This window comes from Centrocercus urophasianus, unplaced genomic scaffold (genome assembly GCF_019232065.1).
Source record: "Centrocercus urophasianus isolate 14NV4802_14NV808 unplaced genomic scaffold, USGS_Curo_1.0 seq_34, whole genome shotgun sequence".
Classification (NCBI taxonomy): Eukaryota; Metazoa; Chordata; class Aves; order Galliformes; family Phasianidae; genus Centrocercus; species Centrocercus urophasianus.
Window position 1 is genome coordinate 1099959 of NW_024884911.1, and position 144179 is coordinate 1244137.

Below are 144179 nucleotides of genomic sequence, written 5' to 3' on the forward strand. Positions count from 1 at the left end.
GGAGTGAGGTCTGTTGTGGGGCTGCTGTCCTTTGTGACTTATGGATTCCAGCAGGAAGAATTTTCCTTCAGATTTCTCTTTGAGGTGAAAAATTTAATTTAGGAAGAAGAAAGAGTATGTAAATGTTTAAAATACAGAGTGGCAGTGAGTAGCTCTTCTTTTGCGCTCTTCCCATGCCCCTGGAGAACGCCCATTAGTGGCTGTGCTATTCTGCAATTATACAAGCAAAGATATAAGGACAGCCTTCTCCTGTAAGTGTTCTTCTAAGAAGAAAGCAAGAAAGTTATAAAATGAACTGTAATAGGTGATCTATGAACCAAATCATCTTTCTTCCCCCAACCACAGCAACGCGCAATGGGTTTTCACTTTCTCCCAATGGCCTTGAAAGCATCCTCAGCCTGAGGAGCAGACTGTTTCAAGCTAACATTTCTGTACCTGAGCCTGTAAGCCAGGCTGCAGCCCTCACAAGGGATTATACATCTCTATAATTACTGTTATACCTCTTTCTTGACTGATGGGTAAGAAGCATTAAAACACTATCATGTCTTTTACTCTAAAGCATACGAACCAGCTCTTGAAAGGACAATGACATGAGAAATAGACTCATGTCTTTTACAAGGATTAACTACATATCCTTCAACTTAAATTAAAAACAGCACCAGTGCTTTGTATTGCTGTACATTCAGCTAGAACCAGTGTAAGCAGTGGAATAAGAGCTGTCAGATGTGAAAAATGGTCAGAAAGGATCAGATATGGACAAAAATTCTCATGTTTCCTGCTTTTTAAGTCCAACTTGTTAAACTTTGTACTTATTTGCTGAGTACCTTCAGTCCCACTGGGAGACAAAGGAAATGTCCTGCAGAAGAAAGAAGCCCCCAGATCTCTCATACTGGCCATGTGGGAGTGGAGTCGCCCCAGATTCAGGTGAATTCAGGTGGTCAGATTGGTTGAAGTGAGCAGTCTTCATCTGGCTTGGACCTAAAGAGACTGTAGACTTCAGGTTGTCAACAGCATCAAACCATAAAACAAGGAAACAGTCTACCAGGGAGATGCCCAGAGAGGTTGTGGATGCCCCATCCCTGGAGGTGTTCACGGTCAGCTAAGATGCCTGGGCACTGTGATCTGATGCCTGATTTAGTGGTTGGCAATCCTGCTCATAGCAGTGGTTGGAACTGGATGATCTTTGAGGTCCCTTCCAAGCCATTCCATTCCATGATGCTATGCTTCTGTGCCATAGGGTGATGCCCAGACTGCACTCATGGCTGCAGGTATCTTTTTGTATTTGCTTTGCAGTGACACCACGCTGCAGTAACTCCACCAAAATGCACTGGGGTCATTCTAGGGAGGAATTTTCCTTTCTGATGAAGTCCATCTGGCAACATACACACAGGTGGGCAAACACAGCACAGATTTTGCGGCCTTGGTGCCAACTCACAACACTGCTAAGACATGAAGTTTTTGTAAGATGGGGGCTGGGGGGAATTTTCTTTGAAGACAGTTTGCTTTCTGTGCTTTATTTTTTTTTCCAGGAAGAGATAGATGAATCTCAGAACTGATGCACTCCAAAGTCTTAAATGTGGGCACTGCATATTAGCTGTTCACGATGTTCTTCCTTATATAGGCCTTTTAGAAACTAGGTCAGAGGATTAACATGAGTGCTGGTTGCTAAAAATCCTCTGTGACAGTCTGCCTCCCTTTATTATTTCTCGCCTTGCCCATGCAGATCCCAGGAAACACTGAACTGCAAGCAGCAAGAGTACAAACAGAAGCCTTCTGCAAAGTGTTTGCACTCAAACACAAAGCTCCATGCAACGTTCCCCCTTTTAGAAGCTGTTGTTAACACCAAAGGATCACTCACAATACTTTGTGCTGATGGGTTATCTCTTGCCATGCTGCTTACAGAGATGACATCTTCCTGGGACATACATACACATATATATATAATGCACTTAACCCACACATATTCACACTTGCAGATCACCAATAGAAAATCTTAAAACTATAATTATACACCTATTTGACTAAAATATAAGTGCTATATTTTATATGACACCTGCTATTATAATAGATTCGTGTTATATGTATTCTTAATCTGAATGCTGATCTGTAGGCACATGCATACAGATCTCAACACTGCTGACACGAAGTAAGACCCAATGCAGAGTTTTAAATCTCCAGATTGTCACTTAGCAAAGTGCTCTCAGTTCCAAAAATGTCAAATGCACAACAGCCCCCACCAAAACCTGTAGTACCTTCAATGTGTTGGAAATGTGATCCCCACAGAGGGAGCAAAGCCCTAGCAATAGGTTCTGCACATCATCACACAGCCTTCCACTGGAAACCAACGTCCTGGCTTCAGCTGGGATGGAGCAGCTGAGGTTGCTTTGGCCTGTAATACACATGGTGCTCAGTTCTCTTTGCTACGGAAGCCTTAGAATTGATTATGTGTTCAGTTTGGTTTTCAGTTGTTATCAAAGCCACTTTTTAACCATGCTTCATCATGAAATCATGTTCCAGTTGGAAGGAACCTTGAAAGCCCACCTCCCCTGCAATGAACCAGGATATCAGTTACCCTTTCTGCTATTTCTTCCCCAGATCCATGGTCAAATCAGGATTACACACAATGTACCCACTCTCAATTCAGGCACTAACTATTCTGACAGCTGAGCACACCCATGCTTTGCTCCGTGCTAGCTCCAGACTGATCATTACTTGCATCTGCATTTGGTTTTCATGCTTTCATAATAGAAGCAGTGGCATATCATCATTTTTACTGCCTCCCATTGAAGTAAAAAGTTGGCCTCTTGTCTCAGAGATGCCATAAGTCTCCATCTTTGCTGCACTGTGAGGTTCCCTGGGCAGCCACAGAGGTAAGACGATCAGGTGGTGTTTATTCAGAGCTCAGCCATGATGAAGAAAACAGACTCCTCCAGAACAGAGCATGTTGCAAAGCCTCCCAGATCCTTGCTTTGTCGGGATGGAAATTTGGATGAGAATTGCCAAACCATAGCAGGGAGAGAAGCTGTAAAAGTACGGACTGTCAAATCCTTCCCCAGGACAAGCAAAATTTAAGGAGCATTCAAAAAAAGCCAGAATTACAGTCATTGTTCCTTTGATTCATCCTTTCTTTTTCTGTAATGTACTTTGAAGAATATACATAAGTGAATGAAGTGATTGCTACAGAAATCAGAATTCCTACTCATAAACACCTTATAATGACAATAAAAGCCATAACAGTAAAAACAAATATGCTTTTATCACACACTAACAGCAGAGTGGAAGGAAGTATCCATCAAAACTATTTCAGGGCATTGGTGATTTCTGCTTTCTATAACTGCTGAGTTCCTGCATTGCACAGCGGCAGGAACAAAAGCACGCTGGTGGTTGCTGCCTTTATAAGCTGCAAGAAGAAATACTGAGATTTCTGTTGAGCTGAGGGTGTTATCCCTTATGGGGTTTGTGCCTGCTGTGCAAAGCCAATGAGCAGCCAAGGTCGGAATCCACACTAAGTTCTTTATTTCAGTTCTGCAGAGTTAAGTGCTTGGTGATCCCCCACAAAGCATGCAGGCTGGTTATTTAGACAGAGCTGTTCACAAAACTCTGCCCCTTTACAGTTTCTACTTGGTTACTCCAGCTCTTCTTTGTTGTACATGTGTGTTATGGGGCTTGGAGACTCTAGATTTGGGAGAGAACACCTGCAGTCTCATTATAATCCTATTTCCACGCTGATGGGTGTGAGTTTCAGTATGCAGTTATCCCTTAAAGAGCCTAAAGGTCACATACAGGACACTTCCCCTTCTGTTCTTGGTGATACCAAGATACTCATTGTCACATCTGGCATACTTGTGGCTAAACTGTTTCTTTTCCACTTTATTTGCATATTTCTGGCCAATTATTTCTACTTTCCTCCTTGATGGACCATGGTAGCACTTTGTGGTCTTTATACTCACAGCACTCAGCTGAACACATCCCAGCCTTGACAGGGTTATAATGTGTACCTGCCAACCTATGGATCATCAAGCTCCAACCCCTGACGTGGGCTGGCTGCCCGCAGCAACTCAGGCTGCCCAGGGCACCATCCAAGGACAGGGCACCCACAGTTCTCTGCACCACCTCTGAGTAAAGGATTTCCCCCTATCATCTGACCTAAATCTCCCCTCTTGTAGTTTAAAACCATTCCCCCTTGTCCCAGTTGGACTCAATGATCCTTATGGACCAACTCAAGATATTCTATACTCTATATGTGCATGTTATTCATGCGTATTTATACACACATACACTGCAGGGAACAGTGAATATACACTAGTGGGTATGTACTTGTGGGCAAATCCATATACAGATAATTCCTATGTACATACAGATACATGTGGACACACATACATATCAGGTAATGAAACAGAGCTGCCTCAAGGCTGAAGCAAGGGATGGAGACCAGCTACAGGACGCTGACCGAGCAGCCCAAAGGCCCTGACAAACCCCAACAGCCTATGCAAGGCAAACAGGAAAGCAAGCAAGTGAAAGGGATGGCACCTTGCAGCACTGCAGTGTGAGGTGGTGCAGATCTGACCAGCGATGTGTCATCTCAAGTGACTTTTTACATCCTCTGGCACCTGGGATTTTACCAGGGAGTTTCCTGCTTGAATTCTTGCACTGATGGCAGTTGCAGGGCTGCAAAGCTAAAGGGCAGACACACAGAGACACACTGTGATTGCTTGGAAGGCCTTTTGGACGTACAGACTCCAATCACACACACGAAATTGGGGTGTTCTCTCCTGGGAATCCCAGTATTCCCATGGCTGGGATATCTTCACACAGCTCTGAGCCAACAGGTGGGTGCCAAAACACAAGGATGCCACTCACCACAGTCGATGACACACATAGCTTATACTTAAAACATCAGAATTGACATCTTGGGGGTTGAAATGCACTTTCACTATTTATATGGAATCATAGAATCACATCATAAAGGCTGGAAAAGACCTCTAAGATTATCCATTCCGACCATCAGGCCATCCCCACCATGCCCACCACCCATGCCATTACACATTGGCTGCAGAAAAGTCAACTGGTTCAGGGTACACACATACCCAGAATAGGATTGGAATTTTTTCAGTTTATCTCAGCCAGTTGCACTTTGTGGACCTGTCATAATGGGCTAGAAACTTCTCTGTGGGGGCTTCAAAATTTCCCTTCAAAACCTTTTTCTAGGGAAGATAACGTTTTTGGCTAAATGCCCTCTTTGCAATCAGCATCCTGTTTGCATTGAAACCTGCAATGTCTTATTAAATAAAAAAGTCCCAGCCCTTCCCAAAGCTCAGCGCTGTGCAATGGGTTTGATGAAGGAGTGGAAATTATCCTCAGGAATACATCTGGGTAATTCTGCTCTCTAGTGACACAGGCAGGAATCGTTCCATCCACTCGGACCAAACACATTGCTTCTCCTCTCTCTTTGCCAGATACAGAAATAGAAGGGCAAGGCAGCCAGTAAAGTAAAAGTAAAGAGGCAGGGGAAGGGCGGGGAGGAAGCGAGCACTTTCAGTCTTAAAGCAGTTTCGCTTTAAGCAGTGGACAGAATTTCGGGTTAGCTGCTGTCTGTAACCCCTTCTGCACAACCTCAGGCCATGGGAGCCACAGAAGTGTCAGCAAAAGGGATGGACTGCACTGGAACCACCCCTGTGTTGTGCCTTTTTTTCCTGTCTGTCTGTCTTGCTCTCTCTTTCCTCTTCACAGCATGTAATTTACAGTAAAGACACAGGAAGCTGAATGATTTCCTCCGAGGAAAGTACCTGACAAAGAGATGAACGAGTAAAATCACCGGGCCTTCAGCCTTCATCCTTACCCATATGTTCCCAAGTGGTTCCAGCCCCTGAAGGCTCAGCAGAGGTGAATCTTTCCCTGCTGCAATGCAAGCACAGGTGGCTTGAACTTGGGAATGACAGCAGCAATTAGCAACACTGCATGTCGTATCTAGCTCAACCATTGACATACTGCTTTATCCTCAATATCACCCAAAAAGGGCACACGTGAAAAAACTTCTCAGGTGCCATCCCAGTAAGACCACAACCTCCCCGTGCTTTGAAGGGGATGACAGTGAAGTGTGTATGTATCTCAGTGTAGGAATAAAAGGGATGAAAGATAGAGATTGTGCTTGGGTAGAACATCAGTTTGTCTGCTTGTCTGCAATGGACCAACTTCCTCTCTTTCTTTTCCAACTCCTCCTAGCTGTAGAAAACCTTCCTTTAAACAGAGGTGTTGCAAGGCTTGCAGGTGGTTTCATTTTCCTGCTCCATCGGGATGTCATTCCCACTGCAGAATGAAATAGGCCTGATTCATCCTGCAGGAGGAATGTAGTCGATACCAACCCAGATGGAGACCTGTGGAAATCCCTCACCCACTGAAGTGAAACCCACCTCAATGTGCAATCACCAGCTTTGCATTGCTGCTCCTAAAGCTGTGGGCCAGAGCCTGGGAGAGTTTGTGAGCAACTGCAGATGACCCAGAAAGCCAGAGCTCTTCTTATGTTGTCTTTTATTTACTTCCCTCTCACCAAAACTGACATCTTCACCACGAAGCAGTCGTGTTATTCTCTAGATGAAAGATCTGATAAAGATGTGTTTTTTACAGCGAGGCTGATCAGCCTTCCAAGAACAAACATTGCACGTGCAGCTCCTGCTGATATTTGCTTGCAGTCTCCCCGTGACAACCGCTCCTTGTTTATCAGAGCAAACATATGTTGTGCCCACAGAAAGCTGCAAAGGCACTGTGGGCTGAGATTTCTTCACCTGGAGAGGCTGCTGGGGAAATACCCAAGAAGAAGGCACATGAACAAAGGCAGTCGGGTTTCTGAGCAGACTATTTCAAAGAAAATGATACGGAAATCCTGAAGAGAGGATACACCTGACTGCTAGTTTTAGGCACTGCTCAAGCCCTGCTTACACACAAGTTCTCTTGAAGCAAAGCAGTTGAAAGTTGTAATTTCAAATGAAGTGACTCCCTGCATGGGAATGATGGAAAACAGAAGCTGCCTTCTGTTATGGGTCACTACGAGGGTTTGAGCTGCTTGCTCACTAATACAAGCTCAAGAGAAGATAGTTTTGTGGTTGTGTTTAACCCAGCAACAGATGAGATGCATTCCCTTGATTAGTGAATCAGAGCAGAGTCAGAAGCTAAGGGAGTTGCACCTGGAGGTGGTGCACCTGAAGAGTGTCTCCTCCAAATGTGAGGACTTGCTAGGGCCACAGCCTGAGAAAGGGTTTCTGCAGAGCTGAGCACGCACTCTAAGTGAAGGAGCATGGTTAAATCCAATGGGGGTTGGAAAAGTTGCTTTGCCACATGCACATCTCAAAACTATCCCTTATGGATAACCCATGAATCCTGTTCCCCTTCCAAAATATCTCCCTCAGTACCTCTGAGCCCTTGGATCTCACTGCCTGAGCTTCTGGAACCTGTTCCCCTCCTGCCCTCTTGGGCTCCTGCATGGAAGTGATGGGGAAGCAGTGCACCAGCACTGCCCCAGTGCTACAGTGGTTTACTAGGCAGGCATTTGGAGCACCCTTGGCAGATCTGTAAATGAATTTCAAACCAAAGTGCATTTTTAAGTCATTCTTACAGGTGATGATCAGGAAGAGAGGGGAGAGAAAAAGCAGATAGCAAACAACCCATACAACAGCCCATGCTGGAGCCCTCTGGTACTGAATCAAGCTCTTGTCAGCTCAGATGGGTGTTTTGGCATGAATTACTTTAAAGGTTTGCCAGTTTCTCTCTCTTGGTAGTAATTATGAAAAATAGCAAGCAGGGCATCTGTCAGTGAGTAATTACAGGAAATACCAGCATTCTTCTGCGCAGCATGCACACGTCATCTCTGGAACAAGGTGCAAATCCAAGCCCATTTCCAGCAGTCCTGTTGGGATCTGCCAACCACCAGGACATCACAGCTAGACACACTCAGCTTTGTGATAATGCTAGAAGGGAGGAAATTGCTTTGTAAATGTCAGCTCTTCCTCTGAACATCTGCAAACAGACTGCAAAAGCTTTCAAGTCTCAGTTATATAAATTTAGTGCAGTTTCTTAACAACACAAAGAACATCTTGAGAGTTGAGCATGTTTCTTCATTACTGGACTTGCTCTCTTTCATAGTGCAAACCGTTTGCTCTGACAAACAGCAAAGAGCTGTTAGTTCCTGAGAATGAATCGAATACGGTGCAGCAGATCAGACCCTTTGCAGTGCTCTGGAAGGTCAAAGGAGATTTGCGTCTCCTGTGCAAAACAAACAATATTCGCTAGATGACAGTCAAGGATGGCAACGTCTGGACCTGGATAGCTGAAGGATTTACAAGCACTGCTAAACAGAGCAGCACAGAGCAGGACAGCCAGACTCTGTGTGCCATCTGCCGGCAGCCAACCTCAGCCGTTTGCTTGTGATGGGGGAGGAGAGTGCCAGGAGATTCTGGCACAGGAACCATGTGATAAGAAGACCCCAAGTGCTTCACTAATTCTGTGAGGGCCTTCTCCTGCTTCCCCAGCTGGGCATTATCCTTTCTCAGACAGTAAACCCCAACATGGAATGCCGTTCCCAAGGGCTAACACAACTGACGCTTTGAAATGGAAGGGCTGCAGTAATATATGCATATGAGAAGGAGAGAAATTAGGAAGAAAGAACCCAATGGTGAAGAATTCCTTCCCTCTTGAGAAAGTGCTGTTCTCATGCACACACGTTTTATACCTTGTGAAAACAGCAATCTCTGAGCTTACCTTGCTGCTGGCGAGGAGGGGGCTGAAACATTTGCTCTGTTTGAGGAGCACAATCTTGAAGCAAGGCAGAGAGACTGGATTAAAACAAAAGATCTTTTATTGTCTTCAACTGAAGAGCAAGATACAGAGGAACTACACATAGGTTTCATTCATACAAAAAGAGAGCCCTTTATTTACACAAGTGTTCAAAGTCACCAATGGTACCTAACAACAACTCTGTGCTTTCCTTGTTTTCTTTTGTTAGTTATTCCCACCTAGATGGAGCAAGCGTTGGTCAGTAACACTGAGAAAAACGTGTAGAAGCTTTTGGGCAGGAAAAAAAGAAAGAAATGTGTTCTAAAAGAAACCAAATCCATAAGGACCTTTCACTGCAAGAAACCCAGCAGAATTCTTACAGCCAGCCACTAACAAAAGAAACAGTTTTCAGTACTCAGGGCTCAGCAGCCTGATCATTTTCAGCCTTTTACTTCCCCATGTAAGTACAGATACCCTGGACATGCACCAACTCAACAAATATGAAAAAAAGGTAGAAATTTATTTAAAAGTAATTGTGCTTTTATTTAAAAAAGAAATTTACAATCAGACACTGTCCTGCTGTGTTCCCAAAAGCATTGTTCTCTTAAAAATGACAAAAACTTAGCTTATTATTATCATTATTATTATTACTTTGTCATTATATTAATAATATTAATTTTTTTGCTTAAGTTTAAAAATGTACTGCTTTCCCTCTTCCCCTCCCCCTCCCTTCTTCTTTGTGGTACTTGATATATATATAAAAAAAGGCTTTCCAGCGACCGAAGGATTTCAATTATATCTAATAATAATAATAATGATAATTAATCATACACATTTCTGTGTGTAAAAAATATGGCTGGTTCTAAAACAAACTACCAACATACAAAGCTGTTCTCCCTCCCCTACCCTGGGCCACCCAAGAGATAGTCAGATCATGGAAGAACTTCATCCCAGAGGCTGAGAAAAGAAAAATGAAGAAAACAGCATACAACCCTTGAGATCGTTGTCTTTGGCGTGAAGGACATCAGTGGTGGGCAGAGCTGGAGCTGCTCTGCTGGAATTGCTGGGACACATAAGGCTTGTTGTTTGGGCTGTTGTGCCAAGGGTTGTGATGCTTTGGTACGACTACCAGCTCCTCACCCCATCACCCCGATGATGCCAGATCCCCCCACGCCCCCCGCTCTCTGTCCCTCCCCACGTCGCCCTGCCTGTAGCCCTTTCACCACCCCAAGGCTTTATGCTCGCTTTCGTCGTCCTTCCAGATTTCGAAAGCTGGAGGGTCTCAGCTTCATCTCTGCAAACTGGATGGAATATTCGTGGCCCTTCCAGTGGAACCAGTTAACACCCTGCAGAGACAAAGATGAAGCGTGAGAAGTCACACATCCACTTCACTTCTTTCTCTGTTGAGAGCCTTTACGTTTGTTTTAGCTTTTAGAATCACAGGATCATGAAGGTTGGAAAAGACCTCAAAGATCACCAACCTCAACCCACCCGCACCGTACCCACTGACCACATCCCTCAGCACCTCATCTCCATGGCTCTGGAACAACTCCACGGATGGTGACTCCCCTACCTCCCTGGGCAGTCTGTGCCAATCTATTACCGCTCTAACTTGGTAACAGACACACAGCAAATCAAAGGGGCGTTGGGAAGTACAGGTCTCTGGCCACAGGCACGCATAGCCTGTACAAACAAAGTCATAAGCTGTTTCCCAGAGCTGTCACTTTTTGCCTGGCCTTCATGGCAGGAAGAGCATTTTGTTTCACACTTGAAAACTACAGTTGTTCCCTGCAGACTTTTGAGATATCCATGGAAAGTCATACAAAACCATCAATACTTCTCCAGCTGACATGGCATTCTTGTTTTGTGAGCAGTTGTCCCTATCTTTTCCTATTATTCTTTCCTCTGGAGGGTGGCCTTGGCTGATGTGTTTCTGGCTAGCTAAACCACCAGACAGATAACTGCAATTCCTCTCCTTCCGACACATTATAAAAGCCTTCAGACACCAAACTCACCTGACTGTGGTTGTTGTCACCATATCTGCCCATCAGATTGACTCGGTGACAATTCTTGTACCAGAAAGCACCCTTGTATGACAAAGCACAGTTGGTGATAGCAGAATCATTGTCCTTGTCAAAAGTGGAGAAGGATCTTCCATTATGGTAGGTCATGGAGTCACCTGGATGGAAAGGACAAGAGAAAAAGCAAAGTCAGTGACTTGTGTGGCTTAGATTACATGGGAGTGATCATCCTGCACAAAATGTTTGGGCTGCACCATGCATCTGGCTGTGTATCTAAGGCTTCTTCAACATTGATTTGTTTTAGTTCAGAAGAAAGCACACAATTTTTTTATCAGAAGGCAACTCAAACCACTTTGTTCAGCAAAACTACAAATCATGTCATAGCAGAACTCTGCTGCATATTCCACTGAAGAGATGAGACCATGCCATCTTACTATTGGCTGCGTAAATGACAGCAGAGTATTGACCAAATGAGATATGAGGCTGCTTAGTATACTTGTTTATATTCTGTCACAAGCATGCCATAAAAAGTGGCACCTAAATAACTAGAGGATTTAGAACGGAAACATAAAAACCGCTGATACGTTCATATTTTCAAACGCCTCCAGAGAGAGGGACCCACTGTGGTGCTCATTTCAACGTGCACAGGCTGGAAGCTTGACTCAGCTGAGAGGAAATTGCAGAACAGAAGAAATACATATTTCAGCTCACCTGCTGTTCCGCTGTAGCCATCCACCCTCAGCCTGTACCGGGTCTTGGCATCTCCGACGCTGAACCTGTCGTACACAGCGTAGGCTGTCTCCCCTCTGTCTTTCAAATCCACACGCAGCTCATACTGCCCCTGAGAGCTGATTTTATGGAGGTTCTCCAGACCTGTGGAAATACGAGAATGATCCATTTGTCCTGTAAAGGGTGTCAAACTGGCTTGGACAGATATCCCAGGACAGATACCCCAGGACAATAACACCGGTTAGGAAGATAAGCTATTTAAAGCCGTGGAACAATATCAGCACAAAATGAAGAAGGAACAGTTTTAGAGACTATCTCAGCCCTTCAAATCACAGCAGCATGGAGCACCTTGAGAAAAGTAACTGAAGCCAATGCTGCATGACAGTCACTGTCTTCCATCTATGAGCAAATAAAATGTAGTCCAGCCTCTGCACATTTGCTTTTTACCCCACTTCATTAATTGTAGTGTTTTTCTCATTAAGGATATCCTAGGAGTACAGCAAGAAGAGCACCTGCAGCTGCTTCTCAGGTTCTTACAGAGCACCAGTGAGCATCAGTTTGGTACATCTGGTCATCCAAGAGGTTTGACATTTATGAAGGGGACTGGGTTGGACCTGGCAATCTCAGCCTCCCCTGCAGCTTGCTCCTCCTTTGCCTGGACTGTGTTCCCCTTTAAATGCTCGAGCAGAGGCTTCAGAATGGCACCTTGTCTTTTGGGCTTTCTTTGCTTGTTTGGGCTTTGTAGAATAAGATAAATTCTTGCCACTTACCTATCCAGAATTCATCCTTAGGATCTCCAAATCCGGCCACATAATTCTTCCAGTTCTTGTAGAAATCTTCCTTTCCATTTTGGCGCCTCAGGAACACCTACAGCCACAGCATGCAAGAAGAGTTACACTCAAACTGCCTTAGACATAAGGAGTGCTAGCAGTGCAGCTTTTGCCACTGCAGAGTTTGGCATTGCTGCTCCCCTGCCCCTATCACTCACGCAGCAGTCTCACTGCAGTTACTAAATCATAGATTTGGTGAACACTCCTTATTTTTTTAAGTAAGACTTCTCTATTTCATTCTTCTAGTTTCTATTCTCTGCATCTTTAAACTCGCCTTCCCATCTAAATTGAGTCAGTCTCCCCTCGTTTCACCTTATTATCTGTTTTTAAGGTATCTAAGATGGTCATTTCAGCTTCTCCTCTGTCTACTGATACTCCAGTAACAGAGCTCTATGAGCAGTGATGAAGGAGAGCAGGGATGGGACCTACCCTTGTTCTTGGCAATGCAGATACATATCAGGGTGCCATGGGCTCCCCTTTTTACTCACAATCCATCCGCCTCCATCTTCAGCCATGTCACAGAAGACTTGCAGAGGCTGTGTTCTGTCTCCATTCAGATAAATAGTGTAGAGCCCAGAGGTGACCTCTCCATTCAGGAGAGCTTGGGAGCAGTCTTTAGGATAAGGATAAAGAAGACCAGCTACACAAAAAAAAGAAAATAGAAAACAGTCCTTGAGAGATCAGCAATTTTAATCAACTTGTTGAACTCAAATGACTCGTGGTGATCAACAGCATAGTCATGTGCTAAGCCTGGAAACTGCCTCGTTTGCTATCATACACACACAAAAAATTACAATAAATATAAGATGACGTGCATTTTTCTTTTGGGTAAGGATTTGCACATCTGTCTACACTTTCGGGAGCACCATGAATGCCATATAACTACTCCCTGTTAAGAGGGGTGTACATCTGCCAGCTCAACATTTAAATGGGCAACCCCTGTCAGTTAGCCAAATGTCTCTTGAACACACACAGACGAATTCTCCTATTTCTGGTGTCACCCTGCTTTACATAGGGACTGACTGGGAGCAGAATGGGGGCTGTGTGACTTCCACGAGTCCTTGGGCTGAAGTTGGTACAAGGGCAGATGGAGCAGTGGAGATGGTTGAAAGTGCTTCTGGGTTTGAGAAAAGGGAGACGATAGGCAAGGTTTTACAGTTAAGACTAAGCAATATTATATTTTTCTTGTCATCAAAAGATGTGTCAATGAGACCAGTGACTGCCAAATATGTCAACTGAGAAATATCCTTCAAAGAACCCAATCTACTCTGGAATTCAGCTTACCACAGGGCTGTCCTATTAGAGCTGGAATGGACATACCAGTGTGACAGTACACAAACTGACCTCAGAAACAGGAGGAAAAAAACTTGTCCAGAAATTCAGCTCCAAAGACTCCTGAACAGATGTGTGTGGATGTGGTTTGCTTCATTTCAATGTAAAAAGCTGATTTGTTCTATCAACTTGCTATGCACCGAGATAAAGATAACTCAAGGGGTCAGTGTGGATTTTGAGATATGACATCCTATTCAGGATTTTACATGGGAAAAGCAGGATGTTTCATCAGAAAGAGAAGACAACAGAGAGAATGTGGCTGGATATAAAGGAACAAAAGTCATCCTTCCAGTCTGGGGGAAGCAGATGATACTACAGCTTCAGGAGAATGGGACTTTTGCACTTTCACCTGCTTACACACTCTAAGGTTCTTACTTGTGGTGAAAACGGTCTGGATTGTTTTGCTCCTCATAGATCTGCTCAGTGCCTGGAGTTTCACTGTATATTGAGTGGATGGGCTCAGCTCTGTCAGGGTGTAGGTGGTCGTCTCAGGCTCTAGGACGAGTTCCTATGGGGATGATAAACAACACAAGGAAACCGCAGTGTGAAAATCATACTAAGTGGAACTGTAACATAGTTCAGTGTCTTTTTGTGGTGATTATGGTTGTATCTTTAACCATTTATATTATTTCATGCAAAACTTGTATTCCTCAAAGGTTTTTTTCCTGCTCGCTTTCTTCAGGAAAGTTGTATGGAGGTGAATGTTTCATGCCATAGTCTGTAAGCTGTGTGGTTTAAAAGCAGGTCAGCACAAAAGTTTACACGATTTGAACATACACACTGCATAGATGACTCTGTGCAGCTCACAAAACAATGGAGCAAGATCATCTTTAAGGACAAATCTGGAAATTTCATTCTCCAGACCTCAAAAAGCTTTTTTTTGTGTGTGTGTGTAAATTTAACCACTGATTTTCAGCGTGATCAGGCAATGTGCTTCCCTAAAAATCAGAATCCTTTCTGGTGCATCTTTACTGTCCAGTTTTGAGGTACAGCCCTTCAGGTTTGGATACAAGTGCCCTACCTTGACTTTGCCATCAATGGACTCGTAGATCAGGAGGTAACCAGTGACAGGAGCACGTGGAGGCCTCCATGTTATCACAGCTGTTTCTGCCTGAACCTCGGTAGCACTTAAATCTTTTGGAGCATCGAGTCCTGAAGGAGTGAGCAGAGAAATTACAATCACACACTGATACAGTTTAGCACAGAGGTTACAGGGAGGATATGAATACAGGCTAGGAAGGAATGCTTTCCCTCTGCAGAAACTGAAAATTAAAGAAGGAAAAAAAAAAAAAAAAAAAAAAAAAAGTCATCCTAAATTTTTATGATTAAAAACATGGTGTGAGTGCTTTCAAAATTCAAGTCTCTAGCAAAAAGCACACCAGCTGACTGAGGTGGTGATAGTAGTGAAAGTAAGCCTTGTGTCAGACCAAGGAGATGGCAGCCCGGCTCCTCTCCCAGCAAGGTGGGACACAGCACCTGTAGTGAACTGGGTGGAGAGGGTCTCGCTCTTCTGTGCATCCTTCACAGCATGGACCCGCAGGGTGTACTCCGTCACAGGTCGAAGGCCATTCAGGTCATACTCCACTGTGTTTCCTGATACCATCTGTGTGACTTCTGGCTCTAAGATGCAAAGACAGAAGAGAGGCAGTCGTTCAGTCGTGCCTTGGTACGCTCATCTGTGTGCTCCTCTAGGTGATCCTGGGTTAACGGCAGAGCCTTCTCTAAGAGTGTTAGCACTCTCTAGTGTTCTTACGAGCTATAGCACCTCTTCAAGAAGCTCATGAATTCAGAAGTATCTTTGTTCATGCCTGAATTAGGAAAGCATTAACTAGATTGGTGGGTTTTAACATGCTTTCAGCAAGGCGTCTCCATCAAGTGGCAGCCACCAGCTCCCTTTTGAGCCTGTCCTGGAATCACAGCTCCCCGACCCATCCCGAACTCTTCTTACCATCCTCAGAAGAGTAGGAGACAACATAATTATCCACAGCTGCAATTGCAGGCTGCCAGGTTGCCAGAGCCTCTGAGTCTGTAATGTTCATCACTACCAGTCCTGATGGGCTGTCCAGAGCTGGAAGAAACGATAACATGATGAAGGAATTTGGCAATTACTATCAGCTCTGTGCAACTCTCTGTTGTAACCATAGAATGTAAAATGTGCAAACATTACTGCTCAGTGCAGCAGTTTTTATGGTTCCCTTTGGAATAGTGGAGCTCTGCAGAAAAAACGTCAGTGCCTATAAAGAGACATCAAATGCCTCCACTGGAGACGGGAGGTCAACGCGTGGAAAGATTAAACACTGGGAACAGACATAACTAACTGCATTCTCAGATCAGTCCTGATAACATCAATCTTAACAGCTCTGTCAAGCTGACATATTTCTCTCAACACCCTCAAGTCTGGACTGCTTCTTGGAGCGAACTCAGGAGACAGAGCTTGGGAAAAATAACTAATGTGATGGCAATTGATAGCCACTGTGACCTTCCAACAGCTCGCCCTGCACTTATAAAAATAAACCAGTGCAACAGCCAGCTAACCATCCAAACACCATGCCTTACTTCCTTGTGGGACTCTGCTTTGCACCTCCTTTTATGCTCTCCCTATGCTGGGAGAGATGCCTGCCCCCACTATGGCTGGAACAGTCTATAAATTGCACTTTATTATCCAATCTACATCATCTTGTCCTTGCCACAGTTCTCTGAACACTTGTCAGAGTCCAAAAATAATGAACAAATGAGACTTCATGGTGGCAAAAAAATTTCTGATGGGGATATTTAAAGGTATACTGTAGGAAAAAAATCGAGAGAGAACATGAGAGAGGATGCTTTTATGCTTAGGACACAGTTGCGAATTTGGGAGATTTCACAACTGCCCAGTGAGCTGGTTCTTTGCTCCCACATCAGTAGAATGATATTAATTAAACTTCCTTTTGTTTCTGTGTATTAGGACTGTAAACATACGGACAGTCTTTGCCTCACTGCAAGTCAGCTCTGCTCTTAGCAGAGTGGGAGCCTGATCAAACCTGCAAGCTCTGCTCTTACTTGAAGTACAAAGACACAAAGGAAATAGGGGACAAGATCAAAGTCCTTCATTCCTGAGTCTGTTCTGTGATGCAGACGTGTATGAGAACCTGCTATTTATGTATTACCAGTTTTCAGAATTCCAGAGATGGGTTCGCTTTCTTCGAAGCCTTTCACAGAGATGATATTAACATTGTAGTCTACGCCTGGGATTAACTTCACCAGCTTTGTCCTGGTCTTGCTTCCATCGACTGTAACAACGTTGGGAGTGCCTAGGACAAATGTAAATGTCAATGGATTAATGGCAGTTCTCCATAAATGCTTGAAAGAAGTGTGTTTCAGGTTAAACACAGTGTGACCAGTGTGAATTCGCATGTGCAGGAGTTGAATTTTTCCCCAGTTTGTTGCAACCACTAATGGGAGAACAAACTGTGGCCACAACACCTGACTCTAAGACAATGCTTTCTATTTCTTTCCTACTGGTATGCCAACAGTAAGGAAAAAAATCAGTATTTCTGATATAACTTTATAAAAGAGATGAAAACAGCACTACCTGTATACAAATTCTTACACCTGCAAGGATAGGACTTTCTAGTTTAAAAGTACTTGGCTTCTTGCAGAGGATGGACAAAAATAAACCAAGTCTGATGATGTTTTCCTTCACTCATCCCATTTTAAACAAAGATATACTGTATATTATTGTAAGTTGTGAAGGTTTATGACAGAAACTTCTTTCAAATCCTGGGTTTATTCCAGCAGAACACATGGGCAAATGCTTGATCATGATTGTAGGCCATTCCTTTTCTTCTGTGAGATCACTATACATGTACATTTACATTGCCTAGAGACCTAGATCTTTACTTGTCTTATTTAAAAGCACTTCTTTTATGATCCTGGCATATACGGTGTTTGCTCAATAGTTGTTCCCTTCCAGAGGTGTCCCTCAGTTACGCTAAAAACGTGCTGAAGTATAAGAAATTGTTTAAGCAGAACACTAAAACAGGGATATAATACTGAAACAACAGGGATTACTAAGAAATATCACAGCCTTTGAGAAGTCTGATAACCACGGCTTACAGCTGTTGTTCTGAGGGCCATCTCTCAGACACACTTTTCACTCTTCCCCTTTGCCATCTCCCTCCACGTCCCCACACTCACCTCCTGTGACGGGGACATAGGAGACCCTGTAGCTCTCCACGCGGCTGCGGGGGGGGGTCCAGCTGACTGTAGCAGAGTTTTCTGTGATGTCTGAGAAAGCAATTCCCTTGGGAGATCCCACAACTGTCGGTGGAGAAGAGAGGACAAACACACCACAGAGAGAGAAAAGGTCAATAATTTCTCTGCCAGTCCTTGGTGCTGTGACTTGTGTTACTCCTGAGTGCCAGGAGCTGATGCTATCAGTACTCTACAAGGCAACGTGGATGCGGGCAGTACCACTTAATGGTTTTATCACACACCGAGAGCAATAATCTACTCAGTCTTAATTTTCCATTTTCAGCAATATTACAGTACTTTCTAACTTAAAAATACCACAGATGTGTCCACAAGATAACAGAGATTTCCGTGTATGGAGCAACACTTACAGGAGTACTATTTTATTAGCATTGTACTTATCAGTTTTTCTAACATAGTTTCACTTGGATGATTTTAATCTTTCTGTTGAGCTTTGTAGCCCTATTTGTGACGCACAGCAACCCTTAGCAGTGCAGAGATGCCTCTCCTTGAGCATAAACCTTCTACTGTAGGATGCCTAAAAGAGACCCAGGCTCATTTCACCCCGTAGCAACCATCCTCTCAAGCACTGCCTGCCTGTAACTTCTGTTGGCTTAACCCTACAATATTAGGTTTTCTTCTTGCAAACACTACTACCTGATTTTTTTTCTAGCTACATAGGAAAGGCACTTGTGGTATCACTGCAGCTTTCTGCCATACAACCCAACCTAACCCTGTCCAAACCTGAGCACGACATTTGCCTGTATAAAATAAGATTGGTAAGCTGGGACACACTCGTTGGTACAACCTCGTAGTTTAGCCTTGCAAACAAAGTCTAATGAGTGTTACCAAAATGACCCAATCTGAAGATGCAAACCAACGTGTAGCACAATCTGAAACTTTCTGCTTTAGAGCTTAAGTAAGCTACTGCAAAACGTGAATGTAAGGGCTTCTGAAAGGACATGGTGAAGGGATCTGCCACTTCTAAGTTTACACTCAGCATCTCACTTCCAATTTGCTTTTTTGACTGTAACCAAAACAACGCTGAAATGTGAAAAGAAACAAATAGCCCACACACACTGACTTAGTCATTAGCACAAAGGCGACAGATCCCAAACATAAACCACATAAAGAGTGGTGGAAACAAGCTGTGGGCAAGGGGAAAGTGGCAAAAGAAGGAAAAAAAAAGTGACTGTGCTTGGAACAAATTGGAAAGAACGTGTCTGCGGGAAAGGAGTCAAAGAGGGCTGTTTGTTCCATGTGTCCCCAAAGCTCCAGCAGCAATGCACTAAATCAACTGAAAGTCAAGGAAGGAAAAACAACCGAGCCCTCAAGAGAAATGTAAATCATTTCTCACAAGGCATTTTGGGCTTGGGGGGCCTGACCACATGGAACAGCCAGAGAAAGAAAGAGTAAGAGAAGGAAGACAGCAAGGTAGGGTTAGCAAAGCTACATGACACCTAAACTGGCTACTCAATCTAAATTGTGATGGATAAGTCCATGGAACAATGGTATCAGGTAAAGTGCAGCATAGCAAATAACTGTAAGAAAAGCCTTAACTACATAAGACTTTCACACCCCCATTGCCCCAACTGTATCTGCTTTCCTAGGAGCAAACATGGCAAACAAAGCATGTGGGATCCTCCTGGCAAGCACCAGTCCTTGAATGAGTACCAGAGAGGTAACGGAGTGGTTCCTTTGAGCACAGGGAAATGAAGTAGCAGCAAGCAATACCATCTTGAGCCACCTGAAAGCCAGAACTAAGCAGGCATAAAAAAAAAAAAATAATAAATAAAAAAAAAAAACAGGCCAGGGTGCTTCTGTTTTTTATCACAAAAAAACTCAGTGCAGCTGTTGGACAGGCATAGATCATTAGCATCATCCTCCAGCACCACTTCTCATTAGCTCTACCTAAGACTGAGGATTGCCTGAGGTCTGTGATACTTGCAGAGCTCTGATTATTGTTTTTTTGTTGGTTTTTTTTTTTTTTTTTTTTGCTAAATTTGTTCTTTCCTCACTATCAAACTACATGAATATGTTCACTGCCTTTCTCCTACTAAGAATCAGGAAGTGTTAGACTATATTTTTTACATATGAAGAGCATTTTTGGATCCTCTCAGATGAAAAATCCCATCAGAATGTGGCAAAACACCATTTAAAGAAGAGGAAATTAGCAGTATGAGTCCCACACTTCCTACCAAGGATATTAACTGGCACACAGCCACCAGTCCCCTGCTGAGAGCTGAATTGCATCTCCACAGATATTATACAGAAGAATCTCCAAGAGACACTTCCTCTGAGAGCACCAGTGTGCAAACTCGTTCATGCCAACTTGATCAGGCACTGCAGCTCTGTGCAGTGCTGCCTCGCCCTGCAGTGATCTTATGGTTAATGTCCTCTATCACAGTAGAGTTGGTGAAAGAAAGGAAGGAAACCACAGAGGAGGACAGTGCACCCAATGGTGAACACGCAAACTCTTTCCTCCCTCTCCTTCCTTCCAGTGGGTGGTGGTTTCGCATGCAGAGATACGAGGTCAGACCTCCAGAGAGGGTTGCTTAGCGATGCTTAAAGCAGATGTCTTCAACTGCACTGATTTACACCAGTAGCAGATCTGATCCCCGATGACTGCATATGTTTACACAAGGGTATGTGCCCATGTAGGGAAGAAGGGAGAAGTGTGAGCGATAAATACAGAGTGGGATTTTCAATCCTTCCAGCTTTCATTTTCATGACCTCATTTCCATGGTAATGTTTGGGTTAGGTTTGCTGGTCTGTGTGCTGGCAGTCTTTGTTCCTAGCGGGATTTTTCTGCTTCCTTTACTAAGGCTGAAGACATTCTGACACTTATTTCTTGCTTGCTCATACACTGTACACAGGCTAGGATAAAGCAAGGCTGCACACGAACCTGTCCAAGCCACCCATTGCAAAAGTAGCAAATGTTACTTAGCCATTAAACTGGATTTGTTATAAATACACACATTTCTCCAAATAGCCAACTCCTAAATAAGAAACTAGTTAGATGCTTTGGTGGCCCCAGCATCTGATGCAGTGTAACATGCAGTTTGAGTTATTTAGCTGGATTTTTGTGGCTCCAACTCTATTACCAATTATCCATGGGCTATTTACAGCTGAAAAACATCTTTGGGGTTATTGGCACCATGAGGTGACGTGTGCTAAATCTCCCTGAAAGGACCAAATTAGAATGTAGTCATGAGGAAAATGATAACAGTTAGTGGTTTACCATAAATATCCCAAAGTCAGTGAAAGTGGGGACGGGCTGTGTGTGCTAAGTGCAGTTGACTTCAAGCATCCTTCTCCATTATGAGACAGCCCACAGGAGCCCAGAGAAAGGTGCCCCGCGATGGATGCATGTAAATGTCCGGGTGAGTGAGTATGTGTTTATTCAAGGGCTGTGATGGCACATAGTAGAGCTGCTCAGAAATGTGCCTTTCTGTGCTAAACAACTGCCACCGCAGACACTGAGGTGAGTTGCGAGGTCATGCTATTTTAGGATAAGCTGTTCCATACTGAGCTATTGTTGGTCCTTTGCTGCGGGTTATAGCTGGACACAAAATCTTTTTCATATTTCTGTTGGCTTCCTCTTGCTCTGAACTCAACCATCCTCTTCTCATCCCCCTCCTCCCAAAATTAGGATGATCCGAAATCACTGTATTTTCAAATCAGTAAGCCCCACGTTTTTTAAAGAGAGAATTTGGATCTAAGAGCATTGCTTCATTTAAATATTTCAAAATTTCACAATTAAATATTTAAAAATGACATCATTATATTGCTGGAGAAAAAAATGAAAATTTCCATTCAAAAATGCCCAAATGAAATGCTTCTAATTATGAACCCATTTTTCATTTAAGATAATCTGAAGAATTCAACCTAAGCCTTAAGAACTTTTTACATGACCAGAATCTGCAAATTTGCATGCAAAAAACAATATGTGCAATCAAAATTCGGGTAGGTGACATGCAGGAGACAGTTTGAAGGTCTCAGTAACCGCTCAGACCACCTGGGAAAAGGAGAAATGTTAACAGAATTAGGAATGAACACGTTTGTCCTACCACAAAGACAATACCTGTGGTTGCTACTGAGTTTATGGGTTGGGAGCGCCGTCCACTGCTAACTCCATAGAGCTCAATTTCATACTCAGTGCCCTCTTTCAGCCCTGTTATATCGTGGGTGCGCTCATGGCCTGGTACTATGAGTTCCAGTGGATCAGATTTCCTTTTGGTATCCCTGATTTTTAGAACAAAACTGTCGAAAACCCCATCATCTGCAGTCCAGGACAGACGGAAGCCGTCTGGGGTAGCATCTGAAACCAGAAGGTTGTCGACCTCGGGTTCTGCCTCTAAAAAAGGAGAAGATAGCAGTAGGGGGAAAAAAAAGTGATTCTTTGAATCAGTTAATTAGTGACCTTCTTGAGGTCTGGCTATAGCATACTGCAAGCATCCAACCACAGTTCAAAGAAAGGGAAAGAATCTGCTGGCTATTGAAAAAAAAAAAAAAAGGAGAACATTAGCATTTAACACATACCAAAGAATATATATGAGGGTGTGTGTGGGTCATTCAAACTTTTCACTCTACCATAAGTCCACTACATGGAAATACATCATTTGCCTCTGCCATGCAAAATTACACATGCTGATAGTAAGTTGGAAGTGCATTGGTCCCTTATTTTCATTGAGTTACCCATCGCACGTGAAACCTTTAGCTATGATGAAAACAAGCTCTTGTTATATAGATCTGCAGGCATGCCTGTAACATGGTCAGGTCTCTGTCTGTTAGGAAGACAGCATGGAAGCTTCTTGAAAGAGTCTTTTCCTTCATGCAAAACCCTTATTCCATGCACTTCTGGCCTCTGTGATGCTTTAGATCAGAAGAACCCTTCAGTTTGATGTAAAACAAATGCTGAAGCAGCAATGGGGAATCATGACAATTCATACACTTAAATGCAATGTGCAAGACCTGCTGTCCTTGGTGAACAAACCCACTCAAGAGGATCCCAGGAGCTGTAAGTTATTAAACAACCACAAAACACCTTCAGCTCAGTATGGTCAAGCATCTCTACCAACAGAAATGCTGTTGGAGCGCTTACTGTCTTAGAGCATCTCTGATGCACTTTTATCTTCCAGAGGAAGATGTTCCTATTTATTTTCTCACGAACCTGCAGTCAGGTTTACTGCTGCATCATCAGCAACATGGAGATGAGACTTGAGGCTTATAGGGCTGGAGAATCAGTCTGCAACAACTTTTCCAAGAAAATTATTCAAATGCTGCTGGAAGACAGCAGTTATGATGAGGCTGAGAACACGAGCTAAGGTTTTGTGGAAAGAGATACCAACATTATGGTTGGCAGTGACCACACTGTGTTCTGTGTGTGGAACACAGAGAGAGTGAAAGAAACGAGGCCATAGGCAGGAAAACCAGGATGATTTCCTCCTGAAGATCCCGATGGTTGGCAAGTTGGAGAATGCTGAGGTGCCCAGCAGCTGTTAACAAGACGAGCTCCCGCATGCAGCTATTTCTCTTGAAAGACTCCAGTTAGAAGTACCTGCATGAACATAGCAGAAATTTTCACCCCTCAACCCACGTCATGCGTCTCTACAGGATCCCTCACAAAGAGAAAAAGGAAACATCAAGTTAAAAGGAATGGAATTTCACTGGTGAACCGATCAACCACGAGGAGTTATGTGTAGCCACGATGCAGAAAGGGATGCAAAAGCCAAGGTTTGTTTTGCAAACGGATTGCATGAAACAACTTCCGTGTGAGAAGAAAAGCAAGAAAGAGAAGAAGTGGAAGAGAACAATTTGTTCACATTAAAATACCTGTAACAGCCACAGTGCTTAGGGGCTTTGTTTGGTGCCCCTTGGCAAAACCATAAAGCATAACCTCATAGCCAATGCCAGTTATAAGGCCTTTAAGCTTCAGTTGCCGCTGGGCTCCCGTAAGGAGGAACTCCTGTGGGTCCAGCAGCTTGCCAGAGTCCACCACGACTACAAGAAAGCTGTCGAAGGCATTCTCCGATGCCATCCACGACACTGTGAACCCGTAAGGGTTAATATCAGAGACAGTTAGGTTTTCCAGTGGGGGCATGGCCTCTAAAAGAAGGGAAGGTGCAAAAACACACACAAAAAAAGAAGTAAAAAAAAAAAAAAAAATAGCGAATTAGAAAATGTCACAGATTCCACCAGATACAAATCACAACTTTTTCCCCCCAAAATATGGTATTAATTGAAGTGCACAGCACGGATCACGAGAGTAGGATTTTCAATGGAGCCTCCAAAAGTTAAATGTTCAATTCTTAACTTTCCTCTAGCACATCTTAACACCTCATCTCACAAGCTCCTTTGAAATTCCTTCAAAACTCAACAGGTAAGCACATTACTCCTGTTGCACATGCACTAAAAGGCAGACATAACCAAAACTGCTTTAAAACTGTTATGCACAAAGCTTTCATTTCCTTTCCAGTTGCCACCACCACAGCTGCTTTAGGGACAAGTCTCAACCTTGACGTTCACAGTTCCTATATCTTACATTCCTTCCTCTCTACCTCACACGAGTATCTCCAGCCTTTTCTTCCAGCAGTAGAAGGTCAGTGATGCCAGCAGGACTGCGAGAAGCAGGACATCCATCAGCCAGGTCACAGCCAGTGAAAGAACTAAACACTTCAAAATTGCTTTTGTGGGCAACAGGAGAGAAGCAAGAATTTGCACCGGCTAAGGGCAGGGGCTAATGATCACAGAACAGAGCAACAACCTGTTCAAAGCTAATGTAGCATGCTAACAGCTTAAAGAAATTCCAGTGAGGGGTCTTTTTTTTTTTTTTTTTTTTTTTTTTTTACATCAGCTATAATCAGTTTGTATCCGTTTGTCAAAGTTCAGAGCTGTTTCAATTTCTCAAAACTTTCCCACTGCATCTCTCAGACAAAAAGGCCAAATTTTCACACAACAGTCAAGCTCACACAAAATCTGATGAGTCAAATAGGGAGATCAGCTGGCTCTGCTACGCCCTGGCCTTGACACAGCATCCCAGGCATTGCTAGAATTCTCTAAACAATCTGACAAACCACATTGTGTTGGCCTAGGAATTAACTCACCCAGTCTTCCATTGCTCAAATTCCACTCACTTAAGAGGAGAAGTAGTTAAATGCAAAATTTTCTTTGGCTGAGAGTTTTAGGTTTGTTTTTTGACTTTTCACAGCTGATGACCTTGGCTCTCTGTTTGAGTATCCCTGGGATAGGTGTGGAGTGACACCAGTATATTAAACCCAGGAGGTTTCTGCAAACTGCTGGCACATCCATCTGTGGTGTGGGGTGTCATGTGTTTACCTTGTTGTGGGAAGCTTCCTCTCAAAACACTAATGCCCATGGTTTGTTTTTAAAGTGGAAGAGTTTTAAAACTCCTTGACTTGTAACAACATTCATCAGGTGGCAGGCCAAAGCTGGTGCAAAATGCAATCATAAGGGAAGGGATCATGGTCACTGATTTTCTTAGAAAGTGCTGGCCCCAGTGCTGTGAGGGATGCTGCTCCTTCAAGGAGTGCTCCCACTGTGCATCAATGAAGCAAGGCAGAATAAGAAAAGGCTTCAATTTCTGCTTTAATCCTACTTAGGCTTCCATAGGTCTGTGTGACAAGCCCTAGCAGTGCACACTGACCATGTCACACACAGAATGTGAACACTGTAGTATTTATTTGACTATATCAGCATGTGATGTTCACTAATCCCAGATAAAATTATTCATACATAGGTTATTCATAGATGAGTTCATAGAATGGCCTGGGTTGAAAAGGACCACAATGCTCATTCAGTTTCAACCCCCCTGCTATGTGCAGGGACACCAGCCACCAGATCAGGCTGCCCAGAGGCCACATCCAGCCTGGCCCTAAATGCTTCCAGGGATGTATAGGTGTAAGATGTACAGGTGTAGGGATGTATAATGGATGTGTAGGTGGAAGCACTGACAAATTTCTCCCTTAATCATGGGGAGTTAGAAAAGATCACATGAGAGAAAGACTCCAGAGAGCTCTTGAATAACTTTAAACTATTACTCCTAAAATTTTTTTAAGGCCAACATGCCTGCTGCAACCCACGCTTGTGCTAAGCTTCAAATGAAAGCATCAATGCTGGGTACTCAGTGCTGCAGTCCACACTTCTATCTATGCGGGAATATATATACATATATATTATCAACTGATAAACATACTCCAAACCTTTTGGCAGGTACCTGTCATGACAAAAGCAGTGAGGGGCTCTGTGTGAACACCTGCATCGGTGGTGCCCTTAATGTTAATGTCATAGCCAGTGTAATCTAGCAGGCCTGAGATGTGAGCGCTGCGAGCACCTCCCGACACCGTAAGCTCCTGGGGTTCGTGTGCTGCATAGGAATCTCTAACGTGTATGACAAACTTGGCAAAAGGCCCATCTCTTGTGGTCCACGAGAGGTTGAAGCTGTCGGGGGTGACATTTGTGAGTGTGAGCGTGCCCAGCTGTGGCTCAGCCTCTGAAGGAGAAAAGGAACACAGGTGAAGAGAGAGCATTACTTTGGGGTGGGGGGAAGAATTAGCCTTGGGGAGGGGGGGAGGTTAGAGAGACTTAAAGCTAAAGCTGAAGGGTTTAGCCTTGTTTTGCAATGGCTGAGGAAAGGAGGAGCACCGTAACAACTATTTTGTAAGGTTTTGGAAAGAAGCCAGTGAAATTAGTGCTGATTTTAAATTATTTTTTCCATTCGGTTTTCTTAAATGCTCAAAATTTTCTTACTGAAATGTGGGTTTGATTTACTGAAGCATCAACAGCAAGCAGCCCCATGGTACAACCATGGAAAGTGCAGTAACTCAGCACTGGAAATTTAACAGGAATACCCAGACTCAAGCAATTCTGAAGTAGGATTCAGGCAGAAATTAGGATCAAAACAAATGTCCTTGAACACAGACTTCAGCTTCTGCTTAGCATTCTTGTTGTCTGGCATTGTAGATACTCATATTTTCGGACCCAGAAATTTGTTGGGATTTTAGTCCTAGCAATGATCATCTCAGCACTAATCTCAGGCCAAAACCTCTCTGGACTCAATGGCTAAGGTGTTTCTTGTCCCCTGATTAGGCACAATCAAAGAGCATCTAATGGACTGGACAAAAACAACCAAGCAATGCTCTTGCTCTCCCTCTTTCTGACTGTTCAGAAACTTGGCCTTCATGCTATAGAAAGGGTACCATTCCTACTTTAATCTATTTCATTTAAAGTAAAATCATTAAGGATTCATTAGAGCACAGAAAGGCCACAAACACAACCCTGCAGTCAGGTGGCCTGGGAATCTGAATTTCTCTTTTTCTCTTGCCAATTGAACCAAGAACACCTTGGGAAATGCAGGCATTACGACACCAGGGAAAAACTGTACAAGTGATACATGCTGGGAGAAAAGCAAGAAGAATGTATCAAACTGACCGAGAAGAGTGAAAGAACAAAATCCTTTTGTTATCTAAAACAAGAAGTGCTGCAAGATGTTCCAATTTTTACCAGCTGTCCCCAATTGCTTTTAATTAATAGTTGACCTCCCTCAATGGAAAAGTCTTGGAAGAGGTGAATCCAAGTGGCCCCGATTAAGGACACATGCCACTGTCATGCTGCCAATCAATGCCTTCATGGCTGACAGTGAAGACATCACCATGTAAGCATAATACCTCTGAAGATGGGAGGAGATGAGAAAATATCCACAATGCAGACAGGATCGAGTGAAGAACCCAGTGAGACTGAGCATGGAGCCATCAGCCCCGCATGCAGCTCAGAGGTGACAAAACCGATCCTTTCCAGTCTGGTTCTGACATGGCTGCATTCCTTCACATGCCATTTGCATCCAGTCAGGCAGGCTCATGACACAACACCCAGACTCCAAAGAGTACTACATGCAAAACGAGTTGGAATTCTCTCTTCAGGAGAGTCTCGGTGAGCTCTTGGAATCATCATCACCACAGGAAAAGCTCTGACCTACGGTGAAACCCGACAGGTCTCAAGGACTAAAAGACAGCAATACAAGTAGCAGCGTGGTGGGCTGACCATCAAGAAAGGGTGGACTTCCTACTTGAGCCCAGTTTTCTGCTTGGAATGCTTAAAAATGCCGGGCAGAGAAGAATGCCAGAACTAGCAGAAGGTGGTCTCACCACTCCATGCAATTTTGGCTGGTCATTGAGCATGCTGCACAAAACTCCCACAAGAGATGCAAATGTCTTGGATGACATTTGGTTTTAAGAACAAAGAACCAAAATGACATGCAGGTGCCTCTCTGGCTGACAAAGCTACAAAGCCCTCCCACCCACAAGGAAGCAAGTGAGGATGGGATGAACAGGCACATCGCTCAGACCAAGTGAAAAGATATTCTGTGAAAGAATTAACCATCTGGAGCATGTCAGCTATATATACACAGCACTCACTGATAAGTGTATATATAATGAAACCAATCGTGGTTTACAACTGGCTCCCTTAATGCTGGGGGCACTTTTCCAGCCTTTTCCATTGTCCCAGATATCTCTCTTTCCAAGCACTCACAAGGTCAGTTTATTTCAGCCTCCCCTCATGGTGATCTTCCTATACTTTATCAAAGTATGAAATATAAGGATGATGAGTTGGAGCCACGTTTCAGAGCAGTTTGGTGGGCAGAAAAAGAAAGAAGAGAAAAAAGCAAACCTAGAAGTCAAAACAGTGAAATACCTGTGGTTGCCAGTGCTGTCAAGGTCTGACCACCTTGCCCATCAACTACACCATGGAGCTGGACAGTGTAATTAGTGGCAGCTTTGAGGCTGGTGACTACATAGTGCCGGGAGGCCCCTGGCACTATTTGTACCAGTGAGTCCAAAGGGGAGTCAGAGTTTCTGACTTCTAGAATAAAATGGTCAAAGGCATTGTCCTGTGCTTCCCACATGAGCAACATGGAGTCTGAGGTAGCATTTGATACAGTGAGTTTGCTAAGGAGAGGTTCCTCTACTATGGGAAGAAAAACAAATGGAAATGCGTTGCAATTATTAAAACCCAAAGCAGTAAAATGAAAGTTTGAATTTACATGAGCCACAGATCACAAAGACCATCTAGCCAAATACTTCTTGATGTTTTCCATACCATAACCTCAGTGGTCACTTTACCATGATTCAATGAGGAGATTCACAATCTACTGATGCTAGAAAATGCAACTCTGCATTATCTTGACCTCTGATATTTGATATTAAACTTGACGTCATTGACTACCTTGATCTCCTGCCATGACAAATAGCTATGACAACTCTTCCAGAGACCATGTCAGCAGGCAAAAATTTACCGGTAGAGTTAAATGATCACAACATGGGCTATTATCTGTCTGCTGTGAGAAGCACCTTCTGCTTATGTAACCTAGCCCTCTCATCCTCTCTTATTCCACTTCCACGCTGTAGTTGGCTAAAGCACATTAGACATTTCCTTCTCTTTGAGAGCCTTTTTTGGACACATTATCAACAGTAAAACCTCAGGATGTGCAATGTGCCAACAGCTAAATGCCTACCTATTTCATTTACCAACATCAAATCAAAACTGAAGTCTGAAGCTGAATTCCAGCAATGTATTGGCCTTGTAGAAATCTGCTGACAGACTGAAATTTGCCTGAAACCTGTTTAGAGAATCAGGATAAAAACTGTACCTATAAACTGGCTTATCTGAAAGAAGGAGTGTGTCCTCAACGCTGCACAGCACATACTGCAAAGCCATCATAATGAATCATCTGCCACTTGCTTCTTGCGAAATTTGTTTTGCTTCTCATCGGTCTCAGAGATTGTCCCTACCCTAATGTTTGAACAAGAGCTAACACATTATTATGTGAATGAAATTGCATCACACTGTGATTGACTGACTTTGCTGGATGGGATGGTGGCTTAACATTCACAGCTCAAAATGTCTGCAGCAGGTCTTCTTTAGAAGGTGTCAAACAGTGAGGTAGAGAATTTGGCAGTGGGCAGACTGATGGGGTATCTGAGGGCAGGGAAATGGGCACAACCTGCAAGGAAGAGTTAGAAGAAAGGAGAGTTAGCACTGAGGTAGGTTTTATATACCTGTTGTAGCCGCAGCACTTATTGCCTGTGTGCGGAAACCATGAGAGATCCCATAGAGGTAGACAATAAAATCAGTGCTGGGGGAAAGCCCTGAGATATGAGCTGTTCTTGAATTGCCTGAGATGTTGAACTCCATGGGCTCCAGCAACCTGTTAGAATCAATAATTTCAATAGTAAAGATGTCAAAGTCCCCATTGGTGGTCGTCCAAGAAAGGTTGAAGCTTTCAGGAGTAATGTCGGAAACGGTTAGCTCACCAACTTCGGGGTGTGCTCCTGAGGAGGGAAACAACATTGGTCAGCAGGGGACAGCCCCGTACCCCCATCTGCTCAGAAATGATCTGCTTCGCTCTGCTCATGCAGACAGCACTCCAAGCTGCCCTTGGAGAAAAGGGTTTAAGTAAAAGCTCGCTACAGGCAAAACAGCTCTTAAAAGGGAAGAAATGAAATGACAGCAACTCAAAATGCTGAAAAAGAGGAAAAAGAGACGGGGAAAAAAAAAAAAAGAAAGGAAAAAAGGAAGGTTAAAAGCTTTAGCTATTTCCTTTTGCAGCCATGCATCTTTGGGGTCTGAGCATGAAAGAAATCCCAAAGGAACATTTCCAAGCACCCCAAGGCATTTGGAGAAGTCAGCTTCCAGTTTTAGGAGAAGCTAAGACTAGAGGAAAAGCTGTATCCAGAGGAAAAGGTTGTGTTTTGTTTTAGTTCTTCTAGTTTCCCTTTCAGCTTAAGTTTATGAAAGCTGGCATGTAATTTGGGAGCTGGAGCCAAAATGCAAAGCAGTGATAGCTGCCTTGGGGTTTCTTCCTCTCTGCAGACATCCCTGACGTGCTCCAGGAAGGCTCAGAAAATTCTGACAATTGAAAGTCCCCAGAAGGGAAAATTCTAAAAAGCCGGATGCCGAGGATGACCCAGAAATGGAAGGGAAAACCTCAGCAGGGAATCTTCAGCTGTTTTCATTATGTCAATAAAAGGAGAGCACACTGCGTGTCTGGGCAGGACACCCATGATGTCTGTTTTCTTGTTTGTTCCTCTACGACTTCTTTTGCCTTGCCACATTTGTCTATTTTCAATGGGCAATCTGCTACCAGACCCTCAAAGCACAGCGCTCCCAGACTGCAGCAGGACGCAGCCCAAGGCAAGTGCCCTGTGCCACACACATTTCTACTGAAGCCAAGCCACTTAAAGCACTACTGAAATAGGCAAGCTCTGCTGAGTATAATGCTTTCATTTTGTTTTGTTCTTGCATGTACTTTTACCCCCTTCTGTGCTGGGCAATATGTGCTTGGGAAAAGTACATATGAGCAAGCTCTGGCTGTCCCACAATGGCAGGAGGTTGCAAGGTCTGTAAGGAAGCCCAGGGGAATCACCCAAAGGAAGAGCCACTGGTGCCCCTCTATTGCCAATTCGTATCCTGCTCATTACAGAGATCCTAACACCTGAAAGATTCACTGAGCCACACAGGACAGACATTTCTATTTGTTTATCACAGTAGAAGCTCATGATCAGCAAACCTTTATCCACAGTGCAGCATTTCACAAAATCAGCCACAAAATGATGTTTGTGGCTCTTGATTAGCCTCACTCAAACTTCTGATGACATGAGGTTTACCTTCCTTCTTTCAGCTCACTGTTATGGCACAGTATTTTGGTTAAATGTGGCCTTTTTGCACTGTATCTTTCTCAGAACAATCTGATTGTTTAAACTTCATGGGGCTCAATATATTCTTGGTAGAAATTTACTCGTGTTCTTCTCCATATGAGAACACATGGAAGGGCCTTGTCCTTGAGTCAGACTATGCCCTCCATGTTGTATTTATGCAGAAGCTGGTGTGTAATTTCAGAAATAGTTTCTGAAAGGCAAAACTCAAACATGCCCTTGGGTTTTGCTTATTTGGGCTACAAATATAATTTCACAAGGCAACCTGGACTTTCCTGAACATGTGCAACAGCCAGTTGGGTTTTGCAGTTAGCGTCAGCTAGCAGAAAAGTGAATAAAGGGAACAAAACAAGCCATTCTGAGAGGGGTAAAAAGAGCATTCCTGAAAGCAAAATGGCTCCGTGGGGGCACTGAGACTCTTATTGCAAAGTCTGATCATGAGACATTTCCACGCCAGAGATGTTCAGCCAAGCTTTAATGAGTTCAGTGCACCCATGCAAAGCAGACCGAGTGAACAAGCTTTGTCAAGCAGTTGCAATAGCTCTGGCTCGTGTCCCTGTCTGCAGCGAAAGGGAGCCGTTAGGCTGGATGGAAAGATACCTGTTGTGGTTTCAACATAAAGGGGTTTGGTTCTGTAGCCTCGAATCACACCGTAAAGTGTGACGTTATAAGGTGTGTTGGCCTTGAGGCCTGTAATGTTCACAGAGTGCTGTCCGCCGGGGACTGTCACGTTCCAGGTCTCTTCTGGATCATCAGACTCCTGCACCTGAATGACAAAGTTCTCATAGGCCCCGTCGGCTGCTGTCCAGGTGAGCTGGAAACCATCCCAGCCAGTCTCTGACACTGATAAGTTTCCAAGCTCAGGTTCTTCCTCTGAATAAGGACAGAGAGTCAGTCAGTTACTCAGATTACAGACCGGTGGCAACACGGTATTACTTAATGACTTTCAGTTAATGAATTGCATTTGGAAGCAAGTGGCGCAGAGATGCACCCCCACATTTACATCCCCAGCTGCCCCAGGTAACTCATAAAGTCTCTTCGGAGACTTGGCAAGACAGAACAGTAAGAAAAGAACCATAATAATAAATAATAATCACACTAATGCTGAAAGACTGCTCACAAAAAGCAGTTTATAGACCACCTTACAGCTGGATGTATTTTGCTAATATTAATTACAACTCCCAATGACACAAGTATTACCATAACCACTTCAGTGCAGCTATTAAGAATTTGGCATTTGCCATTATGAAGTGACTGTGAATACTGCAGTAACGCCTATTGTAAGGCTAGCAAGGCTCTGAGCTTCTAGTACTTGGGATTCAGATGGTTAAGCTTTTAATTGAAAGATGTTACGTATTCTTCCAAACTATTTCTAATTCAAAACAGCAAAGAAGGGAAAATCTCTTTATGTCTGCATGACTTCAATTTAATAGGCCTATCCTCATTATCTTACATTATTCTGCCACCAAAGCCTTCCCAGAGGCAGAAAAGCTTGGATTTTCAGAGATATTGATACTAATCTGAAATTGAAATCTGCCTTCACAGAAATCAGCATTTTCATATGCCATCACAAGGGTGGCTTAGGAAACTTGGGGCCATTGGAGCTAACGCTCAGCTGTTGTTAAATCTGAAAATTTAGGTCTTTTTCCCAGCAAGAGAAGCAAGTCTTCCAGTGCTGAGACAATGCAGCTGATTCCTTAAAATTACCAGGTTCATGGGAAAACAACACAACAATATATTTTTTTTCCTACATGAAAAATCTCAGAATAATAGAATATCCTGAGTTGGAAGGAGCTCACAAGGATCATTGAGTTCAACTCCTGGACTTTGCTACATGGTCAACCATTGGCACTTCCAGCATTTTTTGTGTTTATTTGCATTGTTGATGCATCAGCATTATAATAGAATCAAAGTCTAGCTAAATAACCTCAATGTGCATTCCTGAGCTTTTATAAGAAATGATGCACAGAGGGCAATGGATCTGATGTTTCTTTTCTAAACTTTCATCGTAAAGCCTTGCATATATTTTGAGTTGATGCATAAGGGAGTGCTGAAATAAATGAGATTTAGGCTTAATTTTATTCATATAGATCTCCCCATAACAACATAAAGCCTATTTTGTGACCCTCACATAGATTTACATAGGCAGGTGGAGCTGTATTATCAGTTTCATGGATGACAGTCAGTTATCATTAGTGCAATTCACTAATATAAAGTAAATTACTGCTACTACTCAAAGTCTTGATGAGTTTTTCTCATCCTGTCAGAAAAGAAGAGATGGTTTATGAAATAACGCAATGATGTTCAACAAAAGAACACAGGAATCCAGCTTTATCAGGACAATCACGGAGCTAAAATATGGATCATGTCAAGATAGCACCATTTAGCTGAAAGAAGAGAAAATGAAACAGAAAAAGAAGTGGTTGTATCAGAAAGAATAATCTTTGTTGTCAACGGAAATAAAATAAACATATCAACTTCAAATGAAAATGAAGCTAAGCAAAAGTTAAAGCAAGGTAAATATTTCAAGTCAAAGCACGATTATAAATATGTAAGTAACCAACACAGCCTAGAAGCAATTCGCATTTCTCTGAAGAGTGCTCAGTTTCATTCCCATCCAAGATGCAGGTCCCCTTTGCCTCCCAGTTATGTCTCATGCATGCCTGAAACAGAAGTGCACTCAACCCCATCATGCTGTCAAGGGGCTGACAGATACTCATATAAACTCATGCACCAGGTTGGATGGTTGAAGACCTCTGTAAACCTCATCCGTTAAGCGTTCAACATATGTGACAAAACAACCATAGTGTCATCACAAATGATATCAAGGGATGATGTTTCTTAACTTAAAAAAAAAAAAAAGATAGAACAAACCATTGAGAGATAAGGCTGCTCTGACTATTTTCTAGGTGTGCAATAATAATCTTTGTATTTCTGTGTGAATGTCTTACATCACGAATTGCATTTCTTTTGCAGGTGGTCTGCTATGGCCATTAGTCCCCAGATCAATTCTCCAGGTGTGAACTTCTACAGTGGTACTTTGTTGAACTGAGCTCTGGGGCTACAGCCCAGTTTCCTCGTGAAATTCACATAATAGGGATAACAGGCAGAAGTTTTCAGAAGGATATACTCCCAATGTGTTGCAATCTTTTTTTTCTCTAACATCACCACTTCCAGGCCAGTGCTGCAAGCTGCAACTTCCTTGTGGTCTTTCTTTTGTGCTTTGAAACACAGTCCCAATAAATCCCTGTAATATCTTGCTATTTTCATGTGCCTTGTAAATAGCAGATGCATCAATGCCTCTCTTTGCATGCAGTTTGAAAAGAGAGAAATGATGCTACATCACCTTCAAAGCTGCATGGGGCATTGTCCATGCTACATAACTCAAGGCTCTCATTCCATAGCAGTAAGTTTTATCCCATGCAAACAAACAAAATAAACAACTACAACTAAGAAAGGCATCAATCACAAAGCTTTGCATTTCTGCAGTGGAACAGCAGTATGAAAATGAAGTTTCGTATTTCAAAGCAGAAGAGGAACATGTGGCTAATGAATCCATAGAAAATACCTGTAGCAGCTAGAGCTTCCAAGCCCCAAGACAGCTGGCCTTGAGTGCTTCCACGGAGGATAATCTGGTATTGAGTGCCAGCTGTGAGATTGGTAATTTCTGTTTCTCGTTGGTTTCCCATCAAAAAGATTTCCTGTGTTCTGTTTAAACTGGACAGGTCTTTCAGAGTGATAAGGAACTGATCAAATACCTCATCCTGTGCTGCCCAAGACAGGGTGAAACTACTGAAAGTCCTGTGGGTTACGTTAAGGTCACGAAGAGCATCAGTGACTTCTGAGATGGGAAGGTCAGTGGGCACCAAAGGCAGAGCATGGGGACCAGTGCTGGGGTTTGTTAAGTGACTTAGCTCTGTAGGAGCAGGACTGGTAGCATTAAATGATGTTGCACTGTCTGGTTCTCCAGATGTTGTGATTAGATGTGCTAAACAAAGGTAAATTACAAGTTAAAATCTCCTGATAATTAACCCCCCAAATACAGCACATGACAGCTAGCACCTGGTACAAAACAGTTTCTGTGCTTTCATTAAAGAGCTCTAAGATCAGAGAAGACAGATGGGTACTTCTATTTTGGAGACTGAATCCAGGCTAGAAGCACAGGCAGCATCACCAAGCATGTGGTTCCCACACAGAGCCACACTAATCAGCAGATCCAGAGCCACAACCATTAAGCACAGGGGTCAGCTGACATGCTTTCAGTGGAGAAATGGATGGATTCATCCTCAGTTGATGTAAATCAGTCCACTTCAGCTACCTCTAAAGACCTTTGCTAATTTACATCTCTCAACCATGCCTTTTATCTTGACTACAGCACAGCAGTCATTGCTACTGATCCAAACCAGAACTGGAATGCATGCCAATTATTGCAACAATATCGAATCCAGGCTGAGAAATGGGACGCACAGAAACATGCTAAATCTCCTCCTGCCCAAGTAAAAACATGCTTGGAGGAGTGATCCACCTTGATACATGCTGAATTTTGAAGGAAGGGGAGGACACCCTTAACTAAAAGATAAACAAACCAGAGCAATGTTCAGAGAGGTCCAAAAGGATGAAAGAGAAGCAGGCTTGGCCTTCAACATGCTGAACAGATCTATGAACACAGCTTGTAGCACAGTCAGATTCCAAAAACCTGAGAGCTGTACAAAACTGCAAATGCGTTTCTGATCACAGCTGTAAGGCAACAGGCAGGTGATTTTTCTGACACTTCAATTAGCCATGCAGAATTATCTCCTCATTAGTGGAAAACCACATCATTTCACACCTCACTGACTGCCTAACTCTCATGCTCCATGGCATTCAATTAAGAGAAAGCAACTCATCTACCATCATCAGTCAGATTAGCAGCAATATGTTCTCAGGATTCAGTTATCTGTCTCCAAATTCACACACGTATCAAAAAAAGAAAAAAAAAAGTTTTCAGGAGAGAAAGATCAATTTCAAAATATTTTCAAATAAATGCAGAGTTTTTAACTTGAAAATATACTCTCAGAACAAGCACAGATGTAAAAGCATCATTTCTCATCTCCAGGAAGGAGTGAAGTCTGTAAGGCAAACAGTGACCTGTACTTACATCTATTATATATTACACATACCATATTAATAACACTTTTGACTTAGGTAAAGGTTGTTCTGAATTCCACCAGCTTGTGACCTGAACCAGGCCCTACATATGGTGCAGCCTGAAGACAGCAGTGTTGTCAGCACATCAGCCTACGTGCCATGAGAGCTGCTGGTTATTCATTTTTTCTTTACAACTGTACTATCAGAACTGTTATCTGACCACAGTAGGGTAATGAAGGAAGGTTTCCAGGGAACAAAGCAGGAAGACATGCAGAACGTTCTTTAGGCTTCTTTGACTCGAAGGAATACTCAGAAATACTCAAAAAATAGTAAAAAAAAAAAAAAAAAAAGCATAGTGGCAGCTGGGCTCTACTGTGAAGTATTTCTGCTGGAGCCATGCATAACCAAAGCGAACAGACCAGTGAAGAGGAAAAAGCATCTGTATGTTATACAAGTAAGCTCCATGGCATGGATGGTCCCAGTGGAGAAGTGCCATGCACCTTGAGCTGCAACAGGGGGAAAAAATGTCCAAAAATACAAGGGAAAAAGAAGAAATAAGGCTATGTGTCCTTAAGCTGACATGCTAAGAATCCTTGAGAAAACCCTGTGAAACATCACTAAAAAATTGGCTTTTTTTTCCTCATTTTTGTTTGACCATCCCCACTGATACTTATCCCAGATTCCCACTAGTGGGTTAATTTTATTGCAGGACCTTTGACAACCACACAGGAGGTTGTCATGTACATGTTATCCCTGTGGTGGCATGTAAATAAGTTATCTCTGATAACTACCTTGTGTGTAATCACTGATTCCACAAATGAACTTATGGATGAGAAAGAGCGGTCTACACTCTTCATGCATATATAAACACACATGATCACAGATGAGTACACATTGTGTTATAGTTTAATAGGGGAGTATGTGGCTTTTTTAGTAACATGCAACAGACAGGAAAATATAAATGACATGAACACATGGGAAGCACTCTGATGCCATGGATAGTATCAGTGTTCAATGTTCAGCAGACTGTTAGCTACAGAATGGGTAACAAAATTTGGATTACAGTCGAACTGTAGATCATGGAGATCAAATAATTGACAGAGAAAGTAGGGGAATAGATGGGAAGAAAACAGAGCTGTAGGAGCTCTAGGTGGGTGGATGACAGCCAGATGGGCTGATTCACGGCGGTGAGATGAATGAGTAGCAGATGCCAAAGAGTTGAAAGCTGAGAGGAATGCAACTTGATGGACAACAAACATATGCTCTTTCTCAGATTAGAATACTTCTTAGTATCGTTCTCTTAGTAAAATCTTCAGGCTGAATATGGCCAAAATATGTCCACGCTGCTGCTGCTGGCCTTTTGAGGAATTCCACTTGTAATGCTTCACTGGAGTTTTACTCAGAAGAATGTTAACGTCCTGCCAGGACATTTCCCCGGTTACTTGGGATGGAGCAAAGAGTATTTTGTATTATTTCTCGCTTCCATCTCTTGGATCTCACATTATTTTCCAAAAGAGGCTATCAACAAGTTTCACTGCAGAATCGCTAATCGGCTCAGCCTCACTGCAGGGTATCACTGCAGCTCCCTGAAAGAGGAATGAAGAACCACGATCCACTACAGTGTTGGTGTTCTTTTAAGAACACTTTGGCTAAACGGCTTTTCCCTCTCCCAGCCAGCTGTTTAAACACAGAGAAAAGCACTGAAATATATCAGAGTCCAGAAATACTACAGAAACTACTGCTGAAAATCTGAGATTCCAGGTTCTCTCAATAGAGGAATCAGCTGAATAAATGGACAACCTTTACTGGTAAATCCATTTTCCTAGGGGTCGGCACTGCAGTTTCCCATCAAGCTGTCTCACCTAATCACTCTTCCTAACGTTCCTTTGAGTCTGCATACAAAAGGAGCAGTGCATCTGAGACTAGAATAAGCCAGGAGAGGAAGAGGGTATGATGCACAACACAGACAGAAGTCTTCAGTAAACAGCATAAATCTTCTTTAAAACATTCAACAGAATGGAAAACTTGCTTCTCCAAGCCATGCTCCTATGTGTAACTCATTCCAGAGGCAAGGCACTATCACATCCTTGATTTGTCAGCAGTTGCTGCACAATCTGGGTCCTTCAGCAGAGGAATGTGAGGTTGGCACTTGGTTTTGCAAATGTGCTCTCATTTATTTCCACAATCTGATGTATTACCATTCCTCCTCCTCCAGGACCCACATTGTGCTATGCAGGCAGGGCTCCAGAACCAGAAGAAGATGGAACAAAGCTGCAGTCTGACTGCTCAGCTTTCTCAGAGCTGGGTTACGTGCTCACTCTGCAGATTAGTTGTCAATCTCACGTAACATTCTCCAGACATGCTGCCAGAAGGGTCCCCTGAGCTAGCAGAATGGCTCACTTTGGTTCTAAACCACTTCCAAGGAGATACCTGTTGCAGCCACAGCTCCCAGAGGAGGGAAGTGTTATCCTCCAGCCAGCCCATACACCTTGATTTTATAGGAAGTGTTCACCTGGGGGCCTTCAATCACAGCACTTAGGAGTTCTCTGGGCAGGAGGGTTTCTGAGGGGATTCAGCTGCCAATGGCATCTCCTTGTACTCCACCACAATGCCAGTGCAGGCTCCAGAGTTTGCATACCATGAAACACTAAAGCTGGGTCTGTAACCCTTCAGCCCATGAGTTCCCTCAGTTCCTCCTCCTGCATCTCTGTGTCTGCCTGAGCAACACAGCTCCCAGGGGCGGAATGCTTCTCTGGGCCAGCAGTCACTGCCTGCATTAGGGTTAGACTATGTGGAGCTACAAGGAAGAAAACAAGCAAATGAGAGTGTGAAATATTCAGACTTTCCTTTTCACTATGTAATTTTTAGCATTTCTTGAATGCAGAATCACAGACACCAGTATACCTTTGTAACTGGAGCTGCACTTCATCCATTGAAGGAAACAGAAGTGACACAAGGCTGCCATCCTATGGTGTGGAATGTTCCAGGATATGTGCTTTGATCAAATCTTGTGAGCTCTGAAAGTTTCGAGCACTTATGTGCAATAAGTTGATACACATACAAAGACAACCAGGAGCATGCATGGGAGGAGAGAAAGCACTGACTAAGAGCATCAGTTTGGGGGCAGAAAGAAGCCTTGCCCTCAGTGACAGATGGTTCACTAGCAAGCAAATTCAAATAAGTAGCAGGAAATGAAAGCCCTGACCCTTCTGGATATCTGCATGCAGAAAGCATGACTGAACAAGAAGGAACTGAAAGGAAATAATCTCAGGCATCCCAGAGAGTGCAGGGCCTCCCTTGTTCAGCGAGGACAGCACATGCCCCTCTAAATAACAGGACTGTTTCCACCAGACAAGAAGAGCTAGTCCAGGCTTAGCTGTGCTGCTGGCACTTTCCACATCAATCATTATTCTCTCTGCTTGGTAGCTCCAAGAACTCTCCTCTGAAGTACAATGGACCTGAGGTCACCCATAGCTCTACGAGAGACAGCAAAATAACAAGTTTGTTTTGCTTAGCCCGAGGACTTGAGGGCCCCCCAAGTACTGAGAATAAAGCACTTCTGCCTCCCCACACTCATGTGTTTGGATTTGTCCATTCCTAGGCAGGAGGGCCAGAAATGACAGGTTATGTCAACTGCTGCTGTTGCTTCTAAGGAGTCACTGCAGAGAACTCTTTGTTTACTGGCTGCTCTGAGTGAAGACTTAAAACAAATACACCATCCAGACGATCTTCTTTAAAAAAATATATACATAATAATCCAAAGAAAAGTGAAGCCATCTTGTGGAACTTTGGAAACGGGCGTTGGAAAGACGAGACTGTGAAATTCCACAGCATGTTGTTTCTGCCTTTTCACCCTCTACACATACTACTTTTGAGACTGCTCAGTCTTCTGACAGATGGGGAAACAGATCACTTCGGAAAAATCAAAGCCTGCTCAATCATGCCACGTAAACCTTCAGCCTCCCTTTGTATGTGTGTGCTCCAGTGTTCCCTAATTTTTCCCTGCATTGGACACAGGTCTGATTTATGCATCAAATAAGTAATTCACTACTTATGGTTTACTGCAGTTTATACAATGCCATATAACTCACTCCTGCACTGGATTACCTGGCTCTATAAAGTATTCATACGTGCTGCTGGCACAAATGTTGCCTGGGAATAAGAAACTGTGGGATTTTTTTTTTTTTTTTTTTAATTTTTTTTTTTTTTTTTTTTTTTTTTTTTTTTTTTTTTTTTTTTTTTAAGCCATTCAGATCTTTACAGTTAATAGTTTGCAAAATCCACAGCTTCTGCTGTATTTACCTCATAGGCGGTCTTTTGGGGGAAAAGGTTAAAAGCCTTGACATCTGCTAAGGAGAATAATTGTAGTCGCACTGATTCTTATTCACTGCCTCTGCTCCCTCACAGCACCTGAAGCTGTGTCTCACAAAGTTTAGGCTACAGGCACTTAAAGATTCTTATGTTCTATGATCCGTGCACAATAAACTTTGGAGAATAAAGTTTCACAGAGAAACCTCATTCAAGGAATGGTCCATTGGTTCTAGTTAAGTAGAGTGGTTCATACAAATAGAGAGAGGGCAGAAATGGACTCCTCCTTTGCAGACAAATATAATAGTCATGTATCCAATGGAAAGAGTGACTGTGACCAGATTTGTGACAGCAGCCTGTTTCTGGTTTTGGATGAGAAAACTGAGGAAGGGCAACATCAGAGCCCTGTTGACCCTGCTGAAGCATGACGGGTGGAGGCATGCTGTGAAGAGAACTCATTAGGCAGGAACAAGCAATATTAGAAACATTCTGGTTGCTCTTTCTCCTAGATTTTGGCTGTAGAATATAAAACAAGTTATAAGACAACATACAAAAAAAACCAGCCTCACATCAAACAAACGATGAGGTCTGCATTTCCTGCAGAACAAATAGCTGTGTTCTTTGTGAGCCTTCTCAAAGGGTAAGCAAAGAAATCATTGAGAACATGGAGCTAAACACAAGTGTTCCTCAATTAACCTGTCACGCTAGACAGAATTAAGCCTGCTTTGCAGGCAATGGATGTTTTTTAGCAGTTCCTCAGACACGGCTCAGAAAATCAGGTGAAAGTGCACTCAGACCAAAGAAGGACCTGGTGCACGGTACTCACTGAAAGCTGTTACTTACCAGTCGAACCCTTGATGGTTGTGGGTTTGCTTTTGTATCTGCCTTTCTCTGCCACCAGACTGATGGTGTACTCTGTCCCTGCGTCTAATCCTCTCAAGATATAAGAGGTGCTGTCCACAGGGATCTCCACTTCGTTCTTCTTTCCAGAGGGGCTAACGTAAGTGAGGCGGTAACGATCAAATTTGGCCACTGGTCTTCTCCAGCGAAGGGACAGGGTGGTTTCAGTGGGGTCACTGACTTCCAAGTCCTTGGGGTTATCAAGATCTACAGGTGAAAAAGTAAAGTTTAGGTGTCTCTGAAGTGCCCTGGGTCAAGTTTTCAGACATCTGTAGAGAAGCAACCGTATTGAGTGTCTAGTGACAGATCTCATCTGCACCCTGAGCTTTGGAAGTCATAGAATGGATTATAGAAGTCCCATTGCTTCATGTAGGTAGAGGAAAAGGAAGTTCTCTTTTATAGACAAAACACGCTAAATCTGAATTTCTGCTATTTATGTTCAGTTCAGCTGGCACTGCATGAAGGAGAGAAAGAATTTAAGCCCTCAGAGCATTTATCCAGGGAAAAGGAGGTGTTGTGAGAAAAGATTTACTCCAGAGCAAAAGAGAGGGTCAAGCTACTCACCAGTGCCAGCATTAATGGTAGCAGGAGCACTTTCCCTGTCCTGTCTCACTGCTGTCACTCCAATGCCATATTCAGTTCCAGGTCTCAAACCTAAGAGATGAGGAGTAGACATGCAAAGAGATGAGGAGTAGACATATAAGTCCCTGCCCATGGGAGATGCCTACAGGTATGTTTGTGTAAATAAAGAATGTATGCTCTACTAGATATATGCTAGGTATACACAGACATCCACATTACATGGGAAAAGTACCATAATCTAACCTTGCAGGATAGTATGGCCATTTGTATGCACATGGAAAAGCTGCAAGCTGGCATAAGTAAAACCATCTTTAGTACAATTCAGATGCCTCTTGAAATGACAGATGTCTAACAATCTTCACTAAGACGTGACCCAGAACTCAGGCAAGTGACCAGCAGGATTCGGAGACATGTATGAAAGTCAGATAGCTACTTACCCACTTGTGGGTCTGAAAATATATATCACCTGCATTTTAACTTAACTACTTCCTCTCACAATATGCAACCTCTACTTGCTGCTCTTGTATGTAGTGATCAAAAAGAATTTTTGGTCCATGGTGTTGGCAGCAGGAGGATATTAGCAATTTCTTGATTCCCTTACCTGTGAGTGTAGCTCTGGTTGTTGCTTGGTTGCCCTTTGGCACTGTCAGCTCAGTGTGGTCTCCACCAGAAATGGGAGCAAACTTAATTCGGTAATTATCAATATTTGCATGGCTGTTCTTCCACTCCAAAGTAATGCTGTTGTCTGTCTGTGACACTCGCTTCAGGTTTCGTGGAGCATCCAGGTCTGTAATAAACACATTAATAAATAAAACCAGACATAAGTCACAGGAATAATTCTCTTATGACAACAGCCTTTTACAACAGTCCATTTCAGAAGATGAACATGACCCATGAAGCTGACATTGTTCCCTCTTGTATGATATCACTTAACTACATCAAGCAGATTTTTTTTAGTATGATGACCCATACCTTCATAAAGCATTCCCAGGATGACAAAGGAACAAAGTAATCTTAAAAAAAAAAAAATCACAAAAAACATTTGCACATCTGAAGAATAGAAAAAAACAATGTTTGCCAATCTGTTATGGATTTAGGCAAGCAGAAGTAAGGTCTTAGATGGAAGGAGAACCATGGAAGATATTTAGCTCAGCAAACAGACCAAATCTAGAGAAATTTGATTTGACAAGTAAAGATTTAGGGTATGATGAGAAAAAGCTTCCAAGTGACTTAATAACGTATTTCCCATTTTCAGCAAATATTTAGAGACTTGAAGGGCCTGAATGTTTTGGTGGGCCAGTAAGGTATGTAAGGCACAGAAAAACCTTCTCTGCTTTCATGTAGGTTCTGTGTTGATGCAGTGACTGTCAACTAAAGAAACACAATGCAAACAGCACAGGAAGATTGATGGTGATTACATTAAACTCACAGAAATTTGGATCACCACCCAGCCTCCTTACCTGTGACAAAGACTTCTTTTGCAGGGTCACTTTCCATGTCCCCTCGCCGAGAGATGAGTGTCACTTCATATTCTGTGTGTGGCCTCAGGTTTCCAATAGAATATTGGTTTTCATCCTCAGAGAGGTCAATGGTAGTCCTGTCCCCTGGAACATCCTTGGGGCCATATGTGAGCTCTATGCCTTCAATTTCAGCCAAGGGTTTGGACCACGTGATCAGAGCTGTGGTGTCTGTGACATCTTTTGCCTCGATCTGGCTAGGGGCATCAAGTTCTGTTTTAATGAGAGGAAAACGTTATTAAAAAAAATTAAATAAATCTTAACAGAAAATTCGTAATGCTTACTTGGGCTTTTAATTGCTTCAGAACAAAATTAACATGAATGGCTTCTACAAAATGAAGCTTGTCTTCATTTACTTTCTTCCTTACTTGCCAAGTGGGGCCGATTCATCAGAAACAAATTCATTAAATTCATTAACATCTGAGGTTGCCAAAACAAGGACAATCAGAAACTCTGAGTTCTACACAATGGAAACTCTTTCCTAAGCAATTTCTTCATGCCAATATCAGCAGGATGAAAGAAGTTCTAGTTTCTGTGGTTGTACCTTTTAGGAAAGAATAAAAGTGCATGCTGGTCGCTACCTTCTAGACAAAAATAAATTTCCTTTTTTCTTTAAACAGGTGATTTGGAAAGCAATATTTTTTTTCTCATGTTTTTGTCATTAAAAGCTCCAATGCTTTTTTTCTTCTCTCGATTTCCTTAAGAATGCACCTTATTGAGTTAAATTTTCTCTTTGCTTTAAGACTCCCCAGGCTACACCAACCAGCAGTTGTTTCATTGGTTGTACTACAGGTATACAGGTTGTGCTTACTTGTGGTTATCACACGAGATAGCCCTGGTCCTCTGGTATTGTTTTTCACTATATGAAGGGATACATTATACTGTTGTCCTGGTGCCAAGCCTGGCTGCATATATGATGTCTCCGGCCTTTTCAAGCTGCTGGTTATGTCTCCATTATCATCCTTTTTCTGTAACACATGGAACAATCAGTTAATACAAACAAAAAATTCAGCTTCTTTCACTTGTATGAGAAGCAAGGCTTTGACAGCAGGAACGATGCTTCCTTACCATATTACGAAAGACCAGCTCCCAGCCATCAAAGGAAATGCTCAGAGGATCCCACTCCACCTGGACAGATGTTTCTCTAACAGATTTGAATTTCAGACCTTCAGGAGCAGGCAGATCTGTGACAATAAAAATAAGATAAATACACATGTAACAAGAAATAAATGAGGATGCTGGTGTTGGAACATCTTCCCACAGCTATAAGTATCTGCCACGCAGGGGTCTGCATCTGAGAATCCCGAAGGATCATCAGAGATGCTTAACCTCTCTTCACAACTGCTTATTCTGCCTCTGAGAGGCATTCTCCTGACCTATTCTAGATGTTGACAAAGAATAAAACAACTTTCTTTGTACCATACAAATGCCTATTTTTGCCTTCTTGAAAGAAACCTAGTGTGGACATCTGACGGTAGGTGAAATGAATGCTGCCCCAGGTCTCTCAGAAGAAGAACACTGACTGAAGTCAAAGAGCATCTTCTGAGACTCGGATATTAACTTAGATTGTGATGGGCACAGTACAAAAAGGCAAATGGAGTACAGATCGGCAGATAAGCAGAGTAAGTTGTGGCAAAAACACACTGAAGATATAAACCAAATGGAAGTTCCATTTTAGTCAAAACTGTGTGAATCCAAATGATTTCATATTGCTCTTCTGTTACACATGCTATAATTATATATATTTTTTTCAGGGAGCATTACCAGAGTTCAAAAATATACCTTATTTATTAATAAGGAATTGAGGATCTTAATTTACAAAGACCCCATGATAATGAACTTTGCTTTTAACATTGACAATGCTATTGAAACAGAACAGAAAAGGAAAGTGGTGAAGGCTCTCCTTGTTGAGAACAGAAGATGAACTCAAAATAGAAAATACAAAAAGAAGAAAACCCCAACACAAACATAATACAGAACAGACAAATGACTGAACAGAGGGAATATTAAACTCACATGTCGCTACTCTGGCACTGACTGGAATACTTTTCTTGTTTTTAAGGATTGCAAAGACACGGATGAAGTATTCCACACCCGGCTCCAGCTCACGAATAGTGGCAGATGTCTGGTTTCCTGGTACCGTGAACTGTAGATCTAAGCCCCCACTGCTGGTAGGGACATAGGTGACAAGGTACTCGTTGACAAGATTCTCATGCTTCCATTCCAGATTTACAGTTTTATCTGTTACATTCGTTACAGTCAGTTCCGTTGGAGGAGACACTAGAGAGGGGAAGAGCAAAACAAAAGTCAGTTCTCAAGGCTCAGAAAATAATGACCTGCCCAGTTTCCCATTTTCCCAGGAGCAGTTTATGAGAATTAACAGGGAATGGGGAAGCCGTGCCACACAAATTAGCCACTTGTAGAAAGGAATGTTCAGCTGATGAAGACTACAGATGTTTCCAGAACTAATGGGCCAATTTCTGCTTTCATGCTCGCACATAACCTATGGCTGACTGTGTTCCAGCCCCTTCTTTCATGGCCACGACACAAGACTACTACAGCTAGGTCCTGAGGGAATCAAACTTTAACTCAACTGCCAGCAACACGTGATTTTACAGTTGGAAGTCCTGGGATTTGGACACACAGAATTGCACAGATTTTCCACAATAAAATAAAACATGATTATTTTTGTAAATACTTTCAATAGATTACTCCGTGTTTGCACGTGCAGGAGCCCAAAATGTAGCTTGGGAACCCTCCAAAAGGAGGAGATGAAAAATGGTAATTACTTTCCAAGGGTATTCATTGTCCTTTACAATGTTCCCAGCCCCAAAGTACTCTTTGATTACTCTACAAAGATCTTAGTTCCAAAATTCCTCCCCTGGGATCTCCTAAAGAAAACTGCCTCCTTTATAGTGTAATGCCTGTCATTATGTAGCTGCCAGCATTTTCTATCCATTTCCATAGAGTCAGTGGTACTGGGAAACTAAACACATGGCTTAATAGCTAAGTTTCCACTCCAGCTGATTCCATTATTTTAACCTAAGCTTTGTCAAATCTAACTGTATAGTGTTCCATATATATAATACATAATATGTAAATTGTGTACGTATTTATATACATAAATGTTTTAAGTTAGAAAAATCCATCTGGTCTATTGAAGGATAATCAGGGCCCCTGCGATAATTCTGAAAGCTTGCATGGAAATATTTGTGACATCTGGCAATTCTATCATGATGGCTGTCTCATCTTCAGATGGCACAGTCATATTTTCTGCACGTGCCTTGCCTGCTCTGCCTCCATCAGGGCTCCATCTCAAAGGTCTACCTCCAAAGCAAAATCACAGGGTGCTTGGAGTCTGTCAGCAGACAGTCTCAGAGCTGTGCCTTTTGGTTTTTTGGCTCCTACAATAGCAATAGCATTGCAAATGCAATCCCTTCTTTACTGGTCCAGCGTGAGACTGGGAACTAGAATCTATCTGTGAGAAACCTAACGTTCATACTTAAGCACTTTATTGCCTAAATTTATTATCCACATTAACTCATTCCTGACAGACTTTTTTTTTTAAAAAAAAAAAAGTAAAAATTCTGTTCATATTCTTTTTATTAATCCAGATGAGTACCTAGGTAAGAAGTTTCTGGATTCACCTCCCTCTTCTCCTTAGCTGTTAGATGCTAGCATAGCTAGTTAGATGTTAACTAGCATCAAAAGGTACCACGAGAAACCAAATATTGTGACAAATCCCCATGCAGTAACAGCTCCAGTGAAGGGAAGAAACTTGGAGATGACAAATCAACTTTGTCACCATTACTGAACTTTTGTATTGCTAGCCACCGAAAGTCACCTGCAATTGCTACGATACACAGCCCTGGGAAGTAAGGGAGGGGAAGTTCTTGCTCTTAGCACACTAGCTCCACTGCTTCAGCTGTTTTGACTGTGATGAATAAGAGCAGAAAAAATCCTACACACAGGGTATATGCCCTGCTATATGAAAAGCAACATGGAGCCTCTAAGGTGGACACAGGGAATGGATGACACAGGGGAAAAAGTTCAGAAGGGCCATTGCCACCTACCATCAGAACAGTCGATCCCCATGTAACCTTCCTCACAGACACACCGTCCCTCGACACAGCGGCCCACGTTGTTGCAGTTGTTGGGGCAGGACCGTTCCCGGCAGTCTTCCCCGGTGAAGCCCTCATGGCACACGCAGCGCCCATCGACGCAGCGCCCACGCTGGTGGCAGTCATTGGGACAAGACAGCTCCCCACAATCCTCCCCAGTGAAACCGTTGTCACACACGCAGCGTCCCTCCACGCAGCGCCCGCGGTTGTGGCAGTCATTGGGGCACCGCAGCTCCCCGCAGTCCTCCCCTGTGTACCCCTCGTCACACACGCACTGCCCATTGACGCAGCGCCCGTGGCTGTTGCAGTCGTTGGGGCACCGCAGCTCCCCGCAGTCCTCCCCGACGAATCCCTCGTGGCACTCACATTGCCCATTGACGCAGCGCCCGCGGTTGTGGCAGTCGTTGGGGCACCGCAGCTCTCCGCAGTCCTCCCCGATGAATCCCTCATCACACACGCACTGCCCATTGACGCAGCGCCCGCGGTGGTGGCAGTCGTTGGGGCACCGCAGCTCCCCGCAGTCCTCCCCCAGGTACCCCTCGTGGCACACGCAGCGCCCATCCACGCAGCGCCCACGGTTATTGCAGTCCTTCGGGCACCTCTTCTGGCTGCAGTCATCCCCCATGAAGCCCTCGTGGCACACGCACAGCCCGTTCTCGCAGCGCCCGTTGCCATTGCAGTTGTTGGGGCAGGTCAGCTCACCGCAGTCCTCTCCAGTGTAGCCCTCCTCGCAGAAGCAAGTCCCATTGATGCAGCGCCCACGGTCGAAGCAGTCGTTGGGGCAGATCAGCTCGCCGCAGTCCTCCCCTGTGTAGCCCTCATCGCAGACGCACTCGTTATCCACGCAGCGCCCACGGTTGTGACAGTTGTTGGGGCACAGGGGCTCACTGCAGTCCTCACCGGTGAAACCCTCGTGGCACACACAGCGTCCACCCACACAGCGCCCATGGATGCTGCACCCGTGGGGGCAGAGCTCCTCGCCGCAATCCGGGCCCGTGTAGCCCTCGAAGCAGATGCACACCCCATCCACACACTTGCCTTGGTCGTTGCAGTCAGACGGGCAGGCAGCCTGGCTGCAGTCCTCTCCGGTGAAGCCTTCCTCGCAGATGCATTTGCCCTGCACGCAGAGGCCGCGGTTGAGGCAGTTGTGTGGGCAGGCTGGTTCGGAGCAGTTGGGGCCTTTCCAGCCTGGCTCGCACACGCAGCCGCAGATCTCGGTGCTGTAGTTGCCGTGCCCACTGCAATAGGGGGCCGTGTCCAGGCGACCTGCACGAACGAGTCAGGAAACCCTTAGCTTGGGGGTGTCAGGCCAGCGTGGCACACAGGGAACTGAAAGGAGTCTGGTTTTCCCAGCTCCCTATGGGCCATGATTTACAGAATCACCTGCATTTTTTGAATGAAACACTTCCTTTCTCTCCTGAAACTTAGCAGGAATGCTTTAATTCATGCTACTGCCAGGGTGTGAAGGAGCGCCCCTGCAACTGCTTGGTAAAATGAGCACGTTGGATTCCTCTGCTCTTCTCAAAATCCCTCTTTCACTGACTGAGCAGCTTTCCTGACTGCTTCATTAGGGCACGCACCATGAAGCATCATTCACCAGTTCATCCAGAACACAAAAAGCCAGGCAGCACGCTGTATCGCCAACAGTGAGACCGGCTCTGTGCTCAGAGAGGACCTAACTACTGACCAACCTGTGTTTTCTCTATCTTATGACCAACCTCTTACTCCAGTTTAGAAAGCAGCAGGAGGGATACTTTCTTTTTTCCTCTTAAATCATTCGTTCTCACTAGTTCTAATCTATTGCCTACGTCCCGCTGTATTTTTATTGGTCTCTATTAAAGAAAACTTGGATGTTAAAACAGCTACATTGGCAGCCTGCTCAAAGGGACAACATGTGGAGCCAGAACCTTGGGCTGTGCGAGTTTTAATCTCAACTCCGACACTGTCACCTCGTCCAAGTGCCATACTTGCTCAGTGCCACAGCTACAAGGCCCAGACAAACATCTGACCCACAGATCCATAAAACTAGAACTGTGAATGAACCAAGCTGGCAAACGCATTGATTACATTTCAGATTTAACAGGTTGACTTTTGTTCTTTCTTGAAACAGATTCGAGTATCTACTCTAAACAAGATCTGCTGCCAGCATGAGAACTTCCCCGCGTGGTTCCCCAGCCTGCCTTACCTTCTGCTGTCTGGGAATTAGGACAGCATCCAGCCCCGCTGGCACACTGCTCCCGCAGGGAGGATACCAGCCCCTCCAGCTCCTCCAGTCTGCTCAGCAGGTCCTTGATGTCTGGGGCAGCCGCACAGCCACAGGCCCGGCGGGGAATGTTGATGCGATGTGTGAAGACGATCTGGTTCCCTTCATTCACCGTATGCTCCTCGTAATTCTTGACAGGCTCAATTTCTGCCTTCAGGTCTGCGTCCCCGCTTGCTGTGTCCAGATCCACGGAGCAAAGGGAGCCAACAGGCAACTTGATGTTGTAGACGTGGTTAAAAACCACGGGCTGGTTTTCCTCTGGTAAGGTCACATTGAGCCCAGTCTCCCGCTTCTGCCGGATGATTCGCTTGATGAGCCCACCGCTGGTATGCTGGTACAGCAAACCTAAGATGGCACAGGCCAAAACCTGGGAAGGGAGTCCCATAGTGGCGTTCAGTTCCTTTCCAAAGCTGATGGAGTCTTATATTTGCTTGGCCTTTTTAGTCTGGAGGAGAAATTTGAGAGCCAGTTCAAACTAAGTTGAGTTGAGTTTCCTTTCTTGGCACGCTTGTTCCCTGAAACAAGAAGGAACAGTGTTAAGGGATGAACTGCAGCTTCCTCACCCAACAGCAGGGCTGGGACACTCAGTCACATCCTCAAGTAAGCTAAAGCTGAAAGTCTCATTTCCTTCATTCGTTATCCCACTGCTTGAATGCTGGATCACTGCTACTAGAAGATGGATCACATGAAAAACTCATGACAATGTCAAAAGGCCTATTGGCATTAATAAACCCATTGCAGCCCTTTTGCACCTGCTTTAATTTATTTCAGTTTCAAGGGAATCTGAGCTGTGGGGCTTGTAGCCCAAAAGTAGATGTTACTATTTTGATAATTTTTCTACAAAGAAACAGAGTGCTTTGAAGAACACTGCAGGTGAGGATCCTGGAGTCAGTGCCTGTATCCCATCTACTGCCATTTTAGCACAAAAGTAATGAGACACAAAAGATTATCCAAGATGAGGATCCAAGAAGGAAGACAGACTGTAAGAAATATCAGTAGAAATAACAGGAAATCTGTTGAACTATAGTGTACTATAGCAAACTTCAAAGGGTAGGAGAGCAGGCAGGTGAGTAAGAGAGAAAACAGGTGAGCAGGATAAAAGAAAACATGCACATAACCAAACTGGGGATGGAGGAGAGGGATAAGGAAGAATAGGAAATTAAATCCTTTGAAGTTCTTCAAGAGAAAGAGGAAGCTTTTTACCAATGGAGGTGTAAAACAAAGTCTTCTTAGCAACAAATAAGCCTTTTCATTAGGCAACATTTCAGTGTCTTATCTTTCATCAGATATAATATGATACCTTGCTTATGGTTGAAAGCACCTGGCTGGCCTACACTAACTCTTCCCGAAACTCACTCTATTCAGGTTGCCTCAACATTTCCTCTTCCTTCTCACTCCAAACCCTTTCTTTTCGAATGCCACAAGCCATGGGATATGAAAGACTTTTGTTGACTTCATGCAGAATTGACCTTCTACAGTAAGAACCTACAGCAGCTAATGGATAGACTAAACAAAGCACACCTATTAAATGTCATCTCAACATGAGTTTTTCTTTCTACTCATTTAGGTTGGTGACTGGACTTTCCCAATTGTAAGTTCCTTTCTTTGTGCCAGTAACGGAAGAAACAGCAATTTATCCTCTGAACACCGCAATTTTGATGATAACTCATTTGTTAAATGGGAGACTAGCTTCTTCCACTGCTCTGCCTCCCATAAAATGTATGGGATTGCTTTCCCATACTATCCCAGCTGTTTTGTGAAAAATAACAGTCATACATCACACACTTCACTGAAGTAATTTTTGTGTAGACAATGTTGAGCTCACAAAGAGTGAACTTCGCCCCTTTTTATTGGGGAATAAATCAGAAGTAAACACACAGCAGTGGAGGCTTTTATCTTGTGGTAAAGCATTCAGCTTGAAGCCATTTCTAACGCTTATCCTATTTGTTCAGATATATCTACAACCTCTGTCTGCACCAGAAGAGATCATAATATAGTTAATAAAGAGTAAGAGGGAAACATGGTCCAGGGCTCATTTGTGACTCAATCTCTAAGAAGGACTGCAGCTCACTAAATACATTCAGGACAATATTTGAAGTGGTATTTAACCTTCAAGCACACCCACTTGGAGTTTGCAAACTGCCTTCCATGCATTGAGATGCCATGTGCTGTAACTTTTTGCCCTAAGACAAGTTTACATATTTGAAATGGGTGCCCAGGCCTCAAGTAGTTATTTAAGGGGCAGTTGCTTGAAAGGGGCAGGTTGCTTGAAAGATGCATCACCTAGCAGAACAAACTAGAGGAAATTTCTGTGAAAGGTCATCATCAGTTTCCTTACAGCTTTTTAATTCCCAGCCTAGAGGAACATGAGTCTTGTCCAAACCTAGCAAGTTGATAGTAGTTTTTCTGCTGACTGCTATGAGCTTACAGATTATTTTATGATTCAGAACTATGGTTCTGAATATGCCTGGAAAATGAAAGCCCTGCCAATGACAAATGCTAGACACTTATTTTACTGTGGATGAAAGCCACATTAACACTATCACTTTTACTGGGTATTCACTGCATTAGATTCAGCCAAATATCTCAGCCTACTGATGATACTGGGAGATGTAATATATCTTGTCTGACACCCTTTTGAAGTTTATGAAGGGTGGTCTGGAAGAAGCATTCCACCGTGTCTGATCTACGACCTTTGTGTTTTGAAACTGAGTGCCATGTCTGAGCTAATCTGGATCAGGTGTTTCTCATCCGATCTGCCAAGGACCCAGCACGATAAACTGAGCTCCACTGATAGATCTGAGACCCAAAAAACAAGACACCTTCATGCAATTATTTATGTGTTAGCCGTATTTTTGGCTGGAAGAACAAAGACGACATCCTTCCATTCAGAATCCTTCAAACATGTCTACACAACAGCTCAGGCCACGAGGGACCACCCAGGAAGGCTCTTCTAAAGAAAAAATAGAAGCCAAAGCTATTGCCAGGCTCAGTTGTTTCTTCCATTTTTCCCCATCTTCTTCCTTTCAAAATGGTTTACACGGATTGTATTTAGAAGCTGCAGACATACTATCTCTTGGAGACATCCTTTCCTTTGCAAATATCAGCTGCTGGATTATTTACAGGCACCCAAGAGTCTTGGACCAAGAGTCTGCAAAAGAAGATGACTTCACAGCATGAACTATGAACTGTGCCCCTTTGTGTCTTCCTACCATCTTGACTACAACACAACCACTTCAAAAATCTCAGCAATGATTTCATGGCTGGTCTGCAAAACCTTCTGCTTGTCATGAGAAAGAATATATCCTACAAACTCGCGTTGTCTCACCTGCCCTTGATAGTGGGTCAGCCACCAGAACAGTAGCAATGAAGGAAGTTTGGAATCTCTGCAAGGAGAGCTGGATTTTAGTGATAACATAAGATACTATTTGATCTGTCTGTTTCATAGTCTGTGTTACTGCCTGTGCATCACCTTGTTATGTCTAACCTTAAGGATCATAGCCAAGAGAATTATAACATGGACATGACCTGGGCTCTAGTTCTCAATGCAACAAGAGCAGCAGTATTGCCAGGACAGCTGTGAGATAGGAGAACTGTGCAGAGCCAGCATCTTGCTCTGGTAGTGACTGTAGAAATACCCATCACTTCAAGTCAAAAGAGAATTAAGACAACGGACATTTTTTCACCCCAGCCACATGCAAAACCTGCCATCTCCTGCCCATCCTTTTGTCTTGGCTGGCTCAAAGGATGACGTTCATATTCAGAATTTCTTTGACTTGCTTAAGAAATATACAGACTAAAAATTAAGAAGTTAATCACGGCATCTATACAATACCAGCTGACCCAGAAAGCATGAGGGAAAAAACTCCTGTACAAATCATAAAAGTAAATGCTAGATATCACTTAAAGAGGGAAAAAAAGAAATAAAGAAAAGAACTACTCCTAGAAAAACACTCCTTAAAATCATAATCACTAGCAAGTAATACTGTGAATAACATGTAGAGGAAAGTGGACAATACCAAGAAAAGGAACAGTTTTCATTTCCACTACAAACCCTTTCATCTGAGCATCTGAAAGTACAACATGCTCTAGCTGTCAAAAACAAGAAAATATTAGGGTTATTTTTTGATTTCGATATCTTCTCTCCCCCACTGACATCACAACTTTGTCAGGACCTTTCAATTTAATTAGAAATTTGTTTCTTAATAGGAAAACGTCAGTCAATCTTGAAAAGAAGCCCAGGGAATCCTGACTCCTGGGGAACACTCAGCAAAGGTGGTGTATGAATATTTTCCTTCCCCAGAGACAGATTTGCTGGAAACCAGCAGGTGTGAGAAGCTACATTAATTTTTGCCTAGTTTATAGTTCTAATATACCACTTTGGTCTCTCTTGCAAACTCAGGAATGGTAGAGCTGTGAGATTGTTAGTGGGCACATGGAGTGATAAAGATGCAAATGAGAACCTGGTGTGATTTTAATCAAAACAGATTGCAGCTGCGAAGGGAGAGGTGCTAAAAAAATGTCTCAGCTGTCCTACTGAAAGGAGGCAGAAGGCTGATTAGCCTTGCTCAGGCACCCTGTACATGCCACGACTCGGAAATGAAACATAAAGAAGGCAGAAGGAAAAAAAGAGAGGAAAAAAAGAATACAACTCCTCTGCCAACAGTTACTTCTAGCATCACAGCAGGAGGAGATAAAATAATGACAACATATATTGGACTCCAGCACACCTTGCTAACATTTGGACAGAAGTAGCAATGGGATGGATTCTGACATAGGGGAAGACCTCAGCTGGAAAAGAGCCATGGCCCTCTGTAGAGAACAGAGAAGGATGTACTTTAGGGTTTGTTAATTGCTAACCTCAAAACAGCCTTCTGTGATTTGTTAATGGAAGAAACTTCATATCCCAAGAATTTCCACCCAGGTGGGATCCTGCCATTTGTTCCCTGAAGAACAAGCATCCAGCAGTGCCACTGTGTGAGCAGTGGCATCATGATAACACTGTGCTCTTCTCCTTATCCACTGCCATGCAGATAGGGAATTTGATCAGACCTGGGATGCTCCTTGTGTGCTGACACAGGGAATCTGTGCATTCTCTACACAGAAGAAAAGCAGTGCTTTTACAGAGGATTAATAAATGGAAGCTGACTGCCAGAGGGCTTTTTTTATAAGGAAGGTTTTCAGAAGGTGCAACCTTTTGAAGAAAAAGTGCTAATAGCACAGCTTTGCCAAGAGCATGTGACTCTGGAGGCTCCAGGCATCTCCTCAAACAGATGGATTAAGTCTGAAGTGAACTGAAGTGTTCTTAAAGAAAGAGACTGGTGAGGGCTGCAAGTTTTGACACAGCAGGCCAAAGCACGAACAGCTCTGACTTTGCCTTTCACTGCTGTTCCCATGCATTGATGGCTATAGGAAATCATTTTCTTTCCATTCCCAATTTTACTAGGGCAAAGGAATCAGCAGGGATACTCACTTTAGGTCAAACTACTTTATATCACATCTGAGAGCTGAAGTTTGCAATAGTTCTAGCAGCAATTAATCTTTCCAGTAATAACAGCCAAAGCCAAATAATTACTTTCATTTTTTTTCTTTTTTTCTTTTTTTTCCTTTTTTTTTCTTTTTTGCATTGCATTCAATCCAAGGAGCAGATTTTTAAGGCAGCCAAATCTGGAGTAACTCAGAAAATCCACTGTTTTCTCTGAGGATTATACAGACAGTGTGTGCAGGGAGAATTTGCAGTTGTTTGAGCAGCAACCAGACACCACAGATACAAATAGGACTTCAGGATGTGAAGCTCCAAAGGGAAATACTCATAATTCAGAAATTTTCTTCAAAGTCTTAAATCAGCTGCATAAACAGAGGAAGGGATCAGGGAAGAAAGAAAGAAGCCAATTCCCTTATTCTCAAACGCTCTGTCAGATAAATTGCAACCCATCCAGTCTCCAGGTTTCATGGTGGATGTTCAGTAACAGTGAAGAGAGGCAGAAAACATTCTCTGGACATCAGGATGGAGAAAGAGGTTGAAAGGAAACAAGTTTCAAAAGTTTTAAAATATACATAGAGAAGCACAGCATCTAAACATACACAGGTACTTACAGAATCACAGAGTCATAGAATCCAAGAATGGCTTAGATTGGAAAGGACCTTAAAGGGCATTGAGCTCCAGCCCCCAAATGTGGACTTTCTACTATAGAAGTGATTCAGTAATGCTGAATAATTTCAGAACGAGATCCCCATAGTATCCACGTGTGCTGTGGAGTGGCAGAAAACGTTCCAAAAGGTTTAGCAATTAGAGTGGACACATGAAACCTCATTCCTCCATCTTAAGTATGGAAAACTGAGACACAAAGAGGCCGGCGCTGGGCCACCTGGGCTCCTTAAAGCCCTGCATTTAGGACTAAGCATTTTAACCAGGGCAAGACAAAAAAAAAAAACAGGATCCAATTTTGCAGAATCCCATCACGGCAGTTCAAACATCAGCACCTCCCAGAAGGCATTCAGCACCTCCCAGCCCTGATCCTAGTACCACACTTTCTTTTTTTCTGCCTGTAGGACTTCCACCCTTTTTAGCTGAGAACACACTGGCGGTTTGTGCTTGATGTGGTTGAGCTTCCACAACTCAGCTTAAATACATCCTGCAGCCATCTGGGTCTCATTTGGAGCTGGCATCGTGCATTCACGAGGAACCCCATTCTCAGGGCTAAGAACACAAACACGGGCATGCAGAGGTAGGAACCTATTTTCACAATTAATTCAGCGTTGATTTCTGAGCTCTCATAGATTACAGTTGTCACATGAAGCCATTATACGTTCTGGGAGCCTCATCACGCCTCTGTACTTACTAATATAACAGATTTTAAAATACCACAAATGAATCCTTCACAAAGTCCTGGGGTTCATCTGAATTGCAGTCAGATGTATACCTCAGTCTATTTCAAAGAGAAGCAATACAAATGGATACGCAGCTTTTTTTTGCCCCATCCAGTCCCTGAGGTCCCACATTAATCACCATTCAGCTAAGCCTGAACTCCTCACTCCAGTTAATTTTTCATCAGCTCTTAGGTTACATTTCTACTTTTGGGAAGCTGTGCAGTTTATGGTTCATGGATCCTACTGTACGTCAACTTTAAATAAAACCATTTGGATCCATTTTAGCCTCCTCCCATTCTACCTTGGCTGAAAAGCAGCACATAGACAGGACTTCGCCAAGGCTGTTTTAGAAGGAATTTTAATTAATTGCTTTGTGTACAATTTAGAATTTAGCAAAGGCTCATATTTCAAAGGCATCAGCATGACAGTGCCACAAAGAGGGAGGAAAAATAACCCACTGAAGCCAACATCCATAAAAAATGTGAAAGAGCTACGGTAAATTCTGAATGATAAGCATAAAGGGAGCCCCATGAGAGCCTAAACCTTCAGTTGTACAGTGACTTTTGAGTTAAATTAGCATGATTATTCCATTATAAACTACTTGGTTACAACAGTTCTGTATTCTTAGCCATGGAAAATCTCCCTAGGTCTGTCCTCGTTCAGGATCTCAGAGAGAGAACAGACATTTCTGAGCTAAGCTAAACAACGAGGTTGGCTGATTTTCAAAGCAGAGCAGAAGTTCAGAGGTTGTCTACTTCCAGTATCAGTAACACCTTTGATCAGTTCGGTGTTAGCGAGCAAACCTAGTGAATTAAATGAGAAATGAAGTCGGCTGGCAGAGATACAGCTGGGGGAAAATAGCTGCTGAAAACATGCAATAATTAAATAGAAGTGAAAAACAGATTATACGACACAGTGCCTGCAATAACAGGATATTGAGCTCAACGACCAAGAGATGCCTTCCAGTTTCATAGTCCTAAAGACTTTTTGATTATTGTTTCTTAAGAATCACCTGGCTGGTGATGGGAAAAGCAAAGAAATTCAAACTGAATATACTGCTTTTGCTGTTCCACCAAGAGCAAAGGATGAGGAACTCAGAGGACAGGCAGGTATGGAGAACAGCAGCACTGAGATGTGCAAGATTGTTGCTAATTTCTTGTTTCGTCAAGTCAATTAACATTCTGATCTCTAATAAGTTTATAGGAGATTTCCATCCTAAACAAGGTGTAAATAACTGAAATTAAATAAGTAACTTAATTCCTTCAGTATCTCTGATTTCTACAAGAGTGATTCTAAATCCTACTATGTTGAAGACTTTCTCTCCTCTCAGTTTTTTTGCCTAAATTCTGTGATGCTTGTACCAGATTGTCTCTTATTGTATTTAAATAGTGTATCTACCTCTGTTAGAGGAAGCCAAATGTGTAAAGCAATAGCAGCCAAGTGGCTACAGTTCTTAACAGGAGATTTGATAACAATCGCCTTCTGAATAGGCCACAGATAGACAGCAGATAAGATTGGTGGTGGAAAGGGCAAATGAGATGTATTTTGGATTTTATGCATTCTGGCTAGACAGGGCTGCTCTGAGACAGCTACCATGTTGTTTAGGGCTGCTGGATATAAGATACTCCTGTTAAGGCCAAACTGATGTAATTATTTATAGAATACACACAGGGCTTCTGTTGGAACCATTCCAGAGGCCAGGCACAATTGGAGGACATTAAATAACAGACCTGTGTTTACCATTATTAAAAGAAGGTTAGCCCCATATCAATGACCTGTGTTACTGAAGGACGTTTATGTTGTGTGTCCTCCACATCCCAGAACAAGGAGAAACAGCTCCCAGGCACAGCTACATAAGCTGAATATTAGCTGCAACATGGAAATGCTCCATCTCAAAACAGGGGAATGCATGGAAGGTGGGGGCAATTGCAGCAATGCCCCCCAACCCCAACTGGGACTACCAGCACTGCATGGAGCAGAAGATGAACCTTCCTCCCCTCCCACACTGCTTGCTGCCCAGGCACAGCTCCTGCAGGATGCACATGGGGTCACTTCCCTGAGTGCTGCCTTCTGTAGGTAACTCTAAAGCCATAAATTCTTCCTGTCATGCTGAAAATACTCTGCTATTCCTTCAAGAAATGTTAAAAAAACCCATAAAGTGAAACACTCATAATGGCCTGAGCCCCTTATTTAATCAAAAAGACAACAGACATCTGGAATGCCTCTAGAACGAAGGTTTGCACCATCTGCTGTCCCACCAAAAGGTATCACTAGTGTCCTGCAGGACTCACACATGGGATCAGACCCTAAAGGAACTACATCTGCTGAATTCTAGAAGATCACAGCTTCTCTTGGCCTGGGTTAGAGCCTGATGGCTATTTAAACGCAGTTGTTTTATAGCCAGTGTTTACATAAGAAGCATCCAACGTGGCATTATGTCACAGTTATATAGAGCCAACCAGACTCAGGAAGAGACCCATACTAAACACAGGAATTAAAAGCTCTTAATGATTCATTTTTGGTACCACTGGACTTAATAAAATTATCCAAGTTCAAACTGAATGAACGCAATTGCTGAGTGACTTAGATGAGTAATGCGGACTTATTCAATCCACACTCATAACTTGGTGCCTAACTTCTCATGCAATGTACTGTTAATTGTGCATAATTAGAAACCAACAGTGGTTACATCTCAGTCGATGTTATATGTTGACCTGCAGCCTGCTCTCAGGCTCCTGAGTACGGATAATATGACTTCCACCAAACACGCCACCAGTTCATGACTTGGCAGGATGTTGTCATTTCAGTTCATTTTACCTAAGCAACAGCAGAAATCTTTCCTGCCTTTTCTTGGGTACCACGAGGTCTCCACTTCTACACCTTACCCAGCACAAGCGTGCCAGGCTGCACTGCTCCCTGCCTCCTCCTCACCATTCATGGCAGCAATACATGCTATGTCTTCACACAGAGGTTTCAAAGCACCTTGCTAGAAAACATCGACATCCGCCTTGAGAGTGGCTGTAAAGAGGATATTCTAAGAATGTTAGTGCTGTCAGATGTTAGTGCTAGAAACCCTGAGAGCGCTGAGGCAATACAATGGTGTCACTTCTTATATTTTGGGGAGGGAGCTGCACTCGGCTCCATAAGCATTCCCAGAGTCAGCTCTTGGCTGCTGAGCACCCAACAAAACCAGCTCAGACAATGGGAGCTGTGAGCGAAAACCAGACTTGTTTCGTGCCTTCAAACCTGTGCCAGAGCTCGCTGGTTCCAGTAGGGCAATGGCCCAAAGGCCTGGGCCAGCCGGCAGCTTTGGAGTGCACAGCAGGCTGTTTGTGACCAGGAAAATCTGCCTCTTGTGCTGAATTTCCATACACTTCTAATCCCAGTGACTGAGGAAGACGTTGGCAAGGCATATGCCCTGCTAAAGGCAGGCGAATAAAACACCTCGCTGCAAGCGGAGCCTAACATTTATTTTGGGTGTGCGATGGAGTCTGAATTCATGTGATAGAGTAATCCTGTCGATGAGGTCATGTGTTCCTCTGAAGGGGCTTCTTTGTACCCTGGGTTAGTTAGCAACGCTTTTTCTGTTATCAGGCATCTGATTAAACTCACAAAAGAAGGGTCTTTAAAAAACAGTCTCAGGCAGAACTGAGAAGCGAACAAATAAATTGTTGTATTGTCTCCTCTTTTTTCCTTTTCATTTTATCTGACAGGAAAAAGGAGAGGGAAATAAGATGGGGAAGGAGCACAGGAGAAGGATTTCATTGATCTCAAATGACAAAACAAAGGTCTTAGTCTGTTTTTAAATTTTCTAAGCACCCAATCCTGTGGCAACTGACAGTTACATGCATCCATATGGCATATTTACCACGAAGGACCACAATGCAGTATCCAAATAGAAAGAGCCTCCCAGAAGCAATCCTCTACTACTCAGTGCCACAGAGCCTACCTTCTGCAGCACTGAAATCCTTGCCAAACCCTGAAGGTAAATTAAAATGTAGCCCCAATTTATTTGGCTTGAAGACTCAACCCTTTGGGTGAGAATTTTGCCCGGCAGCTCAGCCAACTTTTGTTGTGCTTTGTAGTGCCCCTTAGTTAGTGTTGGCAATACCAACTCAGTTCTGACAACGTGGAATGAGGGAATTATAACTAAATCATCATTGATTTTCTTCACGGGACAAGCATCCAAAGCCACCTTAGATTGGGAAGTCTAAGAACAGAGAAGCTCAAGTTGTTATGCACTGATTGATCTGTAAACAGCCAAAGATGTTAACAAACTGTAAGAAATTTTAACCTGTTGTTAAATACCTGTGCTTACTAGAATTTCATTCATTCACATTTGTTACTTGGTGGCATCAGTAGTTGGCTACATTAGGAAAAAAAAACCTCAGTTCCTCTCCCTGTTATTTGTGGGGTATTTCACTTAGGATTTCCCCCTCCTCCCTACTGGCAGTCTGAGCAAACAAGGAGCTATGTAGAAGTTGACTATATAAAAAGAGCACTAAAAAACCACTGTGACCAAGCGATGACACAGTAAGATATATGGCTGATTGAAAAACTGTTCACAACACTTATTTGGCCATTGAAAGTTGTCATTTTTCACTCAATTCTGAAAACTCAGCAAGAAGAAAACTAAAATATCAGCATTATTTCAGGAGTTCTTTATCTCACAAGAAATTCCATCCCACCCGTGAGAAAACATTCTGAGGAGGTCATCTTTGAAACCAGTAATTTTTTCTTTGAACAAAATGGCCTTTTTGAAAGAAAAGCTGCCTCAATTGCATCTACTTCCTTCTAATAAAACACAGAGCAGCCTGGACTTCAATTACTGCATGAAGAGTATTACAGAAGAAAAACTACAGTGCTCATGCTTCCTTCATCCCTGGAAAGGAATAAAAATATGAACCTTATGTTAATTTACAGCTCTAAAAGCAGAAGAACATCCACGGGGAAGTAAGATATGCCGGTGCCTTTCAGAGCATCATGAGACACCAAACTGAAGTTTCAGGTAGCAAATTATTAAAGGTTAGTGATACAAGGAGCAGAAAGCTTTTTACTGCTGGTGACTTCTTTTATTACTACTTTCCTGTTTCTAATCATTTTTGGAGATGCTGAATCCTCTGCTTGCAAGGCAAGGTCTGCTCTTTCTACAACAAACCTTACTGTGGCTGATGGCCAGTAACACTCCTCCCCTGTGCCGTCAGGTTTGGCAGGAAGGGATTTTGGTTGAAGATTTGAAACAAAAAGCTTGAGAGACTGGGAATGGAGAGGACAGAATTGTGGATGTGGAGGGAGCAGACAGCTCAAATACTTCCATTTCTGTCTTCTAATTTGATCGTGCTGTTCTGGTTTATTAGCCAACTCTTCTTTCTCTTTCCCCACAAAGCAGGAAGACCAGCTGGTGAATATGGCCTATGGCACTCCAGTGACTCACAGCAGCTAAAAATATCTTCCTGCATTACTTTTTTAAAAAACATACATTTTGTCTGAGACAAAAATGAGGATAAGACCATATAAAAAGATGCCAAGGAATAATACAAGCTGTAGTGAGTTGACTGTAGTAACGTCTCGTGTAGTTGATGCTGCAGCTCCTTTCAAACTTAGAGCTGCAAAGCCCAGGAAATTAAAATGTTCCATCTATAAAATGGATTCTTTTTTTCTTTTTTAACAAATTAAGCTTATTCCCTTTATGATGTAGAGAAGTGAAACTCAATGTTGAGCTGAAAAAGTCAAATAAACGAAAAATTTTAAATAAATTTGTGTTTTAGCTATGTACAACAGTGGCTTGTTGGTGTGATTTGGGTCAGGCTATGCAGGTCTGTGATGCTGGGAGATGGGCATTCTGGAGAATAAAGGCTCTCCTGTATGAAGCTAGGGAACACCAACTGCCAGATGAAGTTATTAGGGAGCTGACTGCTGACTGATGGGAAAATTAGTATGGAAATAAAATCTGAGACGAACAAACCTGTAGGACAGCCAAGGAAAATGTTCACCTGGGCGTGAGAGTTTAATGGCACAGTGAGGCAAATGCTGCAACCAGATAGAATTATTGCAAAGTGAAGGATGAACGACTCCCACTGAATGGATTCCCCAGGCCTGGAAAAGCTACTTCCCAACAGTAGTTGAGACAAAACCAAAGGTCAGCCATCTCAGAGCCCTTTGAACCATGACAAGAGAAGAGAAGCTAAATGAGCTGGCTGGATGTGGGGTTCCCACAGCACAAAGGGCTCTCGGCAGAGATTCCAGAAAGTGCTCACAGCCTTGAGATTAATAGTGGTGTGGTCTCGTGGTCAGAAAGACTGAAACTCAAACTTCTTGCAGTATATATCATCTAATATATAACGTATATGCAGTGTAAATCATCTCAATTTATTCACTGGTAAGACCTCATGGGAGAACATATGTCTCAGTGAACTAAGTATATCAAGGACCTCATGGTATGGTATTGTTAAATCCTCATTTAAATCATTAGAAACTTACCTGGAAAATGCTATTAAATTTCCAGAAATAAAAAATACAAAGAATAAAAAGCTGCAGCATTACAGTATAAGGAAGAAAAAGAATCTCAAAGATATATCTTTCAAATTGGAGAGGAAAGTCTGATCAAAGATGTGCAGCAAATATATGGATAACTACATGACTGCTTGAAACTCTAGGGTAACAATAAGAAGTTGAATCCTTAATCTGAAGCCAAACCATAGGATGTGCCAAGCCAATTACCAGAAGAAGAAGATGAATCCATGGAAATAAATGATAAGGTTAGTAAAAGCCACAGAGAAACACACCAGAATTTGAGAAAAAATCTGTAACTGAGAAGAAGTACCATATATCTACAGAACATCCCTTCATCTCTAACAGTCTTAAGACGTTTCATGAAATCACCAGAGGAATCATTCTTGTACACACATACGCAACCTTCCTCCATGATGAGCTGTACCTACCGTAGTGTAGCAACGTCTTCTGCTGTTGCACAACTGAAATGATTCATGCTTTCAGACAGGAAGGAAAGAAGAATTCTACATCCAGCTCAAACCACAGCAGGAATTTTGTACAAGCCACAAGAAAGAAGCTAATTTTTTATGGGGCAGAATATTCAAATGTGTTACATCTAAACTGAGAAGAGGTAACTACAGGAGTACTGGCACCAACTCACAGAGACTGTGATGAGGCACAAGTTAACAGGGAATTCAGACTCTTTTTTGTTAAGAGCTTGGACACCTGAGCATCAATTTTTTGAAACAAGAGCTCAAAAAAGAGAAACAAAACAAGCAGGTCAGTGGGGTGCCTTTGAGCTACACTCAGTTTCATGGCAGGGTGCAGTGCAATCAGCCAAGTAGAGCAATTTGCTACAAACTTGAGAGAAAAAAAAATAAGAAAAAAGAAAGGATTCTCCATCTACTAAATCTACTAAATTTTATTTCTCCTATCTGCAAAGCAATCTCTGCTCTTACTGTAGCCTTCAGCGCTGAAGAATTCTGCCTCAGGCAGATACAGCGTAGGCAAAAACTATGGATTATAAACAGCACAACACCAGTGATGGGACCAGCAACAAAGGCAATAGATTCAGAAAAACAGTCTCTGTTCTGAAAAGAGGGAGAACTGCAGAAATGGGTCATCTCAGAAAGACTCCATGGGAAGGGATGTGTTTGCACTTCCTTTGCTTTGTTTCCTCTGAACCCCATGTTTGCGCTTACAGCACAGGAGTGAGATTCACCCTTTTGTCTCTGAAGATACACGTGCAGCACTGGATTGTTAAATGTGGAATTGAATGTGGTCCATAGCAGAGCTGCCACAGGCACTAAAGCCTAGATTAGTGCCTATTAAAAACAAAACATAAATCCACCATTCATAACTAAAGCAACTTTTGTGCATAATCTCACAGCAGAAATCACTCTCGCCTTCTGAGTATGTACTGTACCTTTTAATGAAGCCTTTCCTAATAGCAAAAGCATTTGCTTGCTCTCTTGGCTTTTTCCTCCCCACAGCAAAGACGTATGTAGAACTGGAAAAGATCTACAGTTTTCTAAACTTGTCTTTGGAAAGTTTCCTTGCCAAGTTACACTTTGTCAGGAGCTCATTATTTTCTTGGTAGACACTGGAGACTTCACTTTGAATCATTTTGAGGGCTCGCTGATGCAGTTTCAGACTATGAGGTTTGTATGCATGAATCACAGCAACTTATGCTCATTCCATATACAAAGTTCTGCTTCATTCCCAGACCCTTCTCCACGGTGTTTCTCCCAAAACCACCATAGGTTTTCCACAGCCCATTTCACTGAGTGGTTTTGTGATAAGATGGGAAGAGGAGAAATTCAGGACTTCTGATTTTTTTCTTTACCCCTTTCCCTTCCTGGCTACGTGGTGCCAATCCTCTCTGTTCCAAATTTGCATCAAAACCAAGATTGACTGCGAGACAAACTCATACAATTCTGTCTTTGTTTACACTTCAAAGGAGCTGCCCTGATTGACAGTGAGACCTATGCAAGTTGGACCATGTAAAACAGACCCCATCTCCATAGGAAGAAAGAGAGAGACTGGATTTTGCAAGGCTGCAGTAAGAAATCTTATGCCTCCAGACCTCCATAATGAAATCTGTAGAGGTGAAATAAAAAACTATGTTCACTATAGAATTCAAAGAGAAAGTGAGTGGGGTTTCAGAATGGCACCCCACTGCCAAGCTGAACTAGAAATTCAGAGCAGCAGACAGTTCTGGGGGTACAAATGTAGTCAGTTTAGTTTGTCCCTAAAATTCACAAGTGGGGAATCAAACATCAGGTTTTTTCTTACTGATAATGACAGGTAGGAGATGAGTCATGAAAACAATTGATGATATAATATGAAGAGGTGAATAAATGGGTGAGCAGGCAAAGCTATAAAAGCAAAACTCCAAATTCATTATTTACCAAAGATGCTGGTGGAAACTGCAGCAGAAAATAGGAACTACGAGCCACTGACATACTAAATGCACACAGAGCATGCAAGTGAACAAGTGAAACACACTGAGACAGCATTGTTGCTCCTGGTCTCAGATCATTCTTCTTACTGAAATATTTTGGCAATGTAAACAGTTTCCAGGAAGAAATGCTGGCATTTCCTGTGGTGAGCCAAAAAATCCATTCCACACACCTGACCTTTCCATATTTCAAGTGAATTCAGTTGAAGGAATGTCAGGTACATGGGCAAGCGAAGTGGAATCACGCTTTAGTGGCTCTGCTGTAACTAAGTAGTAGACAAATAATTAGCATGTGTATTGGTCTGGAATAACGAGAAATGTTTAATGCTAGAGATAACACCGGTCAGCAAGATACCTTCAGAATTCATTGTGCTTATTCACGTGCAGTCTGTAATTTCACTTCAATTTAACCACAAACTTATTCAAGCACTGCAAATGCCACCTCCGAAATGCCTCAGAACTCAGCCCTAAAACTCTGTGTTATTCCTGGCAATCGGAAATATTATTACGTGCCTCTCGTCATTAGCGGGCTTTGGTCTTCTAAATAGAAGCTATGGAAGCACATTCGTAGCTCGTCCTCGGGTTAATTCTTTGTTTTTCAGGCCATTTTCAGTTTGTCGGGCGGCTTTTCCTCCCCACTCAGCTCCTCTGTCCTTGGTACTAACATCCCAGACGTGTGGGAGCGCGCACAGTTCTACAACTCACGGGAGCACCGGAGGAGTTCCTTGAAATCTGACTTCCAGTAACAGCCCCAGGCGAGCTGTCTGCCTGGCCCAGTTCTGTCAGCTGCTGTAGCATCAGGAATCTGCACGTTTGGGAAAGTAGGGTAGGGCAGCAAATTGTAGTAGAACAAAGTATGCGATGAGGAGTGAAGATGGAGTGAAAACAACCGTGGCATGGCAGGACGAAGTAGGAATCAGATTCACAGAACGTGAAGCAAATGGAGTGTGAGGCACTTGGAAACAGAGAGGAGGCTGTTCTCAACCGGTTCAGTCTGAGGTTTTTTTCTCAGTGCTCTGATTTAAAGCAGAAGCACTTCTATAATGTAGTGGAAAATACAGTCACATACACAGCTCTGAGCAAGAGATGAGTTACAGCGGTGAATAACCCCGGACAAAAATCTGCCCTGCTGCTTCTATGTCAACAAATCGGGCACTGTTACACTAATGGGAGACCTGAGAGACCTCCACGCTCTGACCTCTTTTTCTTAACCCATTGTGACTTGAAACCTGCCTGTGTTAAAGGCTTAGCTGACAGCAATTTGAGCTGTGGAATAAAAGAAAGGACATGGAGCTCAATTATCCAGCAACAGATCTCCAGTGAAATCAATGCAATTTTGTCACATGAGAATTTGGCTGGCAGTCTCTGAGGTCTGCAAAGCAGAAAACCATCCCCTCAGCAATGCATACTGAACTAAAGCAGACAGGGAATAATGCAATAAAGTGCTGCTTTGTGCATGAAAAGGGCTCAGATCCTAATTTGCTCTCTGTCACAACTGGTCCTAACCCCATGTAACTGCATGAGCAACACTTCTGACCTAAATGAGCACAGGCCAAATCGGATCGGGCTCAGGCATCCTCTGCAAAAAGAAATTTCTCTACTGTATAATTAAGACAATGACAAGCAGGTACTCTATATGCATATTCAACATCCCATATCAAAGTGAAATTGCTGCTCACATTAGCAGAACAAACTCTCTCCCCACTGAAACGATTTGAGTTTGATACAGTAAACTTGACTTTTTTTTTTTGCATTGATACCTTCTCTTTATCAGTCTGGTAGGGTGTGTTTACAGGACATTGGGATATAGAACTATAGGGTATTAAAGGCATATTCATATTTATCAGAATTGCACATTGCTTATATCAAACGTGATGTAAATATATATCTAGAGAGAGAAAAAAACAAATACAATTTAAGGTCTCCTGCATGTCTTCTGAGAAACAAAACTTGAACAAATGAGAATCAAACCACAGCATAGAGAGCACTGTGTTCATTCTGGACCATTTCCCTTTTCTTACAGAGGAGCATTCACCCACATGAAAAGTGACAGTGAAATTATTAGTGATCTAGAAATATATTCACAGCCAAATTTGGAGAGATCCTAACCAAATTAGATATTGTATTTAGGGATGTGGTTTAGTGGTAAAATATTGATTGTAGGTGGACAGTTTGACTAGATGATCTTGGAAGTCTTTTCCAAGTCTTTTGGTGATTCTATGATTCTATGAAATCAAAGCAAATGAAACTCCTCATCCAAAATAACCTTCCAAGGCACTAACATGGCATTACCATAGCAGAAGCACTGGGCTATGAGCACACAGGTGGGAGGACATAGATACTCGGCTAGGTTCCATGTCCACAGATGGGGAAGGCAGGGACAGGCACACATACTGGCTGGTAGGCGACCATATTTCCTACCTTCTGCCAGTGACCCTCTCAAATCCCAGTGTACTAGTGAGGCAAATAAACAGCATATGAAACAATAGCCTGAGAACAACAAGAAAAGTACCAATAGTGTTAATTTATTTGAGAATGGCTCTCTCTCTAGGCCTTTCTTTCTTTCCATCAAACCTGGAGCTGCAGTGCTTGTGGTGCTGGGGTGGACTGCTGTGATTGCTTTGCTAACCTGTGAAGTGTGCAAACCTATATGCTAATTAACATTTGGCAGTGGAAATATAAATTCCCTGGCTTGTGGATGGTGTATCCTCCTATAAACACTTCACTTGGCCACCAATCTGGAAAAATAGATAGGACATTCATAAGGAGTGCTCACCATGGGAAACACCAGCGTTTTTTCCTGGAAACTATTTACATTGCCAAAATACTTCAATAAGAAAAACGATCTGAGACCTTTCCCTTAATATGCATCCTGTTCTCATTTCACTTGTAGCCCACAGTGTGCAGCATTCATTCTGAGTCAGCCTTGAATTACTGCAGTACAAGCAGTGCAGAAGGGAAGTACAAGCCACAAGTAAAGGAAAAAAATGTGTTACACTGTGTTCACTAAGTGGAATGGATTGCCTATACATCACAGGGTACCTTTATATCTTTCCTGGCATAAATCTTTGTCACACAGCACAGAGAAACCATTTAGGAGGATTCAGTGTATCCAGAAGAAGCTGGTTCTCCAAAGGAACCAGTCAAAACAAAGAACTGGTGCAAAGTGGACACTAAACCCCTTTAGAAAGCCTGACAAACTGACTTCTGGCAAAATGAGATCATGCCACAAAGAAGATAACCACTAAATCTGGCACAGCCATGTACAACTGCCCCATCCAAAGAGAGGCTTTCCATCGAACAGAAGAGACTGCCCACTGCAGACACAAGGTTTTGATGTTCTGCTGCTCCCTGGGATAAAGTACAGACAAATGCTCAAGTACTTATTTGAAACAAACCCATTGCAGTGGAATTTCCCAGGCGCCCAATTTCAGACTCCTTTGAATATCTTGGCCAATATCTGTACACATACAGCCCATGCTACAGCCCAGCATGGGGAAGAGGCAGACTACTACAATAGACCTTTGTCACATCTATGATTCAAGTAATTGTTTTTGAAACATATTAAAAAAATTCTGTTCCACCACCCTGTACTTTCTACTCAATTACTAAAAAGAATATATTTTCTAAGCATGAAACAATATCATTTTTGTCAAGGGTTTGGAAACTGAGCGCTTATATGAATTGAAGAAAGCTTCCTTTCTCTTCCCTGTGCAGTTCTGGTTACAGGGAAAGAGCTTTCTGAGTGAGTAATCTTTCTAAGTAGGAAGCAGAGCTCCCCTATTGCTAGGGAAGAATGGACCTCCAGTAGGCTAATATGTGATGGATGACTGAATGCAAACTTGGCAACGTTGTTCTCCGCTCCCCAAAGAATACAAAATGCCACAGGCTATTTGTACACAGGGACTCTCTAGTTGGAAGTTCTTGGCAACATCCCACCTTAGTTTAATTGAATCTGCAGTGGCAAGACAATTAAGGATGTGAATTTGGAGAAATTGCTTACAACAGGATCAACTCAGGATGAATTTATCTTTGGGGACTGACTCACGCAGAAGTGAAACAAAAACATAAATGGAAGATTATTCTTTCTGATTCCATAACCTGGGCCTCAAAATCTCACATTTGTTTTTGATGAGTGTTTCGTGGGATATAATGTCAGCCCAGATATTAACTGGTATTCTGTAAGGGCAAAGTTCAGATAGACTGACTGAAGCTATAAGGGTTCTTGTTTTGTCAGCAACACGATATGCAGTACGTAGGAGAAAGAGAAAGGATGCACACATTAATTCAGTAAAATACATTAAGGTCATGTCTAGTTATAAATGCATGTGCATATGTCAGTCTGAAAGTAATGCCTCTTATTATTTCCATGGAAACTACAACAGATACAAAGAGCACAATAACACTATTTGATAGAGCAAATTCTCAGCTATAAAACACTATTTTTTCACGTGGTGACCATGATTATCGGATTTGTGCAGATGAGCTGATTGAGATGCTCTTCATTTTGTGGTGTGAGAGCTGTTCATGTCTATCCAGAATATGGCTTATCTTTCATGCCACTGCTGAAATGCAGCCCTTGCTGGACTCACATCCACTGTTCGGTCTCATCTGCTGCCATCTGTCACACGGCAACAAAATGTAACAGAATATTGGTGGGTAGAGTTCAGCCTCTGCTGCCATCCCACCAACATCCGCCTCTGACATCGTGAGCCAACACAATTAAATAGGAGGCATTAGTTTCGGAGCAGCCCTCGTACATCATTCCAGCGCTGTGTAACGAGCTTGCTCCTATTTGTGAATGTTAAAAAGAGATAATAAGTACTTCAAAATTTGTACTTGCAGCAGAAAGATCCCTATCACATTCCTTCTTTCAGTGCCCAAATACCGTCTGCTGAACCAAAAGACATCGCATCAGGCACAGCTCCTTTCTGCCTCCCCTTCCCCAGTCTGCCCACTTCAGTTACGTCATACATTGAAAGATTTCATACGGTTCTGGATGAATGCCCAGCTTTTAACTTTTCCCACATGTGGAAGGCATTTAACTTCGGTTCGGATTGGACAGAGGGTCAAAAGCACAAACGGACGGTGAGCACTGAGCTGGGGGACATTTCACACCTGAATAAAACCCAGAGGTCAGTGGAAACAGACAGCTCAACGCCGTGTCCCAGGGTTGTCCATTTGATCTTCTTCCCAGTGTTCCCATTCCTCAGAGAACTCTCCTGTTTCCTCCTTCTTTTCTCTTCACAACACAAAGAATTTTTGGACTGCTAATGATAATTCTTTGTGGTGGAGAGCATCACTTACAACGGCAACTCACTCTCTGTAATATTATGACAAACTACCGTGCTGTAGCAGTAGTAGCACCACCATCAATTTCTAATAAACACAGAATCACGGAAACACCAGGGTTGGAAAAGACCTACAAGATCATCCACTCCAACCATCACAAAACCAACAAGCCACAGACAGCAAATCCACTTCGACATCGAGCAGTTTAACCAATTAAATCACATACTGTAAATTCAAAACTGACCTGTACACATCCCTTCATTTCCAGCTCAAGTTCCAGTTTTAGTATTTTCTGCCCAGAACTGAAAGCTACTTGTCCTACAATTCCTCACACTGCTATTGCATATTTCTGCATTTGGATGATGATGACCTGTGCAGGTTATCCTCTTTAGTTTCCTACTTTGCTAACAAGGACATTACACTGTCTACTCACTTAGCACTATAAGGAATAGCTACCACCTGGTGGTTTGTAGCCACTGTAGACACCTGTGGTTGATAGCCATTGGTTTTGATGACAGTGATCAGCCCTTGAGAAGGATGCACTAAATTTATACCAGAAACTAAATCTGAAAAAGTGCATGGTTGGTAAATCAGAGCATAGTTTTAAAGCCCAGTATCCCCATCTGTCACAGTTCAAAACAAACACGTTTTCGCTATTGAGAAGTTGAGGTTTCTGACTTTCTAGTGATATAAATTATACCCTTCTAAGCTCAGAGCTTTTCAAGACACCAGACCTCAAAACAGTCAGTGGCCCCTGAGCTGAGCAGTGCTGTGATGGAATGTCACCAAGGTTGAATATATTATCACTGACTTCAAACCAGAAGTCTGAATTTCTGCTGTTTCACTGTACTCCATAGGATTAGGACAGGTAAATGTGTGCTTAACAGTGAAGTAGAAACCACTCTCTGCTATACTATATTGCAAATCCATGTCTAACCCAGGCAGATGACTGGGTTCACTGATGGAAACAGCCTACAGAACAAACACTGCTATTCCCTTACAGATCTGCCAGTGTGAGACATCCATTTATACCAACAACACCATGCAATCCAGTACATTGCACTGCTGCTCAGCACCACTCAAACCCCTTCACACATCCTACAAAGCTAAAGGAACAGACTGACTTGTTGCACTGGGAAAAAGGCAGACAACTGCACGAACAGGTCTGTTATTTCAGTGGTTTTACCAGAATGATGAAAGGATTGGAGCTCTGGCTCCAAAGCGACCTCACTCTCACTGCTTCCAATGCTCCTCAATTTGCTCCTCAGCTTTGCTCTTGGGATTGGAAGGATGAAAAGCTCTCAAGAAGCACACACCTTCCCACCTCATCATTTATCAAAAAGGGAAACAATGCCCAAGAAAACACTTTGACAGCCTCTTTACAGCAAGTCAGAACATCTTCACTTGTGAATAGTCTTTGACTTTTTATAGATATTCTTACCAAAAAAAGCAGTAATATTAAAAATATGCTATCACCACCTGAACATTGAACACCTACAGAAATACTGCTCTGCCTGCACAATGGTTTGATTTCTATTAACAGAAACCTCCAGCTAACAGTTACTTGTAGCTCTGTGGAGCACTTTTTAGTGTGAGTTTAGGGATGCTTCAGTTAAGATCCAACATCATTAAGCACCATTATTCCACTGGGAGGACTGGATCTGGCTTGTTTTCTCTTATCATGTATCTATTTCCACAGTGCACCTGGATGAGACTTCTGCAGCAGTGTATCAGCTTCCCCTCCAAAGGAGACAGGGCACTCTGATCTGCAGATTGCATGCTTTTCAGCAGATCACAGGGCTTTTCTATAGCCTTGAAAACATTAATGGTAGTTACAAGATCAAGGACTGGAACTCAGAAAGAGTTCTCCCTGGGCTGCAAGAAGCCAGAGGATAAAAGTAATAAGCAAAAAGCAAAGGGGGCAAACGAATAGCAATTTGCTGAGGATGGTGATGTGGTGGGGTCAGTGATGGGGAGGCAAGCACAACATGTGTTGTTGCCCTGCACAACATCTCTTTTCGTTCTGCCCCTTCAGCTGCCTGTCCCCTGCTCAGTTCAGGCACACATCCTTTCCCCAGCACAGAGCAGAGGCAGCAATGGGGACTCACTGGAACTCACTGAGTCACTTCAAGTGCATTCAAAACTCAATGCCAGGGAAGGTCAGCTGCAGGCAGGCTGTGCCCCTTACTTTGGCTAAACGTTTCATTTGCTCCTAAGCTTCCATTAGCAGTGAGGGGGAAAAAAAAGAAGAAAAAAAAAGAGCGCCCTTAACCCTTTTCTGCCACTCTTCCTAGAATTCAAGGCACGATCACAGCCCCCCGCTGCCCATCTCATTCACTGCCTGCGGCACCTGTAAGGCTTCACAGCTCTAAAAGGCAACGCAGAGCCTGGCCATAATAACAAACCAAACACATTGTAACATCATCCATGAAGCGTGTAAAATGAATTGCCATTATTTAACTTCTTTTTTGTTTAATTTTTGAAAGATCTAGGTAAAAAGCACACACACCAACCTGATGGGAAGGTTTTTGCCCTGTCTATACAACAGCACACAACTCACTGATTTCTGTTCCTTTTACATAAAGGACAATTTGATAAACACCTTACTCTGCTTTTTAACTTCATGTCTCCAATGTGCGATGGAACACATCACATCCATCTGAACACACCACGTTCAGTGTGTGATGTGATACGGTTTAGAGCGATTGCCAAAAACTCCCCCAGGTAGCCAGAGAGCAAATGACTTAGAGGAAACTCTGCAAAGGTGATTGAACATGAAGTTTTTAGTAAGTGTCCTTAAGTCTCAAATGGAGCTAGCTGCAATGACTTTCTCCTGGTCAGCCTCTCTATTTTATGCCAAATTGAGCCTAAGCGCAGACACAGTCATGCAGAAAAGCTCAGTGCACAAGGCAGCTGCCGAGGCACACCGTAAAGCAAGTGTCTTCATTTTTCCACAATGATGGAAAATTTAACCCTCCCGCTGCCCAGAACCCACCCATGTCAGCACTTGGAAACAAGCTACAGGCTGAACCCTCTTTTGTTTTTGGCTCCCCAGTGCAAACTCAGACAGTGGTGGGCTTTAAAAGAAACTGGAGCCAAGTGGAGGCAGGGAGGAAGGTGACAAAGGCTTCAGTGCATATAGGCGTGCAGACAGCAAACGAAAAAGGGCCTGATTCTTTCCCAGGTTGTACAGCAGAGCATAGGAAGAGTCACCTGTGAGGACTGAGAATCGCAAGTGGATTTTGTCTGGTGCACAGTGTGAGAACAGTAGACACGTTTACCTTGATGAGCCAAGACAAAACTCCAAACCCAACTTTCTGCCCAACCTGTCAACTACCAGCACTCAACCAACCCATCTTCCATTCATTCATCGGATCAGATCAATGCCATTGAAACCTTTCCTATGTTGTCATGCCATCAGGGAGCACAGATGAACGAAAGATGAAGCACTCCCTAAAACCCGTGCCTGCTCCAACTGAACAAAGTCACAGCTGCCACGGTCGCAACGGATCGCTATTGCAGACCTGGGTGGGAAAAGAGCTCCTGATATTTTAATTGAGGAAGGAAGCAGGCTTACCGTGTGGGCTGACAGATCAGATCCCGCTGCGAGCAGCCTCCACCAAGCAGAGGTATTGCAGCCAGCTACCAGCTCCCGACTTCCTCGCCGTCCTGTCAAAACTCAGAGAAGTTGTGCCGTCTCATTTGGTGCGCGTGTGCGAAAGGAGCGTTTGACAGAGCGGCACCCTGGTCTGATCAGCCAGATTCTGCCGGGTTTATATAGCTGAGCTGCAAATCCTGATCCTTGGCTCATTCCACTGTAATAGGATGCCTGGAGGCATTTTTTTTTTTTTTTTTTTTTTTTTTCAGTTTTGCTTTAAAGGAACAGCCTCTCTCTTTGGCTTAGCTTCTGAAGAAACACACACGCTCTTACAGACACACACTGTCATACACACACACACAAAGAATTTGCATGCAGTTTATGGCTAAAGAAGGAAACCCCTGAACTGCTCAAACAAACAAAAAAAAAAGTCAGCTCAGGGCAAATGACTCAGAAAGAGGAATATTTTCCTTACAGCATCAGCAGAGCGCATTATCAGGAATTTCAACCCCCATCCCCATTGTTTTAACACTGTGAAAGAGTAGCAAACTGAAATGAGGGGGATCACAAGCACAGGGTTTCCATTCCAGAAAGTCCCTCCGAGTGTGCTGGGGCTGATGGGCAGCCAGTGAGGCTGGCACCGCTCCATGGGGATGAGCAGAACAGCTCAGATGTGCACAAAACAAGCTGCCGATCTGGCACACATCGGTCTTTCCAGGCTTGTGATCTCTACATCCCAGCTTCTGCTTTACCTCAGCTGAGGGGACAGCGGGGCTGAGCAGCATCCTGGGCTGATTCTCTTAAAAAGAGAGAAAAGCTTACAGAAGCACACGGGAGAGCTTCCCTTTTTTTAAAGGGAGACTATGCAGTTGGGTGTTGGAAAGATCCTCCAAGCACTCCACAAGTCCCTTAGTCATCCCAGGGCTGTGGGTAATGCACAGTGCTGTTCAGAGTATCCCCTGGTTGCTCCCAAATCTCGGCCTCATGGCAAAGAGTTGTGATCACAGTTAAAGAATTACCTTCAGCACTCAGCTCCCTTCTATCTGGCATTACTTTTTTTTCTTTTGGGGTGGGGGTATTTAAAGGGAGAGGAGCTGCAGGGCGAAATACAGACTTAAGCTCTGTCATGTCTGTGTTCTAGGAGTAGGGATGAAAGGATGAAATTACTTCACCATTTCAGAAGCAAGACTGATCCAAACCCCCTTTAAACATTATCCACCTATCTCAGGAGGCTGTAGGACTACCCAGTAAGAAAGCAGCGGGGTCCTACTCAGCAACAAGGATGCTCACAAGAATTAAGACGGACTGTCCAGGCCATTCTGAGCATTCTCTCTTTCTGAGTATGTCTCCTCCCAGCTGGCCTTCCCCAGACCCTATGGACTCGCGTCACTTTTAGGATTTTTTCCTTTTCCTGCTTCACAGGCACAGCACTATCAGGGAAACTTGGCCCATCCTCCACTTTCAGGAAAGGATGGGGAATTCCTGGCCTTGGAATTCTGAATTGCCATTTTAGAATCATTATTATAATTATTATCATTACAGAAAACAGAGTTCTTCTGGTAACACGAGTCAGATTTTCTTTGCTGGGGATTTCCTATTTACCACTGATTCCTGTGTTTATTTTCTGATGTGTAACAATAACACTGAGCTCAATCCCTTCTTCAATGCACAGCACAACTCTCAGTCATTTCTAAACAAATGCTGACAAAAAAAGCAAGCAAGTCTTGGTGACATTTTTGCAAATGATTTTTACAACAAACAGATCCCATTTCTCCGAGCAACTGCAGAAGTATTCAAGAAACACTGAGATCAAATGCTTCAGTACAATCAAGGATGCACCTCTATCAGCTCTATTTATGAGCACTAGTTTTCAATTTTTGCTTTAATTTTCTGGCACGCTGTGTTTCATAGCAGTCATGCCATAAGAGCAGAAATGAGATCCTACTGGAAAGAGTGTCAGAACTGCTGACTGCTCCCCAGTAAAGGCATTGGATTCTCTCTGCTGACTTAGAATCATAGAATCATTAAGGTTGGAAAAGACCTCTAAGATCAACACGTCCAACCCCAACCCGTCCCACCATGCCAACTGACCACCTCCTGCAGTGCCACATCTCCATGGTTCTGGAACACCTCTGAGGGACCTCCTAACACTACACCTCTTAAAAGTAGAACTTGTTCTAGACATTACCATTGATTCCAAAGGCAATAAGGTTACCATATGCAGCCCCCAATAAATACTCAGTGTTTTTCTACTGTTCTCCCCAGAATATTCTCAAGGTGATCACGGTGCCAGCCCACCCTAGTTCTCCCCCAGTTATACAGTCCTATGAAATTCAGTTAAAATTTGTACTCAAGGGTAAAAATCCAATGTGAGATTTTCCCAATAAAATCTGATGGGGACTGAGAAGCAGACAGTTCCCATACAATGCACCATTTGCTGTCTCTTACTTCAGAAGTCCTTTCAGATGTATTTGAGAAACACTTTATTTCTCTGTCCACATCCACAAGCCTAAGCAAGACAGAAAGCTTGTGAGGAAACGACCGGAAGCAATCTGTGGGATTTGTTTTTGTAGTGTTTGCTAACACCAGGTCTTCTGCCAACAGCTATTGAATCAAAATACAGGAGAAAAATTTGGTTTATCTTTCTCCACCCACTTACCTGACTTCAAACAACGTGCCGTGATGCGATGAATGAGAGTCAGGTAAGAGTCCAGGCCTGTCCTGGTTTTATCTTTTCTGGCTCACCCACCTTTAAATACACTCTGTGGAAAATACTGAGTGATACACTGAGTCAGAAGCAAATGATAACATGAAAGAAAAGGGAAAACGTACTTTAATCAGAAAGATAGCTTTAGGTTGTGATGTCAAACATGAAGGATTACAACTGAATCATTTGCCCTGTGCTGTTCTCTTTCACTAGATAACTGTCAATATCAGTTGATTTCTATTTTAATGAAAAGGAGAAAGTAAATGAGCATTAAATTTTGTATATACAGCTGAGTTTACTGTCTTTTACACACGAGCTCACGCTGGAGATGCAATTCACACATGTAAGGATAATCGTAACAGACAAATTTAGGAACAGCTGGACATAGCGTGAAATCAAGGACAGCATGAAAGTACAAAAGAGATCCCAACTAAATATTCTGGAAAATAGTGGATTTCACACTGCGTACTCATGGTTACCTTGGGATAACATTGTTGCAACACAGGTAATTAGATTTAGTTCAGTTTGAAAGCTTGGATTGATCTACCCAGTCTCAGGAATAATTTATTTTGTATCGGCATATCAGACAGTGTGAAAGCTGCCCTGAAGGCACAGAGATGAGCACATCCTGAGATGCATCTTGCCACGCACGTAGCAAAGCTGATTTCAATAGTGTGCAGATGGGAATGCACTGAGCGCTGGAATATAACTTACGAAACAAATGGCCATATGATCATGGCTTGGGGCAGGGAAACATTCTCAATTTGGATAATTTCAGGAGCCAGGGGAAATATTCAGTGCCTGTAGCTGGAAGAAAGCAAATTTCTTGCTGAAAAATGATGTTAGAGCAGCACCAGGCTCAACAGCAGAGCACAAGAGCACAGCAGAGACAGTCACAGCAGATTCAGGAAGGGCAGCCTGAGAAACAGAACCCACCAACTACAGTTTATCTCATGCAATGTTAAAAGAAAGATAAAAGAGCAGCTTTAAAGAGAGATACATCGTATCACAGGGTCAATCCTCTACATCTGCTGTTTGGAATCACTCATTGCTTATACACAAGAAGATAGCTTAACTTCTTTTTCAGATAGTATCTGAATAGCTAAACTCTTGCTTTAAATATCTGATATTCACAACAATTCATGTTGCCTGTATACTAATATCCTCCTTCCTGAACTAATGGCTCTCAAATATAATACGGGTTTTCAAAAAACACTACAAACTCTTGACTATCTGTTCAGTGCATATATGTTTAAACGAGAATATTATTTTATATAGTTATTCATAGACCATCCTTTCCCAGTGTAAATAGCAGTATGACTACATTTTATTCAACAGTGTTGACAATGACATTTGCTTTGAGGCTGGATCGATTCTGATAATTGCAACCCATGCTGAATGGCATTGTTTTGATATTAGAAAATGCAAAAGTTTATCCCTACTCCAAGGTAAGTCTGACCTGAGCAGATGAACACAGAATCTGAGGGTGAGGTTAGCAAATGATGCTCAGATTATCAACACTGAGTGCTCTAGTAAAGTTTGGCTCCATAATGCCCAATAAGATATTAAATATCCTGCCAGTTACAGAACATACTGCATGCTCTGAAAGACGACCTTGGTCATATCCTCACACCTCTTTCTCTGGCCTATGAAGCAGGTGTTTTTTGCAAGGTAGGTAACAACACACTCATAATGTACACTAGACAAGAGTTTACTGTTAGTGGTATCCAAAATATTTATAAATAAAATCTAGAGAGCCCAATGAAAAAATCAGTCAAGAAGAATCAAAGCTTCACTGCAAGAAATAAGGAGTAAACTGAGAAGAAAAACAATACCAATGTTTAAGTATTTTCCACCCAAACTGATGGTGCCAGGCTCTGTGGCAAAGTAGCTTCTAAACTTCAAAAGTATCTTTGGCATAAATTAAACTTACAGTAGACTTTATTAAAAGTCTGTGAGGCAAAATAAGGTTTTTGCTATGTATCAAGATAGGAAGAGAGAGAAGAATATCCCAATGTGCTGAGAACCAAGAGAGAAAACAAAGGTTACTGTTTGAGATAGCGTAAAGATTTTATCAGCATGTCAGCATTACTTGTAAGCAGTAAGGCCATAGATGGCACAGGGAAAACACCTCATCTGCTTGCCAACAAGGGTTTTATACCTCGTCATGCCAATTTGCATTTCTAAGTGCTTGAGTTCATTAGAAAAACTTGACCACGTGCTTCTATCCATCACAATAAACATAAACACCCTTCACTATAACTGTGTATTCAAGCTTACTGATGCCAAAATTACAGGTAATGACATTAAACACACCCCTAAGAATTCTGCAGGAACCATTTTCACGCTGAAGCTTAAGCAGCAACAACAACAAAGCAAAATCTGTAGTGTTTATCCATTCTAGCTAAAAAACATTCAGATGTAACGATAGCTGCTATCAGTACATGTCCTCAAGTGATGAGATTCCTAATGTCAACGAAAGCCTGAAGGGCAGTCAGTTACAGAGCACAGATGTGAGCATGCTTACCCTTACTGTAAACAGCATTTTCCTTATATCCAACCAAAATCCCCCCTTTTAGTCCCAAACCATGTCCCACTGTCCTACCACAACAGACCCCAATGAAAAGTCTGTCCCCTTCTCTTACCACCCCCCTAGCTATAATTCTGATCAGCATGAGCCATGCTGTACTGTAACTAAAAGAAAATAATTTCACAAGTTTAGAAGAAATATTGAATCCCAACTGCTCATTTCTTAAAAAAAAATTACCAAAGCACTTACAAAGAAAAAAAATGAGATGGGACCTTAAATGTCACACAGACTTTCCCTAGGGCACAACAAACTATACCAAAACCAACACAGTTTAGTAAAATTAGCTTGAAATGAATGTACAGCTTCCTGAGGGGAAAATTACAGGAGCAACAAAACTCACTGGCTTTCAAGGTAACCATGCTCAGCCTTTAAAGCTGAAAACTGTCATCACAGCTGTCTTAATGCTAAAGGCAAAATCCAAATGCAAAGGAAGATAGTGCAGAAGGACCTTCAATCACACACCCTTTTGAAATTAAGAAAAAAGCTGCAGTTTAATCCTTTTATAAAACACCTGCATCATTGCTGCCATTCCTGTAAGGTCAGCAAGCATGTAGGCAAATTATTGTCCTGGTTGTAGGCACTTATGTTTCTGGTATTCAAAGCTTATCCTAAAATTGTTCAAAAATGATTAATTATGGTTACAAATCAGCAAATAGGGACATTTAACCTCTCTGTCTTACTTTTGAGTCTGAGCAGCAGATCATTATGAAGTCAAGAATCTGACTGATGCAGAACCCATCATTGGCTTTGTAACCCTCAGTCCTTGCAGGCAGCTGAAGAATTGAAAGGTTCACTGAAAGAGTAGGAATGTGAGCCAAAAAACAGAGCTGTTCAAACTGCAAAGTTTTTGTACAGAGCAACCAAATCCTTGACATGTGAGCTGGAACTAACGTGCTCACTTTCAAGGAAGACCTCTGGATGTGGAACCACAGATTCAACAGCAAAATCCTGGGGGCAGAAGGGTTCTGATAGGTAGGATAGGCACTGCCCATTTTCCCCGTGATCTATGAACAAAGAGAAATGATGGGAAAACGGAGTGATGCCAGCTCAGATCGCATCTGTGTGGTGTCGAGGGGGAAGACAAGCTCCTCAGCTCTCTCCTTGCATTTCACAACACTGCGCTGTGTCTCTACGTGGGGCAGGGAGCGGTGAGGTCACATCACAAACACAGACACGAGGAGCAGAGGGAGGCCCCTTCTTGCCTTGCCTTTCCCCCAGCGTTTCCGGTAGGACCCCATACACCTCTCCTCATATCCTGCAGTTGGCTGCTTCTGGGACCAAAGGGAAACCTCAAAGCAGATGGGATTTAGCTTACTTACGTTTTCTGTAGCTAACTCAAATTTCATTAAAGACAGCTGTAATCCCAGACTTCTTCAAATGGGTTAGCTCAGTTCTTACGTAGCTTCTATATTTTAGAAATCCAGGTTTTAGCTTTAATTTGAACCAAAAAGGAAAGATGGAGTGACTGTCGGGAACATCGAAGACCCAAATTCAACAAAAAATTGCAAGCTTGCAATTGAGCCCTGAACATTATTACTGTCCAGTTTCCCAGTTTATGGTCAGATTTGAGATCATCACCCTTTCAGTTCTAACAACAAAAATGTAACTTCTACAACAGAATAACCTACATCATTCCATACTGAAATAAAATTGCTTGCAACCCATTTATATGGCAGAGCAACAACAGGAATTGCTGTTTTTATTCTGAGTACAATTGTTTTATCCAGATGCTTTTCAAGTAAAAAATTGTAGGACACTATTGTGCAAATATTCTTCCAAAACAAAGTTGATTCAATACACAAGTTTAATTCACAAAAGAAGAAACATTTCTTTTCCTGCAGTGGCAGTTCCAATCATTTAATAATACCTATATATTCAGAACAATCAAGACAGAGCAGAAAAGTCTTGTTGCTGCATATGGGGGTAAATTCAATTATTTGGTTATGCCAAATGAATGGCTGTTCCTGTCTATAATAAGGAACACACAGAAGCACACAACCAAGGTGAAGATCTAACCAAGAAAAGAGTTCCTGCTGTAGATCTGTTTTCATCTGTTATCTTCAGAACAGCCCTGATTTTGCTAGAGTACATTCAGGTTTCTCTCATCTAAAATAAGTTTAAGGGCAAATACTTATTTATTTATAATTATGAGAGTGTTTTCCTAATGTTATTAGTTTCAATCACATTTATTTTGGCAAAGGCAGCGACTCCCACAAGGCTGACTTCTAAAATTGATGCCTGCAGAACAGAGAGAGGATGGATGCAGGACCTATGCAGCTATCAAATTCCAAATATTTTATTTCCTTTTAAAAGCTTTTTACAGACACTATTATGCAATGAGGATTACAAGTACTCATGTAGCAGCCAGTGCTTTGGTATCCCAAAATGATCATGTCCAAGATTGCTCGTTACAGTGAGGAAGTGATTCCATTTTACAAAGCCAACAAGTTACTCCGTGTCATGAATTCCAGTCCATTATAGCTGCATTCAGCCCACATCCTCCCTCTGTAGTTTTCCACCACCTCAACACGTTAATAGCCACACTGAGAAGTTTGTGTGCCTCCCTACCTGTTGGTAAATGATCGAAAAGAAGTGTGGTGGGAAACCCAGAGTTCAATACATCAAGCATCTTGGATTTCCACTTGGCCTTTGGCCAAAGTGCAGAAGCACTTCTGGACTTTACAGATATTTCTCTGATGTTATCATGACTTCATGACTCCCCCTTTTTCCTTCCCCCCTGCCCCCCCCCCCCCCCCTTCCCTTCTGTCTGCGTTACCGGTGTCTGTTCTCAATTTGCTGTGTAATGAAGTGACACAGGGTTTAGGAACGTCCCCTGGAACAAACCACCAAGGCCTCTCTGCCTCCTGTGACGGGCAGACTCGTGGCTCTGACTTCACAACACCCGGGACTAACAAGCACAGAGCTACTGCAGCAGCCCTGGCAAGAATGAAGAAAGCAACCAGACTCCATGTGTCCGCCCAGCACTGGGGGGGAAGTGAGTGAGGACAGATTTTCCATTCTATAGCCAGAGGCCCATCTTACGGGAAATTTCAGTAAAAGCAAAATGTTACTGGAATGTTGCCTTCCTTCAGCTCGCATGGAATTTTTTATTATTATTAAATTTGGAGAAACAGGTGTGAAAAATTCATCCCCTTCCCCATGGGGCTTGTTCATAGACTGCAGCTTGCGTGGATTCTGCGAGATGCAGAAGGGCTTCTGTCTGGCAGCACTACCTGCAGACAAATACCTGTTTCCAATTAGCTGTGGCTGTTCCCCCCCTGCCCACCCCAAGGCAAGCCAGAAAGAAAGCATTTGGCAGTAACAACAGTATTGTCTGCTGAAACCAGCTGCCAAATAACTTCCTTTGCATTCAGAGTATCCCATGACGTAGCTGCAGAAGTGAGCTGGGGCATCTCGCTGCTCTGTGAGCAGCCACAATAAATTGCTCTCTGTAGGTAGAGGATGCTCAGCCACACTGAGAGATCGCCAAGATGTGGCAGAGTCCCTTCTAAGATTGCTTTCCCTTTGGCTCAGGTTGCACAGAGGCTTCATGGAGCCAGAATGCACCTCCCCTGTTTATGTCATCTCCCCACCTACGCTCCCAGACCTCAAGTTCTCAAGATAGAGTTGCAGAGTAAGTACAAACCCTCGATGCTGATTCTCCTCCTGGAGCAGAGCCTCTGTGCTAATAACATAAATGCAACATAATCCATGTCAACGCTCACACACCAGTGGCTTGTAGGCACTGTAACCAGTTGAGAGTATGAGCTGGTATAAGCAAGCCTACAGCCTCTGTAATGGAGGTGTCACAGACGTACACTGAATAAAGTTCATTAAGAAGCTCATGAGTACTGCTAGGTACTCAGGCAACCAGACAATGACAGCAAGAAAAATGGGGAGAAATACCCTGCTTTTATTCTGTGTTGTGAACATATATATATGCATATATATATGTAAAGACACATTACACTTCAGGAAGGAAAGAACAATGGATTTTACTCCTTTCAGTGGCTGCTTCAGACAGCAGAGCCAGTTTCAGAGATTTGGGAGGTCACAGATCCAGGAAGAAAAAAGAAAAAAAAAAGAAAAAATGCAGAGAATAGAAAGCAATTTACGTCTCTGGGCTAATCAACAGTTGGGGAAGCTTTTAAAGACGATCTTGGAAGTGATCCTTGGCACCAGCGCCTGTTCCAACAGTGGTAAAGATGACAGAAACAGTTAACCCTCAGTAAAACAGGAAAATACCTTTCTAACAGCTACTGGCAGACGAGAGCAAGCAGTTCAGTAACAAGGGCAAAGAACATACGAAATGTTCTTAGTTTTTTCGCTTAGCCCTTGCTCTTTCCAGAAGCTGACTGCAAAGTACACTGTTGGTGTAAGATCTACACTGAAAGGAACAACAGACTGCAAACCCTTTGCAGGTTTTTTCTCTGCTAAAAGCAGACCAAGGTTACACCTACGTATTTTTCACTGAGAGACTTGCTCCTCTCCTTGCCCTTTTGTTTCTAACCCTTATGCTTACATTTTGCCTAGGTGCAATGCATTCACTTAAGAGAGAATGTATGAGATGTGCTCTGAAGAGGAGACCCGTCTCCTAAAAAACAGTGTTTGAAAAACAAGGAGATAATTACAATAATGTTCATTCAAACACAAGTGGATTCTGGATGCTGACAGACAGGGCTCACTGGGGAGCATTCAGCAGAGTGCTTGTTCCATAATCAGCCTTTTCAGAGAGAAGTTATGGAAAGGCTGGGCTGCTGTTTCCACCTGCCAACTCTCATTTTCCTACACAGTCTGATGGAGTTGCTCATGTATCACATTTCTTATTCTATTTTTTTAACCATTAAATTAAATCTTTCACCCCGCTAAAGAAGAATCTGATGAAAGGCAACTCCATTTCAGAGAGCTGATATATTGACAGTGCCATGGGACTGCCTGACCTCCAGGCTACTGTGGATTTAATGTGGGATGTGAATGTGCAAGCCTTCAAAAACACTGGAGTGGTTTAACTGTGGAGAAAGAGGCTGAGAGGAAGGATAGCACTCAAGAGCAAATCCTTATCCTAAAGGGTGTAAATCCAAAATAGCTTCCTACAAACAAATGACATTACTCCAAACTTTAGTTTGGAGTATTACTCCAAACTTAACTGATGCAAGTGAACTCACCTCCTAAATGATGGAATGAAAGACTGGAGGAGGGGAAGCGGTGAATGTTTCAATGTGCTGTAAAAAGCCAACTGTAATAGACTACGTTCCATCTGGAAGAAGAAAGCTTCTAAAAGTGGCTGAATTTGACACCAGAAATGCACAGGTGCAGCATCCTATATGTTATCAGGAAGCACTGGGAGAGACATAATACATCAATAGAATTTTTTTCCTTGAGAACATGAGCAGTGTGGTCACTGGAAGGGTGGTTCGGGGAGCCTCGTGACACAGGGACTGCAAGTCTCCAATTCCTTCACAGGTTAATAGGTCTATTTGGGCAAAATGTCAACAACATGGACACTTGTGCAAAGCTTTCACCAAAAGCCCTCCTAGAAATTCAGCTTGGAAACGAGGCTGAGCACAGCACGAGACCTCAGAAGAGCTCTCAGACCTGTGGGGCACAATCTGAATGGCTTCCTCTCCCTGCTAAAATGAAGCAGCATAGGAGAGTTTATAAAAATAACTTTTTTTTCATACTTCCATAAGTTAATCAATTCAAGTTCCTGATCACAAACCCACTTCTAAAGTCAATTATAACAACTGGGCAAACAGAAGAGTTTCTATTCTCCAGGCAAGCAGTTATTAAATGCAGTCGGTAAATGATACAAGCTTTGCCACACAAATCAGAGACCACATACACTGACCTCCACCTCAGAAGGACACTTGGCTCTTCCTATGACTTTCCAGTCCTGAACGACCATATCATACTATGACAACACATTTTTACCAGGTGTAGAGACCTACAGTCAAAAAGGCAATGCTAAAGAGGGAAAGCAGCCTTGGAAATCAGCACAGTCTTTCCTTTAAAATCCTTTCACTCCTCATACCCACAGCAGAAATGGCAGAAATGGCACTAGAGCAGCAGGTTCTCAACATCTTCTGCTCCCCAGCTGGGCACTGTCAGGTCATAGGCTCAGCCTGAACTCAGGATGCCTCCAACTGCTTGTAAAGATGTTTCCTCCTGCTCCATCAACTACCCCTGTATCACATGCAGCGTTTAGAAATAGCTGCAAGCTCTTGAGTATCTCTGTTAAAAAACATGCAACAGCTTAACTCATGCATGCTTCCAGCACAGATAAACTGCAATCTGTGCAAAGGGGCTGTTTTTGTCCAACTTTCCTTCTCTTTTTAGAATTGGTGCCTTGCTCCTTTTAGGTAGGTTTTAGAGCTTCTGATATTTTTTGGACTGAAGCTTTCAAGCTGCCTCCTCATGTGTAAGTTCCATTAGAGGAGTGCAGTGTATCCTTCTGCATCCCTTTGGTTCCTACCTCCCGGTTCAGAAACATCATTCACACATTCTGATCTCCCACATCAGGCTGCTTGGCTCTTTCCCACAACATCTTCTGTGAAGACTTCAGTATTTCCTTGGTAAGTGTGCGTTATCCAAAGTCACTTAATATACATGCTGAAGAAAGCAGCTCTGCACTCTCCATCAATGTGGAATCCTTCTTAACTTCAGATATCAGCTGTTTGCTTCCAGAGCTAAGTTAGGTGTGACCTGCAACATTGCTTCCACCTTTGTAATACAGTGCAATAGGAGGAACTGAGTTCCTGCAGCTACCTAAACTTTGTCTTGTATTTCATAGACCTTAGTATTCATGCCCCCAATCTGTAACTTCCCTGGAAGTTATACTTACTAAGAATACAATTAGGTCTTTGTTTTTGCTATATAAGCATAGAGAATCATAGAATCACCAAGGTTGGAAAAGACCTCCAAGATCACCCAGTCCAACCGCCTACCTGTCACCAATATCTGCCACTAAACCATGTCCCTGGGTACGACATCTAAATGTTTCAGCTGGCAATGAATGAGGATGGAAAGGACAGGTGGATTCTTAGCAAGTTCAGTGCAGCCTTTCACAGCAGCTAAAGAGCCCCAGAGTTATGGCATAAATGATATCCATATGTTCTGTAGCTGCAGCATTTTCCTCAGCTTGTAATACAGAGTAACAGAAATAGCACGTTGTTCTTTCTTTAATGACACAACACTGAAGTTTCAAATGTACAAACATTGTTTTGGCTCCCATTCACACTGTCTGCCAACATACACAACAGACTTTGCAGCAGATATATTGAATAATCTCCCATTCAGGTTTGCCTTCAATAGCAACAGGAGATGGAAGAACCCTTTCAGTTGTTCTTATACCTTGAGAGCTCCAGAGTACGAAAAATCCTGAATGCTTATTGCTCAATGTTGAGTTAAACAGCACCAACAAAAGGGATGTCATCAAAGGCACCAATTCTGCTTCTTGGAGACATCTGGATGAAAAGGCAATGCGGGGGACTGATTTCATTTTGTAAGAATCCCAGCCATAAACAGATTAGCAAATTATTGTGACAGACAGTAAGCATTTTGTGAGAATGTTTACCACTGAATTCCAAAGGCAGGATCCGGCCAACAACATCATCTCAACCATCATAACGAATGACCAGAGACTTCCAGGAATCACATGCTGCTGAGAAAGGTGCCGCAAGGCAGGCTGGAAGCAAGGAGATGACTGGGCAAAAGGCAAAGGGGGAAGGCATTCTTTCCCAAGTGATGCTGCAGGGATTAAGGTCGGAAGCCACAGGACAGCAAGCCAACAAGCTGAGCACATCTGGCTGTGTGGAGGTGTTAGCCAGAACTCTGACAAATGGATTCGCCTACAAAACGGGTCCCTAAGGTGTCAGGCTAGCACTAAAAGTGAAGAAAGATGTTTGACTGGAGCTTTATCTACTTATGATTACTGTGGCACTTCCTCTCTTCTGTAAAGTAATCAGCATATTAGAACAGTACAGGGCAGGATGGAAATACTTCTCTAGATAGTCCCATAAAGGAGAAAGTGTGAGTATTGCACGATGCAGATCTCGTTCTTTGTGGCACAGAAAGCCACAATATAATCCATTCTGAAAAAAGATTGGGCTACGTTTGAAAGTCGAACCTGAAAAAAAATCAACTGCTCTTTAGTGCAATTCTTCCCCTTTCCAATATCCTCTTCCTGAAAACCAGACTGCTGTTTGTGTGGCTACAGATAAGACACAAACAAGGACCAAATAACAGAGATTATGTCACATGCAGAATCTGTGATGTAGCCACAAGCCAGATCACTCCGCACAGGAGGATGCTTCAGCCAAACCAAATTCTTCATCACTTTGATATCAGGGATGAAGGGAGATTTTTGTTTGGAATGGATGTCTTTGGTTAAAAAAAGAAGAAAAAGAGAAGGAAAAAAAACCTGCTTCAGCTTCAAAAAAAGAAGAGAAGAAGTGAGAAGAGGCAAAAAATATACCCAAAAACCCTTGCCTTTCCCAATCTTCCAGTAAGTTAAAGAATTCTTTTTCCTAATGATTCAGAGTAACTATCAGACCCTGAACTTGTAGACGTTTGCACACTCAAGTGACTACGACCCTCTAGGCAGCCAACGTCATGCAATCTGGTTCATCAGTGTTGTGCTCACTGGGAACAGAAGCACAGGGAAGAATGAAGCTGAGGGATGGAAGAGCCAGCACAGAAGGAACTCACCGCTGACTCCATGCATCTGCCTACAAGAACCAAAGAACTTCCTCTAAGAATTCAATACATCAGTACCAATGAAGGAATAGTTCCTAGCTTGAAGGCTCCTATAGGTATAGGCGCCTGTAACTCTGCACAGATATCTACCTACCTGTCTGGAGTTTCAGAAGGGTATCTAAGAAGGAACAGATGCTTATATAAATTTCGTGGGCTCCAGATCTGGCTTCATGAGCCTCAGGCACGTTTGTCCTTTTCATTCCATCTTATTAATGCTGAGCAACAACACATTCCCCACCAATGATGGCTATGTTCATAAATATTTACAGCAACTGAATGAAATTGTACTTTGTTCCATCCATCCATCCACACTCAAGTGTGTTGGAGCGCCTCAACTGTTCTGCTGCAAAACAAAATGTAAAGCAATAGGGTTCAACTTTGCACAGAGTTCAGCCAGTTTTCATCAGCTGCAGATCTGGTTTTGCACAGTTTACTTTTAGGCCCTTGTAGTACCACCTGTTTCCTTGTTATATTACCATACATCCACACTACCTGTTTCATCTTCCCTGGTAGTTACTGTCCTTAAGAAGTGCAGAGCACCTCAGGCATTAGATTTGGCTTTCAGACCCAGGACTCGGTTGTTGTTTTTTTTCCCCCCAGAGTTTATTTACAGACTGAAGGAAACTTTGGAATGAGGGGAAGGTTCCCTTCCAGCCCAAATCAATCTACAAAATTGCCTTTTAATGACAGTTTTGGCTTACTGCATTTAACCTCATTGATCCTGAACATAAATGAAATTTCAGCTCATTGGATTTCAGCTTGAAACGTGATCCTTAGTTCTAAAGAACACCAAGAGGAAGCCAGTTCTGGAATGCACCGAACTGAGCACCATTTGCTGCTTGTTTGCAGGGAGGAAAGCTTCACCCCAATATAAGCCATTAATTTTTGTGGCTGTTTGTACTCCCAGCTTTCCCTCCTGCATTATGAAGTCATTCAGATGACAGCAACTCCTTGTTACTCCCTGCAGTAATAAATGCAGTAGATGAAAAGTCCTTCAGAGGAAAGCATGCTATAACTTCAGTTTATAATAAATGTTACACCTTTCAGGTTTGCTTTTGGATTCTTTGTTGCCTTTCCTTGTAAACAAAAAAAAAAAAAAAAAAAAAAAAAAAAAAAAAATCATTTTAAGAGATATTACACATGATCAAAATTCAGAAGCATAAAGACAGCCTTGCAATAGATGCCCCGATTACCCCCACCACAGCAACAACTCATTTAACAGTCTTTGTGCCCGAGTTTCCTCATTGGAAATCCTGTGAGTCCTTTATTTCTTCCAATTTTTAGGGCAGGAACTGCCTGACTTTCTGGGCCCTCTGCACATAACACGATGGTTTAAAGCACTGCTTGAAGCAAGACAAGCACTGAATAAAAGCAACACAGCTGAAGACAAGATTTGACAGAGGACGTTCAGCAGTTAACCCCAAAAAGGCTCAAAACAGAATGAAATTCAGCGTCAAAGCATCAACTACATAAAACCCAACCACAAGCCTGGGATTTAATGACACATTCACTTACGCTGTGGTCGGCAGGATTCTACCGTCTGGACGCACAGCTCCAGCACATCCAGCAACAGGTGCTTTTGAATGACTCCTCAATGCCCAGCTGCTGTGAAAAGATTTGCAATGCACGCCCAGGTGGACTGAAGTGGGAGGAAGGAGGAGGGAACAAGCTGAATGATCTATCGCAGTATCTCCATCGCTTTCCTATCCCTATTTGGAGGGAATGGGAGCTTTCCACATATCTGCATGCTGGCGAGGCTGTAGGGCTGAGGTTTACATCAGCAATCTGTGTTCCTTCCTGCTGCCAAACACCAGCTCTGCCCGGTGGGATGCAGGCTGCTGGAAGACCTGCTGAGTTCGTTATTCGCCTGGTAGTGTTTGAAACCACTGCAAAGAAACCCAGAGGATACAAAACAGAGCGACTCCCTTCCTGCCAAGATGTGTAAACATGAACAAATATGGGCTCCGCATGCAGAGCATCAAAGTCAGGAAACACTCAGTCCAGTGCGACACCCCATAGCTGCACAGAGTGTGAAAGAGTGCTCCTCTATGCGTGTTCTGGCCTCGTGGAGGATGAGGGAATCATTGCTTCGATACCAGTTTGATACACAGCACTGCACAGAGGCAAATGAAATGGACGTGCAATTCTCTCAAACCCTATGGGTACCCATGCAGTGCTGCTGCCTGAGCCGTGCACTCTCCAGATCTGTTCTTCACATCTTCCAGCCCTGCTCTGATTTGCCTGGAGATGCGAAGGCTCAGATCTTAATCTCGAAGTAGGATAATCAATTTGATGCCTCGTGTATGGACAGCTTATAGGAAGGCCCCCCAGAAAAGTCTGAGCTTGGATTTGCATTTCAAAAGGACACGACATCCTATAGTCTGAGAATGTTGTGCTTCTATTATATAGTCAGAATGTTCCAGGGAAGATTTCAGTGATACAGCACAGCTGATTTTGGTGAAGTCATGCTAAGTAACAAGCTGGCTGTATCTCATTAGTTTGTCATTTTTATCTACCCTTACTATTTCAAGAGACCTGCCCAGGGTTTCCTGTATCGCACAGGATCTCCAGGCTATCCTGTGATGACACAATGATCTATAATTGCAAGCCCTCAAGAAAACAGTGTAATAACATTACATACCAGTCTTCAGCAGCCTTTCTCTCCCCCCATTCAGGCTGAAAACAGCCCAGAGATTCTGCTGTGAGGGCCATCAGTAGCAGAGCAGAGTTTTGTTTCTGTAACAACACACATGAACCCACACAGTGAGTCTTCCCACCAGCTGGGAACTGCTCCTCCGCAGAGCTTTTTTTAAGGGTCAAGTACCAGTTACTTTCTAAGGGAAAGGAAAAGCTTCTTTCCTTTAATTCTCTCTAGAACAAAGTTACTTTTTCTTTTTATTATTATTATTTTTTAAATGATGCTAGGATGCTGCATGCTGCAGTTATATGTGGAAATCAGGACTAAATGCTCTGCAGAAGCCCAGACCCTTCTGATGGAAGACTGAAGCCCTCTGCAAACCCAGAAATCCTCAGTGGTCAGAGCAGTCACTCTGACAACATTTTTCAAAGCCCAGTTAGAACTGGATCTCCTCCCATTTCATCCCAGAAGCAGCAGCTACAGAGGCTTGGGTTTCCTTTTCCACTCAGTCTTCCATGAGTGAAGAAAGCTTTCCTCAGAGCACAGAAATGAAGGCACTTTGTGTGCTTATTGTGCTTCTCTAACTTAATGAGCTACAATGAATGATCTGTAAGAGTGCACGAAGCCTGCTTGCCTGCCTGACCCCAGCACCTTCTTCTACAGCCACTGCCTCATTGTCCCTCCCAGGGACATGCACTGTCACAGGACCGATGTCACAAAGTCACCACTGAAAACGAATGGGATCCACATGCAAAAATCACAAATAAAATAAATAAATTAAATAAAAGAGCTGTAGAGGGAAGGCTTAAACATTCAGTAGGGCTCTCACTCTCAGAGGATATACCTGCAAAAATTCAGCTGTGTTCTGCAGTAAGTTGGTTGTCCTTCACTGACACTCGTTACCCTGGCTGAGGCTCTAGGGTTAGGTCCACCAACAGACTGATGCTCCAAGCTGCTGACTCAAAGTCCCATTTGATTATTGGAAATGGCAGTACAGAAGTGAAAATTAATTCCAGAGGATTTTCTTCTCTAATTGAAAGAGCTTTCTGTGTGAAGACCACTAGGAAAGCAGCATTTAGAATAGAAATGGGAATGGGCTTCAAAGATGCTCTTCAGATGAAAGACACCAAATGAAAGTTTTCTTGGCTGATTAATACCACAGAGGATTTTACCAGGTGCTTGTTAGAGAAATGCTCAGAGATTTTAACCCTGACTGGAAAGACAAACAAGAGTCACAAAATGTACACCCAGAGATGAACACAAAAAAGATATTCCCAAAAGCCAAAAGAAAGTTACAGCACCTCTGTGATACCCCAAATGCTGCCATAAGGTATCATTTTGAACTGCAGGCAAATTCACATTGTATGCTGAATTCACCCATATTCAGAAAACAACACACTCTAATCCAACTTCAAATTCATGGAGGACAAATAAGTACTCAAAGTTCATCAACTTAAGACTCAACGTTGCTGAGTCAATGCCTATAGCACATGACTACACATCATGTAGTTAAAGGAGGTGTAGAGATACGAGAGCATCATATCTAATCGTGAACCGTTTGAAATTATTGCTGGCAAAGCATAACTGTGCCAAAAATGCATCAATAAGAGGTTTTCATAATGTCTCATGGTGAAGGTCACCTTCGTCTGATGCTAGTAGCATTCTTACTATCACCTCGTGCCTGTGAACACCTCGTCATCACCTAAAGATGAACATTTGGTTCTTCTCACCCTATTTTTACATGCTAACAGGAGTGAAATTATACAAACAAACCTCCTTCCTTGCACAGGAAGGGAATAAAACACTGCCATATAAACTGAAGGCTCCAAATAACATTAACATGCACATTGAGTTGCCTGCCCTGGAGGGAGAGCAAATGAAATTTATGATTTTATTAAAGCCTTCTTATGCCATCAGTTTGGTATGACCAAGCTGTATTTCAAATAAGAACCAGGACTTGAGTCTGCCTTGTGTCTTACCCTTCCCAAATATATCCACCTATGCTCACAACTGCGCTGCTTACAAAACAAGTTGTTCTAGAAGCAGTGGAACAGAATGAATTCTTATTGATTTGTGTCCTTTGCCTCTGAAATTTCCCCTTCGCCCTTCCCTGCCACAATACTCCTACCAAGCCTAAGATATCGTGTTCTACTCCTATTTAAGACCTGTGCAGCCTGACTGAGCAGTCAGTGCATGTATTCACTCACCAGCAGGCTGCAACCAACCGTGGGGATAACAGCTGAATTTTCATGTATGTGTAATATCTGAATTGCCTGTATTTTTATCAGATTTGGTTCTTTTGCTCAGCATAGCTGCTAGATTCACAAACATGTAGAGCTTTACTAACATCAGGGCTTCCGCTCCTCAAACATCCAACTGGAACCAGGCTGAGCAGATAAACTGACAAATATTTCAAAAAGCTAAAAATAAAGTTTGTAAGTTTATAAAAGACAAAAAAAAAAAAAAAAAAAGGAAAAAAGGAAAAAAGGAGGCTTGGAATCTTGGAATGATTTATCTTCTTGCTGTTTTTTAGCACAGTTGATCTGTTTTAGACTTAAATCGAGCCCTAGTATTTTTAGTCTTTGCCTCATAAAGCTATTTTAAACTGCATGAAACCAGGCTTTGCTTATAACCTCCACAGAAAGGTGAAGAGCTCAGCAGTGCTGTACAACTACACACAAAACCACCGCTACTCTCCTGAACAACATCTGAACCTCCAGATAAACTTAACAATCAGGGAAAGCCGCTTAGCTAGGTCTGCACTTCACCAACTAACTATAAGAGAGATTGTATTCATCATCAAACATACACCCAGGCGAGGTGTGCAACATCTTGGAGACAGAAGGCTTCTCCATTACACCCCTTTCTAAATGGGAAAAGCACAGAGAGACAAAGACGAAACCTGCAGAGAGTTTGGAAGTAAGATACCGACCATTCTGAACAAAGGAAGAGTTGGGGCCTCCAGCCTTAGAGGGAGGAAGAGTCCACAAGAGCTACTATAAACTAATTGGTTATTTTCTCTTGTTCTGTACTAGGTTTAAAGGGCACAAGCAATTGAACTGCACATCCCCTCTACCTACAATACCTGCAGGCAGGCAGCAAGCCTGCAAATTACATCTGTGACAGCACAGCACTAAACCCAAGCTGTTACATGTTTCTCAGCAGCATTTGGGATGCTAATGCCATTTTAATACTGAGCTGCTGTACATCTGACCAGCTGAGAGCTCATGCTATGCAATGTGCAATTGTCTGCTCCTGCCTGTGTAGCCAATGTAAGGCTTACCTTAATCCAGTTTAGAAACAGATGAGCTGAAACTGCAAGAACATGCATAGATGAATGTTCTTAGGAGGATTTAGTGCAAAAAATAAATAAATAAAAAATAAGAGAATAAACTTTAATGGAGTAGTTAATGCCTGCAGGCAAATCTTGAGCTAGCTTGTTCACCGTTCTGCCCAGCAGCACAGCAGTAACAATCCCTTTTTCTCTACACTGCAGCTGTAGGATAGGTCACACTGCAAAACTACTTTCAGTACATCCTTACGAAAGCACCAAGCCCTAGCTACACTAAACTTTGTTTTTTCCCTTTACACAGCAAATTCCACCCCCCTACAGATCCATGACCCAATTCAGTCTCAAAGCATCCAGTAGAAGCACAAAGAAAAAAAACAGTGAGCAATCTGGAACGATGACACTATCTCTCACACAAGACTTTAGCCATTTCATCCTTGATGTGTTATTGTTTCTCCCGACAGCTCTCTGCATGTGATTCGTGGCACGCGGCAATGACACGGGGTGTGATTGTTGCTCATGTTGTAGCAACAATTTAAATTCCTGTTAAGAGACATCAAGGCAACACGACATTTGCAGAGAGCAGGATTAAGTTGCTTTTGTGCGATGCTCCAGAAGGCTTAGGAGTTCTTGACAACTGTTTGGAAAAGAACTACTTTTTTTCTCCTTAGGAACAAATTCTTAAGGAAGAAAGTGTTATCTACTTGTACAAAAACCAGTAGGGCAGAAACACTGCTGACATTACAGAATTCACAATGAAGGACAGTAATGGGAAGCAGATGCAAACATTTTATGGTTCAGGAGGACAATCCAGACCAACAGAATGGGCACATGTGGCTGGAAAGGATGTGGGAACTTCTAAAAATATTTATCTGACTTGACTTCTTGTTTGCTGATGGAGCTGTCAAAATCTCCAATAATTAAATAGTGTTGGCAGTGTCTGAGTGTTGAGATTTCATGGAGACAACTGTTCTGGAGAGTGGAGCACCAACTGAATCGCTGCGTTCCCTTCTATTAAAAGAGTTTCTAATCCCAAATGTTCTTCAGCTTGTTGCATAGCACATTTAGTTCTTGATTTGGAAGAGCAAGCAATATCTGGATTAAAAGCTGCTCTCCATATTTTATCATTCCCTTACCTGCACTTCCCACTCACCTGAGAGCTTCTGAGAGGAGTGTGTGTAGACTCAATGCTCCTTGAGGAAGTAGACAAGTTATTGCCTTCACTGAAGACACAAAACAACTAAGGCCTAGATACATTTAAAGGAGATGAAAGTGGGATGTTGTCACCATTTGGGCATCATCAACAGTTTCAAAAGGTCCCTTTGTAGTCCTTCACATTTTTTCCCATAACATTCTCTTGGTATTTAAAGCTCTGTTTCTTCATGTGTCCAGAAGTATAATCATTTTAATAGGACTTAACAACATTTTTCCCTAAATCTAAATAGGGCCCACCTGAAATACACTCTTTTTCCCTGTACTTCCTGCAAACCACATTAACTGGCATCCTCAACATCACAGAACCTGTCCTTCCTCAAGCTGACATCCACAGAAATGATGCTGGTGACTGTCATTTGCATTCAAAAGCACAGCAGGAAAACATGACATCTCTTTCACAGAGCAGTTCAGTTTGCAGGGATAGGGAGAGCAGTTATCCCTTTGTCTCAAAAACGAAAAAGGAAACAACATCACCTCACTCATGCACTGAGAAAGGCCGTAAGCATGGGCCACGTTACAACTGAGAGGAACAATCCATACGAAGTCAGTCCACAAAAAAGAATTGAGTGGTTGGTGAATAAAGAGAGGGAGGGCAGTAACTCTGCAGCTCTGCCTTAGAGGCCTTTCCAAAGAAAAAAATGTAGGTGTGCATGTTAATGCTCTTTATATCAAGCAGTAATTGAAGTGAATTCACATATTTAAAAGCAAAAATAATCTTAAATGGAATACAATTGCATTTGCTGAAGGAGTTTTCCACTCCTGAGGTCATCAACATGGACAATCTGTCTTTACTACAAGTAAAAGTCTTTACTACAAGTCTTTACTACTAGTAAAAGTTCAAACTGCTGAGAAGAAATAAGAGTAAGATTATGACAGATTAAACTCCAGTGAAAGACATAAAACTTCACATCTTCCTTGTAGGGTCAGTTTTGCTGATCCAGCTGATGACACTGCTGAGGCTGTATCAGCTTCAATAACGTATCATGGACACTGCCTCAGCCATGGCCCAATGTCCCCTCGATGCCCATAAGTGAAAGATCATAGAGGAAAATTGTTACCTTTCAGGTAATGGTCAGCTGCTATAGGAACAAACTGTGCAAAAAAGAAGGGCTGAAAAACATCAGGCTGATAGAAAATATGTCTGTCTCAAATTTGTCCAACACATCCTGAACTTTCTACTGGCTTCCTCCTATTTTCTACCTACGTCCCTATTTGAAACCAAAAGTTCTTCTAAGAGTTGAGTGTAAATCAGGCATAATTTATATAAGAATTAATCTATTCCTGCAGCAATTATATAATAACAATTAGTAAGACTAACTGTCAGCATAATCATCTCCTTCAAAGATTTGAGGTGAGCAAAAAAGATGTTTCACAGTCCTCAGAGCCAAAGCAGATATCCAGGCAGAGAGGAGCACAGTGACTCTTGGTCAGCCTTCCTAACATCTCCAGCAGGATTATTTCATCCAGTAATGTCAGCCATCTCTAAATCCACGGTTCCTCTACCAAAACTGCTGGGGACAGAACAAACAGATTTCCTTATGTCCAAATAAGACTGTACCACCAGAATTAACTGTAGCACCTCAGAGAATCAAAGAATTTTCCACGTTCAGCAACACACTGAACACCGCTCCCTAACTGCCACGAAGCCATCGATGAACGCGGAAGAAAAGATCTTTCCGTTGAACTGTTTTTCCCCCTGTGAAGCAAGAACCCTTGTGAGAAAGCACGTCCAGAGCTCCGTGCCAGACCACCTACCGACCTGTTTAACGTGTGCCAAGAGCCCCAGGATGCCAAGTGGGCCAGTGGGTTTCTCTGCCCAGATGAACTGCTTGTGTCCCAGCAAGGGCAACCAGTTCAACCACGAGACAAAGGAGCGTTTCTTTTCTCCTGCTTTCCTGTTCCACTTTTGTGTCTGCCTGCGAGTCTGTTGTTAAAAGCAAATGATTAATTGGGCACTGGGGAGCTGTTGGTACATTTTTTTTTTTTTTTAAACAGTGGATTTCTCAGCTCCGATACCGAGCACTTTAATTTATTTATTTATTTATTTATTTATTGCCTTGAAATTGTATGTTAGCAGAAATGCATGTGCTTCAGTAAAGATTTACCAGAATTTGCACTTGACACAGCAGACAAAAAGGTGGTGAGCTCTTGTAAGGTGTTAATGAGGCAGCAGTCAAGTCCTGCTCCCTAAACAGTAGCATAAACTTGATAAAATTGTTCTCACTGCTCTAGAAAAGTGACAAAAAAGTTGTACCCCCAGCAGAAATGACAGTAACAGGAGTGCAGGGCAGCTTACACCACTAAGAGGCCATTGTAGCAACTGAAAGAACCACCAAAATCTGAGATGTCTGGACATGATGTAGGAGAGGAAGGCACAAGAAGCACCACATGAAGGCTCCTTACCAGAGCTGTGTGCTGCTAAAGCTAACCAAGCTGCAGGTCAGCCATGCCTCCCTGTTTTTCTTTCCCCATATCCTGGTGTAGGGAAGATTTTAAACAGACCCAAAGTCTGTGTGTGCGTTTCACAAACAACTTTTTACTGAGCTCTTCTTCAAGTCTGTCTTACTTCATAAGCTACAAGCACTTCGGGATAGAAAGAGATGCTTCTTATACACGTATGTGGGAACGATGCTGGCATTCATCATCACCAGGGGTAACAGAGCCTTTTCAAATGTCACTTTAACCCTAAGCCAGAAACAGTAAAGAACAACCAAAAGCACAGAAGTGAACTTCTCTGCCTACAGAAATCAATGAGAATTTTGTCCTTGACTTCAGTGGAGCCAGGCTTTCATCCAGTCTATTTGTACTTTAGGTTTCCCGTGGTGAATAAATAGAAATGAAAAGCCAAAGCCCTGGCACCAGTCTTATGAGTCAGGCAATCAAGTATGTGCAGTATGCATTCCTTCAGGGGAGTCAGGCTTTTAGGACCTCGGGTCTAGATATATAGCCATGTGAAACTGTAAAGCTAGACAACACGACTTCTTTAATAGGAGCAACAACCTCCTGCATGTTTTCTTTTACAGACGGGAAGTCAGCAGGGTTATCAGCCTCAAAGAAGCTGTGCAGATACAGAACTGCTGCTGCGATGCATACAGGGCTGTTTGGTATGCTGGCTGAAGAGTGGGTATGAAAAGAACACTGTCAGAGCTTTTGAAAAGCTATGATGTAAACACAACAGTCCACAAAACAAGATTTTGCCATTTTATAGCCCGAGACAGCATTTGGTCCCAGTGACAAATTTTCTCTACAGTGCAGATGAAAGATTCTGTCCTTTGTAGGCACATACAACACCAGTGTGTTGAAAACAGTACAGACCATTTCCACAACACATTCTGCAACTGTTAATAATTATCACGCTTTATAAACATGTATTTGTCACATCACAATTATGATCACATTCATTATCTCTCAGCCATTTGATGCTGCGCTGTAATTTACTATTAGGAACATCTGACAAAAAGAAAAATCAAAGAAGCGGAGGCTGCTGTTAGAAAATACCTTCTTCTGAAATCTTTTCATAGTGTTCCTCATGTTGTTCGGTCTGCCCTTTATCTGACAACGTACTGGAGAACTTACAGCATTCCCATTTTTCATAAACATCTGTATTTTCTTATTTTAAACTTGCTCACAGCATGATTCCAATCTATACATATATACTTGCACACATGTACCAAACATCTCATCTTTGGGCAAAGTCATTGGTCAATTTGGAAAAAGCCTGGAATAAGTTAAAAATTGTAATCAGTGTGTAGTGCTAGATGTTTCTAGGATCTGCAGACCCAGGAACATACTTCTGCTCTTGCCTTTTATGGCTTATATCTTCTCATATGCAAAAAGCCCCATCCATCAGCTTTGTAAGAAGGATCAAAGAGGCACAACTACAGAATGGGTTATGCTGGCATCCAACAGTGCTGGTGGAATTTTTTTATTTTTTTTTTTATTTTTTTAACTGTGGAACCATAGAATGGCTTGGGAAGGACAAAAAGCCCATCCAGATCCAACTTCTGCCATGGGCAGGGACAGCCCCCAGCTCAGGCTGAATCCAGGCTCATCTATGGCCTTGGGCACATCCAGGGATGGGCACCCACAGCTTTGGGCAGCAGTGCTGGGGCCTCACCAATCTCTGAGTGAAGAATTTTTTCCTGAGATCTAATCTAAACTTACTCTCTTTTAATTTAGAGCCATTACCCTTTGTCCTCTCCTATACTCCTTGATAAAGAGACATTCCCAGTCTTTCCTGTAGGCCTCCTTTAAACATTGGAATCTTGGTTTCTTTGGTGTTTTTCTATCACCTCCCCAAACACAGACAATTTGGAGATCTGTTCTTTGCAAAACTGCACACCTGTGGCACACAGTTGTGTTACCTTGGAGCCACTAATTTATCCAGTGCCCACCCTGCACCAAATGCAGCACACATGTGCATCACTCAGCACAGATTGCAAATACCAGGGAAGGCTGGAGGGGCCAAACCTGCCCCAACCAATTACAGGTGCCACCTGGAAATTCCATGTTCTCTGTAACAAGCAATATTATGTGCTGCTTTTACAGCTCCTGGGGCAGATGAGTCAAATCCTGGAGAAGTTCTGTTGTGGGTCATCCCCACCTTTCTCCAGAGGGAAGCTGGATCTGCAATTGTTCATAGTCCCTTGTTGTGGTTTCTTAGCAGCATTCCCAAACCATGAACTCTTTGATTCTTCCATGCTGCAGCAGAAGAGCCAGTCTAAGTTTCTAGTATCCCCCCTCAACAGGGACAGACAGAGTTCAGCTGGTTTGCATGGAGCTTGAACTCCAGAGAATGGCTAAAGCTCAAAACTGTTGCTGATACTATCACAGCAAGATGCTAACTGCACATTTTCATAGAAAGACATCATGACTTAAGAGCTTTTTGCTGACAATTCCAACAGCTGCTTTTCTGGCTTCGTTGATACATATACCCCGTAATGAGATATATGGGTGCCTGTGCCTTTTTCCTTCCCTCAGACTCCTTTTAATATCCATTTAATCATGTTTACTGCTTTTTACTTCAATCCAAATGATGATTTCATGCAGTTCAGCTGGCCACAACGTGACTTTTTCAATAGAAGATATTCCTCAACCAGCCTAAAGGGCTGAACACCACCAAACAGCCACTGAACAGCACTGAAATTGGACAGCTTGGGCACAGAAGACCCCCAGACAGGCAATAAGCTCATCTTTTCCTTCAAGACATCACATATGCACAATCTTAAACACTCTCCAAAACTCCAACTCGGGTCTTTATTTCCTTAGGTTGCCTTGATAACTTTAACACTGCAATTGTTTGTTTTGTGATTGCTATGGTGATTACCTAGGCAGGTGATGGATTCAGATGATTAATATCAGAACAATTAGCCCAAGGTAACGTTACATTCCTGTCTCAAATTAGTAAGTGTTCTTAAATTGTGCTCACCGAGCTTCCAGCTGTGTTGTACCTCCAGCACTCCTCTCGGGTCTCCTGGGCTTCAAGAGGAGCAGTGGATGCCAAATCCGGGGGCAGAGCCAGCTGTTCTGAGGTATTGCATCCTTCAGCCTTTGGTAAGGTGTTAGGAGGCTAAGAAAACACAAAAAGTATCTTGGTGAAACGTGCTAGTGGGGATCAGTAAAATTGACACATTAGTCCTAAATGAATGTGTCCAGGTGTGAAAGACCTGGAACCTGCACTAAATCAGGATCCTAAGAGCATCATCTAAACTGCCTTGCTGCACAATCCTCATTTCAGCCTTCACCCTATTCAATAAAACATACAAATATATGCATTCAGCAGCAGATTTCAGTCCAATTTAGGTTTCTCCACCATGAGTCCCCTACTGTTCCTATTAGGAAATATTCTGCTTCTCCAGCATGAGTCCTCTAAGGACTCAAGGGACCTGCCCCCACCTTTCCTCTCTAACACTGATGCTCACACGTCATTCCTCATCCTCCTATTGATAGGACAAAGGGGAATGGTTTTAAACTGAGACAGGGGAGGTTTGGGTTGGATATTAAGAGGAAGTTTTTCCCCCAGAGGGTGGTGAGGCACTGGCACAGGTTGCCCAAGGAGGCTGTGGATGCCCCATCCCTGCAGGCATTCAAGGCCAGGCTGGATGTGGCTCTGGGCAGCCTGGGTTGGCGACCTGCACACAGCAGGGGGTTGGAACTGGATGAGCATTGTGCTCCTTTGTAACTCAGGCCATTCTATGATCCTTGTTCTTGTGCAGCATTTTGCTTTTTCTCTGGTGTGTTTGCACAGACACACCAGAGCTTCTGTCCATCACAGACAGTCCTGGCCTGCTGCTACCAAGCTGCACCACCTCCTCCCAACACACACTTATGTGAATTGTTGGGAAGTTTGTGCTTTTTCTTTTTCACCCCTTTTAACACAAACCTGAATCTCTGCAACACATCCATTATCTATTAATGGAAGTACCCACAAAGCTTCCAAGTTAGCATGGTAAAACACCATCCATGCTGCAGATTAGGGACGAGCAGCACGGTAACCCAGATTTGAGGAAAATGTGGCATTCGCCGGAGCTTGCAGCCTCTGTTCCATGGGAGCACGGACACTCTGCTGTGACGCAAAGGAAATTAGGACATGTAAGTTGCTGCGTGTCTGCAGACACCTTACAACATCCCATCCCAAATGGTGATGAGTAACGCAGCGCACGTCTCCCACACAGAGCGAGCACGGCCAGATCTCACCCCGCAGCCATGAGTCAGCAAGCAGGGATGTCCCCAGCTGCAGCACAGGCAACTCACGCTACCACGAGTTTGACTACTATTTAAGGTCATTCTTAGCTTCTGCATGGCCCACAGCCAAATCATTCTCGCAGGGCTTCAGCCAACTCCTCCTGGGTGAAATTACGCCCTCCAACACAGCACACAGTCACTTCCTCCACATTCCCTGGTGCTCCAAGCTGGGTTCGCTTCTTCCTCCTCCTCATCGGTCCTGCAGCAGCCTGAGCCACTTCACTCCCAGACATGCAGCTGGAGCAGAGCCCTCTGGGCCATCAAAATCAGGGAAATCACTCACAAATGCAGCTGGGGCTTCGGTCAGCCCACAAATGGGGAGCGTTGGGTCTCGTTATGAGTTTTTGTTCAGCATTTAAACCATTGTTTTCATGTGAGTGAGCATCCGGTACTAAGTTTGTGGCACACTGTTTTTGGAATAGCGCAGTCTCTGGTGCCTTCATAAATTCAGGCAGGATTTATGAGTAAGCCTGCCTGGGCAAATATGCTAGCTCTGACCCAGATGCACATAACCTAGTGTCTGCCATCAAGGTCACATAAGAATACCTCATTTCACAGCAAAAGACCTAAGGCAAATCTTTCACACCCCTTTACAAGGGTTGAAATAGATGGAATTGTAATATCGGCCTCCATCATGTCCCTCTTGTTAAGCACAGTTTGCCATCAATTTAGTAATATCTCAATTGCCAACAACAACATTATGGTGCAAAAAAATAGAAATATAAGTAGTACTGAGGGGATAAAACTATAGGAAATGTAGAAAATTTTAGCTGAAAAAGATTAATAGCACAAGATGTTGCTTTATTTACCAATTTATCACTCTTCCACCTTACATAGAGGCTCCACTTTTAAAATTAATAATTTAGAGATAAAGGTACTAAAGATACATGTTCAGCATTCTCCCCCCATCAGCAATTCTTCGTGATTTCCTCTCATACCACCTTCTCTCATTTGGAAAATTGCAGTGGCAATCCTACCTTACATGGGTGTCACAAAGCCAAATGCTTTCAAGATCTGGACATACTGCTTTGAGATTGTAAGACCCAATTTCTCAGCAGGCTGAGAAATATGACTTTAAATTCCACTTCTACTTTATTTATACTCTTTCAATTTCATCTACATCAACACTTCGTTTACCTCTAAGTCTGTTCATGTCTCTAGCTGCAGCTGAGGTGAAAACATTCACACTTGGAATGAAAGACTTCAAAGTAAAAGGTAAATAAGGACAGGTTCTTGATCCCATGCCCAGTCAATCTGAGATTATTGAGAAATGCAAACATTCCAATTATCAAAACCACAGAAGAGGTCTCTCATAAGGCTTTGCAGGACGAAGCCAGTATGTAGAACAGCAATCACTAAATCGGATATTAAAAATGGCTAGGAGAGAGATGAGGCCTGAAAACAATCCTGTGTTTAATTACGAACTGGAAAGAGATGCTCATCTCCAGAAAGCACCAACACAGGTGAATTCAATCTCACACAAAACCCAGAACACAACAGGTAGTGCTATGTTTTTCAACCCAAAGTTGACAGCCAACCCAGTAAAGGGAAGGAGCCTTACAGACATACCCTGCTCCATCAGATCCCAATCAAGGATGGGAACCTTTGAGTCAAAGCTCCCACTGAAGTCAGTAATTACCAGCTGCCCACCTCCCAGCTCTCTTTGGAGGCAGCCAGCCAGGGAATGGTGTGGAGGTAACCAGGTGGAACAGGGACACTCTCACCCGACCTTCTTTCCAAGCAGGCTGAAGCAATCTCCAAGTTCACCTGCTGGATCAGACACACAAGATAAGAAACAGGAACATCTACAGTGTGAAAATGACTACAGCATAGCCATGAAGCAGTTGCTAGTTTCAGTAGTGTTGTCAGGGATGAACGCATGAGCAGAAGTTTAACCACTGGTAGCAAATTTAAGTTGCAAAGCTTTGGTGTAAACCAAAGCAAGTTGGCAGTGAGCTGGGTGAGAACAAAGATAAATTGCAGTGCCTATGAGATGGATTTACACGCTTAGAGGAGCAGCAGGATACTCATCTAATTGTTCTGCAGCTAATTGTTATCTTCCATCCCACACCTGGAAATGTCAGATCAAGTCTTCTTGGATGAAGGATTGCACAATTAGATGTGTCAAAGGTACGATTATTCCTTTACTCTTGTAACAGTATAAATTTCTGAGTAACATAAATTCATTAGATATACTTAATTCTTGCTTCACATAAAAACGCAAGCATGAAGAGCGCATCCTTAATGTCATTCAATGCAGAACAGGTAAAAGTGTAACAGAAATTTCTCCTATCATAAAGCCTCTTATCTTATGTTGCTCCTCAGACTAGAAAAGAAAAATGAATTGTTACGCTTTTGGTCTTGGTGCCCCCCTCACAGATGAGGAAAGTAATGAGTGAATTGGCGTATAGATATGGAAACTGGAGTCTTTATTTATTCTATTGAGTAATATGTAGATTCATTTGTAAATCAACACTGTTCTGCAGCTTCCTCTTACATGCTGCTCAAAGATCAAATGCAGAAAATTAAATAACTTACCAGGAAGAGGAGATCCTCTTCAACATAGAAGCTCATTGATTGGTGGGTTCATCTTGTTTTATTTTTGCCCTGGTGCACACAGATGTATGCATGTGTACTTCAGAAAAAAAGCCAAGATACCGTTGTCTTAAATTTGAATCAAAAAGAGCTAGACTTGTCTTTCAACTCTCTTACCCCAACCAGCTCTACATTCACCAACCCTGTTTAAATCTAAAAGAAGTTGCACAGATCATGGTTGCTTTCACAGAGGAAAAAAAAAAATAAAAGAGCAAAGACCAGATTGGGCATTTCCCCTTGTGTCACCCACCAGTCTTGGTTTTATTGGGAAAGCAGCATTGCGTTTTAAGCAGCTGATTGACTCACAGCCTGCAACCCATCTCACTCCAGCCCTGCTGCTGCCAGAGGAGCTCACGGAGCTCCAAGGCTGAGGCATATGATATTGGCTTCAGTGGTGAGATGTGCTACACCAACTCATTAGTAGTGTGAAGAGCTACAGTCTGCAGATCGTATAATAGGGCTCCATCACATCTCTTGAGGGTTGCTGAGAGCTAGCTGAGTTTCTCGTAAACTTCTTGATTTGAAAGGCTGACAAAGAAAATATGGTGTATTCTGGAGCAAAAAAAAAAAGCAGCTCTGAAAAAGAAAACAAGTTTAAAACAAGCTTTGTGGAAACCTCAGTGACACTGGAGGCGCCTTCTGGTTGGAAAAGTGGAGAGTGCAGCTCTTAGCAGCTCTTACCACCTGCTGGTGCTGTGACACCCAGGATAACGAGGCAGAACAAACTACAGGAGGAAATGGAGTGAAGACATGTAGGAAAACATGCGTTGCAAGAAGTAGAAAGACAAAGTGGTCCTTATCACTCATAAATTAAACTCGAAGCGTGAGCAGCAGAGCTGTACATGCATTAAGCCAGGCTTCTGTCCTCACAAAAATACTGAAAGTCATTTTTTCCGAAGTTTTACTTTACAGGGGCCAGTTATCAAAGTCACTTCTGTGAGCATTACGCAAAAGCTGCTTCGACCATGATTTGCAGTGCAGCCTTTCAAGCACACAATGTCTGCCTGGTGGCAGTTCCTCCTACACACAATGGCTCCATTTCAAGTCAGAAAAGCAGAACTCATCATCTTATTCAGTGCTGTTACAGTTCAAGAGTCCAAAGCCCATTTAAGCTTATAGCGACTAAATAAGCTTGTTTTAGTATAAGAACAATCCTGGAACTTCTTTTTTCACCCAGAGGGTGGTGAGGCACTGGAACAGGTTGCCCAAGGAGGCTGTGGATGCCCCATCCCTGCAGGCATTCAAGGCCAGGCTGGATGTGGCTCTGGGCAGCCTGGGCTGCTGGTTGGTGACCTGCACACAGCAGGGGTTGGAACTGGATGAGCATTGTGCTTCTTTGCAACCCAGGCCGTTCTATGATTCTCAAATAGGACTTTTTAAATGTATTTATTTATTTATTTATTTTTAACTTACTCCATTGTTTTTCTAATAAAAGGGATAGCATTTCTTTTCCTTTTTCATATTGTCCCACATGGCTACTAATCCTCCTCCAAACTTGATTTTACACAAGAATGAAAGCACAGGGATGTTCTGGCATGCCTAGATGCTGTACCTTTTCTCCTAAACAGAATGTTCTTTGTTATTATGGGTGGGGGGGGAGGAGGAGGGAAGAAAGAAAAAAAAAAAGTTTGTGTTAATCATTCACCCTCACTTCTACTGTTAGTCAATTAGGCACACGCTGCTTTCCTCAATTTTACCTGGACCCAAGTTTTCAAAACAGAACATCTTCGTTCCCAAATCATGCTTCAGACATGATGGATGGTCGTGGACTTTCAGAGAAATCTCCAAAGGAGGACAATTCTAACTCATTACAGCCTGTTTGTATGTTTGTTTTAAGGCTCTATTCATAAGGTTCTGAGCAGAAAACTTTGATTTATTTCAACTTCCTTTCTGTGAGATGCTGAAGAATTTTTCCTGTTTCATAACAATGATGGCAGATCCAAGAATACTGTTGCAACATTGAAAAACATTCTGCAAAATACATCAAAATCTACAAATCACTCCACAGTTATTCTCTGAGACACTCTGCTCACTTCTAGCAATGAAGAGCATGGCTTTGACCCATTCTTCCATATGAGGCATAAAAAAAGGATTTGCAGCGGCAAAATACGTCACTGCAAATTTCTCAGATGGAGTTCTACTCAGTTCTAAAGTCAGGCCAACAAGAAGATGCTTAACACATTACAGCATCAGGGCTAAAACAAGTCAGTGCTGCATCTGCATAGGAGAGAGGCTTATTGCTGCTGGGACATGAATCTCCCTGACATTCAAATCTGAGATTCTAAACTGTACATTGCAGTAAGGTTAACTCGTGTCTACTGTGCGCTTTCAAACCAGCAACATTTCAAAATACCAATGAAAAAGAAGTGCAGCAGCTTTTATTACAGGAACACAATTGATTAACGTTGAGTCACCAACACCTCAGACTGTCAGATAGTGATAGGACAAGGGTGAATGGCTTTAAACTAAAGGAGGGGAGGTTTAGGTTAGTTGTTAGGAAGAAATTTTTTACTCAGGGTGTTGAGGTGCTGGAAAAGTTGCCCAGGGACATTGTGGGTATCCATCACTGAAGGCATTCAAGGCCAGGCTGGATGGGCATTGAGCAGCCTGATGTGGTGGCTGGCAACCAGCCCATGGCAATGATCCTTCTAACCAAAGGCATTCTATGATTCTATGAACATGATTTATTTTTTCTTTTTTAAATCCACTTTATTAAAAATTAAAAAAAGAAAAGAAAAAAAAAAAAAAAGGGATTTTTTCTCATAGTGTCAGAATGAAACCAGAACATTTTCATTCCACACAGAAAATGAAACTTAAAGTCCAGGAAATGACCATAAAAATTCAGGAATGAGTGCCCAGGGTGCTCCCAGGAACAGCATGAAACTCACTTCAAGTTACTGCTCCAAGAGTCCCATCTCAAGAAAACAGTTTCATCAACAAGACAGTAAGAGCCTTTCTACCAGAACACCACCACTTCCAGATGAGTAACTGAGCACAGGTTCTGATGGTCTGGGTCTCCTTCTTAAATGGGATTAGTTACTGCAATGCTCCTCTGCAAAAGGAGGACGACTTGAACCTGACTTCATCCACAGTTAACAGCTGGCTGGCCGAGACACTTCCCCTAAAACTTCACCACTGATTCCAATTAGGGAGACAAAACTCTTCCAGATAAATTCAGTCCCAACCACTCCATTTCCCAGAACAGCTTTGGAAATCTACTGGCACCAGCATTTTCAGAAATTCTCAACCATCTACTCAGCCTTTGTTAGCAAAATGACTTTCTGCATGAAGTCGAACACACAGCTGGTGAGAACTCCTGACAGTGACCCCGAGAAACCCCACACCAATGCTGCCAACACCACCGATGGATGAAAGGGGGTTCTTGAAGACACTGCTTTTGGTATGAAGGGATGTCAAGCAAAACAAACTACGTGCAAATCCCATTTTCAGGAGATCAGAGAACAACTGTGGCCAGTTGCATATCTGAAGACCTAATCGGAGTACAGTTTTTTCTTTATCTGCTTTATCCACTTCTCTAGCAGAGCAATAGACAGCATGAGCTTGGCCTGATCTGATGTTACCTGTTTGGCCAGCTGGCTGGCCAGGAGCTGCATGTAGCTGGAAAAATGTACTTGCTACTGTTTTCTGGTGTGCCAATGAGGCTGTGGAGCTGCCAAGAAGAGTGTGAAATCAGGATTTACTCGGACTTCACCTGGCACAAAAGTTGCTAGAGTTGGAATGGTAAATTGGCACATGCAGTGTCTGATTGCACAGTATTTACTTCACTACAAATCCAAGATAAAACCCAAAAAGTCTGTCACCTAAAAGTAACAGAGACCAGCACTCAGTCACATCTGCATGGCACCTCTGCTCCCATACAAATATTTTTGAGAGCTTGGCATTATCATCAGTGCATGAACACCTAGCAAATCGTACACAAAGACATTCAAAACACAGCAACTGTGATTTACACATGGAAAATTTCAGTGACCAAATGCTGCAAAATATCTACATTAGATCAACCCCGCTTCAAACTTTTATCCATTTAGTTTAGCTCCCACAGCCAGCTAATGCACTCTGTGCTCATTTTCCTTCTCTTCTGTTTCAAGCACCCACGGAAGGAAGGCTACTTTCAGCCCTTAGGTCTCCAGTTTATGCCTTCATGAAGGACAGATGTCACACTGACATTGTGGATCAGACCACCCAGCCTGAGAAATCCAGGAAGTCAAAGATTAATTGCAGCAAGCTTCACATCTCAAGACTTTCTTTTTTTTTTTAATTATAATTTAATTTTATTTTACTGTTTTAAAAGATCCAACCCTTATTTGTCAAGCTGTAAACATTTTTAATGGATTATCATACTTACAAAACAGAGTTTATTACCCCTCAAAATGACATCAACAAACAAAAGCCTATTAGTGCAGCATCTTGCCCTGAGGATCTACTGCTCTTAATGGTCATTTCATTCAGATCATCACTTCTCTTCACCCATAGGTTAAGAGACGAAGTTTAATAAGGGCCTCATCTTGCACTCAACAGCAAAGTTGACCCCAATGACTGAAAGAACTACAAGCTCTGACAATGGGTGCAATCAGATTTGTTTTGTTTTCTTATTCCTCATTAGCACAATGACATGAGAAAACAATATTCCTCATTCCGTGTGCTGGAAACGTCTCCCCAGCAAAATCCACCATCTAAACATTCTGATTTGTACACAAGCAAGCTCAAACTCTTTACCTGCACTGTAGGAGAAGAAGCAGATGCTTCAATGCAGAATCATCAGCTGCAAAACAAACTGCTAAAAATATAAACAAATTTCTCATTATCCTTTGAGCTTCACCAGACCAACAACAAGAATGGGGGAATTCAGGAAAGCCAAGCCCTGTGCCATCAACAGTTCAGTCAGCAAACACTTGAACAGATGTTACTGGAGAAGGTTAATGTTGTGAGCCTTGATCCTTATCACAGGAATTGCTAAGCCCTACTTGGGTGCCTCTGACAGGTGATGCCTGATCTACAAGAGTCACTGCTTTAGCAAACCAGGATGCAAAACACCATGGCAGATGGCAGAGCATTGTCTCATCCCACCTCTTGTTCCTTGCTAATTAACGCTGCTGTTTTTCATCTGCTTCTTTTAAAGAGAAGGCTGCAATGACAATGAAAAGCACAATTCTGTTCAGCCAACTGAGCAACATGCTTGTGGAGCCTCCCATCATCTGCCTAAAGGCTTTGCTGATGTTTCTCAAAAGGCAATGGCAGCCACTTTTGAAGATATGGGAGAAGAGGGAAGCACAGTCATCACATAGAGCCCATCTCATTGCTCTTCAGCAATTTCCCCAGCAATTTCAGCAATTGTGCTGTAGCACAATGTATCTGGAAGAAGGCTCTGAGGCTGGCAGCACTGTGGGAACCAGTTCATTTCAGTAGCAATGACTGCAGCCCTGGGTTTGGGCAGGGATGAGCCTGTGGAAAGGGGAAGAGAGTACACTGCATGACCTTTGGCACTGCCATCTCTTTAGCTGGTCACCTGCAATCAGAAAACAGCAACCAACCTAAGCACACAAGCTCAGCCATGGAGGAACACAGCAGCTTGATGCTCTCTGAGCAGACTGAAAAGAAACCACAAATTACCTGCTAAGCCCAAAAATTCTGAAGCGTTTCTCAACTTTGGGTTTGTTTGTTTTTCCTAGAAAGCCATGGGGACAATTAACTGTAGGGACACTTTTATCTCTTTGCTACAAATGGTGAAACCCATTCAGTTGTCTGATTCCTAGTTTGCTCCACAACTATCCCAGTGAAGAAGCAATGAACAAGGAACAACTGCCCATTTGCCTTTTCCTTCCTGCTCTGCTTAGGTTTAAAACCCAAAAAAAAAGGGCAAACAAGTCCATCCAGAGACCACAGCTTTGTTATCTCTTGATTCCAGAGCAATGGCCTAAAACTCAGGAACCAGAGGGTAGCTGTGCCATGCTGTGTTGGCTTTCTGCTGCAAAACGTGTGTTGGTTTCCCAATCCATTGCCACATCTGGATGTCAGGCAATTCTTCCTCCCCCCACTCCAATAATTAATCTATACACAATGCACAACTTCAAGTCTGCAGTTGCTTTTCCAAAAAACACATTCTATGAGGTGTTTGCTTTAACAACAGTCATCCCTGCAAAAGCTATCAACTATCTGCTGCGATCCTGCTCCCTCCTGAAATATTTTCCTGTTAAAAACATTACTGTCTCACAGGAATTCATTACTTTCCATGCACACACTAGCTGCCTCATACTTTCTGGTCACATTGCTATCAAAAGTGAAACTCAAGGTTAAGCCTAAACTAGGAAGATCATTACCTATTTGTATAGGCAAAGCAGCCTGTTTCAGGGACTGACCACACAGAAACACCCCCTCTGACACAGGGTGGAAAACGCAGACAGACTAAATCTGCCTTGTTTCTTTTAAAAATAGCACTGAATAAAGGGTTCCTTCATTTTAGGCAGCTCTCCAGGAAATTGGAGCATTCTGCGATCCGCTCCTCTGGATTACCTGCTCACATCTCCATTTCATTCAGAAAGCTGCCTTGGTTTGTGTAGTGAATTAAATTCCCCTCTTCCCAGCAGGAAAAGAAAGTTTGTGGTATCCAAAGATTAACTAAAGTAAGCCACAAGGGAAGCAAGCAAGCACATACAGAGCCCTACGTGGCAAAACAGCAGAGTTTCACTTACTCTATGTAAGCAGCCAATCTTTGCCAGCACTGGTTGGTTGACTTTCCACCCTTACATAAGCTACTTTTTGGAAAAGAGCAGCTTTTTAGAACAAAATGCAACTCTGTCAATAAGAGAATCACAGTCCATAATCAACTCATGGGGAGATTGTAAAAACCAGCCTAAAATGAAGAGATGGGTCTAAACTTTTCTGTGAACATTCACTGAGTGTCTGATAAAATACGTATTTTTTACACATCTCAGAATATGCCAGCTCTACCATTTTTGTAAGAAACATAATAGAAAACCACTTCGTTGATTTTTTCTTTTAACCTCTTGCCAAGAGTGTTATGGATATACACAGAAATAGGAAATACAAGTGCTTTACCAACCCTACACCACACAGGCAGCAAGTCCTGCTTTAAAACCTTGCCCTACAGCTGAACTAGATCGCATCCAAACAGACTGAGGAATTTCCTTTACCCAAGCTCTGAGCAGGCCAGACACTGATTAAAAGGACACAGAGCATACATCCCCTGTCCTGACTTTCTGGGGGTGCAGATCTGAAAAGCCAGGCTTTCTTGGGGCACAAAAAGGGCAGGGAAGGTCTGCAAAAGTCAACCCTAATTCTAGATGGTGGCATCTTGATGAATGTCCTGTCATCTCGAGGGGTCTGGCAAAGGCTATGCACTTGGATTGCTGCAGAGTTTCTAGAGAGTCTCCTAAGGAAGAGGAAATATTCTGGAAAGAGGAAAAAATTGGGAATGAGAGCTGAGGAATTATGAACAGGCATCAGTGAGAAGGTGCTATCGAATCTGAGTGGCAGCCATCGTTACTCAGTGGTGGTGAGGCAAAATGATCTGAAAGAAAGGTACAAAGATAGCATGAAAGCTAGCAGCACATCTCTACCCTTAAATCTCTTCTTGGTAATCTGCATGTAAAATAAATATTCAAAAAGTCATGCAATGTAAAACAGGAAAGTGCACTGGCCTTTTAGCAACTCCACTTGTGCTTAACTTCCTATTGTAGATTAACCCCCAGCAACATCTGCAACTGCACCATACAAAAACAACCTTTTGTGGACAAACCTCTTTGACATCAATAGCAATAACTGACTTGTGATTTAAAACGCTTCATCTCAGCCACTGGAGCCAGCCTGGTTATGCCAGCCCTTGAAGATGCACAATCCAAAGTGATCTGAAGGGTGATACAAAAAGAAAGGATATATCAGATTCTTCACAAAAGTCTACACAAGAGAAACAAACTGCAAACAGCTGCCCTGTCTTCACTAAGTACTAAAACAAAGATATCTTTTCTGCCACAGTTCTTCTCTGCAAATCCTTTTCACTAAAAATCCCTTCTCAAAGCAATGCTGGCCTCAGCTGAAACACTGATTTTTTTTCCTAGCTATGCAGAATTACAGCAAACTAGAGATGCAACATCTCACTTTCCAGCTTGACAAGCAAGGACAATTCTCCTTTTCAATCTTCTCCACAAAGAAAAATCACTCTCTACTAAATAGAAAACCAGTAATGCTCATAAATGCCTTTTCCTACAGTTTCTAGGAAACTGAGAACAGGAATTGGAAAGGAAAGAGGTATTTATAAAAATGAGTCAACAACATTAATTATTACATTGCAACACCAGTGCCTCATTGATTAGAAGCAGCATTTGTTCTCATGCAGAACACGTTTAACATCCTTTATATCTGATACTGTGAAAGTACAAGAGAAAAAACCTTGATGGTCAAACTCTCAGTACCTCCCTGCTTTTGGGACCCCCCACCCCCATCCTTTTTTCACGTTTGTCTTTTTTCCACCTCCCCTCTTTGCTGTCACCCAATCTCTGTCAGCTCCACATCAGAAATCTTGGATCCCCATAGGAATGTTGAGAAACTCATCCAGTAATGACCAAGAGAGACCACTTAGTAACAAAAGAGTCAAAAGACAGCCCTCCTTGTGAGGCAGGTCATGTAAATCGTCTCAGTTTGAAGAAATGGGGGCATACAGAGGTTAACAGCTTGCCCAGGGCTTCACTGTGAGTCATTCCTAAGCCAGAGGCTGGAGCAGGCAGCCCCAGCTCTTGTTCCGTCGCTCTAATCAATTAACCACTTTTCCTCCTCAGGATTCATTCTTCTTTCATGACTGATGAGTCAGCTGCTGTTTAAGAAGGGCGTTAGAACCCGTTCCATGATGAGAGGCTAATTCCTCCTAGCACATGCTGTGGGTATTACACGACCCCACATTACTGAGATAATCAGTCCGTTGTCTCAGGATGTTAATTGAGACAAATAGCGTAATGAGTCATGCTTAGGTGTCTGCTTCTGTGTTTCCCCCTCATTTTCCTGTTCCTGAAATGAATGCCCTTATTCCCTAGAGGTGACTGCTGTTCTTCCTCTGAGCTCTGCTTCTGGGATACTGCGTGCACTTGTGATACCTAACTTGCAAAATATTCTGCTCATGCAGATTTGTTATTTTCAGCGTCTCTGGAGAATTCCTTTTCTGTGCCAAGTGTTTTTGAGGTTAAAAGCAAATAAGAACTGAATTAAAAAAAAAAAAAAAAAAAAAAAAAACAGCCCTCCTTACTCCCTCCTCTTAAATAAAAAATGAGTTTATAAGCTTTGCCATTTGGGATTTTGGTTAAACCATTTCATCAGCCCTATCAGTCAGATGTTATGTGGGAGCCAGACCTCTTCACTCACAGGGTCACAGATGGAGGAGCAGAGAGCAAACAGTGCTACCTAAGTCCTTTACAGCAGGGCCTGAACTTTGGGATTTGCCCCTTGCAGGGGGACTCAGTTCCACAGAAGCAGCTGCTTGGAAAACACCACCCAAATCATTCCTCCAAAGAGAAAACCCACGGATTTCAGAGCTGAAAAGATGGGCTGCAAAAGCTTGAGCTAAAACCTTTAGCCAACATCGTGGCACTCTCTCATTAATGGGTAGCTGTAACTTGGGATCTGCTGCTTTCTCTTTTCTTTTTTAATCCCAGTGGGTTGCAAAGCAGAGCAGTGTTTCCTTCTTGCTCTGCTGTGGCTGAGGTATCCAAGCCCTGCTTCTCCCAGCTGGTGCAGGTTGAAAGGGATCAGAGCAGCCCTGTGCCTTACACACAGATCAGTGCTCACCTCCTTGCCTGTAGGCACATCCAGGCCCTCCTTGCAAGCACACACCTCTTTCTGTCTGCATTCCAGGTGAGGTAGGTATGATCTGGTCTCAGGCTAATCAGCACTTGGGCCACTTTTGCATGGCCCCAACGACCCAGGCTTGTTGCCATACCAATGTGGCTGCACAGCTTGTAGACAGATGACACTGACACTCACAGAGCTGGAGCAGACACTTCAGTACTCACATAAAGCCATGGAGCCAGGCTCTGCGTTTCTGCAGGCTGATCTATTTCTCCGTTTCAAAATTTCACCTGGTGGGAGAAAAACTAGTTCTGATGTAGATCGCTGCAATCTTCCCTTAAAGGGAATCTTCTGTGACACAGGCAACCCCATCTACCACCTGAGAACTTTCAGCAGACATGGTTGAATTCAACACTTGCATGTTATCTCTCAGCTTACATTCAGTGGCTAAAAGGAAACAAGTGGTTCTTTTAAGTCAAAATGTTGTTTAGTGTTATTTGTAGAAGCTAAACATAATACAAAAGCAAAACAATTTTAACACAGTGAAAGACTTGCAAAGAATGCCTTTCATTCATTGGAAAATGAAATCTTCCCTAAGAGTTCCAGTGTGAATTAGGCTGAAGTATGCACAAAAAAAAAGAATGCAACAGAGACTCACTGTAACCATGCATGGCCACGCTCAGCACCACTAAATCACTGCATATCAGGCACAGCCACAAGTCCAGCAAAAGTTGCTTAAAGGCTTAGCAAAATGGCACAAGTCTGCATGCAAATAAATAACAAAGCAGAGCTAGCAAAATCAAGTCAGTCAAATGTAGTGCTAGTAGCAGTACCACAAGATGATGAAAAATGGTGGGTTTTGGACAAAAAAAATTGCTAGGCTTCACTTTAAGAGATCACATCTATCACCCCCACTTCTACCAGTCCACCTGTACTAGGGCTTTCCATGGGACACCTCAAATACAGAAAGATGACAACAGCCACAGAAGAGACAGCAGAGATCCTCATGCAGGGTGCCCACAGAGGCTGCTGAGGTGCAGCTTTATAAGAGGTAAAGCTTGGCTCCGTGTTTCACACCCTCAGTCGAGCCAGGTTAGAGGAAGGCAGCACCATTAGAGGGAAGCAGAGTATTCACTTGTGCACTCCTATGTAAACAGCAGTTAATGAAGCAGTACGTTTTAAATCACCCACTTTTGCACCACTTTTTTTTCATTGGGATTGTAAGGAGGTGTTAAAAGCCAGATCTAGTTACAAATACCGACCCCAAAATAGAGCCCTAAATCTTTAACAAGGTGCTCTCCTCATATCAGGCAGAATATCTCTGATTTGGATAAAGGTAGAAGCTGCCACCGGGGTGTTTCTTAGCTGGCCCCACAAGCATCGTTTCAGTTATGCCTTTCATAACTGCTTAAGGAACAAACCTCTTTGGATTTTTGTTTCCAGCCAAGAAACGCAACACGTAACAATGCAGCCACATTCCAGCAAGATTTGGTTATGAAAGTTGTTTCCTGATAAGCTGTGAAATGCCAACAAGTTATTTGACAGCTGTTACAAAGAAAAGGGTTTCCCCTCTATGCTGGCCTAGTTACAACTGAAAGATAGTTTTATGATTTGGGTTTTTCTTTTCTAAATCTTTAAATAATTACATGTGAGAAAGCTCAAACATTTATTTTTCTCCCCATCGCAGTTCTCTGCAACTTCCCTCTGACTCTTCAAGCCTGGCCCTCTCTCAGGGACAAAAAGAACCCACAGGATGCTCCAGCTATCAAGGCATTATGAAGATATTTCACTAAAGACATTATTCAACTGATGTTTTTATATAGAAGATGAAAGACTAAAATCAGACTGTTTGCTGTAAGTTTTTCCAACCCAATTCCATCTTGTGACACATCTTCATTTTTGTCCACGCAGCCACACGTCTCCTGTTGTACTAAGCTAAAAGCAAAGTCACGTCAGCACACCAAACTCTGGGACTTATTTGAACTACTAAAGAGCAAATATAGTACAACTGACCATTATAATAATTAAGTTAAAAGGTAACACGTGCTATTTTGACATCTGGAGTTTAATTTGTGGGAATTAGGAAAAAGGCATCGTAATACTCCGCTCCTCCCTTTAACCATCTTGTCATGCTGAATGGACTACAGTGTGCACAAGCAGAGCTTTACTACAGCATTTTCCAATTTAATTTGCAAACTCTTGACCACACGAAGAGACAGGAAATATATCATGCTTTTTTATAGCTTTTTTGCTCAGTTATAACCTTTAGGACTCTCCTTTCTCCCTGTCAAACAAACCCTGTTCATACAAGGACACAGTGGGCAAGGCGGTGATGGGTTGATGGTTGGACTTGATCATCTTAGAGGTCTTTTCCAACCTTAATGATCTCTCTGCAGCTACCAGAGAGATTCTGCTTCCTTGGAATCCCCTCCAATCTCCTCCTCTGCCTCCTTTTTTCTGTGTCTGTTTTCAATACAAATGCAATTTTCAAAAACAAAGGGCTCAGTAAGTGAGTCAATAAATTCTGGATTAAGTACAAGCCAGACTGTGCCATACGCTTAATGCGAGCAGATGGAAGATATGTCTGTCTTTTCTATGAGCTCTCAGAAGATGGAGGAGAAGGAGGGGGAAAAAAAAAAAATAGAAGAAGAAGAGTTTCAGAGGCAGCAAAGCCCTGCTGCTGATCTCTAGAGATCCCATGGGGAAACGTACTCCTAAAGAGAGATGGATGAATGGGGGCTGCGCACAAGTTAATTTTCTGGTGTATGGCTGAGGAGGCAGAAGGGAAAATGCCAGATCACGGCAACAGGAGGAAATGCCAGAAACACAGAAAGGAAAGAAAAGTGCCACAGAAGAGAAAGGGCCCTGTTAAGCACTGACTCCCACAGGGTTCCTCACAGCAGATGCAGCACTTCTTGCCCCGTAGGCTCTGTGCTGGGTTCGGTAATGGGAGGTCAGCAGAGGAGCCAGCACAGAGTGCTCTTTGTAGGGGCTCCGGCAGGCTTTCCCCAGCTGCTGTGGGAGGCAGAGGGCAGGAGGGAGAAACACCCGAGGGCTGTGAGACAGGGAGGGATAACAGAGGTTTCCCCGGGGCTGTGGTGGGTTGAGCTGAGGTCTGGTAAAATGAAATGGAGGAGTCAAGTTCCAGGCAAAGCAACAGTTCCCTGCAGGAGCTCAGACTGCTTACAACTATGCTTGTAGCTGCGAGTGGGGCTGCACTGTGCCTCCCAAGTGCCCCCATCTCTGAGGGCTCCTCTGCCTCCCGACCCATGGTCATGTTGACCTGAGAAGGGCCACATGCAGGTGTGATCGCTGTCAGCCTCTCCGAGATGAAATGCTTCATTTTCCTATTCCAGAGCTCCATTCCCCAAAACATAACTCCATTTCTACTCTGGTTCAATTCCATCCATATTTTTCAGATCTTATTTCAGTGAAACTGAAATATAACAGAGGCCTGAAGGCTCTGTTAGACAACTTCAAGTCAAATTTAACAAAAATAAGTAATCCTGCTACAGACCACTGGGAGTTTGTTCAAGAATCCTACACACAGCTTGTTGTGCTTTGGTTTTGCAGCTGTTCAGATCCCATTATTTTCAACCCCAATAAATTTTCTAAGACATTTCAACAGTAACAACTGAGCTCCACTCGTTCTTCCTCCCTTTAAGACTTCTGTATTCTCCAGTTCATTCCTTCTCCCAGATTAACATCTCTAAATGAAGAGAAATACTCAGAACCTGAAAGAAGACAATTTGGAAATAGATGCAGAGGTTTCTACACTTGTCCCTCCGATCTCCAATACCACCATCACTTGGAAATGCTCAAAAGTCTTCCCCTTTCCAGCAGGATGAAACTGTGCTTTTTGCTTTCAATAAATTACAGATGGATAATTAGAGTGCTCTCCTGGATGAGAAGATACAAGTTTGAATATTTTCAGAAAAAAAAAAAAAAGAAAAATGAGCCGGACTCTTGGAGCACAGAGTCTTGGGCAGTCAGTCCAATAGAGAAAGTAGGAATATCATTTTTATAGCTCTCAGATTTTCTTCACTCAGACCCCAAATGCCAGGAACACAAAATATTTTATTTGCAGTAAAACAAGTTTAATAAGGGATGGTTTCCTTCCAGAGTGAAATGGAAAATATTAAAATACAGTTTGAGTCAACTAGGAACCTGAGAATGGGCCAAGAAGAAACAGGCATTTAATTGGCCAGATATCTCATCTATTTAATTCACCTTGTTCCCCATTAAGGCACTTTTTTTTCTTTTACCTCCAGTCCCATTTCTGTCTCTGTACCCCACTACAGTTCCCTCCTGATTTCTTTCCATTCCATCAGCTTCCCCCTACGTGGGCCCAGCCACCTCACCTGCAGCCATGGCATGCATCCTTCCTTCCTACACAGCACTGTTCCACTAAGAACTTGGGGACCCTCGTGTATCTTCCTGCCCAACTGCTACCCTGAAGCAACGCAGCACTCAAGCAGCAGTCCACATTTCACTGGGCACCACTTTTTTTCACGGGAATGAATGTCTGCTTGAACATGTGGCAATTGGAAAGAAGAAATTCATACTCTGGGAACGGCAAAAGCCGTTTCCTTCACTTTGTAATTAGATCTCCAAGTTGGCCTAATACATGTGCTGCATAAGAAAGGTTTTTTCTCCTTAGCCTCGGACACTCCAGTTTGAAAAAGCAACTGTCCAATTCCACTAAAAGATATCCATGAGCCCATTCTGTGGCCCAAATCCTTAAGCTTACCAACAAATCAATCCCATGTGACACAAAAAGAGGCCAGCAGAGTTAAACAGTGGCTGCTGCTTATAACAAGACTGGATATACTTTTTGCAGTCAGATGTTTCAATGCCTGTTGTGCTTTGCAGGACCTTCTGGGAGTGGAAGCTCCACAGAAGGTGTGAAATGGAAATAGAGGTATCAGGGGGCTGTGGTTGTCGCAGCATTTCCTATTCAAACTGTGGTTAATGATGCTGACCTCTTCTAAATGCTACAGTGAAGAGTGCCACATGAGTACCTTATTATTTCTGACAAGAGAGGAGCAGTTTCTAAAGTTTTCTTCTATATTTTAGAGGAAAAGCACATCTCTATGTTCTGGCCTGAATAAACTCCAAATTTACTGTGAAGGGGAGAATGGGGGAAAAAAAATGCCAGTTCTCCCATTCTGTAAAAATAAATCCAAGATCCACATGGTCAGCATCTTCCCCTGGGCCCTTCTATCCCCAATGGGAACTAAAACAGATTCCTAAAATACTCCCAGCAGGAAACACACTGGGATGTCTCTGCTCTAATACAGCATCATTGCATCAGAAGTCATACAGTTCTCACGTCTAATTTTGCCCCAACAAAATTTGTGGGCCATCTTATTTCAATCGATGGAAAGAAGCCCTTGTGAGCAGCTCTGCCTTCAGTTTCTTCATCGGGAAATTCCATTTGAAATTGCCCACTTCCCACCTCAGCAAATTGTTTCTAATGCCCCCAGCAAAGATCTGTTGCTCTCAGCTGTAGCAATGCAATTCTTCCTGCGACTGCACATCAAACTAGGTCTGTGAAGCGATCTGCAATTAACCAAACACACACAGCAGTGCATAAATCCACACTGCTTATCTTTGTGATTCGCTTTCCCACCCACATTCAGCCTGCTGTGTCATTGCCCAGACCTGATTCAAAGAACCTCCACTTTTAAGAGTTACTCAGCACAAGTGAGGACAAATTTAGCAAAGCAACGGCGCACAGAGCCAGGAACATTTTTTATCATAAGATATTTTATTAGAGGAATCTTACCAGGAAATTTCTAATTTGAAATGAACATAAACTTCTGAGTCAGCATGAGAGGTTTTGTACAGATAAACACCCAGGCTGTAAATGCACAGGATAAATAATTACTTATTCCTCATTAAGAGGAAAAAAAACAATTTGAGCACATGCGCTTTGACTGTTTAGTAGAAATAGTTTGAGAGCAGTAACCTGCAACCTCAGGTTGGTCATTAGAAGAAAGCTGTACCTACCAGCAATCCAGCCACACACAAACAGTATGCTGTCTTGAGACAGATCAGTACTTTGCAGAGCACTTGCTGCTGTGTTGGCAATGCCCAGGAAGAAAAGCAGCTCTGGAGACCCTTATTGCCTTTATCAGGAGTTCCTGTGTTCACGGCACTTCATGAGCAGACTTGTTAGGGGTCCACACCAAAAAGTTTTCGTGTGCCTTATTTCTTATACCAGAAAGAATAAGATTTCAAAGAAACGCCTCCAGAACACTACGGACATCAGACAATGCCTAACGTTGTCTGCACCATACACATCTGCACAAGGGTGGATAGTGATAGGACAAGAGGGAATGGTTTAAATCAAGACAGGGGAAGTTTAGGCTGGATATTAGGAAGTTTTTCACCCAGAGGGTGGTGAGGCACTGGCACAGGTTGCCCAAGGAGGCTGTGGATGCCCCAGCCCTGCAGGCATTCAAGGCCAGGCTGGATGTGGCTCTGGGCAGCCTGGGCTGCTGATTGGCAACCTGCACACAGCAGGGGGTTGGAACTGGGTGAGCACTGTGCTCCTTTGCAACCCAGGCCATTCAAAACCAAGTCAAGATGGGAAGTGCCAAGAGAGCAAAGCCCAATGCTGTCATGGTGTAACACAGTAAATTGATGTGTCAATCATTGGCTAAATAACAGGTTTAGATCCAAATGAACAAGGCAACAGACAATACATAACTGATCAAGCAGCTTTATTCATACACATTTTAAAACCTTTGTGTAATTTAGTTGTTTCAGAGCTATGGAAACCAAGTGGCAGACAGCAGAGAAGCTGAGCACTCATTTAATTCACTTTCAGAGCTGAGGGCATAGTGAGGAGCATTCCCTCTCCCCCAGAGAATCGAATCCCATTAGCTCAATATCATGAGGCCACAGAGCAAAACAGAGCACAGCCTCAGAAAGCAGCTCTAGGAACCACAGCAAATGAGAGCAAACGATGGCAGGGCAGTTGCCAAAGCAATCTGCACAGTTGTTCTGCTCTGACTTTGGGTGGCAAAGAGGACCGGGGTGCTGAGCCACAGCTTGCAGCTTCACACGATGTCAAGGGAAAAGATTAGCTCATCTCCCAGTGACGGACAGGAGCTTGGCCTGTGTTTTTTCACAAACATCGCCTTTCCCAAGGGAGAGAGAGTTCAAACCCTTGTCTGTCTCAAGCAATAAGTGTCAATTATCAAATGCAAACTCGCCGCCCCCCAGTCAGCACCTCTCCAGCATGACAAGCAGCTGGAGGGGAACAGCACAATAACCCATTGAGCTCGGGAAAGAGAAAGCTCATTGCCACGGGGCAGCTCAGAGGTCTTGGTCGAGCTTAGGAGAGGTAATTAGCGGCCTTGTATAATCTGTTCCCGTCACGTCTGAGTTGTAATGGAAAATGGACCTCCACAGCTCTCCTAAGAAACTTAACATACTGCTGGAGACTCTCTTTACTTTAAACACACGGCATTTTTTGGGTGTAATCTTCAATTGCAAATACTGCCTGGAATACTTACAGTATGGGATAACCTTTTCAGTACAAAATCTGCAAAGCCATTATATCTCAAGCGCCCATAAAACTTACTCAGTTTAATGACTTTTGCCATTAAAAAGCTGAATAACTTTCAACCAAGTCAAATGAGGGAGAAGACAAGTGAGGAGCATTTCCTGTTCTTACGATGAAGAATTAAACACCACTAAGAATCATAACTACTACTGTACTTAGAATGAAATAAATATGGCTCATATCAGCCTGGATGTTTGGGGTGGTTACTCCAACAGAAAGCACTGCAGACTGATGTGAATAACAAAAAAAGAGCCAGTAGCACCTCAAGAACACTGCCATAGCAGAGGCCTGTAATGAGTCTGATAAATTATTATAGTGGCCTGCATCATTCCCTGCAGAAGCAGCAGCCTGGACTGATTAAATGACAACTCCCTCATGAGCCTATAAACACATTGGAAGCAACCACATCTTCCCAGCAGCTCAAAGCTGAGCAGACAAGGTAGGCAAAGAAGGGCTGTAAAGGGGAGTAATGATCCAGATTTGATAGATAGGGAACAAAGAGACCGAGTTCCTTGTCACACAGCACCTTGTGTTTCAAATCCCTAACCCCATAGAATGAGCAGTAAAGACCACCCTTTCTCTTGACAGCATATTTGTAATTGCACACAGCTGAAAGGAGGGGAAGGCTCCCTCACAGAGAGGTATTAATCCTCCTAATTAAGTGGAGCAGTTGGAAAGCAGTTAAGAAAACAAGTGAAAGAGTGAAAGGAAACCAGCTGAATAACAGCAGAAATAAACACTGGACTTCGCGCTAAATATGACACTTCCATCACTCCGAGGCCCCAGGGGAGTGCGGGGCTGGAGACAAACTGGTGTTTCTCAAGGAACATGAAAAGCCTGGGAAGAATATTAAACAGCCCGGTTGTAATGGCCCCAGAGAGCCCTGCTAGTGTGAGGTGCCAGGGGGGAGGCCTGAATCACACCCACTGCCAGAGGTAGTTTCAGGCTAATTACCTGGCATGGCATCTTCAGTAGAAATGCCCAAACTCACATTCAAATAGGCACCTCAGCTAAAGGCATCTAAAATTTACAACATTTTTGCCCTTTGCTTCTGCATCTTAGTCCACAAAACAGAAAGGAAAGCACTGCATCACTCATCTATTGCTGTGAAGAGCAATGGGTGCTCTCTTGCCCTTAGGATACTTTTATAGTTCCATTACTGATGTATTTGCAAATCAGTATTTCTATCAGCAAGCCACGTGTATGACAGACCAGCACTACAGAGATTTCCCCAGCTTGAATGGAAATAAGTATTTTAACAAGCACACCCTATCAGCAATCACTGAGACTCTTCTGAAGCTCCAGAGCACCTGGAATTTCCTCCAAGTGATAAGCACCCTGATGCCCCATTGTGAATTTGGGGTCTATTTATCAATGTCAATTTTTGTTTCACATTTTTCCGAGTCATCTTTGCTGCACAGTTGCCATCCTTTGTTCTCATATTTTGCATTTTTTCTCTCCTTTCTTTCAAGCTTGGTTAAAAGCTTTACTGTATCGCAGTTTTCCTTTTACTCTTACACTATGTTAATCCCAGAGCAGCTTTTTTTCCTCTCCTTGTGGACTATGCACTTCACACCGAAGGTGTTTTTTTTTTTTTAAGGTAGCTCTTGTACTGCTGATCAGTGATACAAGCTGCTTATTTATCACCCAACCAGCTTCACTTTCTCAGCGACTTGGAAGCTTTTCTGCAGAGAGAAGAAAAGCCTTTAAAGTCCTCCATTCCCAAACTCAAACAATCAAATAAGAAAAGCCCTGTTGCTTCAGCACTGTATAAGCAGCAATTCACAAAATTACAGTAGCGTATGAAGGTCAGTAATGCAGCCAGTCCTCCTCAGCTGGAATTCCTGACACACAGAAGCTATTGTCCATCAGAAATGACTGAAGGAGGGTTACTGAGGATTTCTTCCTCTTTCTGAGTAAGCAGGGTCAAATAGGACATCCAAGAAAAGCCCCGAAGTCAACATAACAAAAAGCAATTTTGTTCTTCCAGGCCAAATACAGCCACAAGGAAAGGAGGAAAAGGCCTTTTCACCATGTGAAAGCTGAGAGTTGTCAGATACTTCCATTGTATTGTGATGCTATTTCAGCACAAACCTATCCCCTGTATTTCTAGAGAGAAAAAAGTAAAAACAGCACAGAATTGCCAAAGATCTGAAGTTGAACAAGTCCTGTACCAAGCAGCTTCCTGAGAAATGGACCTTGGAAAGCTTCTGATTTGATCCTCTGAAATCATCAGAGAGAGAAAAAGTAGGAAAAAAATTGAAGAAATTTCTTCTCAGCTAAAGCTTTCTTGAGACAAAAGTCCAGTGAAGAAGTTAAATCAAAACATTTAAACTCAAAAACTTCACTATATGAAGTTTTTCCTTTCAGAAAGTATGGTTTTATATTTGGAACAATATCGCAAAATAGTGTCAAATCACTGTTTTCAAAGCAACATGCATTTCCCAAACTGGGAGTAAAAGAGGATCTTTTTGGCTTTCTCTATCAGAGCAGAGGGGCCCATTTCCCAAGCAGGGAAAGAAGGCTCAGTACTTTTTGCAACAGCTCAGCCCTACAGTGAAGAGCTGAGATGGTCAGAAAACACTTTGGCTTTTGTGTTTTTGTTTGTTTATTTGCACGAGAAAAACAATCTGTAGCTAAAAAGCCAGTGGAATTCTCTGATTCTGTATAGTCACAACTGAAGAAAATGTTTTGAATAGCTGTGTTTAGTTAGGACTTGTTTCATAAGCATGGTGTTACACAAAATTGAATGTTTATTTTTCTTCCAGAAAAGCGTAAGCAGATCAGCACAGCATTAGCAAAAGTTTAAGTAGCATCCTCCTAGTGTGATGCCATTTCACAAAGTAGCACTGCATTCCTCCCAGGAGGGCAGGCATTTCAGTATTTATAGGATCAGATGCTAACAGCACAAGATTTGCTTGACCTTCCATTTCTACCAACAGGAGATACAGCTCTGTGATCTCTCTTCTAGTACTTAATTGTGCGTACTTCTATGGGAGACAGCAGTCAGGGCATCCTCTCAGTTCGTATTTTTGTTTGTTTGTTTGGAGGCCAGCAGAACAGACTCATCAGCTTCACCGGATCACAGAGCAGAGCCTTATCTACACCTACAATGCTCCAGTCCAAAACCAGATGAGGTGCCATGCAATAAAAAGAACTGATGAAGCAACAGTTCTGTAGTAGTTGATTAGACCAGCTCTCCAACTACTCGTATTACCACATTCGTACTGAAAGGATGGAATGAAAAGATGGATTCAAGACATCTCAGCTAATTTTACAGCACTGTGCTGATTTCGCACTGATTTAACACAACTGGAACTGAACACAGGAGGAGAGCATAGATCGTTGCATCAGACATGAACAACTCCAAAATAAATCCTTCAATGCTGAGATACTTATTTAAACACAGTGTTTTATCTTAAAATAGAGACAGAAGTATTACACATTGAACTGGCAAAACACACAAGATGTTGAGCTAACAATCCTCTTCTGGAAAAGCTTTAGAGATGACTGCAAGGATGAAAGATCAACACATAGGGATCGTTTCCGTTCCTTTAAATAATTATTAAGTGTGATTGGCAAGATTTGATGCCTTGTAGCACATTGAATAAACAGCACCTTACAAAATGAAGCTTTGCCTAGGTATACTGCTAACAATACAAAAACCCACGTCTGTGTTAACCCCTTCTTTCACAATGGGAGAAGGTAGAGAAGCAGTCAACTTCCTGCTGATACTGGTAAGGCATTGATCTACAGCTGAGCTTTTTCTTCAACAGAGATTTCACGCCCATTTTTACTTTTCTCCGCAGGAAGCAGTAGGCTTCTACTGCTAAATTCCTCTGACTTAGCTATGCTAAGCATGGTCAAACAGCAGGACAGATAAGCAGGTAACAGGCTTTACACGGTTGCTCCCCTTCTCCTAACACAGGATATGTCTGACCTCTTCTTGCTTTCTTCACTGAGGCTCTTATCAGTGAGAGTGCTAAACAGTCCTACAAGCAACAGCAACCAAAGCTCAGATCCTTACTCCATTTAAAGCAAAGAGTTTGGCTTCAATACATCTGCAGGGCCCTGGGCTTGCATTCAGAGAGGCCCTCAAGCATCTTATTCTACTGAGACCACTGTTCCCTGTAGTTTAATGGGAGTTTTTATGAGTTAAATCACAGCTATATATAGAAAATCTCGCTATTTTATTGTTCTTAAATAGCATGATCTTATGAGGCTCTAAGTATGTTTCTCATTAGAAGTGACTTTTGAGTACTAGGAGGTGGTGAATGATGACTTGATTCCTGTTTTATTTTTATAACCATTTCCAATAAACTGTTTGTTACATTTATTTTAGAATTTGTTTTATTCAGTATTTAAGTAGCACAGTGTGTGTTGTAGCTTAGACGTCATTTCATGTAAAACCTTCAGAAATAAATTCATCTCTACTCTACCCACTGTTAATTGTAATCATGAGTAGAATACATTAATCAGTGCCAGAGGCAAAAGAGCCCAGCAGAAACTACCCAGCTCCATTATACCTTGCACCTAGAAGATGAGCTCTTCTTTCTCCCAGAGCTCTGTATATGTGGACTTTTACTATGACAGAACATCAGAGGGTTTCAAATGACCATAGCAAGAACAAATCACAACACCTTCTCCCTCCCCCCAGAAGATTAACATAAAGCACATTGGGATTTGTCTACGTGAAAAGCCTCATATAAAATAATTGTTGTAAAAATACTTGCCAGCATTTGTCAAATGCTGTTCTTTGAATAGTTGACATCTCTATTAAAATCTCCCTCGATTAGCATTCCATTCAGCAGTAGTAAATGGTAAGTGTCAAGTAGTCACAATAGAGTCCCAGCTGATGCAACTGAAAAATAATCTAATGCAGATTCCAGTAGGCTTCAGACGTAGCTTTAAATGACTTTCCTCAGAGCCTAACTTTTTATTTGCTGACAGATGCTTTTGTAGATCTGCAAACTTTAAAGCCAGCAAACAGCAATCACACAACCTGAGATTGCATCAGCAGAATGAGCACAGCAACAATTAATTATATTATTCCTAAATGAAACTTGAGCAGATTTGCCAGCATCAACAGGTACCACACCACTGTTTCTGGGAGGTTCATCTGCTTGCATAAGCTGTCCCAGTTTTTTTCTGGCAAAGAGGAAAAGCTGCTTTCACATTTCACTTACATCAGCACCAGTGAGGAGTAACACCACAAAAACAGAATTAGTTCCAGTTTATATCAAGATTACTGAGGTTGAAGCCCTTGAAATTTCAATTTTCCAGTCAGTGAAATGAAGACAGAAAATGATATCTTCCTGCCATAAGAGGGAATTGGGCTAACACGTTAACAGTCGCTCAGTGTTCAAACAGTTCTAGCTCAAACAATGACAATTCACATATTCAGTACTTGCCTCAAGTCCATCCTGTGCTTAATGCCAGCGATTTCAGAGAGTTTCACCAGAAGATGTTTGGTCAGCCCTTTTTCACCTCAAGCATGCTATTTTCTGCTGCTGCCAAACGCAACACACACAGCTTCCTTTGGCATGCAGCCCAACAGACACAGGCCTTCTTACCTGGCAGCAAACCCCACACCAGTGCATGGGTCTATCTTCATACATGAAAAACAAGTTTAAAACCACGCAGAACCAAAAATAAATTAATTTTCCCTTTCCATTTGCCAGTCTGCAGGAGAAAACTTTTGCTTCAGGCCTTTTAATTAAAGCTTCCCCTCCTACAGCTGGACCGCGTTAGCACTGGAGCCATTATATGGTTTGCAACACCTGCGCAGCCAAGAACTACAGACAAGAAATAAGAATATGTCAAACAACATTGTGTGAGAAAGACAGTCACTGGTAAGACTTGGGTCAAAGAAGGCCCACAAAGCTAAGCTGTATTCTCTACTGTCAATGCATAGAAGCACTATTATGCAGAAAGGAATGGTATTCTAGCAATCTGGATTCAGAAGTTTAAGGGAAAAGCCATTGTGACTTTGCTAAGTCATACAAGCATATTAAAAACATAATTCTTTAAAACAGCAATCTTGAAGAAATCTCCCAGCAGTGTCTCTGTTTACTACTTTAAAATCCTACCAATGCTTTAGCTTTACCTGTATTTTGCTATGAAACATTTCTGTCTAGGCAATGAATTGCTCACTGTAATCTGCCTGTATTTGAATGAAATCTCAGTTCTGCAAAACTCTACCATTCGACCAATTAAGTATCTTCAAGGCTCATAATCCAAAATCACCTCTGCAAAGAGTACACCAACAAACACCTTTCTAAAGATAAGCCAAGAGAGGTCAATAATCTCTTATTCATAGTTGCCTAACACTCAGAAGGCTAACCAAAAGGTAAAGTACAGGAAACCTCACAGCACAAATATGTAATGACACAGTTGCAGGCTGTTCCTATATTGTTTAGAAAGCATGCTTCATTATCCATAGAATTAAGAATTGAGGTTTGCAGATGCTACAGTGAAAGGGAACAGCCAGTAGAAGTACAGCACATAGCTGGCAATCTATTGGAGCTAGAATGAGAAGTCATTTTTAGTTTCTTTCCCTGTTAATGAAAAAAAAAAAAAAAAAAAAACCCCAAAATTTTTTACAAGGTTTTATTGCATCTTTTTGAAGGAAGTGACTTGTGTTGGGGATTATCACTAATGAAAAAAAAAAAACCTTAGTTTTAGAAGTTCTAGGAAAGTTTAGACCTAAATCAAGATTCATTTTCACAGCAAGTATTTCCCAAATCTGCTGAAGAGGACAAAAAGAAAATAGCACATTTAACGAAAAATAAGTCCAAACCCACAATTTAAAAAAAAAAAAAAAAAAATGGGGACATGGATGACAGCCAGAAGTAAATAACAACTTGAACAAGGCTGTAGTGCAGAAGCTGCACACATGAAGCTACCACAAAAAACTCGGGACTGTAGTGCTTCAAAAAGCAGATGGATTGAAAGGGTGATATATGGAGAAGGGCAGGGATTCTGCAATGAAGTCCAAAATACTGAGCACCAAAACAGCCTCTGCAGCTGCACCTGATGAACTCCAAAAATTAAACAGTATATAGTTGTATTTGTAGCATCAGGCCCTTCTGTTACAACACATGTATAAAATGGTAATACATAATTAGCATAACTAACAACAGAATTGTAGCTGACTGTTGAGACATATCTTGCTTAGTAGAACACGTTGGCTCCTCCATCCTCAGAACACATCCACACATCAATAAAACACTTTCTTTACTCAACGCCACCAAGCCGTAGGATTTTACCACAAAAAATTGCAAAATTTCATCTTAAGATGAAACCAAAGTCCCTCCATATTCTTATACCCCTCATACTCCACACTTCTGCATATCCCACTCATCTTCTACTGATATCCTTTATCCTATTCTAGGACATGCCTGGACTCACAGATACACAGGATATTCATACCATTAATGAGGGTTGCTTGTTTTGCAAAAGAGTTATTTTTTAAACAAAGAATTTAAAAATTCTTACAGTCCATTTCAGAAATTAGCCTGTGAATCTTTATTTAGGAACAGCCTCAGATTATTCCACAACTGTCTGCTTACAACCAGTGTAGCCCATTTCAGTTCAACAGAAGACAAGCTCTGCATGCTAACGTGCATTGCATGTGTTAACTTTGTATATTTTATCTCCTCAGGTTAATTTTTAACTAAAAATTTAATACCTAAAACAATACCTAGAACCCTTCCCACAAATAAGCAACGCAGAATTTTTACACGCTCGCTTCCAACGCAAATTGTCGACAGCGGCAACGCTTTGACAGGGGAAGACACGAGAAATAGCTTTCACCAGCTACCCGATAGCTTCACACAGCAGTTATTACAACACACATCTCTCCAAGAGCGTAAGGAATTGAGGTGCATTCCAGGAGAGGTTAAGCAGAAGCTGCGGAGGGGATGAGGAGGGCGGGCTGTTGGACCCCCGCCCGCTGGGCCCGGCGGCACCGCGCGGGCGCTGTTCCCCACCGCGGTGCTGAAACGCGAGGCTGAAACGGGGCGCGGGACCCGAAATTAGGAAAAGGGAAACCCCTTCGTGGGCAGCCAGGGAGTGGTGGCTCCCTTCGGTTCAACTGCGAGATGAGATGACCTCCCAGAGTCGGAGCTAGGGCTCCAATTTATTTTCTGTGTTTTAGACGCAGCTGTAGTTGAAGTTTGGATGCTTCTGTGAAGTTATACCCTGAAATGAGGCAGGATTCTATTTTTTCTGTCCTCTCTAGAAAATGATAACAGTGAATCAGCATGAAAAGTAAATATCTGATGATGAGAAGCTTCACTTCTGCATTCCAAACCATCTTGAAATCCCATTTTGTCCCAATCCCACTCATGTTTTGAAAAAAGAGAACTAGTCATGAGCATGTACATCCAATATGACAGTTAGCTATAGCAACTTTAACGGAAGACACTTGAAATAAAACATTAAAGGTTATAAGAGCATCTCAACAGGATAAATTCTCTCTGTATTGAGGCATTTGTACGTGTACCATGGGGGGAGGGGGGGGAGAAAAAAAGAGAAACAGCAACAAGTCAGTCCTTCTTTCAGACTACATTTCATACTGTAACACCAGTTCAATTTACAGAGATGAGACCCTGTTTACCAAAGGTCTTAAGTTAATCTTATCACAAGCACCTAGAGTTTACTCAATATTTTAAAACAGAGAATAAAAAGGCAAATTGGTTTTCATTCTCAGTGAGGACAAATATTCAAAGCTCAGACCAACAGATGCTTAAACAGTAGAACCAAGCAAGCAAAACTCAAAAATAGAGGATGATAAAACCGATCAGTGGGAAAAAAAAATAGACATCAATAAAGACAAATCCTATATTTGCACTGGCTGATAGCCTTAAAAAATGTCCAGCAAATATTTGATGTTCTTTCTACTTTCTAATAACATCCTTCTTAAGTCTGAAGCTTTAATGTTTCAACCTGAACGTACCTGGGAAGTGGAAACAGGAATGTAGAGAAGACTTAGTTCACACTCATTCTCACAGCAGTGCTCTCTGATTAAGAGAACTGAGAATAACTCAGTAATCCTGATCTTCCAAGATTTCAGTCTGGTATACAGCAATGCCGAGTTCTTATATTTAGGCTTAAATTGCTACAGCTTCATATCTGTTTTATACCCCCATGAATTTCTGTGGCAGAAGACTGCATCTCCACTTCCTTTTCTAAAGTAGGCAGATCCGTTTTCTACACATTTTCTGACGATAAGCAGGCTCCAATCCACTACTGTAAAGCAGGAAGGAAAACAGATACATCAAAGTATCTAAAATCTAAGACGTGCTTACTGGATAGCCTACTCCAACAATAACTTCCCAACATGGCCACCACGTGGCCTATAAGAATTAAGTGCTCTGACTACTAAGAAAGCAGACAGGGACTGAAGAAATTTGCTTATATTCAAGGTGAAATTCTAGCCCAAAGTTACAAGCAAACATTTGGAATACAGATCAATCAAATTTCATTCTTTTAATCTCAACATCCTGCAGATGTATGAGAGATTTCTTTTTATATCAATTCAAAATAATTAAAGGTCACTCATTGTACAAACAAGAGAATTCCTGGGAACATTAGCAGATTAATAATAAAGCTACTGTATGCTGCTCCATTTATGGTTGGACATAAAAGTTTCCACCGCAAAGCATGGCTGAGTTTTTCCAAGAACAAAAAAAAATCCCACAAGAGAAAAAAAACTTCTGCTACAACAACACAGGAATCAGACATCTACTTCTAGATCCTACACACGTCATCTTTTCAGTAACGTTTAGCAGAGAGCAGTGTTTTAGCATGGAAAAGAGCCAGTCAACAGACTGAATAAGCTTCCATATGTTAAGCTCATCCTTCAACAACATACAAAAACTCCAAATGACCTTGTAATTTATGCAGAGAGAAATAAGAGGAGAGAATGAAAATCAAGACAAGGAGGCTCTCTCCTAAAAGATGGGACTTGTCCAAAGCTTACTTAAATCAGTGGGAGCCTTTCCCTCAACTTCTTGAGGGTTTGGGCCAGATTCCATATGAAAAGTCCCATAGTGAGACCAAAACACAGAGACTGAAGACGAAAATAAATATATAAAACCCAATAAAATTACTGTTTAAAAACAAGAAGCATGGCTCCCCCACCCCCACCCCAGACACCATTCAAATATCTTGTCCCATTTCCTGCATTAAAAAGGCACTCAAATCAATCTTGTGAGCCAAGGAAAAAAATATAAAGGAACTATACAACATGCTTCTGTAGAAATCCAGCTCAAGGTGAATTACCAGTGCTCAAGTACCATTGATTCTCCTGAGGAACATGTCAACTGTCACAATATGCATTGCGTCACAAATCCATCTGCAAACTTCCCGCAAGACACTACCAAGGCAATCACTCAAACAAGCAGCACAGGCACTATCCATATACACACATACCACAAGCAGCCTATGTATGCTGTTTCAGCTCCAAATGCCTTTAATACTCTGGGGATCTAGTCTTCTTAAAAAATGCCTCTACAGACCAGTGGAGGGAGAGTCAACTTGTTCTGCTCATGGCAATCCTTTTATTAAAGAAATTTTAAAAATATTTTAAACTTTCAAGCTGGAAAGGAAAGTGGGTTCCTTTTTAGGCAAACTGCACACATTTGTGAAACTAAGCAAGCTGTGTATATCAACAGCTAAATTTTCAAGTAAGCCACAGTGAGTCCCTCTGTGGGAGTTGAAGTCAGGTGAACCAAAAACTTGAACTCAGTTCACCAGCTTAAATTCTCTGGACAGAACTCTAAGCTTCTGGATTTCCAGTACTTGAAGCTATCAGATGTTCAGAAGTTTCAGACAAATGGTCTCACTATGACATCCACATCTGGCACGTCACACATCCTACTTTTGGTCCTGTGCAGGCAAAGACAAATTCTTCCAAATCATCAGTATGTACATTAACATGCAGTCCATTCTTTAAAGCTAATGGCTGCCAGCACACAGTCTTACAGATTTTTTTTTTTATTATTTAATATATGAAGAGATGAAAGTAAAGATTAGAGTTCTAATTCAGCAAGACTTTAAAACATTTATCTAGTTTAAGTATGCAGTTAATTCCAATAGAAAAACAGGAACCAGGAACGTGCAAGAGCGCATTCCTTAATGACGTCCAAAAAGCAGACCAGCACTGGCTGAACAGTAAACCCAAGAGACCAAACTACCTAATAGTATCAGCAGGAAAAATTTTGATTTTTTTGATTTATGATTCTTACTGTAGTTTGGGAAAGGGGGGAGGGAAAAGAGGGGTTTGTTCTTTTGTTTTACTTTTTAAACTTTTTGATTTACCTGTAACAGTGAGACAGTCTGTCAGAACGTCAAATATTTGTTGACACAAACATCTGTGCTAAAATGTTTTTCCAGCATTTGAAAGGTTATTAAGTCTACTTACATTAACTAAGCTAAAGATGTTAGTAGAGGGATACAGCCTTGCACGTGGAAAAGCACAAAGGACATTTTTTGCTGATTATCGCCAGTGAAAAGTAACACTGAGTTAACTGATGAGCTACCTAAAAGCAGAGTCATAAAAATGTATGCGTGGGATCTAAATGAAGATGATTAAGAACAATACGTTTATTCAGCATATACTGACTTCCTCTCAGAAGGAACCATTCTGCTGCTAGGAACAGTAGCAATGTCTGATGTGAAATGGTAATCTCAAAGACAAATGGGCAGACAATCTCCATCACAAACTTGTACAAACAGAAGTAGCCCATGGTGCTACTGTTATTAGTAATAGTATAGTATTACTGATCACAAGATTGGCTCCAAACAGAACCATGCTGAGAATTTTGCCTTCAGCTAAAGCATGCTGTGCTTTCAGCAGCTCCATTGCAAGGTGAAAGTCAACAGCAGTAAACTACAGCACCAGGTCTGGGATTTAACTGCATTAAAGACATCATGGAATCCAGTTGGAGCCACGCCAGACCCTCTGCTCCATCACTCAGCCTCTAATCAGAACCAGTCGAGGAGAATCTGACTGCAAAGCTCCAACTCAAACCTTTGGCATGCACAGAGTAAATAGAAAGTAGCAAATTATTAATTTAAAGAACAACTCTTTGACAGAGGTGATATCTTTGCAAATACAAAGGGATTTCAGAGGGATGTATGTATGCAAGTTTCCCCATTGCCAAGGAAAGGAGACATGTATGCAGTATGGGAAAGCTCCACAGCTCAGCACACCTATTTCTTTCCTTGTTTCAATCCTTCCCTCTTTCTTTCTTTCTGCTAATTGTCTATGTCTGAGGCAATGATTTGCCCTGATTTTCCATACAAGTAGCCAAGCTCAGTTGCAGTACATACAAAATGTCTGGATACTACAGCAAAACTTGCATTCAAAGACTCAAACTCAACACCAGAAATGAATATTTGGACATGCATCTTGAGGGCAGTTTTGTCATCTGCTGTACATCACATGTTTTGATTAGATACTGCTTTCTCAGCAGTCATTTTTACTGCAACCATGCTCAAATCTGCATAGGGAGTGGTCAGGAAATTCTCTGCAGGACTGCTGCACCCACAACAATGTGTGTAACTCTCATATTACTGAAGTTCTACCAAGAGAAAGTGTTCTTCAAAATTGGCTGTTCTTCTGAACTGGCCTGGGCTGGTAACAAAGCAGAGATGCACTTGGAAAAAAGAGCAGTTTCCTAATGTATGCGAAAAAGGAATAACACAGAACTCCTCTGTTCTCTCTACCCAAAGCAGCAACTTCTGTAGTAAATTAATCACTTTAGAAGAGAGTCAGATTCAAACCAAATTTTGAACTCTCCTCTGTTTTCCCACAACCCTCCCTCTACTGCTGGAAAATCACATTTCCCCAAACACCTACGTGCTGCTCCACAACGGTAGATCTCTGCAGCAGCAAATGTTCTTCCTTAATGACCTGATGTTCCACTCTCCCCTTGGCAAGCCTTGCACAGGGCACTCCGCACGCCTGCTTACAGCTGCATATTTGTGGCACGTCCACCTCCATTGGCAAGTTGGTCAGATGGACTTCAAAGACACACAAATGCAAGCACAAGCTAATTTGGAATTGCACACATCCAAACATCTGGGATAGGAAAAAGGGGAAGTTACTTAGTGGTCTACAACATCCATGGTGGGAGTCAGCCTGGAGAATTTCCTTGAAAAGAAAATAAATTCTGATCGGCTCACCTAATTACAGGAAGCTAAAACCCAAGAATTCAGAAGACAAAATTAAGTTTCCAAGGTTATTGGAATTAAAACTGAATATGGAGAGCTGATAGTGCTGTGAGTGCCTCCAGTGTTTTGGTCACTACAGTGTACTATATTCATTCCAGGTGTCTGATGTGGAAACCCTGAAGCTGTTATGAATTCTGTTGCTATGGCATACATACATACATGCATATACACACTTATATCCTCTGAAATACTTGCTTGTCTGGCAGGCTGGAAAATATAGGACAATAGGGGAATCTTTCTGGATGAGTCACTACAGGGGCTGCTTAGAACCTTCCAGGGCGGTCTGGGTATTTTTCTAGTTTTGAATGTCTTTCAATAAGAAGTGCAGGGTTTGATGTGATCTTAATTCTCTTTCCCTTGGCAGTAATCCACCTTTGTGAGGTACAGTCTGTGGTTTGCAAAAGTAATGGGGGAAGGGTTAAGTAAGTTATTCTCAGTAACTCCCAACTTCTTCTTTTGTTTCCCCCCCCCCCCCCCCCAACTCTCATCATTTCTTTCCCCACCATTCCTCAAAATACACTTTAATTACTTCATCATTGCCAAACAGAACCACAAAATCTGCTGATTATTCTTCCACAATAAAAAAACAAACAAGTACATACACACTCTGTAATAAACCCTTCAGGTCTGAAGCTTGCAGTGGTTTAGGACATTCTAAATATAGTACAGTTTTCAGCTGTGGCTGAAAACCCCATGGATTTGATATTTTTTCCAATCTAGGAAATAAAACTTCTGTCAGCCTATAGCTTCAGTTCTCTATAAAACAAGGGAGTGCCTCTCACCTAAGGTAACCACTAATGCTTCAGGTGGTGCTAAGTGGCAAAGGTTCAGAACAAACACTTCTGGAGGGCAGCTTTGTTATCAAGAGGCAACCTGAAGGGCTTTTTGAGCCCACTAAACACAGCTGTACAAAAGGATGCTCATCTGCTACCTGTGACAAAGACATACATCCCATTCAGCTGCCTTGAAACACAAGGCACTATCTCTGGCTCAGGGATTGAACAGATGGCTGGAGAAAGCAACATCAGAATAAGGCTGCTGAACCTACGAGAGCTCCATCTGTCAGCTCTCCAAGAGAACACAAATGTGGACACTTGAACTAAAACAGCATGTCTTATTGAGAATCATACTAGATAGGAAGAGCACTGACGTGGCCAGGCCAGATTCAGCCTTCTGCATTATCTTCAGCAGGTTGCTGAAATTCTTTGTTCTGCCTGTCTAGACTATAAAGACATTGTTATTGGGATGCTCGTCATGCTAATCTCCATCCTTAGAAGCCTTCTGAGAACAGATGGGGGTTGATAAGGCAGCCAGAAGAAAATTATAAAAGCATAAATAATTGGACTGCTCCTCTTCACTACCTTTTATCAACATTCACTAAGGAGAAATGCATCCTATTGACTCGTGGCCCTGTGCCTGGGGAGGAAAAACAGAAAGGACCCCCTGGACTCCTGATAACCCAGACACTGTTAAATGAAGTCACGAGGACAGGCTGAGTTTAAGGTGATTATCAAGAGAAAATTTAGTCTTCAGCACAAGGACAGTGCTCAGAAAATGCATGGTAGAGTCTCTGTCCCTTAGGTATTCAGGAGATATGGATGTAGCACTTAGAGATGGGCTTTAGTGGTGGGCTTGGTAGCATCAGGTAACATTTGGACCTCAAGATCTTACAGTTCTTTCTCAATCTAAATGATTCCACAGTTTCAGCTGTGCTCAGCCTGCCACATTCCAGCAGTTTCTCTGTCTTGCAATATTTGAAACTGATTCTAGAGCATAATATACAACTGATTTCCTGTATTAACCTAAACCAAAGGATAATAAAGACCTAGAAGTACTCTTCCAAAGAAGTAAGGAGGAGATAATGGTCTCATTGCATTAAACTGACTAGCACCAGCTGAGGCCTAGCAACACAAGAGGCAGTAGCAGCAAAGGAGAAAAACACTGATACTTGATCCCTCAAATGAGGGATGGAAATAAGCTTCAGACAACAAGTGGCTTCTGCAGTAGCTTTGGAGCAGGCTGACATTGCAAGCAAGTCCTAAGTACCACCACTTCCCCAGCAGACCTCTCACTCATGAAGGAATGCAGCCAAGCTATGCAGCTCTCTTGCCCATAGCCGGCTGCTGCAATCAACAAGTTTCCATTTCTAGCACTGGCTTACGGTCAGGCCAAAATGAAAGCAGGATGTATTCCCCCTGCTGCTGAATGTTTTGTCTGCCTGTTCCTTAACCTCACTGATGTAAACTCAGTACTCCCCCGCCTTCTCCCACCCCCTCCAGTGTTTTATTTCTGTTTCAGCTTAATGGCTAGCTGCTTGGATGCTTGTTTGTTTTTACTTTGATTTATTGCCAAGTTGTGTCTGAAAACGTAGAAGGGTGATGGAAATGTTTAAAAACATATTAAAAGCTATTAAAACTCATTGCTTTTGCATGTCACATGGATTGTTCCCTCTTCTGAAGCAAAGCTAACTTTCTTCAGACACTGTTCTCCTTCATTCTGCATCTCACCTCTCCTTCCACCATGCTTTTAATAAATAGGTGGTGCTCTTCAATGGGATGCTTGAGGTTGCCTAATAGAAAAAGAAAAAAAAACAAGCAGCCCTAAAGCATTTCAAATTCTTTCCATTTCCTTGTAGAATACCTTAGTATCCAAGATGGGTTTGCATTTGAATATGCTTTAAATACAAGTTAAAGACTTTCCCTGCCTTGTAGCTACTTACACCGGATGATACTGGTTTTGCATTTGGTCTCTGCTGGCATCCTTGGTCAACTTGGAGGCTGAGTGTAGCTACAAAACGGACTTCTGAAGCTGAGGACAGTTTCCTTCAGACTTCAACTAGTCACAGCATGGGAACTGAGTCACTGGAGCTGTGTCAGACATACAGACTGCACGTCTTCTGGGATAAAACCCAGTGTCCCAACTGTGACCACATGCCATTTGCAAAAGACAAATGTGAGCCATTTAAGAAAATAGCCACCCATTACATAAAGGTTTCTTCCAATTTTGGGTGCAGAGTTTTTCATTTCTCTGTACAGCTAAAAACTCAAGCCAAACTCACTGCCACAAGGCGAAGCAATTACAAGATGCCAGTGACCAGTGGTCCCCTTTCTGCTGACTGTGGCTCTAACTATAGCACTGTTCCTTCCCATTTGTTATGCATCAGCTTTAGGGATGCAAACTAGTGAAAGAATCAAACTGAACTTCTCCTGTAAGTAATGAACAGAGGAAGTCTGCTCAGAACAAGTAACCCCACAGAAACCTAACCAAAACTGTTAATTATTCCTTTGTAAGAATACTAAAAGCTAGAAGGCTACAGTATTCTTCACTGATTTTAATAGCAGTTTTTGTTTTATATCAGTGTAGGGGAAGACAGACAAGGCAGATGGAAAAGCTGAATCTAAGGTAGAATGACAGAGCTGCAGTTCTGGCTGAATTTCACATATGACCAAGTGCAGCCAAACAACTTTCTATACTTCCTGCACAAAAGACAGTATTATGTCCAATGCTGTGATGCACACTCAAAGTGAGAAACAAAGATCTCACCACTGCAGCTCTCCCTCTGTAGCTCCACATTTATACAAAGCAGAAAACACTCCCAAAATACACACTTGACTGTGTGACTTGACATAGTGCAGCCACTGGAGAGAAGATGGAAGAGCAAGCCATTTCAGAGCCATTTGTCATGCAGTGCAATGACAGCGGTTAAACATTACAGAAGTGAAAGTGCACCAAAAGAGGGTCTCAGACTTGAAAAGGCTCCTAAAGCTAAACAGACCTTGCAAGGATCCCTCTTATTCATTTTTCAACCCAAATGGAGAACAAAAACAACAAAGACTCGACAAAAACCCAACACAATTAGAATAAACCTAGGCCAGTTTCCAAGAAGTGCACTCTGAGTAAACAATTGGCTGTGAACTCATTAGGGTGCTGAGGAACAACAGTGATTGTTTGGTTCTTGTTGCACTAAGTGCTCAGCAGCAGGTGTGAACAGCATGTTATTTACTATACTATTTTGTATGCAGCACAGACAGATACCTGCAACAAATAGAAGTGGCGAGTCCTGCAAGAGACTGACTGGTATCTCCAAGTCCTGGCTCTCTATTAATCCTTTACTTGGTGTCATTGTTGGTACTAAATATTGCTTTGTTCCAAACAAACTGAACTGAAGCTCTGCCCTCCAGGAATTGTAGCACAAGAGGTCTGGGTTTGAGAAGATGGCAAAAAAAGAGGAGAAAAAAGACACTCCTGTTTTGCACAGGCAAAATGCCACCTGAGTAAGAGCAGGCAGCATTCAGGAAGTGCTGGCAGGTTGTTTCTGGAAATAACCCACACAGGGCTTTCTAACTGACAGCAGCACATTCAGGGCTTTTGCTATCCCTACATGTTCTCCCATCCACAACTCCAAGTTCAAGTGTCAAAGCACCGGTTTAAAGTAGATATGGAGCCAGCTATTCTAAGTGCATTAGAAAAGAGATTTGTCATTTCTATATCCATTAAGCCTGAAAATATTTCACACACTTCCTTAGACTGGTGTACTGGGTCTGAACTTCAACTCATCTTGCCTAAAAGGAAGCACAGGGCTTACTTGTCTGCATTTGAAGTGTAGAGTTACAGCAGTGGAGAGAAAAGGAGCTATAGATGAAATAATGCAAGAGAATTATCACCCAGTAATCATGCAGGTGTACTCAGTTAATAGCAGCACATGAATATGGCCCAGTAATAAATTCCAGGAGCCCAAAAAAGACCTTCCACCAAAAATGGAAGCAGGCATACCCATACGTCCTGTGGGGCACTGAGAGTTGTACCCAGCAATTATATTTGAAAGTGCAAAGCAGGTCATCTGGTCATTGCCACAAGGTCACTCAGTCTCTTCTAACGTGTTGGTAGTGCTATTTCACCACTTTCTTACATTATTACTGTTACTTCTGGCTGCTTTAAGGATGTGCATTGTTAATGACAAGCACCTATTGTCTTTGAGGATCAGCATTTTCCCAGTGCAAGTGCACTGCATAGAAGTGCAACGCTGTCCTCCTCAGCAAAACCACTATAGCCAAAGGGCCCCTTCCCTAATGCACACAGCCATGTGCTATGGAACAAAAAATACAGGACTCAGGAAAGTTCTTGCACAAGGCCACAAACCAGAGAATAGTTAAGGTTGGAAAAGACCTAGCACTTCCATATCGACTTCACGGCTTAAAGCAAGGTTGCTGAAACCAAGTTGTGAGTGTAGATTGTAAAACAGGTGGAAGCAGGGATTCAGGACAACAATAGCACTATGGAACACCAGGAACAAGTAAATGGAAAGTAACAGAAAAGCACACTTTGACAACTGTGCCTTTTAGGTCACCACATGATACAGCTTGAATGCAGACCAAGTGCTGCTCCTCTGTTGTTAGGGCGGTGGCTGCCGAGCAGCTGTAGGTGTTTTTCCACAACAATTTAGAGTAGTAACCAAACTCCTCGGAACAAATTCTTCACCTATTCCAGTCCTTTTCACAGAGAAATGCTGTACAGATGCAGTCTGCCATACCCCATCCCTCCCAAGCCCAGACACGCAAATGCTACTGCTTATGAACTGAATCCAAAAGCTGAAACCTTCCTCAGATCCTCACTTTGAAATAACGCCTTCTTTAGTAGCCTTGATTATGCACAAAGGTCCTTTTAATTATTCAGTGTCATTACATTTAAAGCTTACCCTTAGGAAGAAAAACTACTAGACATTAAATGGCTTTTATTGTAAGACAAAAAAGATAAAAGTATTAAGGCAGGAAACAGGGTTACAAGGTACAGTTTTTCAGCAGAAATGGTGAATAACCTTTGGAAGACATCAAGCCAAAGATCAGTCCCTCAGTACCCCAAAAGGTCAAGCCAGGATGTCTCCCTCAATGCATACAGATCATGTGCCTTCAAAAGAAGTTTCACAGAAGTTGGTGTTCCATAGAGGAATCACAAAGAAACTTATTGCTAGCAGTGCAAGAGGTCAGGCAGATGGTATGAGCTCCCTGTAACTCAAGCTGTACGAAGCGTTTCTTCTGTCATCTTTTCAAGCTCAAGCATTTGCTTCTGCAAAGAGAAGCCCTGACAAGAGTAACAGTGATCCTGATTTAGCAGAGCCATAGCTTTGTTAATTTGAACAAATACGAGCCAGCCAAACTGCAGAACTATTTCTTGATGCTCAGTTGTAATTACGGTTTTCCTGATTTGGTCAACTTTAGAAGGCCAGATCAATCCACCCCCTCAGGCTTTGCTAGCCAATTTATGCTTTCTTAATCATCACTATATTCTCTGTGGGCAACTCCCAAAGCCACCCAGTTGTCTGACGCGCCTTCTCTTGCCAGCCGTGACTTAATGACAACCTTCTCAACAGCAACTCCATTTTAACAGCAATCAGCAATTCTCATATTAGCCTTGCTGACCAGGCTTCCAGCTGTGCCATTCTGTGCACACTGCACAGTTCAGAAGTCCCTTTCAGCATTCCCACAGCGGACAAGCACGCTGCCAATAAAATCAGAGATAGACACTCAGCTTCAAAGTTGAAGAGTGACAGTGCAGTAGAGATTTAGTAGTACAGTATGTCCAGAGTAAGTAGTATTTCTTCTCTGACATCCTAAAAGCCCATAACAAACCTAAAGAGCATTTCCTTGAGCTAAATTTAGATGCTATAGAGATAAGTCTGCCTAGAAATTGCTCTAAAACTATTTTGAGTTGTTCTGAGAGCAAATCCTAGGCAAATGAAAGATGCTAGCTGCAGAGCACTCAGGAACACGGAGCCCTGGTACACCCCATTGCTGATGGACTTTCGTTGCTACTAGTTTCAGGGACCCACAAAGTACCACAACTCTGCAATCATTTGCACAGGTCTTGCAAGTTCTGTTCACTCTGAGCTAACACAAATTCAAAGGACCACCTGGCCCCACACCTCATAGCCTTGTTATGCTGACAAATCCCAGCATTGCAGGCCAGCTGAAAGGCAGCACTTGTATAAGACAAGTTACCACCATGTTCATTCTGCCTCAGAACAGTATCTTTTGAATCCTGCACAGCCAAACTGTCCTACGTGCATTTTTTGATCAGCCCCTTGTTTAATTCCTTTTGTCCCATGACACTGAGCCCATAGAAAAAGATACTGCTTATTCATTCGCTCAAAGTGGGCAGTGAGATGCGATTTCTCATCCCAAAACCACAACTTCTCCACCTCAGAGTAGTACCATTGACACCTGTGCTGTACCTGCTATTAGAATGAACAGCTTTTTGCTTAGAGACAAGGGATACCCTTGGTGGCCTAAACATGCATTGCTTAGTGAAGCACAGCTGCAGGCATTAAGCTTGCTTGAAATGCATAAGTTCAGATTCTAGCAATCATAGCTGCACAAGATAACAGCAGTTAGTGTGCTCTTGTGTGTAAGCTTACAGCTTAATCATGTCAAAACCCAACTGATTCCAGAACACTAAACTATATACTTCTATATTAGACCAAGCTATAAGCATACCTTTTATTACTGATAAGCACAGAGACCTCATTCGGCATATGGAGACATGCTTTTAGATTTGGAGTACTGCTGTCATATGGAAAAAAGTCATGACATCTAGTCATATATAAAAGCATCTCCCTTCATTCCAGCTGACAAATCCGAAGTTTGGAAGAAAAAAGAAGCATTTTATGCCTAGAGCACAGGAGAAATTAACATGAAGGTAACAATACAACAGAAGTTACTATTCAAAGAATAAACATGACCAGAAAACATAAAACCTTTGGCCAAGCATTCAAAGTGTGGGTGACTGCACTTCCAGTCAATCTCATTGGCAGCAAGACGTGAGTCAATCTTCGACACAGACAGTACCCCACT

At 42.6% G+C, this 144179-nt stretch overlaps 1 protein-coding gene across 7 annotated transcripts; it reads right to left on the reverse strand.

Annotated features, from left to right (window-relative positions):
* Positions 1-9456: 9456 nt before the first annotated feature.
* On the reverse strand, positions 9457-90959 carry TNC (tenascin C). 7 transcript variants are annotated; one of them, XM_042830602.1, is made up of 27 exons: positions 75149-75357; positions 50379-50971; positions 48146-49459; positions 46089-46352; positions 45141-45256; positions 44884-45040; positions 44016-44285; positions 43157-43342; positions 42538-42627; positions 41917-42180; positions 32239-32511; positions 29983-30255; positions 28619-28891; positions 26145-26420; positions 23744-24016; positions 21993-22265; positions 17855-17977; positions 16825-16968; positions 15627-15746; positions 15155-15298; positions 14700-14830; positions 14054-14186; positions 12835-12986; positions 12287-12383; positions 11499-11660; positions 10782-10945; positions 9457-10112 (listed from the first exon to the last, which is right to left on the reverse strand). In XM_042830602.1, the coding sequence occupies exons 2-27, from the start codon at positions 50839-50841 to the stop codon at positions 10002-10004; spliced, it is 6246 nt and encodes a 2081-aa protein (XP_042686536.1). In that variant the 5' UTR covers positions 50842-50971; positions 75149-75357; the 3' UTR covers positions 9457-10001. The 7 variants fall into 7 exon arrangements, with proteins under 7 accessions (XP_042686536.1, XP_042686531.1, XP_042686530.1 ...); XM_042830597.1 differs by lacking the exons at positions 26145-26420; positions 75149-75357 and adding an exon at positions 90736-90959; XM_042830596.1 differs by lacking the exon at positions 26145-26420 and having other exon boundaries at positions 75149-75356.
* Between the last annotated feature and the right edge of the window lie 53220 nt (positions 90960-144179).

What these genes read in the sequence shown, in the direction of transcription:
- TNC (XM_042830602.1), bottom strand. Translation starts at nt 50,841, where the DNA reads ATGGGACTCCCTTCCCAGGTTTTGGCCTGTGCCATCTTAGGTTTGCTG. An exon ending in TTATGTTGAAACCACAACAG is followed by an intron (nt 30,256 to 32,238) that starts GTATCTTTCCAT and finishes TTCCCTCCTCAG; the next exon opens with GAGCACACCCCGAAGTTGGT. An exon ending in CTATGTCCCCGTCACAGGAG is followed by an intron (nt 16,969 to 17,854) that starts GTGAGTGTGGGG and finishes CATTTGTCCTAG; the next exon opens with GCACTCCCAACGTTGTTACA.